Raw genomic sequence first — 144,179 nt, forward strand, 5'->3', positions numbered from 1 at the left:
CCCTCACCTGGTTTCTCCCCCCGGTCGAAGCACTGGCCGCTGTCGCATGCAAGCAGCTCTGGTGAGCGCTGACTGCCCGGTGGGGACCCAAGGTGAGCAGGCTGCCCAGAATGGACACGACGAGCCCCTTCGCTGGAGGTACTACCGCTCCCTGGACGCCCATGCAGTCCTTTGTTCGGGTATAAATTTCATAAGTGCGGCACAGTACCTGACAAGTATGAGTTAACATTAAATCAACGACAATATCATTTCTGTTCATTTGGGATGTATATCTCTCAATTCCCCTAAGAAGTGTTCATAGCTAAAAGCCTCTTAAACGCCCCTCTGCTATCTACTTCACCGCCACTGATTCCAGACACCGACCACATTCTGAGTAATCATCAACCCACCGCCCCCACGCGCAAAAAAACACAAATCACGGACTCCGAACCAGCCACTCCCACCCCACCACCGCCCACGCCACTCCCGCGCAATGAAAAATACAAATCGCGCACTCAGCAACAAGGACATTTAAACCCCAAACTATCCCCGCAAAAAAAAAACTAAAATAAGTAAGTCGCTCAAACGGCAACAAGAAAGAACAGGCGAACACACAGAATATAACAGCACAAAACTGAAAGAGTGCAATAGGAACTAGAGACCACGGTCCAACCCATAAACCATAAAACTCCGGTAATATCGTACGGCCGCATCGGGGGAGAAACAGAGACCACTACTATCATAAGACCATATGATAAGGGAGCAGAAGTAGGCTACTGGCCCATCGAGTTTGCTCCGCCATTTTATTATGGCGGATCCAATTTTCATCTCAGACCCAATCACCTGCCATCTCCCTGTATCCCTTCATACCCAAATCGATAAAGAATCTAAACAACAGGAATTCTGCAGATGCTGGAAATTCAAGCAACACACATCAAAGTTGCTGGTGAACGCAGCAGGCCAGGCAGCATCTCTAGGAAGAGGTACAGTCGACGTTTCTGGCCGAGACCCTTCGTCAGGACTAACTGAAGGAAGAGTTAGTAAGAGGTTTGAAAGTGGGAGGGGGAGGGGGAGATCCAAAATGATAGGAGAAGACAGGAAGGGGAGGGATGGAGCCAAGAGCTGGACAGGTGATTGGCAAAAGGGATATGAGAGGATCATGGGACAGGAGGTCCGGGGAGAAAAACAAGGTGGGGGGGGAACCCAGAGGATGGGCAAGGGGTATAGTCAGAGGGACAGAGGGAGAAAAAGGAGAGTGAGAGAAAGAATGTGTATATAAAAATAAATAACAGATGGGGTACGAGGGGGGAGGTGGGATCTCCTTATAGATAAAGAATCTATAAACTTCTGCTTAAATATACATAAAGACTTGGCCTCCACAGACGCCTGTGGCAATGAATTCCACAGATTCACCACCATCTGGCCAAAGAAATTCCTCCTCATCTCCGTTCTAAAAGGAAGCCCCTCTATTCTAACGCTGTATCCTTTGGTCTTAGACCCTCCCAAAATAAGAAACATCCTCTCCACATCAGCCTATCGAGGCCTTTCACCATTCGATAGGTTTCAAGGAGATCACCCCTCATTCTTCTGAATTCCGGTGAACGCAAGCCGAGAGACATCAAACGCTTTCCATATGACAGACCATTCAATCCAGGAATCATTTTTGTGAGCGTCCTTATAACACTCGCCAGTTTCATCAGACCATAAAACCAGAAGGTATAGGAGCAGAACTGGGCCATTCGGCCTATCAAGTCTGCTCCGCTGTTCAATCACGGGCTGATCTATCATTCCCATTCCTCTGCCTTCTCCCCATACCCTTTGATGCCCTGGCTAATCAAGAACCTCTCTATCTCTGCCTTACGTACACCCAATGACTTAGCCTTCACAGTCTCTCGTGGCAACAAATTCCACAGATTTACCACCCTCTCACTAAAGTAATTTCACTGCATCTCTGTGCTAAAAAGACGTCTCCAATTCAAATAATCATAAGACCATAAGGTATAGGAGCAGAAGTAGGCCATTCTGCCCAACCAGTCTGCTCCACCGTTCAATCATGGGCTGATCCAATTCTTCCAGTCAACCCTACTCCTCTGCCTTCTGCCCATACTCTTTGTTGCCCTGGCTAATCAAGAACCTATCTATATGTGCCTTAAATACACTCAATGACATGGCCTCCGCAGCCAATCGTGGCAACAAATTCCACAGATTTACCACCTTCTGACTAAAGTAATTTCTCCGCATCTCAGTTCTAAAAGAACGTCCTTCAATCCTGAAGTCAGCCCACTTGTCCTAGACTCCCCTACCATGGGAAATAAATTTGCCATATTTAAACTGTTCAGGCCTTCTAACATTCGGAATATTTCTATGAGATCGGCCCTAATTCTCCTGAACTGCAGGGAATACAGCCCAAGAGTTCCTCATGTGGTAACCCTTTCATTCCTGGAAACATTCTCGTGAAACTTCTCTGAACACTCTCGAATGTCAGTATAACCTTTTTAAAATAAGGAGCCCAAAACTGCACACAGTACTCCAAGTGTGGTCTCACGAGTGCCTTATAGAGCCTTAACATCACATACCTGCTCTTATATCCTATACCTTCTCTTACATCTAAATAATAGTCTGCCCGTTTGTTTCTTCCACCAAAGTGCATGACCATACACTTTCCAATATTGTGCTTCATTTGCCACATAGGGCCTCTTCTCCTAAACTATCTAAGCCTCTCTGCGGGCTCTCTGTTTCCTCAACAGTATCCGGTCCTCCACCTATCTTTATATCATCGAGAAATTTAGCAACAAATCCATTAATCCCATAATCCAAGTTTTTGACATACATCGTGAAAAGCAGCTGTTTCAACACAGACCCCTGTGGAACTTCCCTGGTTAGCCAGCCAGAATAAGATTCCTTTATTTCCACTCTCTGCTTCCTTCTGATCAACTAATGCTCCAACCATGCTCGTAACTTCCCTAATTCCACGGGATCAATCTTGCTAAGCAGCCATGTGTACGGCGCCTAGTCAAAAGCCTTTGGAAAATCCAGGTACACTACATCCACTGAATCTCCTTTGTCTACTCTGCTTGTAACTTCTTCCAACAATTGCAGTAGGTTAGTCAGGCAGGATTGTCCTTTCAGTAAACCATGCTGGTTTTGGCCTATCTTGTCATGTGTCTCCACGTTCTCCGTAATCTCATCCATTGCAATCGATTCCAACAACTTCCTAACCACTGATGTCAGGCTAAGAGGTCTATAGGTTCCTTTATGCTGCCTCCCACATTTCTAAATTAGCGCAGTAACATCTGCAGTTTTACAACGATCCGGTCAATGCCAGAATCTATTGATTCTTGAAAGATTATTGTTAATGCCCACGCAGTCTATCCAGCTACTTTCCTCAGAACCCGAGAGTGCTTTCCATCAAGTCCAGGAGCCACAGGATCAACCTGCAAATTAACATGAAGGGAATCCTGCACAATAACTCTCAAAACCCATTGCGCCTCCGCTTTTTGTATTTTCTGTCCATATAAAAAATAGTCAAACAGTTCATTTCTTCTATTAAAGCGCATGAATATACATTGCCGACACTGTATTCCATCCGCCGTTTATTTGCCTATTCTCCTAAACTGTCTAAATCCTTCTTTAGCCTCGTGTGTGGCACCTTGTCAAAGGCGTCCTGAAAATCAAAGCACAACAAATTCAACCCATTCTCCTTTGTCAATCCAGTTTGTTGTTTCTTCAAAGAATTAGAAACATAGAAACATAGGCACATAGAAAACCTACAGCAAAATACAGCCCTTTCGGCCCACAAAGCTGTGCCGAACATGTCCTTACCTTAGAACTACCTACGCTTACCCATAGCCCTCTATTTTTCCAAGCTCCATGTGTCCTTCCAGAAAACTAATGTTTCCGCCACCATCACCGCCGCCGGCAACCCATTGAACCACTCCCTGCGTAAAAAACTTACCACTGACATCTCCTCTGTACCTGCTTCCAAGCACCTTAAAAATATGCCCTCTCGTGCTAACTATTTCAGCCCTGGAAAAAAAAAACCTCTAACTATCCACACGATCAATGCCTCTCATTATCTAATACACTTCTAACAGGTCACCACTCATCTTCCGTCGCTCCAAGGAGAAATGGCCGAGTTCACTCAACCTATTCTCATATGGCATGCTCTCCAATCCAGGCAACATCCTTGTAAATCTCCTCTGCACCCTTTCTATGGCTTCCACATCCTTCCTGTAGTGAGGCGACCAGAACTGAGCACAGTACTCCAAGTGTGGTCTGACCAGAGTCCTATATAGCTGTAACATTTCCTCTCGGCTCTTGAACTCAATCCCAAGGTTGATGAAGGCCAATGCACCGTATGCCTTCTTAACCACAGAGTCAACCTGCGCAGCAGCTTTGAGTGTCCTATGGACTCGGACCCCAAGATCCCTCTGATCCTCCACACTGCCAAGAGTCTTGCCATTAATGCTATATTCTGACATTATATTTGACCTACCAGAATGAACCACCTCACACTTATCTGTGTTGAACTCTGTCTGCCAGTTCCCAGCCCAGTTTTGCGTACTATCAATGTCTTGCTGTAATCTCTGACAGAGCTGCACACTGTCCACAACAGCCCCAACCTTTGTGTCATCAGCAAATTTACAAACTCATCCCTCCACTTCCTCATTCAGGTCATTTATAAAATTCACAAAGAGTAGGAGTCTCAAAACAGATCCCTGAGGCACACCACTGGTCACCGGCCCCCATGCAAAATATGACCCATCTACAACCGCTCTTTGCCTTCTGTGGGCAAGCCAGTTCTGGATCTACAAAGCAATGTCCCCTTGGATCCCATGACTCCTGACTTTCTCAATAAGCCTTGCATGGGGTACCTTATAAAATTCCTTGCTGAAATCCATATACACTACATCTACGGCTCTACCTTCATCAATGTGTTTAGTCACATCTTCAAAATAATCAATCAGACTCGTAAGGCACGACCTGCCTTTGACAAAGCCATGCTGACTATTCCTAATCATATTATGCCTCTCCAAATGTTCATAAATCTTGCCTCTCAGGATCTTCTCTATCAACTTATCAACCACTGAGGTAAGACTCACTGGTCTATGATTTTCTGGGCTATTCCTACTCGCTTTCTTAAATAAGAGAACAACATCTGCAACCCTGCAATCCTCCGGAACCTCTCCCGTCCCCATTGATGATGGAAAAATCATCACCAGAGGCTCACCAATCTCCTCCCTCATCTCCCACAGTAGCCTGGGGTACATCCCTTCCGGTCCCGGTGACTTATCTTTCTTGATATTTTCCAAAAGCTCCAGCACATCCTGTTCTGTAATATCTACATGCTCAAGCTTTTCAGTCCGCTGAAAATCATCCCTACGATCGCCAAGATCCTTTTCTGTAATGAATACTGAAGCAAAGTACTCATTAAGTACCTCTGCCATGTCCTTCGATTCCATACACACTTTTCCACTGTCACACTTGATAAGTCCTATTCTTTCACGTCTTATCCTCCTGCTTTTCATATACTTGTAGAATGTCTTGGAGTTTTCCTTAATCCTGTTTGCCAAAGCCTTCTCATGGCCCCTTCTGGTTCTCCTAATTTCAGTCTTAAACTCCTTCCTGCTTGCCTTATAATCCTGTGGACCTCTATGGGATTGCCTAGTTTTTTGAACCTTTGGTAAGCACTTATTTTCTTCTTGATTAGATTTACAACAGCCTTTGTACACCACGGTTCCTGTACCCTCCATCCATTCCCTGTCTCATTGCAACGTATCTACGCAGAATCCCACACAAATATCCTCTGACCACTTGCTTCATTTCTTCCATACGTTTGCCTGACAACATCCGTTTCCAGTTTATGCTTCCAAGTTCCTGCCTGGTAGCCTCATATTTCCCCTTACTCCAATTAAACGTTTTCCTAACTTGTCATTTGATATCCCTCTCCAATGCTATGGTAAAGGGGATAGAATTGTGATCACTATCTAGAAAATGCTCTCGCACTGAGAGACCTGACACCTGACCAGGCTCATTTCCCAATACCAGATCAAATAGAGCCTCTCCTCTTGTAGGCTTATCTACATATTGTCTCAAAAAACCTTCCTGAACAGGCCTAACAAATTCCACCCCATCTAAACCCCTCACTCTAGGGAAATGCTAATCAATTTTGGGAAATTAAAATCTCCCACCACAACAACCCTGTTTTCAATTCTCCTTTCCAGAATCTGTCTCCCTATCTGCTCTTTGCTGTCCCTGTTACTATTGTGGCCTATGAAAAACACCCAGCAGAGTTATTGACCCCTTCCTATTCCTAACCTCCACCCACAGAGACTCCGTAGACAACACTCCATGACTTCCTCCTTTTCAGCTGCGGTGACACTATCTCTGATCAAGAATACCTTATTTGCCTCCCTCCCTGTCCTTTCTGAAATATCTGAAGCCTGGCACTTGAAGTAGCCATTCCTGTCACTGCACCACCCATGTCTCTCTAATGGCCACAATATCATAGCTCCAAGTGCTTATCCATGCTCTGAGGTCATCCCCGTTATTCATAACACTACTCACATTGAAATAAACACATCTCAAACCATCGGTCTGAGTGCGTCCCTTCTCTATCACCTGATTATCCTCCCTTTTGCACTGTCTCCAAGCTTTCTCTATTTGGAGCCAACCTCCCTTTCCTCAGTTACTTCAGTTCGGTTACCACCCCCCAGCAATTCTAGTTTAAACTCTCCCCAATAGCCTTTGCAAACCTCCCCGCCAGTATATTGGTCCCCCTCAGATTCAAGTGCAACCCGTCCTTTTTGTACAGGTCACACCTGTCCCAGAAACCATAGAAAAACTACAGCACAGAAACAGGCCTTTTGGCCCTTGGCTGTGCCAAATCATTTTCTGCCTAATCCCACTGACCTGCACACGGACCATATCCCTCTATACACCTCCCATCCATGTGTCTGTCCAATTTATTCTTAAATGTTAAAAAAGAACCCGCATTTACCACCTCGTCTGGCAGCTCATTCCATACTCCCACCACTCTCTGTGTGAAGAAGCCCCCGCTAATGTTTCCTTTAAACTTTTCCCCCCTCACCCTTAACCCATGTCCTCTGGTTTTTTTCTCCCCTTGCCTCAGTGGAAAAAGCCTGCTTGCATTCACTCTATCTATACCCATCATAATTTTATATACCTCTATCAAATCTCCCCTCATTCTTCTACGCTCCAGGGAATAAAGTCCTAACCTATTCAACCTTTCTCTGTAACTGAGTTTCTCAAGTCTCGGCAACATCCTTGTAAACCTTCTCTGCACTCTTTTAACCTTACTTCTATCTTTCCTGTAATTTGGTGACCAAAACTGAACACAATACTCCAGATTCGGCCTCACCAATGCCTTATACAACCTCATCATAACATTCCAGCTCTTATACTCAATACTTTGATTAATAAAGGCCAATGTACCAAAAGCTCTCTTTATGACCCTATCTACCTGTGACGCCACTTTTAGGGAATTTTGTATCTGTATTCCCAGATCCCTCTGTTCCACTGCACTCCTCAGTGCCTTACCATTAACCCTGTATGTTCTACCTTGGTTTGTCCTTCCAACGTGCAATTACTCACACTTGTCTGTATTAAACTCCATCTGCCATTTTTCAGCCCATTTTTCCAGCTGGTCCAAATCCCTCTGCAGGCTCTGAAAACCTTCCTCACTGTCTACTACACCTCCAATCTTTGTATCATCAGCAAACTTGCTGATCTAATTTACCACATTATCATCCAGATCATTGATATAGATGACAAATAACAATGGACCCAGCACTGATCCGTGTGGCACACCACTAGTCACAGGCCTCCACTCAGAGAAGCAATTCTCTACCACCACTCTCTGGCTTCTTCCATCGAGCCAATGTCTAATCCAATTTACCACCTCTCCATGTATACCTAGTGATTGGATTTTCCTAACCAATGCGGTATACTTGTTGTTGAGGGGAATGGCCACAGGGGAACCCTGCCCTGCCTGCCCTTTCCTCTTCCCTCGCCTGACAGTGACCCAATTTCCTGTCCTCTGCTCCTTTGGCGTAACTACCTCCCTGTAGCTACGATCTATAATCTCCTCATTCTCCCGAATGATCCGCAGGTCATCCAGCTCCTGCTCCAGTTCCCTAACGCGGTTTGTTAGGAGCTGCAGCTGGATGCACTTCTTGCAGGTGTCATTGTCAGGGACACCGGAGGGTTCCGACTTCCCACATCCTGCAAGAGGAGCATTCCAACATCCTGCCTGGCATTCTCTCTACTCTAAACTATCTGAACAAAAAACTTGCCGGAACCTACCCTGGCCTCTGCCTGTTTGAGCCCAAGGAAGGGCTCCCAATAATCCAGAAATCTGAATCCCTGCCCCCTGCTCCAATCCCTCAGTCACGCATTTGTCCTCCACCTCATTCTATTCCTATACTCACCTGCCAAAAGATTCCAAATTTTCGTCAGGCACCGCAGTGTTCTTCCCTCTGGAGCAGCACGCGAGTGACGGCCACAAGCAGTTTCCTACCGCTCTCCGGCAGCGGAGAGTGACAGACAGCTGGCTGGCGCAGAACATTCGTTGTAATTCCGTATTCGCTTCGATTTTTAATCTTTCTCGAGGCCTTAATCGGCGAAGAATTCATCTGATCATGGGCTCGTGCCCCGTCATTAAGCTTCTTGTACTCGAGGCCGCTCGACTCCTGCATCTAGTTGAAATCGCTAGACCACTCAGTCGGTTTTCAAGCTACAGATCACCTGTTCTAACAGCACCAGACACATACTTAAGTCAAAAAGATGTAGAGCCCAAACTCGACTGCCCGAGAAAGCATTGTTCACTGGAGCCATCTTGTGTCATAAGGGGGCGATGGAAGCGGACCCAAATGGAGACACTGAAGTACTAGGAACCGGACCATGTTTATTAAGAATGCCAGGGAAGCCAAGGAGCGAAGACAAAATGATTACACGAAGGTAGGTGAAGAGTGACAAACCGGAAAACCTGGACTTGGACTTGGGACTAGAACTTGACAGGGAACTCAGGTTATCACTCGGAACTCGGATCTTGGCTAGGACTTGACTAGAGCTTGGATGGAACTTGACTCTCGACTTGGACTAGGCTCAGACTTAGACACAGGACATAGAACACTGAGCCGGGGCTCCTCCTTGGGCACAGGACACGGAACACGAAATGAAATGAAATGAAATAACCTTATTGTCATTGCATAGTACAATTTGTCATGCACCAATACAGCAAAAATGAGTTAGCATCTCTCGTACTCAATGCTATAAAACAACAATTAATTAAATGAATAAACAATAAATAAAATCAAGTAACCAACCAATGCAAGCAATGTCTAACAGTACAAAAGCGCAACTCAGATGCATGACAGCCATAAAACCAATATTAAAGTAGCAATATAACAAATTTATGGATGATGCTTGATCGATTAGTTCGGAGCAATTATAGCTCTGGGGATAAAGGTAGTTTTCAGTCTGGAAGAGTGGGCATAGAAAATCTTATAACGTCTGCCAGATGGAAGAAGTTCAAACAGATGATTGCATGGGTGTGTATTGTCCTTACAGATGCGTGTACGTGGCCAAGTGGTTAAGGCGTTCGTCTAGTGATTTGAAGGGTGCTAGTTCGTGCCTCAGCTGTGGCAGTGTGCTTGTGCCCTTGAGCAAGGCACTTAATCACACATTGCTCTAGTGTCTGTGCGAGGAGTGGCGCCCCAAACAGACTTCCAATCTGTGCCCTGTAAGGTATGAAAATGCCCGACGCAAGCCTCTCATGGTCTGAGTCGACGTTCCCTCCCTCCGCTTCCTTAGGCAGCGTGAACTGTAAGGTGTCCTCCAGGGCTGGGAGCTGTGTCCTGATGTTCTTCTGTGCGCTAGAGACCACCCACTGAAGTGTTTTCCTATCAGCTGCTGTACAACTGAGATACCACATAGAGATGCAATATGTTAAGATGCTCTCTATGGCGCAGCGGTAAAAGGTCACTAGCATCTGTTCAGGTAGACCAGCTTTCTTCAGCGTCCTGAGGAAAAACAAGCGTTGCTGTGCTTTCTTAACTATTGTTGTGGTGTTAGTGGACCATGTAAGGTCTTCTGAGATATGTATTCCCAGAAACCTGAAACTGGACACACTCTCCACTATGTCTCCGTTAATGTAGACTGGAGCGTATTCGTCATCCCCTGACTTTCCAAAATTGATAATAGGCTCCTTAGTCTTTGCTGTATTAAGAGACAGGTTGTTCTCTGAGCACCAGCTCACTAAGTTCGGTACCTCCGATCTGGACACTGATTCGTCTCTGTTGGAGATCAACCCGATCACTGTTGTGTCGTCTGCGAATTTGACTATGATATTGATGTCAAATGCAGGTACACAGTCGGAAGTAAAGAAGGGGTAGAGTATGGGACCCAATGCACAACCTTGTGGTGTACCAGTCAGCCGGGGCTTCTCCTTGGACACAGGACACGGAACTCTGAGCCAGGGCTCCTCTTTGAACACAGGACATAGATCCAGGACTATTCTTAGACACAGGACATGGAACACTGAGTCTGGGCTCCTCCTTGGACACAGGACATGGAGCCGGGGCTCTTCTTAGATACAGGGCACAAAACACCGAGACCATTCTCCACTCAGAGTAGCGGCAAACAGTCGGACCTACGAAGCAGAAGAGAGAACACGGAGAGACAAAACCACGGAGGTTACTGACAAGTTTACTAAACAGGACATTTCGGCTCTTCTGTTCCGTGCCGAACGCTTACTCTCACATAGTCCCATCGGCCTGCACTCAGCCCATAACCCTCCATTCCTTTCCTGTCCATATAGCTATCCAATTTTACTTTAAATGACAATATCGAAGCTGCCTCTACCACTTCTATTGGAAGCTCGTTCCACACAGCTACCACTCTTGGAGTGAAGAAGTTCCACCTCATGTTACCCCTAAACTTATTCCCCCTAACTCTCAACTCATGTCCCCTTGTTTGAATCTCCCCCACTCTCAATGGAAAAAGCCTATCCACATTAACTCTATCAATCCCCCTCATGATTTTAAATACCTCTATTAAGTTCCCCCTCAACCTTCTACGTTCCAAAGAATAAAGACCCAACTTGTTCAACCTTTCTCTGTAACTTAGGTGCTGAAACCCAGGTAACATTCTAGTAAATCTCCTCTGCACTCTCTCTATTTTGTTGACATCTTTCCTGTAACTCGGTGGCCAGAACTATACACAATACTCCAAATCTGGCTTTACCAGTGCCTTGTACAATTTTAACAATTTATATTCTATTCATCTTGAAATAAATGCAAACATTGCATTTGCCTTCTTTACTACAGGCTCACCCTGTAAATTAAACTTCTGGGAGTCTTCCAAGAGGACCCCTAAGTCCGTCTACCCCTCGGATGTTTGATCCTTCTTCTCATTAGATAGCAACCAGCGCTATCGTTCCCTTTACTAAATTACTGCAACCACATTGCTTCCTCAACAATACCTACCATCCCACCTGTCTTCGTATGCTGCGCACACTTTGCACAAAGCCATCAATTACATTCTCTAAATCATTGAAAAACAATGTGAAATGTAGGGGTCCCATTACGGACCCTTGAGGAACACTACTAGTCACTATCAGCCAATCAGAAAAGGACCTTTTCATTTCTTCTCGCTGCCTCCTATCTGTCAGCCATTCCGCTATCAATGTCAGCATCTTTCCTGTAACGCTATAGGAATTTACCTTGTTAAGCAGCTTCATGTGTGGCACCTTATCAAACGCCTTCTGAAAATCCAAGTAAATAAAATCCCTTGTATCCCCTTTGTCCACCCTGCTTGATACTTCCTCGAAGAACTTGAACAGATTTGTCAGGCAAGACTTCCCTTGACTGAAACTATGCTGACTTTGACTTATTTTATTATTAGTCTCCAAATACCACGAAGCCTCACCCTTAATAATAGACTCCAACCCTTTGCCATCCACTCAGGTTACGCTAACTGGCCAATAATTTATTTTCTTTGCCTATCTCTCTTCCTAAAGAGTGGAATGACATTTGCAATCTTCCAGTTCTCTGGAACAATGCAAGAGTCATGTGATTCTTGAAAGATCATGACCAATTATCCGTTATCTGTCCAGCAACGTCTCTCAGGTCTCTGAGATGAAGTCTATCTGGTCCAGCTGACTTAGGGCCATTGGGTTTACCTGGCACCTTTTTCTTTGTAATTGCAATGGCACTCACTCCTGCTCTCTGACGCCCATGGACCTTTGGTACACGGCTAGTTTCTTCCACAGTGAAAAGAGATGCAAAATACCCATTAGGGTTACCTGCCATTTCATTGTTTCCTATTACTACCTCACCAGCACCATTTCCCAGTGGTCCAATGTCAATTTTCACCACCCTCTTACTCTTTATATTACTGAAAAAAAACTTCCGGTGCCCTGCTTTATATTACTGGCTACTCTGTCCTAATAAACTCAATCGTGAATTGGAGAGCAGGTTCAGACATAAAAGGAAGATACTGCCTAGGGGAGCGCTCATCAAAGGAGTGGTCTGAGACAGAGTCGTAGGGCTTTGGCTCATTCGGGCTTCGGCGAGATAAGTGGGTAGGTGGACTACATTTTTTCCTGGCATTTTTTTTTCTGGAGGAACAGACAGCATGTTTGTAACGGATGATTGCTCTGGGTGTCAGATGTGGGAATCTTGGAAATCCTGGGATAGACGTAGTCCACCTACCCACTTATCTCCCAGATGGTCACATCTGCGTCAGGTGTGCGAGATGCAGCTCCTGAGAGACCGTGTTAGGGATCTGGAGCTGCAGCTTGATGACCTACAGCTTATTAGGGAAAGTGAGCAGGAGATAGATAGGAGCTACAGGGAGTTGGTTACCCCGAGGCTGCAGGAGTTAGACAAGAGGCTGACTGTCAGGGAGGGGAAGGGAAGAGGTCAAATAGTAGAGAGCACCCTTGTGGCCATCACCCTCAGTAATCATTTTCTTGGTTTGGATGCTGCTGAGGTGGGTGACCTGACAGAGGGCGAACACGGCGATCGGGTATCTGGCACTGAGCCTGGTTCCGTGGTACAGAAGGGAGAGAAGAACATGAGGAATGCGGTAGTCACAGGGGATTCCAGACTCAGGGGAACAGACAGTTGGTCTTTCAGCCTGGTAGAGGTACCCGCATGGTCTGTTGTCTCCCAGGTGGTAGGGTACAGGATGTCTCGAATGGAGTGCAGACTACTGACATTATGGAGTACCTGGAGGAACATGACAAGATAGGCCAAGATAAATCAAAATAAATCAAGATACGCAAAGATAAATTAAAAACAGAGGTGTTAGGAAGGACAGGCAGACGATGAGGTATAATCACAACCGGTGGGATGATTTACAATAGAAAGCAACAAATACTGGACTGAAAGTGTTACACTTGAATACACGCAGCATAAGGAATAAAATGGACGACTTGAAATTCAGCTACAGATGGGCAAGTATGACGTGTAGCCATCTCTGAAACTTGGCTAAAGAATGCCTGCCATTGGGAGCTGAACATCCAAGGATATACGATGTATCGGAAAGATAGGTTAGTAGGCAGAGTGCGTGGTGTGGCCCTGTGTTTAAGAAATAATATCAAATCATTAGAAAGAGATGACATAGGATCAGAAGGTGTAGAGTCTCTGTGAGTTGAGTTAAGAAATGACAAGGGTGAAAGGACCTTAATGACAGTTATACACAAGCCTCTAAACAGCACCCGGGATGTGGATTACAAATTACAGCAGGAGATAGAAAATGCGTGTTCGAAGGCAAATGTCATGATAATCGTTGGGGATTTTAACATGAAAGTGTATTGGGAAAACAAGGTCAGTACCAGATCGCAAGAGAGATAATATGTAGAATGTCTAAGAGATGGTTTTTTACAGCCCAGAGTTGTTGAGCCCACTAGGGGACCGGCTGTGTTGAACTGGTGTTGTGCAACGATCCGGAGGTGATAACAGAGTTTAAGGTTACGGAGCCCTTAGGGAACAGTGATCAGAACATGATGGAGTTCACATTGAAATTTGAGAAGGAGAAACTAAACTGCAACGTGTCTGTATTTCAGTGGAATAAAGGAAATTACAATGACATAAGAGGGGAACTGGGCAAGGTTGACTGGAAAGAGGCACTAGCAGGAAGGACGGCAATGGTTGGAGTTTCTGCGAAAAATGAGGGAAGTGCAAGGCATATATATTCCAACTAAGAAGAAATTTTCGAATGGAAGAAGGACACTACTGCTGACAAGTGAAGTCAGAGCCAAAGTAAAAGCAAAAAAGAGGACATACAAGGAAGCCAAAGCTAATGGGAAGATGGGGGATTAGGATCCTTTAAAATTTTTTCAGAATGAGAAGGTCATTAAGAAGATAAAGATGAATTACAAAGAGACTATAAACTTTTTAAGTATATAAAGGGTAAAAGAGAGTTGAGGGTAGATATAGGACTAATAGAAAATGATGCTGGAGATATGGTTATATGGTTATATGATATAGTAATTAGAGATGCAGAGACGGCAGTGGAACTGAATGCGTATTTTGCAACAGTCTTCACAGTTGAAGACATCTACAATACACCGGGTATTCAAGAGTGTCGGGGAAGTGAAGTACGTGTAATGAAAATTATGACTGAGAAGGTGCTCAGGATGCTTAATGGTCTGAGGGTAGATAAATCTTCTGAACCTGATGGAATACACCCTCGGGTTCTGAATGAAGTAGCTGGAGAGAATGCAAAGGCATAAACAATGATCTTTCAATAATTGATAGGTTCTGCCATTGTACAGGATCATTGAAAAATTGGCAATGTTACTCCGCTATTTAAGAAGGGTGGAAGAGAGCGGAAAGGTAAATATAGATCTCTTTGCCTGACATCAGTGTTTGGGAAGTTGTTGGAATCGATTGTTAGGGATGAGATTACGGAGTACCTGGAGGCATATGACAAGGTAGGCCGAAGCCAGCATGGTTTGCCGAAAGGTAAATCCTGCCTGACTAACCTACTGCAATTCTTTGAGGAAATTAAAAGTAGGGTAGACAAAGGAGATGCAGTAGATGTGGCGTAATTGGATTTTCAGAAGGCCTTTGACATGGTGCCGTACATTAGGCTGCTTAGCAAGATAAGAGCCCATAGAATTACAGGGGAGTTACTAGCATGGGTGGAGCATTGGAAGATCTGCAGAAAACAGAGAGTGGGAATAAAGGGATCCTATTCTGGCTGACTTCCGGTTACCAGTGGAGTTCCACAGGGATTGGTGTTGGGATGGCTAATGTTTACAATGTATTAATGGATTTTGTGGTTAAATTTACCGATGATGCAAAGATAGGTGGAGGATCGGGTAGAGTTGAGGAAACAGAGAGCCTGCAGAGAGACTTAGATAGTTTAGGGGAATGGACAAAGAAGTGGCAAATGAAATACAATGTGAAAGTGTATGGTCATGCACTTTGGTGGAAGAAATAAACGGGCAGACTATTAGTTAGAAGGGGAGAGGTGCAAAGGGACTTGGGAGTCCTTGTGTAGGATACCCTAAAGGTTAACCGCAAGGTTGTGCCAGTGATAAAGAAGGCGAATGTATTTTTGGCATTCATTTCTAGAGGTATATAATATAAGATCAGCGATGTGATGTTGAGGCTCTATTATGAACTCATGAGACCACACTTGGAGTATTGTGTGCAGTTTTGGGCTCCTTATTTTGGAAAGGATATACTGACATTGGAGGAGACGCCGAGAAGATTCGCGAGAATGATTCCAGGAATGAAAGGGTTACCGTATGAGGAACGCCAGGCTGCTCTTGGGCTGTATTCCCTGGAGTTCAGGAGAATGAGGAGGGGGATCTCATATAAACATTCCGAATGTTAAAAGGCCTGAACAGATTAGATATCGTAAAGCTATTTCCCATGGTGGGTGGGGGGGGGGGGGGTCTAGGACAAGAGGGCATGACTTCAGGATTGAAACACATACATTTAGAGCAGAAATGCGGAAAAATTGCTTTAGTCAGAGGGAGGTAAATCTGTGGAATTTGTTGCCACAAGCGGCTGTGGAGGACAAGTCATTAAAGGCAGAGGCAGATATGTTCTTGATTAGCCAGGACATCAAAGTGTACGGGAGGGTAGGAGAGTCAGGATGACTGGAAGAATTGGATCAGCCCATGAATGAGTGGCGCAGCAGAAACGATGGGACGAATGATCCACTCTTGCTACTGTATCTTATGGTCTTATGGTCGTATATTTCATCTTTTCCTTTCTTATAGCTTTTTGATGCCTTTTGCTGGATTTTGGAAGCTTCCCAATCATTCATTCACTTTTGCTACTTTGTATCTCCTTTCCTTGGGTTTTATACAGTCTTTAACGTCCTTTTGTCAGCCACGGTTGCCCATCCCTGCCAATTGAGAACTGCTTCCTCTGTGGGACATACCTATCCTGGGACTTCGGAACTATTCCCAGACTGTCAACCATCTTTGTTATGCGTCATTACCGCCAGTACCCTCCTTCAGTCCACCTGGCCAAGGTCCTCTCTCATGTCTCCATACTTCCCTTTATTCCATTGCGACACTAACATACGTGAGATATTCTTCCCTCCCCAGCCCCAGTACAGTTCCTTGAGGAACACCATTAGTCACTGTCAACCAACCAGAAAAAGACCATTTTACTCCCATACGCTACCTCCCACCAATCAACCAATGCTCTACCCAAGTCAGTAACTGGCCTGTAATAACATGCACTCATAATTTGTTAAGCAGCTTCAAGCCCCATGTGTGGCATCTCGTTAAAAGTCTTCTGAAATTCTACATTTACAACATCCACTGCATCCACTTTGTCCATCTTACTCGTAATGCCCTGAAAGAATTCCAACCGGTTGGTCAGGCAAAATGTTCCCTTCAGGAAACCATGCTGAATTTGTCCCATCTTGTCCTGTGCCATCAAGTACCCCTTAACCTTTGCCCTTTACAATTGACTCCAACAGCTTTCCAAACACTAAGGTCAAGTTAACTGGGCTATTATTTCCTCTCTGCTGCCTTCCTTCTTTCTTAAAGATTAGAGTTACATTTGCAGTTTTCCAGTCCTTAGGGACCATGCCAGAGTCCAATCATTTTTGAAATATTTTTACTAAAGCCTCCACAATCAGAGTGAAGACTGATTCAAGGCACACAATTAGTTCATCTGCCATCTCCTTGTTCCCCTTTATTGTTTCTCCGTTCTCATGTTCTAGCAGCCCTATATCCACTCTCATTTCTCTTTTATTTTTTACATACTGCATTTGAAAAGGTTTTTACTCCCTACTTTGATATTGTTTCCTCGCTTGCTTTCTAGTTTCTTCGTTTCCCTCCTAACGATTCTTTTATTTGTTCTTTATAGATTTTTAAAAGCTTCCCAATCCTCAGTCTTACCACTAATTTTCGTGTTGTTGTATGGCCTCCCTTCTGCTTCTGCATTTCCTCTGAAGTCCCTTGTCAGCCACGGTTGTACTATTTTCACATTTGAGTATTTCTTTGGTTTTGGAATATATTTGTCCTGCACCTTCCTCATTTTTCCCGGAAGCTTACACCATTGCTGCTCTGCTGTCATCCCTGCCAACAGCTCCTTCCAATTTACTTTGGCCAACTCCTCGTTCATACCACTGTAACTTCCTTTACTCCACTGAAGTACTGCTACATCAGACTTTACTTTCTGCCTATTAAATTTCAAGTTCTGCTCAAACATTGTGACCACTGTCTCCTAAGCGTTCTTTTACCTTAAGCTTCTTAATCAGCTCCGGTTCATTACATAACACCCAATCCAGTATAGCTGATCCTTAGTAGGCTCAATGACAAACTTTCCTGAAAAGCCAACTTGTAGGGATTCAATAAACTCATTCTCTTGGGATCCATTACCCGCCTGACTTTCCCAAATGACCTGCGTGTTGAAATCTCCCATAACAGTCATAACATTGCCTTCTTGATGCGCCGTTTCTATTTCCCGTTCTAATCTGTGGTCCACACAGATAGGCCTATATATAATTGCCATCAGGGTCTTTTTACACTTGCAATTTCTTCACTCAACCCACAACGATTCAACATTTTCCGATCCTATGTCACATCTCCCTTCTGATTTCATACCATTCTTTACTGGCAGTGCCACGACACCCCCTCTGCCTGTCTTCCAATCCTTCCGATATAACGAATAACCTTCGACATTCAATCCCCAAATACAACCATCCTTCAGCCACGATTCAGTGATTGTCACCACATCATACCTGGCAATCTGCAAAAGTGCAACAAGATCATCCACCTTATTTCTTATACTCCGTGCATTGAGATATAACTCTTTGAGTACTGTATTTGCTACCCTTTTAGATTCTGCATCCCAATTGCACCGATACTCCCCTGCAGGCATTAATTTTGTCCTATCATCTGCCTGCCCTTCCTGACAGTCTTACTGCATGCCATCTTTGTTTTTTTTTAAACATCCGTTATATATGTGTCCCTTCACTCCGGTTCAAACTGCCCTGCCAAATTAATTGATCCCTCCCCAACAGCCCTAACGAACCTCCCGCGGGAATATTTGTCCTTTTGACTTCAAGAGCAACCCGTCACTTTTGAACCCTAACATTTACGAATTTCTCATACAATTAGAGGGTGCAATAGTTCTATCTAAAACCAGTATACTATGACTAAACAATGGAGACTACAATGGCGTGAGGGAAGATTTGGCTAGTGTAGACTGGCAACACAAGCTATCACAGAAGATATCCCAACGGTTCAGGAACTTGAAGTCTTATCCCCTGCAGCAACTCCTCAGGCACGCATTAATCTGCCAGCTCATTCTGTTTCTATCCTCACTGCCGTGTGGCACAGGCAGAAATCCCGAAGTTACTACACTGGAGGTCCTGATTCTCAGCTTTCTACGTATTTACCTACATTTCTTTTCAGGACCTCTTTGCCTTTCCTTCCTATGCCAATGTTACGAATATGCACCAAGGCATCTGGCTCATCTGCACTGTGCTGTCTTAGATTTTGTCCCGTGCAAGAAAACAGGCAGAATTTGTGATCTTGTAGTTACGGATCCTCTTGGAAAGAGTGAACACAGTATTATTGAGTTTATCATACAAATGGAGGGTGCAATAGTTCAATCTACAACCAGTGTGTTATGCCTAAACAATGAGATGAGGGAATATTTGGCTAGTGTAGACTGGGAACACAAGCTATTTGGTAGGACGGTTGAGGAACAGTGGAAGACTTTTAAATATCTTTTTCACGGTGCTTGACAAAAATATATTCCAGTTAAAAGCAAGGACAGTAAGAGTGGTGAAAGCCAGCCTTGGGTAACTAAGGAACTAAAAGACGGCATCAAACTAATAGCTCGTGTGTACAAAGACACAAAGAGTAGTGGGAAGCTGGAACATTGGGAAATCTTTAAAAAGGAACAAAGAACTACGAAGCGAGCGATAAAGAAAAGGAAGATAGATTATGAAAATAAACAAGCACAAAATATAAAAACGGATAGTAAAAGGTTTTATAATTATATAAAGTGGAAAAGAGTGGCTAAAGTGAATGTAGGTCCCTTGGAGGACGAGAAGGCCAAATTGATATTGGGTAATGAGGAAGTGACAGAGGTTTTGAATGACTATTTTGAGTCAGTCTTCACGGAGGAGGACCCATCTAACATGCCAAAGAAAGATGTTATGGATGCAAAGTGAGGTGAGGACCTCGATACAATAGATATCACTAAAGAGATAATGCTGAGCAAACTTGTGGGCCTGAAGGTAGGTAAGTCCTCTGATCCTGATGGAATCCACCTTAGGATAATGTAATAAATGGCATATGTTATAGTGAAGGTTTTGGTTAAAAATCTTCAAAGTTCTCTGAACTCGGGGCCGGTCCCAACGATTTGGAAGACAGCAGATGTCAGGCCACTGTTCAAAAAATGATGTACGCAGAAGGAAGGTAACTATAGGCCAGTTAGGTTAACATCTGTAGTCGGGAAAATTCTTGAACCTATTATTAAAGAAGAAATACTGATGCATCTGGAAAGAAATGGATCCATCTGGCAGACGCAGCATGGATTCAGCATAGGCGATTCCTGTTTGACAAACTGACTGGAGTTCTTTGAGGATATAAGGAGCGTAGTGGATAGAGGACGCTGTTTACCTGGATTTCCAGAAGGACTTCAATAAAGTGCCGCATAAACGATTTATACATAAGATAAGGATGCATAGAGTTGGAGGTGATGTATTACATGGATAGAGGATTGGTTAACTAACAGAAAACAGATAGTCTGGATACATGGCTGTTACTCTGGATGGCATTCAGCGGTGAGCGGAGTGCCGCATTGGTCAATGCTGGCCCCGCAGGTTCACGATATGCATTAACGATCTGGAAGAGTGGGTCGAGTGCAGTGTATCCAAGTTTGCTGATGATCCTAAATTGAGTGGAAAAGCAAATTGTACAGAAGATATGGCGAGTCTGCAGAGATACGTAGATAGGTTAATAAGTGGGCAAGGTTTTGGCAGATGGAATGCAATATTGGTAAATGCGAGGCCATCCACTTTGGAAGGAAAAAATAGAAGAGCAGATTTTTACTTAAACGGTAAAAAAAAAGCAACGTTTTGCTGCGCAGAGTGACTTGGGTGTACTTGTGCATGAGTCCCAAAAGACTGGTTTGCAGGTGCATCAGACTATCAAGATAGCAAATAGGATATTGGCCATCATTGCTAGAGGGATTGAATTTAAGAGCAGGGAGGTTATGCTGCAACAGTATAGTGTACTGGTGAGGCCGCACCTGGAATACTCTGTGTGGCTCTGGTCTCCTTGCTTGAGGAAGGACATACTGGCTTTGGAGGCTGTGCAGAGGAGGTTCACCAAGTTGATTCCAGAAATGAGGCTGTTAGATTGTGAGGAGAGATTGCGTTGCCTGGGACCGTAATGGATAGAACTTAGAAGAATGAGAGGAGATTTATAGGTACATATAAAATTATGAAAAGGTTAGATAATATAGAGGCAGAAACGCTGTTTCCACTGATAGGTGAAACTAGAACTAAGGGATATAGACTCAAGATTTGGGGGAGTAGATTTAGGATGGAGATGAGTAGGAACTGCTTTTCCCAGAGACTGGTGAATCTGTGGAATTCTCTACGCAATGAAGCAGTAGAGATACCTCAGTAAATATATTTAAGACAAGGTTGGACAGATTTTTGCATAGCAGGGTAATTAAGGGTTATGGGGAAAAGGCAGTTTAGTGGCGTGAATCCATGATCAGATCAGCCAAGATATTATTGAATGGTAGAGCAGGATCGACAGGCCAGATGGCCGACTCCTGCTCCTATTTCTTATGCTCCTATGTTCTCCAAAATGCCGTGGACGCGATATGAATCGGCCCTGACCCTGGCACCAGGAATGCAATATCCCATTTGGGTGTCCAGGTAAAGTCCCCTATTACTACTTCTACCATCATTTTCCCTTTTCCCTTCTGCACCAGGGACCTTTGCTCAGTGTTAGTTACCCGTTCTCTGTGGCGTTTTCCTGGGAGGTCATTCCCCCATACAGTATCCAAAGCGATATACTTATTATATCAGAGGACTGGCCTCAGGGGTGCTCTGCACTTGCCTATTCACATTTCCAGTTATCCTGACAGTCACCCAGCTACTCGCCTCCTGCCACTTGCGGGTGACTATTTCCCTGTATCTCTGATCAATTTGCCAGCTGTCCAGTTCAGCATACTTGTGCCTCGTAACTGCCCGACCAGTGCTAAGGGACGGTCCCAGACGTCAGACCAAACCCTACAGCCCTAAGATTTAGTCCCTCCTCTCCCTGGAGCTCCGTGGCACTACTCCTTCCGTTGCTCAGTCACCAACTCGACCCGTGGATTTACCCTCCCACCAATGACTGATCTCTCACCTCCCTCACTTTTCCAATTGGCAGGGAGGAGCACTCCCGCATTCCATTGCCTTCAACTTGTTCTCAGCTCTTTGCTGAATTTGATACCAATATGTTAGATTAGAGATCATGTCTAATACTGATTGTTTGACTGGACTGGGGCTCGTTGCTTTGAAGCAATGAAGACTGGGAGTTTACTTCATAGGAGGCAGAGGTCAAGTGGACAGCCAGATTCTTTTTTACCAGAGTAGCAATGGTTAATTCGAGAGGACATAATTTAGATGTGATTGGCGGAAAGCATGGGAGTGTTAGATAGTTGTTAGTTTGCACAAAAGTGGTATAAGTGAGAGGAAGTCACTGCCGGGGCGGTGCTGGTGGCTGGACATTCAGGACATTTAAGGGTCTCTGAGATAGGTACATAAATGAAAGTAAATTGGAGGACTATATAGGAGGAAAGGATTAGATTTCTCTTAGAGTAAGTTAAAATGTTGCCACAACATTGAGGCGTGAAGGGACCGTACTGCACTCTAATATGTTATGTTCTACGTATGTTCTTGCTTCTAGAATGCAGGTAAAGGACTCATAATAAGATAATTGGCTGATTTTGGTGAGAATTGGTGCGGGAGAGATGACGCCTTCACAAGTCAAACTTTTGAATTCTCTACATCGAGTCTTCAAGGGCTTAGTTATTCACCTGAGTCACAAGGATAAAAGAACAGCCGGACACTATGGAATGCTAAACGTGGTGCCAGTGTGGAAGATTATTTTATTTTTTTGCCATTCTGAATCATTGTTCTGCCAATTGAATGACCAGCAGATATGTATGGGCTTGTGTAGAGCGAAGGTGCAGAGCGTCAGCGAACGGTGGGGAAAGCTTTGGGGTAGGCTTACGTCTGTAAGATAAATTCATTCCTTCCAGTTGTAAGTACCTGAAACGCGGAGTCGTAGTAAGGGAAGTCAATTGGATCAAAGAAGGATCAATCTGATTAATATGACAGTAGGTATAATCCTGGGATATGTAGCCCAGTGAATCTTACTTCTGTGGTGAGCAAATTATTGGAGAGGATTAGTAGAGATATGATTTCCAAGCATTTGGAAAAACATAGTCGAATACTGAGAGACAGGAGGCCTTTGCGAGGGGCAGGTCAGTCTCACAAACCTGATTGAATTATTTGAGAATATCACAAAACAGATTGCTGACGATATAGCAGTGGATGTGGTTAATACGGATTGTAGCATAGCGTTTTATAAGCTTCCCCTTATTAATCTCATGCAAGAAGTGAAAAGGTAATAGGATCCAGAGAACCTTCGATATGTGGTACAGAATTAGCTCGCCCACAGAAGGAAGTGAATGGTTGTAAATGAAGCATATTGTGCCTGGAGCGGGGCGACCTGTGATGTTCCTCAGGGATCTGCTTTAGACCCCTGCTCTATGTGTTTTTATAAATAAACTTTGCAGATGAGACGCGGCCCTAGGTTATGGTGGGACATTTCAAAGGTTTCAAAGGTTCCAAAGGTACACTTAATGTCAGAGAAATGTATACATTATACATCCTGAACTGCTTTCTCTTCGCAACCATCCACGAAAATAGAGGAATGCCCCCAAAGAATGAACGACAGTTGAATGTTAAAACCCCAAAATCCCCCCCACCTCCCTTCCCTCACTTATGCGGAACACCACGAGTCACTGACAGCCAAACAGAAAAGCATCAATTTATTCTCACTGCTTCCTGGCAATCAGCCGACCCTCTGTCCCGGCTGTAATACCTTGCGATTTCACCTTACGAAACAGCCTTATGTGCGGTACCTTGTCCAAAGCTCTTCTGAAAATCTAATTCTATAACATCCAGCAATTCTCCCTTGTCTATTATGCTTGTTATTTCCTCCAAGAATACAACAAATTTGTCAAGCAAAAATTTTCCTTTAGAAAGCTATGCTGATTTTGGGCTTTGCTTAATCGTGTCCCTCCAAGAGCCCTGAGCCTCATCCTTAACAATCGACTCCAATATTTTCTCAGCCTCTGAGGTCAGGCTACCTGGCCTATAATTTCCTTTCTTCTGCTTTCCTTTCTTCTTGAAGAGTGGAATGACACTTCCCCATAAACAAGGGAGTACCTAGTGATTCTTGAAAAATCATTAGTAATGCCTCCGCAAATTCTTCAGCTACCTCTTTCAGAATTTTTGGATGAGCATAAATATCCTCAGACATTCCAGCTTCCCAAGCAACCTCTCCCAAGTAATAGTAATTGCATTCACTACTGCCCCCGATACTCTCGAACGTCCGGCATATGACTAGTGTCTTTCATAGTGAAGACAGATGCAAAATATTTATTTATTTCGTCTGCCACTTTCTTGTCCCTATTAGTACATCTCCAGTGTCATTTTCTGACGATACAATATCTACACATGCCTGTCTTTTATTCTTTATATATCTGAGGAAAAATTGTTATTCTCCTAGATATTATTGGCTAGATTACCTCTATGTTTCATTTTATCCTCCTATTGCTTCCTTAGTTGCCTGTTGTTTTTCTAAAAGCTTCTCAAACCTCCACTTTCCCACTAATGCTTGCTCTGTTATATATCCCGTATTTTGATTTTATGTTGTTTCTGATTTTCCTTATCAGCTACAGTTACATTATGTTACCTTTAGAATCTTCCTCTTCTCCAGCCATTGCTAATCTATCTCCATCCCAGCTAGTGTCCCAACGTTGGACAGCTCCCCTCTCATCCGTCTGTAATTCCCTTTACTCCATTATAATGCTGATAGATTTCACTTTAGGGTGATGTCTACCATATTATGGACACTCTATCTTAAGTGTTCCTTTACCCTAAGCTCCTTAATCAAAACATGTTCGTTACATAGCACGCAATCCAGAATAGTTTTTTTGCCTTAGTGGGTAAGCACAAGCTGCTGTGTCAAGCAATCTCGCAGGCTTTCTACACACTCTCTGTCTTGGGATCCTGGACCAACCCGATTTTCCAAATCTACCTGCATATTGAAAGCCTCCATGACTGTTGTCATATAGCTCTTTTGACATACGTTTGCTACCTCCCGTTGTAATTTTTCGTCAAAATTCTGGCTGTTGTTCGGAATCCTGTATATAACTCCAATCAGGATCGTTTCAACCTTGCAGTTTCTTAACGGACTATTCACAAGGAATCTACATCTTTAAAACCAATTTCACTTCTTTCTTCTGATTTCATTTTTTAACTCGTTCAGTCTGCCTGTCCTTTCGATACAATGTCTCTATGTTAAGCTCCCACTTATAATCTTTCAAGCACGACTCAGAGATGCCCACAACTTCCTCCTTGCCAATCTCTAACTGCGCTATTTGAACTGTGTACTGTGGGCATTCAGATATTCGACTCTCAATCCTACATTCGTTACCCTTTTCGATTATATTCCCCGTTCCACTGTAAATTATCCCACTGACTGCAGTCTTGACCTATCATCTTCCTGCACTTCCCTGGCAGTCTCAGTGCATCTAGTTGTATACCAGCTGCACCATTTCAGCTTCATTACTTTAGATCCCCTGCCCTTGCCAAATTAGTTTCATCCATTTACTTTCCGTGGAAGTCAAATTGAACATAGAATAGATTAAAAGGTCGTGGATCAGAGGGCCTTTACTGTGCTGTAATATCCTATGTTCGGTTATCATAGGAGGGTGAGCACTGCCAAGTGAAGGAAGTGAACTCGGCAGGTCAGACTGCACCCATTCTGGATGGGTTGGATTGTATCCGAGCAGAGAGAGTTAGAGAGCGCTGAGCACCAGGGATATAGGTTGGTCTGTAATGACGGTCCGAATAGATTGGATAGCCAAGGAGATATTGTCATGAGCAAGGCACGACTGCGCAACCGTGTGGACGTCAGCCGGTTAGAACAGCGAGAAGAGTTTAATGGAGACAGTTTTATACAGCGGGCATCAGATAATTAGAGGGAGACAGAGTAGAAAGGATTTGACTCAACGGGGCTTCGAGGATAACGGTTCGAGGCGAGGTAGGTTGCCTGTGTAGAATACAGACAGGGAGTATGTGTGTGAGGCCTGTGTTCTGTGCTCGGTGTCAGATGTGAGAAGTCTTGGAGACTTCCAGACTCCAGGACGGCTACATCTGCGCCAGGTGCTTCGAGCTGCACCTTCTTAGGGACCCTTTTAGGGAACTGGAGATGCAGCTCGATGACCTTCGTCTGATCAGGGACAGTGAGAGAGGGATAGAGAGGATCTATAGGCAAGTCGTCACACCGGCGTCTCAGAAGACAGATGAGTGGGTAACAGTCAGGAGAGGAAAGGGCAAGAGTCAAATGCTACAGAGAACACCTTTGGCTGTCCCGCTTAACAAGAAGTACTCCTGTTTGAGTACTGTTGTGGGGGGCGGGGGGGGAGAGGAGGGGGACGGCCGACCTGGGGGAAGCAACAGTGGCCGCGCTTCTGGCACAGAGTCTGGCCGTGTGGCTCAGAAGGATAGGGAGGGGAATATAATGGCAGCAGTGACAGGGGACTATAGTTAGACAGGTGATTCTGTGGACGCAGGAAAGAAACGCGGATGGTAGTTTGCCTCCAGTTGCCAGGGTCGAGGATATTTCTGATCCCGTCCACGGTACCCTGAAGCGGGAAGCAGGACTGCCAGAGGTCGTGGTACATATTGGTACAAAACAGCACAGGTCGGGAAAGGGAGGTGGTCCTTAAAGTAGACGACAGGGAGTTAGGATGGAAATTGAGAAGCAGTACCTCAAAGGTAGTAATCTCGGGATTACTGCCTGTGTCACGTGACAGGAAGTATAGGAAATAAAATAAAGTGGAGGACAAATGCGTGGCTGAGGGATTGGAGCAGGTGGCAGGGATTCGGATTTCTGGATCGTTAGGATATCTCTTAGAGCAGGTGTGACCTGTACAAAAAAGACGGATTGCGCTTGAATCCGAGGGGGATCAATATCCTGGCGGGGAGGTTTGCTACAGCTATTGGGGAGAGTTTAAACTAGAATTGCTGAGGGTTGGGAATTTAAGAGACGGAGGAAGAGATATTTAGGTCACAAATAGAGAAAGCTTGGAGGCAGTGCAAGAGGGAGGATAGGCAGGTGATAGAGAAGGGATAAGCTCAGACTGTTGGTTTGAGATGTGCCCATTTTAATGTAAGAAGCATCACGAACAAAGCGGATGATCTTAGAGCGTGGATCTGTACTTGGAGCTATGATGTTGTGGCCATTACAGACAATTGGATGGCTCAGGGGCAGGAATGGTTACCTAAAGTGCAAGGTTTAGATGTTTCAGAAAGGACAAGGAAGGGGGCTAAAGAGGCGGCGGCGTGGCACTGTTGATCAAAGATAGTGTCATGGCTGCAGAAAAAGAGGAGGGATTGTCTACGGAGTCTCTGCGGGTGAAAGTTAGAAAAAGGAAGGGATCGTTAATTCTACTGGGTGTATTTTATAGACCAACCAATAGTAAAAGGGCCTTCGAGGAGCAAATCTGCAGGCAGATTCTGGAAAGTTGTAAAAATAACAGCGTTGTCGTGGTGGGAGATTTTAAATTCCCCAATATTGATTGTCATCTCCCTGGAGCAATGGGTTTAGATGGGGTGGAGATTGTTCGGTGTGTTCTGGACTGTTACCTGACGCAATATGCAAATAAGCTTACAGGAGGAGAGCTGTACTTGATCTGGTATTGGGAAATGAAACTGGTCAGGTGTCAGATCTCTCAGTGGCAGAGCATTTTGATAGTGATCACAATTCTATCTCCTTTATCATAGCGTAGGAGAGGGATAGGGACGTTCAAGTTAGGGATGCGTTTAACTGAAGTAAGGGGAAATATGAGGCTATCAGGCAGGAACTTGGAAGCATAAATTGGGAGCAGTTGTTCTCAGGGAAATGTCTGACAGGAATGTGGCAAATGTTCATGAGATATTTGCGTGGAATTCTGCATAAGTACGTTACAATGAGACAGGGAAAAGATGGTAGGGTACAGGAACCATGGTTTACAAAGACTGTTTGAAATCTAGTCAAGAAGAAAAGAAGAGCTCACGAAAGGTTCAAAAACTAGGTAATGATAGAGATCCTTAAAATTTTAAGGCGAGCAGGAAGGAGCTTAAAAATGTAATTAGGAGAGCCAGAGGAGGGCATGAGGAGGCCTTCCCGTTCAGGATTAAGGAAAACCCAAAGTCATTCTACAGGTATGTGAGGAGCAAAATCAGGCGTGACAGTGGAAAAGGGTGCATGGAACTGGAGAAGATAGTAGCGGTACTTAATTAATTCTTTGCTTTATTATTCACTATGGAAAAAGATCTTGGCAATGCTATGGATAACTTAAAGCGGACTGAAATGCTTGAATATATAGATATTAAGAAAGAGGAGATGCAGGAGCTTTTGGAAAGCATCAAGTTGGATAAGTCACCGGGTCCAGACGAGATATAACCTAGGCTACTGTGGGAGGCGAGGGAGGAGATTGCTGAGATTCTGGCGATGATCTTTGCATCATCAATGGTGACGGGAGAGGTTCCGGAGGTGTGGAGGGTTGCGGATGTTATTCCCCTATTCAAGAAAGCGTGTAGAGATAGCCCAGGAAATTATAGATCCCTGAGTCTTATTTCAGTGGCTGGCAAGTTGATGGAAAGGATCATGAGAGGCAGGATTTATGAACATTTAGAGAGGCATAATATGGTTAGGAAGAGTCAGCATGGCTTTGTCAAAGGCAAGCGTGCATTATGAGCCTGATTGAGTTTTTTGAGGTTGTGTCTGAACACATTGATCAAGATAGAGTTGTAAATGTAGTGCATATGGATCTCAGCAACGCATGTGATAAGGTACCCCATGCAAGGCTTATTGAGGGATTAAGGAGGCATGGGATCCAATGGGACATTGCTTTGTGGATCCAGAAGTGGATTGCCCACAGAAGGCAAAGAGCGGTTGTAGACGGGCCATATTCCTCATGGAGGCCGGTGACCAATGGTGTGCCTCAGGAATCTGTTCTGGGACCCCTACCCTTCGTGATTTATATAAATGACCTGGATGAGGAAGTGGAGGGATGGGCTAGTAAATTTGCTGACGACACAAAGGTTGGGGATGTTGTGGATAGTGTTGGTGGGGGGGGGGCTGTCAGATGTTACACCGGCACGTGGATAGGATGCAAAACTAGGCTGAGAAGTGACAGATGGATTTCAACTCAGACATGCGAGGTGGTTCTATATGGTAGGTCAAATATGATGGTGGAATATAGTATTAATGGTAAGACTCTTGGCAGTGTGGAGGATAGAAGGGATGTTGGAGTCTGAGTCCATAGGACACTGAGCATTGCTACGTAGGTTTACTCTGCGGTTAAGAAGGCAGACGGTGCATTGGCCTTCATCAATCGTGGAAATGAGTTTAGGAGCCGAGAGGTAATGTTACAGCTATATAGGACCCTGGTCAGACCCCTTTTGGAGTACTGTGCTGAGTTCTGGTCGCCTCACTACAGCAAGGATGTGGAAACCATAGAAATGGTGCAGAGCTTACAAGAACGTTGCCTGGATTGGGGAGCATGCCTTATGAGAATAGGTTAAATTGACTCGGCCTTTTCACTTTGGAGCGACGGGAGATGAAAGGTGACCTGATAGAGGTGTATAAGATGATGAGAGGCATTGTTCTTGTCGATAGTCAGAGGGTTTCCCCAGGGCTGAAATGGTTAACACCATGAGGGCACAGTTTTAAGGTGCTTGGGAGTAGGTACAGAGGAGACGTCAAGGGTAAGTTTTTTACTCAGAGAGTGGTGAGTGCGTGGAATGGGCGACCAGCAATGGTGGTGGTGGCAGATACGATAGGGTCTTTTACAAGACTCATGGAGAGGCACATGGAGCTTAGAAAACTAAAGGGCTATGTGTATCACTAGGTAATTTCTATAGTAAGGACATGTTCTGCTCCTCTTTATGGGCTGAGGGGCCTGTATTGTGTTGTTGTCTTTCTATGGTTCTATATTTCGAACTCCTGAATAATGTATGCCAATTTAAGACATTGTTTTTAATGTACTTGGTAGGTTTGTGGCATAGCTTTCAATTACTCTCCAAAAAAATAACCTTTGAAAATAAAGCAAATTTAATTTGTCATGATGTTTAGCACAGATCCCCATCACTTGTTTGTTAACATCTAGTGCACAAATACAGACTGACTTGAGAGAGAGATTTGCAGAAACTGTTTTGCTGATTTATTCAGGCAGACATGCCACAGATTAGGGTTTACAGACAAGCTTAGAGAGAGAGAGAGGTGTTCGGCGTATTCATTGGGTGTTGATCCGGTCACCGGAAACCGGACCCCAGCCAGCACGTAGACTCTGACGGGAGTGCCACACCTATCTAAGAGCGATTCTTGCCGGTATGGATGGGAGGCTTTAGAGTCCACTGGGGTAGCCAGTGTAGCGTTGCAGAGCAGGCGATGGTTGGGCAGAGGATTTTCCCTCTGTTTGGCAGAGAGCCCCAGGCTCTGTAGTGTCCATTCTTGCTCTCTGTCTATCCTTGATGCTGTGCTTCCTCCCCTCCCAACCTGGTTTGTCCCCCTCCACCAACAGCCGCTGTCTTTCGCTCCACGCTTGGCTGCAGAATCCTTGAAGACTGTCTCGCTGTGAAACTTGCTGCTTGAAGCTGGGTTAGACTGGAATGGCTTTGGCTACGAAGCTGGATTCTTTTTCCATCGGATCAGTCGTGGAAGCCGGAAGCACAAGGGAAGATCTGCGCTATTTTCCATGTGAGGGAAACTGCAAAACAAGACATAGTGATACGTAGATCTGTGAGCTGATTGATGAGACCCAAATGCAGATTTATCGACCGTTTTGTCGAACGCCTTATGGGTCTAAAATTGTCTTCTAGACTCTGAGTTTTAATTTTACTCGCCACTGCCAGCATCCGGACCTCCTCTGTCCCATCACTCATACCCATCTGGTAGAATATAAAGCAAAGAGCATAGAACGTTGCAGCACTGTACATGCCTTTCGGCCCACCATGATATGCCGAGCTTTTAACCTCCTCCCTGAATAGTCTAACCCTTACTTTCCACACAATCCTCTATTTTTCCATCATCCATGTTCCTATTTAAGAGTTTGTTAAATGCGCCTGAAATATCCGCCCCTGCCACCAGCCTAGCAGAAAATTGCACACACCCACACACTCTGTTTAAAATAACCCTCCTCTTAAATCCCCCTGTACGTTCCTTCGACCACCTTAAAGTTACACCTGTTCATCTCAGCCATTTCCACCCTGGGAAGCAGCCTCTAGCTATCTATACACTTCTGGCTCTCATCTTGCACACCTCTTTAAGCTATCTGTCTTCCTCCTTCACTCCATTGAGAAAAATTCTAGTTCGTTTAACCTTTCCTCGTAAAACATACTCTCCAATCCTGGCTGCATCCCTGTAAATCTCCTCCGCACCCTCTCTCTGGAGGGGTTACAAGCTTCAGTGGCTGAGATGGGAGAGACTGCGCGTACAACAGGTGCTGCCCGGGTGCTTCACCAGTCGCAGCTTTATGGGAGAATGCAAAAGAGAAAGCCACTGTTGAAAAAAAAACTCACGTGACATCTCGGCTAGAGCTTGCCAGTAGGCAAGTCAGAGACTCTAAAGGCGGCTGCAAGAGGGTTTTATGGTCAGATGAAACCAAATTTGAGCTTTCCGGCCATCAGGCTAAATGCTATGTTTGGTGTAAGTCAAACGGCGCACATCAAAAACCCACCAACCGGACCGTGAAGTATGGTGGCAGTTACACCATGCTGTGGGAATTTGCTGAGGTCGCACTTGGAATGCTGTCGACAGATTTAGTCCCTCAGTTATAGGGGTTACGCTGTCCAGCTGAAGAGGGCGCAGAAGAGATTTCCAAGGATTCTGTCCAGACTAAAGGGCCTGTATTTCGTGGATAAATTGGCCACTCTGGATCTTTACACCTTGGAGCAAAGGGGAATGAATGCTGACCTCACAAATGTTTACAGAATCGTGAACGGTCTGGATAAGGACGATGGTCATAATCGTTTCCCCAAGACTGGGGTATACAACACCAGAACTTAGATATTCAGGATAACAGGAGGAGAGAGATTTAAATGAAACCTGACAGTTAACCCTTTACATAGAGGGCGACGAATACCCGGAATGTGCTGCCAACGGATCTTATTGAGGCAGGTACTGCAATAATTTGAGGCATTTCGATTGGTATAGGGATGGGCAGAGACTGGGGGGTTATGGGCCTGATACGGGCAATTTCTACTAGCAGGGCGATGCTGTGGTCGGCAAGGACCAGTTGACCCGAAAGTCCTATTTCCTTTCTGTATTGCTGTACGATCCTTTGAATCTAACCTCAGTCGAATTGTGCCCTTTATCAATATTTTGATTATTTTTCTGCTTTCTGACTCCACAGATTTCCCACTCTTAGAAAAGTTAATTTAAGGCTTCATCAGTGCTTTCTTATGCTTACACTCCTCAGGTTCACGCATAAGATTTTGTCTAAAGTTTTAATGCTAGCAGGTAGAGTTCTGTAAAATAAACGGTGCAAGTTGTGAGTTTATGTACAGTAAAATAATAAAATCATTGACACAGGTACGGAGACAGACGTCAGAGATATAACCAGTATAATGTGTAAGAAGGACGAACACTTAAATGTATATTTTTCGTTTCTACCGTAGAAAAAGGAAAAGGCAGCTGGTGAGGTCCAGAATGCGAATGGTGACGTCCTGAAGAATATTAGCATCATGAAGGAGGAGCTATGCCGGATAAAGTGGGTAGGATATAGGTGACAGGACATATATCAAGAAGAAACAAAATGCTGAAGGAAATCAGCAGTTCAGGCAGCAGCCATTGGCAGGAAGAAACAGCCGATGCTTTGGGCGGAGACCATTTATTAGAAGCTTCGACTGTTCACTCTTGTAACTGGATTAGCCAGAACTAAACACCACCTTATTCTAGCAATTAATTTCCAGCATCTGTAGATTTTCTCTTCTTGGTGATTCTTGTTATGGCTTCTGCCCTCTTCCCTTCCAGTCCATATAGAGTATTTCGGCACCAGACATCCACATTTCATTCCTCCCTATAGATATTTCCTGATCTGCTGAGTTCGTCCATCATTGTTTATGTGTGTTATTCCTGATTTCCACCATTTGCAGAATGTGTATATACACATATGCATATGTGTTTGTGTATATACTAAGAAGTTGGTCACAGCCAAGCAGACTATTGCGAGAGCCGTACAGAGATTTGTGCAGCACGCTTACCCAGTTGGGGTACAAGAGGTCTTGATGGTGGATTATTGAAAAAAAGACTGCAATGACAGCACAGGTCCGAGACCATAACATGTTGTAGAAAAGATTATAAGGAACAGGATTTAAAATCATTTAGAAAGACGGGTGCTGACCAGTGACTATCAGCACGGATTTATTCGTGGGAAAATCATTTTCACAAATTTGCTTGAGTTGCCTTGCGAATAGAACGAAGACAACTGCTAGGGACAAAGGGAGCAGATATTGTCTAAATGGATTTTAGTTAGGCTTCCAGTGATGGTCTGATTCAGAAGGTTAACTACATGGGATCGAGTCTGGATAGATATTTGGATATAAAATTAGCTTGATGACAAAAGACAGGGGGAGGTAACGACGCGTTTTTGTTGAGAATGGAGGCTGTAATACTAATTTGCATTGGAAATCGGTCTATACTCTACTAATGGATCACCATGTATATTAATGATTTCGAAGAGGACATGGGTGGCATGATTAGTAAGTTTGCAGATGAGGGAAATATTGAATGTAGAGTGGACCGTGAATAAAGTTTAGAAAGTATCAGTGAAGAAGATAAGGGTTTCATGGTCTCTTTTCCCTGTGCAGAAAGTCTAAAAGTACAAGGCACACAGTTATCGTGCGACGGGACGACGACTTAAAGGAGACCTGAGGGATAAACCTTTCACACAATGAGCAGTGGATATATGGAACGAGCTGTCAGAAACAGATACATTTTCAAAAATTAAATTATATATTATATTTGTCACCTGAACACATTAGTTGCAACGAAAATTGACGAAATCTTATCTCCCTAAAACTGCTAGAAATTGGTAGAGTGCTATTCACATGTGATAATGCTATGTGAGTGCACACTTGATTGTTCCGTACTGGAAGGTCTACTGATCCAGTGCAGATCAGTGCAAATGTCTTCCTGCGCTGTCAATCCTGCAAGATTCTACAGCGAACCTTCAGTAACCAGATCATCGAGTCTGAGAGAGCAGAAAGAGCAGGAATCAGAATCTTGGACAGCCACTCAAAATAATCCTTACCTCAGTTAGTGAGGATCGTGCGCTCCGTAGGCTTCCACCTCACATAGTGACAGGGATGTTGTCCTCCCGGGGATGCTGATGGTCATGTAACGTCCATGTAGTCCTTTTGGTTTACAGAAAAAGTACTTAGTCTGTCCCGCAGGCACGGATACATCATTTGCACAACTATGGGAAGAGAGTCAGATTGAGAATAGAATCAGAGTGAGGTTTCATATCACTGGCATACAAGTGATGCAAAAACACAGCCGCAAACTCTAATTCGTTTGCTACATTGAGAACAAATGAAACTTAGGGATTTACTGCAAAGTCTATATCAGAGGTTTTTTTTATGTCAACAGTGGCTTCAAACTGCGTCTCAGAGCCGGCATATCACACGCTTACTGTAGTGGGCCTCCTGACTATCACAGGAACTGGACATTAAAGAACGGTGTAATGTAAATGTTGTTTACCATGTTGTATGGCGTTTAAAGGGCATACTTGTTCCGCTGATTGCAACTACAGGGTCTGCAGATTACGAAGGTTGCGAATTTCAATGGGTTAGTATGGTAGGATATGCACTTATTACAGTTTGAATGTTTCTAGAATCGAATATTACAGGAGTTTACATGTATTGTGTGCTGTCTCGTTCCCGGAGATGGCATATCCCGGGGTATACTTACGAACATTAGAAATACGAGTCATTAGATAAGATTCCGGCTGATCTGTCCGTAAACTCAGCTCCATCTACCTGCCTTTTTCCCCATAACCCTTAATTCCTTTAGTATGTAAAAACATATCTAACTGTTTCTTAAATATATTTAGTGAAGAAGCTTCAAATGCTTACCTGGGCAGAGAATTCCACAGATTCACCACTCTCTAGGAAAAACAGTTTCTCCACATCTCCGTCCTAAATCTTCTCCCCTGAATCTTGAGGCAATGTCCTCTAGTTCTAGTCTCACCCACCAATGGAAACAACTTTCCTACTTCTATCTTATCTGTTCCTTTCAAAATTTTGTATCCCCTCTCATTCTTCTGAACTCCAGAGAGTACAGTCCCAGGCGACTCAATCTCTCCTCATAGGTTAACCTATGCATTACTAAATGACAATAAAAGAGGACTGCGTGTCCTCATAATCTAAGCTAATCTAACCCCTTCATCCCTGGAATCAAACTGGTGAACCTCCTCTGCACTGCCTCCAAAGTCAGTATATCCTTCCTCAAGTATGGAGACCAGAACTGCACACAGTACTCCAGGTGCGGCCTCACCGGTACCCTGTGTAGTTACAGCATGCCTCCCTGCTACAAAATATTACGTGTCCCGGTCTTGCGCGCCTCGGAGTTTCCTTGCACTGGAAGTTAGAAATAAGGGGGGAGGTGGGCACGCACGTGTGTGTGCACTTTTCTGAAGTTTTGTTTTTTCATGGGTTTTAAGAATATTCAGAGGTGGGGGAGGTTGCTTATTTCGGAATTCATGACCGAGGAGATACTTGTTAAGTGTATCGTTGTTGCATATCCCGCGGAATAGTATCCAGGAAATTTGAGGATTACATGGTGTTCTTGCTTCTGACATCCATGGTGTCTCCGATGCGGATTTCCGCATTATTAAGGCTAGTGCCCGCGGTGATTTTCACAACATAGACCATGTAATGGTAGAAGAAATCGACGCTCCACCAGGGCGAGTTCTCCATGGTTGTTTTGCTGCACGACCCGTGCTCGTAGGTGGTGTCATGGTTCCTGTCGATGGCGTTGAGGGCATATCCTTTGAAATCCGATATGCTCGACTGCGTGGCGCGAATGGTATCACACAGATTGCCTGAAATCACATGGATCAGCTTGTATCAGACCTTGTCCTGTCCTCGCACGCTTTTCAATGAATAAAATCACGACAACGAGTTACTCTGCAACAACGCAGCTCCATAAAGGCTTTACACAGTGAACATAGGGCACTGAGGAGGGTCGTAGAACAGAGACCTGGAAACATAGGTTCATAATTCATTGGAAGTGTCCGCACAGGTCGATAGGGTCGGAAAGAAATTTTATGTTACTTTGGCCTCAAAAAGCAAAGTATTAGGTACAGGAGATGGAATGTTATGTTGAAATTGTATAAGACGTTAGTGGGGCCTAATTCGGAGTATTGTGTGCAGTTTTGTCACCTACCAACAAGAAAGATGTACATAAGATTGAAAGAGTAGAGAAAGAAATTACAAGGATGTTGCCTGCACTGGAGGAACTGAGTTATCAGCAGAATTAGAATAAGTTAGTACTTCATTCCTTGGAATGTAGAGGATTGAAAGGAGATTTGTTAGATATATAGAAAATTCTAAGAGCTGCAGATCGGGTGAATGCAAGCAGGCTTTTTCCAAATGCGATTTGGTGCGACTACAACTAGAGGTCATGGGTTAAGGGTGAGATGTGAAAAATTCAAGAGGACCATGAGGGGAAACTTCTTCACTCAGAGGATCGTGAGAATGTGGAACGAGCTGCCAGCGCGAGTGGTGCATTCAACCTTAATTTCAAAGTTTCAGAAATGTTTGGATAGTTACATCAATGATAGGGTTATGTAGGGCTTGTGTTCCAGGCGCAGGTCGATGGAAGAAGGCAGCTAAAATAATTAGTCACGGACGAGATGAGCAGAAGGGCCTTTTTCCGTGCTGTTATTTATTCGACAGTATGACTGTAACGTCCAGCCTTGATGGCATTTTGGACCAACATTAACTGCCGCAGTACTTTTGTGGACACGGTTCTCTGCCGTGTGGTCTTTTGCCACTGTTAATGTTCTCTCTCTCTCTCTGGTAGAGATGGCAAATTTTTGGATCGAATATGGAAGTCTGGACATCCAGACGCAAACACAACGAAGAGAAAATCTGCAAATGCAGGAAACCCAAGCAAAACACACAAAATGCTGGAAGAATTCAGCAGGCCAGGCAGCATCTATGGAAAAGAGTACAGTCGACGATTCAGGCCATGGGGCGACCTGAAGACCATGGAAGAAAGAAAAAAGGCGATGAACACCAGAGGGAGGAAATGAACTGGCAAAGAGAGACTAAGTGAGATGGGGAAAAGGAGAAGGGGAATAAGAAGGTGGAGGGGGAGATCATTACGGGAATTTCGGCTATCAATGTTCATGCGATCACGTTCGAAGGTACTCAGACAGAATATAAAGTGTTGTCCTCCAACCTGAGAGTGGCCTCATCGCAACAGTGGTGGAAGCCATGGATGGACATTTCAGAATAGGAACTGGAAGTGGAATTAGAATAAGTGGCCACTAGGAGATCTCGCTTTATTGGCGGTTGGAGGGCAGATGTCGGCGAAGCAGTCTCCCAATCTATGTTGGGTCTCACCAATATACAAGCATAGCTCACATGTATCAGTATTGCAATGGAATAAAGGGAATTACAGGGGCATGAGAGAGGAGCTTGCCCAGGTGGAATGGAGGAGGATTCTGGCGGTGATAATGTTAGAGCTGAGATGACTGAGGTTTCTGGGAATAGATCACAGGGCGCAGGATTAAAAAGGCCCAGAGAAGAATAGATTCTAAATGGAATGGGTACGCAACCGTGGCTGAAAGGGAAAGTTATGGAGTGCATAAAAGCGAAGGAAAGGCCATAAAAGTTAGAAAAAGTGAGTGGGAAGCTGAATCATTGGGAAGCTTTCAGAATCCAACAAAAGGAAACTAAAAAAGCTATATGAAGGGAAAGGATGAAATATGACGACAGTCTACCCAATAATACAAGGCAGGATACCAAAAGTTTGTTTCAGTTATATAAGGAGTAAAGGGAAGATGAAAGTTCATTTTGGACCATTGGAAAATGATGCTGGTGAGATAGTAATGGGGGACAAAGAAATGGCAGATGAATGTAATGGGTACTTTGCATCTGTCTTCACTGCGGAAGACAGTAGCTGTGTTCCAGACGTCCATGAGTGTAAGGGAGCAAAAGCAGGTGCCATCGAAATTTCAAAGAATAATGTGCTAGGCAAAATCAAAGGTCTTAAGGTGGATAAGTTCTCCTGAACAGATAGACTACAACCCGGAGTCTTGAGAGTGGCTGCTGAAGACATAACGGATATATTGGTCATCATCTTTCATGAGCCACTTGATTCTTGCATGGTTCCGGAGAATGGAAGATTGCAAATGTCAATCTACTCTTTAAGATGGGAGAAAGGCAAAAGAAAGGAAATTATAAGCCAGTTAGCCTCACCTCAGTGGTTGGTAAAGTGTTGAAGTCTATTATTAAGTATGAGGTTTCGAGGTACTCGGAGACTAATGATAAGATAAGGCAAAGTCAACATGGTTTCGCTGAAGGGAAAAGTCGCCTGATGAATCTATTTAAAGTTATTTGAGGAAGTAACAAGCAGGGTGGACAAAGGAGAGGAAGTGGATGTCATTTACTTAGGTTTTCAGAAGGCAGTTGATAAGGTGCCAAGCATGAGGCTGCTTAACAAGATAAAATCCGATAGTGTTACAGGAAAGATGTTGGCATGGATAGCCGAATGACTGACAAGCAGGGGACAGCAAATGGGAATAAAAGGGTTGGCTGCCAGTGACTAGTGATGCTCCTCAAGGGTCGGTAAAGGGACCGCTATTTTTCACATTGTTTTTCAGTGGTTTAGATAATGAAACTTATGGCTTTGTGGCAAATACTGCGGATGATACGATGATAGGTGGAACGGTTTGTGGTGCTGAGGATGCAATGCCCATGCCGCAGGACATAGACAAATTGAAAAATGTGGGCAAAACTGTGGCAGATGAAACGCAGTGTTGGGAAATATACGATCACATAGTTTGGTAAAAAAGACTAATGATGCGAATCGGGACAAGGTTCAAACATCAGAGGTGTAAAGCAACTTAGGAGTTCTCGTGCAAGACTCCCAGAATATTAATTCACAGGTTGAGTCTGTGGTAAAGAAGGATCCCCTGGGAGATGGCGGAAGTTCCGGAGAATTATGTGCTGGACGCGGAGGATGAATGGTTAGACTGATCTTATAGCAGGTTGAACGGTCAGCACAACATCGTGGGCTGAAGAGCGTGTACTGCGCTATGATGTTCTATGTTCTATGCTCTACGTATGATCTTCTGACTTCCGCGGGTTTGTCATTTCAACCGGGAGTAAACTGCGTTGTGCACCCAACGCCATTTCCCTCACCACCTTTGGAACTTGCGGAAGCGGAAAAACAATGAAACCTTACCTCGTGAGTGATGAGCTCGAGCCACGGCGAAGAGACAGACAAACACGAGCAGGTAACGGGTCTCCATCCTGTGATGCACAGAGGGAGTTCCTGTAGTCCAGGAGGCACTTCCAATTCCCAGGTAGATAGATACCTAGAGTAATATTAATGGTGGAGTGTCACAGTTCTCGAACTACTTCTTTCCCTGTTGACCGTCCCCTCAATTGAAACATGTCAGACTAGTTGGGAGATGGGTACAAAGACGGCCCGGCTAAGGAATAGGCCATTCAGCACATTTTTACGTCAATTCTATTTATAATGCTCCACATCTGCAGCTTCATCTCACCCTTCTTCCGTTTGTTCCCTTTTTGTACCCCCTGTGTCTTTGCATACGTATCCCAATCTGCGGTTGTAAAATGCACTTTTCCACTGAACCCATTCCAGCTCCTCGTGTTCCTGTTGAATTATTTACTGAATGCACCAGTATTGGTATGGCTTAATGTCCTGTGGTATACACATGAGGATATAAGAATAAGACCAGGAGCAATGTATTTTGAAAAGTAGGGAGCAGTTTATTCACGTAAAGGGTGGTGGGTATTTGGCATCAGTTGCCAGAAATAGTGATTGAGGCAGGCACGTTATCAAGATTTAAAGGTTGTCCAGATAGGTAATTGGACAGGACAGGTTTAGAGCGCTATGGGCCAAGCGCGGGCAGACAGGACTAGTTCGCTGAACAGTACAGTCGGCATGACTAATTTGGTCTCAAGAGTCTATTTGCACTCCATGTGAATCTGGATTTTGGAATGCTGATAAGCGGTCCTCACCCCACGAAAGTTGTCGAATTTGAACCACATCTAGACCCATGCATTCATCCATCATGGAAATAGGCCCATCAAATCTACGGCAACCGACATGCACACTACTACAGTCACAATATAATTATCCTATTTTACTGTTCCATATCCCATAACAACCTCTCCCACCCCTCCTCCAAATCAATAGTCCTGCATGCACATCGTTGGGAAATGGAAGTAAACCGGGAAGCGGTAAGGATAACGTGGAAGCACCAAGTCGAGCAACCGGCCCGGAGGTCAGGATTGGAAACGACGTTGTGAAGCTGTGATCCGCTGCCCCTCTGTACCTCCCAGAAATGACATATTTAAATCTGTACGTGAAAGTACAAACGTCAGAATTTGTGAGAATTTGTTCAGAGGGAAATGGGAAAACAGGAAGCAAGCAGTATATCCTGTCTAACCCTGGGTTGTGGTTTGTGTGTTTAACAGCACATGTCCATCAGTGTTGGGATTCTGTTTATCAGTCCCACGCACATTGTGCTGGTTCACGTCTTCCTCTAAATCACTTCTCATTATAGGGTCTTAGACGTTAACACAAAGCCGGTTCCTGTGGACAATTTGTCTATGACAATGAACGCGCCATCCTGAGTCAAACCCGGCCCATTTCGCCCATGTATCAAGCGGTATACAGCAAAAAAAAAGGAAAAGAGGTCATGCGGAACGGTTGAAAGAGTAGCCCGTTTATCGCATATAAAAGAACAGGTAGGTAATTAGTGGAATCGAACGTGCACAAGTTTAAGTTGATATTGTGGTTGCTGGAGACTCCGTGGATCGAAGAGCCCTGTTCTTCAGCTGTAGTGCTTTATGTTCTATGCTGAATCCCTACGATATACCGCTCGTTATACTTTGTGTCCGATGTGCAAAACAACTTTCCGCCACGACATTCTGACGCCTACTACTCAAGTTAATTATATTCAATTTGCTATATCATTCTTGATGCCATATTAATCTAACTTCCTGGAATGACGGATCACGTGAGACTCGCTAAATTAGTGCTGCTGGGCTGCCTGTCGTTAATGAGTCCTTGTCTTTCCAATTGCAAATAGTTCCTGCCCCTCAGAACCATTTCCAGCAACCTCCCCCACAACGGACGCCTCTATCATTGGGATATGCCCTCTACCATGATTTTCCCTTAATGGAAATTTCCCTCCACTCTTATCTCCACCTGTCTGCCATCTGTAGAAACTACATCACAGACTGTCGAGACCCACCCTCAACTAGTCTCTATACAGTTGTTTTGAGTTAATCTGCCTTATCAGTGAGGATATCCATCATTGCATACAATTTAGCCTATTGGACCTTCCTTGCAACTCCTCGTGTCCCCGTCTGCCCTGCCTACTTGACTTGCTTGCTTTCACTTCCATATTTGCTTTATCTGCCATCTGCCAGACGAGATCCGAGTCTCGCGAATAGCTCCAGTAAATATTCACCGAGGATGCTCGTACTCCAGATGCAACACATCCCTCTTATACAAGTCGTCTCTGAATCAGCAGATATCCCTAGATCCAACCGAGGAAGTGAGCCCTCCCTTCTGTACAAGTTCTTCAGTCACGCATTCCTCTGCCCAGTCACTCTATTTAGAACTTCACTAAAATCCGGAATCAGTACTAACCCAGAGGTCCTTGAGATCTAATTTTCTTACCTGCCGAGGAACGGTCGAGCCTATCAAGTATCAGTCGAAGTTCTCCATCAGAACTAAATCAACCTCTTTCCACCTACAAATGCTGCTTGAGGTTTAGATCCTCCAGAATCGTGTCTCTGCTTTTTAACTTCTTGCTTAACACCCCATATCCATTCCCAGGGATCTCATCGATTTATCTATATCGTTGGAGCCGAAGCGCTCAACGATCTCTATTTGTTCGCACTGCACCTTCGCGCATTCTGCAATAGCTCGGAGACAATTTGACAGCATTACCCTGGCACCCATAGGTGATGCACCATCCTGCAGTTTCTTTAATAGCCTCCAAATCTTTACACTGTCCCAGCACACACTCTATTATTGGAGTCAAACTGGACAAACTGGAAACTGTTGTCGAACAAAGAACCCTATGGAAAATCCTGGCTATTCTGGATAATGATTCGCATACTCTGCATCCCACCTTGGCTGAACCGAGAAGAACTTTCCAGAATAGACTAAGACAACTGCGCTACTCAAAGGAGCGCTATGTGAGATCATTCCAACCCTCGGCCACTGGGCTCCAAGAGTCCACCTATTGCCGAGGAAGCGATGGCCCCTACTGTTAGACTGTTTGAGGTATTTTTATGCTTTCTACCTCTTTTCTAATATTTATATCCGTACACTCGTAATGCTACTGTGACACAGCAATTTCTTTTGGGATCAATGAACTATCTATCTATCTACGAGAAGGGATAGCAGGTGACATGGAGTTAAGCTTCCTCTGCACACTCGCTATGTAGGAACAGGGTCCGTCAGGCACGAACTGTTTTTCCCTCCACATTCCCATGACAGGACCGTCTGATCTTACCCCACTAGCTCGGAGATTACCCCTTATTCTAAGCACTGCAAAGTCGGACATTACTCGTCAGTCTCTGCTTTTTCTCATGACTATAATCTCTCATCCACTGAGGGACAGAGATGCTAGGAATCAGTCAGTGGAAATCACTTCCTGAATTCCACTCTACATTCAGAGCATAAGAAAAGTTGCTCACCTTCCGCAAGGTCTCCACGGGAGCTGAGGAGGCCTACTGTCATTCCGGTTTATATCAGGACAGCCCATGGATGGCATACTGTCGGATTGGTCACATGCCGGGCAGCGCTGCCTTTCTATTGGCAGAAAGGAGATTGCGTTTGGTTACCAGTGAGCAACTGAAACATTGAGCAAGATGTGAACGTTAGGATAGGGGATGTGCAATGCGTGCCAACTGTTTCTTGCTCACTGTGAGCAAAGTGGCAACGCTCCACTGGAAAGGGGAAGAGTGGAGAGTTTGGGGACTGAGGAGTTAGAGCAGAGAACCAATAGAAAAATCAGACATAAGCAGACTAAACGTGTAAGTTAACTTTTGAGAATCCGACACAAGGGCTACCAAGTCCCTTTCCGTCACAGTTTGCTCCTATAGTTTCTTAACTGAGAAAATAATCAACCCTTTCATTTCTTCTACGAAAGTGCATGACCATACACCTCCTGCCACTGTATTCCATATGCCTTTTCTTTGCCTATTCTCGTAATTTGTTTAAGTCCTTCTGTAGCCTCTTTGCTTCCTCAAAATGTCTGCTCCTCCACCTATCTTCATATTACTAACTCCTCTACAGTCTCAGCCACCTCTTTCACAATCTTGGGGTGTACACTATATGGTCCAGGTGACGTACCTTCAGATCTAGCCGTTTCCCAGAACCTTCTCTCCAGCAATGTTAACTTCACACACTTCATGACGCTGATGCCTGGAACTTCCACCATACTGCTGATGTCCTCCACATACTTACTCAGTTCCTCCGCCATTTCGTTGTTCCCTGTTACTACCTCTCCAGCCTCGTTTCCCACTGGTCCAATATTTACTCTCGTCTCTTTTTAACACTTATGTACCTGAAGAAATTTTTGGTATCCTGTTTAATATTGCTAGTTAGCTTACAGTCGTACTCTATCTCTACCTTCTTACTGACCTATTTGGTTGCCTTCTGTTGGTTAATTTCCAATCGTCTAACTTCCCAACTAATTATATGGCCCTCTTTGGCTTTTATGTTTGGTTTGACTTCTTTTATTATTCACGGTTGTGACACCTGGTCTTTATAATACGTCTTCCTCTTTGTGAAGAATACTGTATATCCTCTGCCTTCCTAAATACTTCCAGAAATTCTTCCCGTTGCTTCTCTACTGTCATCCTTGCCAGCGTTATTTTCCAATCAATCGTATCCAACTCCTCTCCCATGCCTCTTCAATTCCTTTCACTCCACTGTAATACTGATACATTCGACCTTAGCTTTTCCTCTCAAATTTCAGGGTGAATTACTCAGCATATACAGTATCTGAGCCCTTTACAATTGCAAGGTAAAGAGGGATATTGAGCTGCTGGTCTAGTAGTTCCGTACACGTGGAAATCCATCTACATAGTATGGCTGGAAGGCACGTGGCGTGCTGAACTTCATTGATCTTGGTATTGCTGTCAGGATACATATCGTAGGTACATAAAACTGGGATAATTTAGATTATGGGAACACTCAATCCTCTTTTATTGTCATTTAGAAATGCAAACATGCATTAAGAAATGATACAATGTTTCTCTGGCGTGATATCACAGAAAACAAGACAGACCAAAGACTAACACTGACAAAACCACATGATTATACCATATAGTTACAGCAGTGCAAAGCAATACCATAATTTGACGACGAACAGTCCAGAGGCACAATAAAAAAAAGTCTCAAAGTCCCCGAGTCGATCGACTTCCGAGTCTCCGATAGCGGCGGCAAAAGGGAGAAACTCCCTGCCATAAACCTCCAGGCACCGTCAACTTGCCGATACCTTGGAAGCAGCCGATCACAGCCGACCCTGAGTCCATCCGTCCGAAAACTTCGAGCTTCCGACCAGCCTCTCCGATACAGCCTCCCGAGCGCCATCCTCTGACGAGCGCCTTCGACCTCTCCCCGGCCGCCGAAACACGCAAAGCCGAGGATTTCGAGGCCTACAGTGCCAGAGATCCCGGTTACCACACAGCAGCAGCGGTAGCAAAGCAGACATTTCAGAAGTTTTCCAGATGTTCCGCTATGCACTCACGTCTGTCTCCATCAAATCAGGAATTGTGCACGGTCCCCTACTTGACGGATAACAGATATTCATCACCGGTGAGGCCGCGCACGCTGTCGTCGCGCCGCCATCTTCTCAGCGATAGCGATTGAGTTTATTATCAAATGCACTGATATACGGTGAAAAAATTGCTTTCCTGGCCATCGATAAAGATTGTTCCGTCACATATATCGATGTATTATGAGGGGAAAGCAGTAGCAGAATGCAGAATAAAGTGTTGCAGTAAAAGCGAAAGTGCAGAGCAGACAGATTATTGTGGACCCGGTCAATGCGGGCTGGATTATGAGGACAAGCTCCATCTGGTCACACAAGGAGACTGTTTAATACTCTTACGTCAGTGAGATTTAAGATTTCTTGGAGCTTGGTTGTGTACGTGTTTTGTGGTTTTTGTACGTTTGTCCAGTGTTGCTGTGGTGATTGATTTTGCTAGCTGCTTTACCGAGGCAGGAAGAACTGTGGATAGAGTACATGCAGGGGAAGCCGGCTTCTGTGCTGCGATGAGCTGTGTCCCCAATTCACTGCAGTTTAATAGAAAATGGGAACAGTACAGCAGAGTATAGACCTTACAGCCGACGTATATTAGGGTACACCATCAGTCTAGTCCTTCCCTCCTATACAGCCCATAAAGCTCCATTACTCTTTCTCTATATGCCCAGTCAGAAATCTCAAATGCCCCTGATGTATCAGCCTCTACCACCACCCGGTCGCTTACCACTCCCTGTGTTAAGCACACAACCTCGACATCTTCCCTAAATTGTCATTCACTCGCGTTGAAAAGCTCTGCTCTGGTAGTAGAATTGCCTCCCTGGGTGAAAGATGTCGTAAGCTATCCATTCCGTATATGCCTCTTATCAACTTGTGTACTTCTATCAAATCTCTTTGCGTCCTCCTTCGCTCCAAATGGAAAAGCCCGAGATCACTCAAAACCTTCGTCATTAGAAATGTTTTCTAATCAAGCAGCATCAGGTCAATCTCCTCTACTCTGGCTGTAAGTTTTCCACACCCTTGCTATAACTGGACATCCTGAAATGAACAGTATACACCAGGTGTAGCCAAACATTGCCTCACGACTCTTCAACTAAATTCCCCCAACTAACGAAGGCGATCACAACATATGCCTTATTAAAAAGCTCGCCAAAACGCGGGGCAAATTTGAGGGATTTATGGATCTCGCATCTAATGATCCCTCTGCTCCTCTGCACTGCTAGGAATCCTCCTATTACCTTAGCATTCTGACTTCGTTTGACCTTCCAAAGTGTTTAGCGCTTCACACTTCTCCAAAATGAAGTCCATCTGCTACATCTCAGTTCAGCCTTGCATCCTGTCTATGCCCTGCTGTAACCTACGGCAACTTTTTACACTATCCCCAACACCTACAACTTTCGTGACATCTGCAGACTTACTAAGCCACCCTCCCACTTCAGAATCAGAATCAGTATTACGTTTACTATCATAGAAACATAGAAACATAGAAAATAGGTACAGGAGTAGGCCATTCGGCCCTTCGAGCCTGCACCGCCATTTATTATGATCATGGCTGATCATCCAACTCAGAACCCCGCCCCAGCCTTCCCTCCATACCCCCTGATCCCCGTAGCCACAAGGGCCATATCTAACTCCCTCTTAAATATAGCCAATGAACTGGCCTCAATTGTTTCCTGTGGCAGAGAATTCCACAGATTCACCACTCTCTGTGTGAAGAAGTTTTTCCTAATCTCGGTCCTAAAAGGCTTCCCCTTTATCCTCAAACTGTGACCCCTTGTTCTGGACTTCCCCAACATCAGGAACAATCTTCCTGCATCTAGCCTGTCCAATCTCTTTAGGATTTTATACGTTTCAATCAGATCCCCTCTCAATCTTCTAAATTCCAACGAGTACAAGCCCAGTTCATCCAGTCTTTCTTCATATGAAAGTCCTGCCATCCCAGGAATCAATCTGGTGAACCTTCTTTGTACTCTCTCTATGGCAAGGATGTCTTTCCTCAGATTAGGGGACCAAAACTGCACACAATACTCCAGGTGTGGTCTCACCAAGGCCTTGTACAACTGCAGTAGTACCTCCCTGCTCCTGTACTCGAATCCTCTTGCTATAAATGCCAGCATACCATTCGCTTTTTTCACCGCCTGCTGTACCTGCATGCCCACTTTCAATGACTGGTGTATAATGACACCCAGGTCTCGTTGCACCTCCCCTTTTCCTAATCGGCCACCATTCAGATAATAATCTGTTTTCCTATTTTTGCCACCAAAGTCGATAACTTCACATTTATCCACATTAAATTGCATCTGCCATGAGTTTGCCCACTGACCCAACCTATCCAAGTCACCCTGCATCCTCTTAGCATCCTCCTCACAGCTAACACTGCCACCCAGCTTCGTGTCATCCGCAAACTGGGAGATGTTGCATTTAATTCCCTCATCCAAATCATTAATATATATTGTAAACAACTGGGGTCCCACCACTGAGCCTTGCAGTACCCCACTACTCACCGCCTGCCATTCTGAAAAGGTCCCGTTTATTCCCACTCTTTGCTTCCTGTCTGCTAACCAATTCTCTATCCACATCAGTACCTTACCGCCAATACCGTGTGCTTTAAGTTTGCACACTAATCTCCTGTGTGGGTCCTTGTCAAAAGCCTTTTGAAAATCCAAATATACCACATCCACTGGTTCTCCCCTATCCACTCTACTAGTTACATCCTCAAAAAATTCTATAAGATTTGTCAGACATGATTTTCCTTTCACAAATCCATGCTGACTTTGTCTGATGATTTCACCGCTTTCCAAATGTGCTGTTATCACATCTTTGATAACTGACTCTAGCAGTTTCCCCACCACCGACGTTAGGCTAACCGGTCTATAATTCCCCGGTTTCTCTCTCTCTCCTTTTTTAAAAAGTGGGGTTACATTAGCCACCCTCCAATCCTCAGGAACTAGTCCAGAATCTAACGAGTTTTGAAAAATTATCACTAATGCATCCACTATTTCTTGGGCTACTTCCTTAAGCACTCTGGAATGCAGACCATCTGGCCCAGGGGATTTATCTGCCTTCAATCCCTTCAATTTACCTAACACCACTTCCCTACTCACATGTATTTCGCTCAGTTCCTCCATCTCACTAGACCCTCTGTCCCCTACTATTTCTGGAAGATTATTTATGTCCTCCTTAGTGAAGACAGAACCAAAGTAATTATTCAATTGGTCTGCCATGTCCTTGCTCCCCATAATAAATTCACCTGTTTCTGTCTGCATGGGACCTACATTTGTCTTTACCAGTCTTTTCCTTTTTACATATCTATAAAAGCTTTTACAGTCAGTTTTTAAGTCCCCTGCCAGTTTTCTCTCATAATCTTTTTTCCCCTTCCTAATTAAGCCCTTTGTCCTCCTCTGCTGAACTCTGAGTTTCTCCCAGTCCTCAGGTGAGCCACTTTCTCTGGCTAATTTGTATGCTTCTTCTTTGGAATTGATACTATCCCTAATTTCTCTTGTCAGCCACGGGTGCACTACCTTCCTTGATTTATTCTTTTGCCAAACTGGGATGAACAATTGTTGTAGTTCATCCATGCAATCTTTAAATGCTTGCCATTGCATATCCACCGTCAATCCTTTAAGTGTCATTTGCCAGTCTATGTTAACTAATTCACGTCTCATACCTTCAAAGTTACCCCTCTTTAGGTTCAGAACCTTTGTTTCTGAATTAACTATATCACTCTCCATCTTAATGAAGAATTCCACCATATTATGGTCACTCTTACCCAAGGGGCCTCTCACGACAAGATCGCTAATTAACCCTTCCTCATTGCTCAAAACCCAGTCCAGAATAGCCTGCTCTCTAGTTGGTTCCTCGACATGTTGGTTCAAAAAACCATCCCGCATATATTCCAAGAAATCCTCTTCCTCAGAACCTTTACCAATTTGGTTCACCCAATCTACATGTAGATTGAAGTCACCCATTATAACTGCTGTTCCTTTATTGCACACATTTCTAATTTCCTGTTTAATACCATCTCCGACCTCACTACTACTATTAGGTGACCTGTACACAACTCCCACCAGCGTTTTCTGCCCCTTAGTGTTACGCAGCTCTACCCATATCGATTCCACATCTTCCCGGCTTATGTCCTTCCTTTCTATTACGTTAATCTCCTCTTTAACCAGCAACGCCACCCCACCTCCTTTTCTTTCATGTCTATCCCTCCTGAATATTGAATATCCCAGAACGTTGAGCTCCCATCCTTGGTCACCCTGGAGCCATGTCTCTGTGATCCCAACTATATCATAATCATTAATAACAATCTGCACTTTTAATTCATCCACCTCATTATGAATGCTCCTTGCATTGACTCACAAAGTCTTCAGGCACTCTTTTACAACTCTCCTAGCCCTTATACAATTATGTTGAAAAGTGGCCCTTTTTAATGCTTTCCCTGGATTTGTCGGCCTGCCACTTTTACTTTTCTCCTTACTATTTTTTGCTTCTACCCTCACTTTACACCCCTCTGTCTCTCTGCACTGGTTCCCATCCCCCTATTGTGAACTAACCTCCTCTCGCCTAGCCTCTTTAATTTGATTCCCACCCCCCAACCATTCTAGTTTAAAGTCACCTCAGTAGCCCTCCCTAATCTCCCTGCCAGGATATTGGTCCCCCTAGGATTCAAGTGTAACCCATCGTTTTTGTACAGGTCACGCCTGCGCCAAAAGAGGTCCCAATGATCCAAAAACTTGAATCCCTGCCCCCTGCTCCAATCCCTCAGCCACGCATTTATCCTCCACCTCATCGCATTCCTACTCTCACTGTCGCGTGGCACAGGCAGTAATCCCGAGATTTCTACCTTTGCGGTCCTTTTTCTCAACTCTCTTCCTAGCTCCCTATACTCTCCTTTCAGGACCTCATCCCTTTTCCTACCTATCGCCGGCATGTTTCATGAAATTTGTTAACTTAGCCGCAGTTCAATGCAATACATAATATAAAAGAAGAAGAAGAAAAAATAATAAATAAGTAAATCAATTACAGTACAGTATACGTATACTAAATGAATTAAAAATCGTGCCAAACGAGAAATAATATATACTTAAAAACTGAGGTTGTTCACGGGTTAAATGTCCATTTAAGAATCGGATGGCAAGCATGCCGTTTTCTGACTGTTACCATCAGGTAGGAGGTACAGGCGCCTGAAGGCACACACTCAGCGATTCAGAAATATCTTCTTCCCATTCATTGATAACAATAAAAAAGCAGGGGGTGGGACAGATCCCTGCGGAACACCACTGACCACCTATCCCAGACAGAAAACTCTCCATCAGCTACCACTCTCCACTTTGTGTGACACGAAAATTCCGAGTCCAAGTTGCCAAGTTTCCATGGATCCTAGAACTAAGTATTTTCTTAAACAGGAGGAAATTTGCAGTCCTGTTGGCCCGAATCGTCGATTGTTTACACTTTTGCATAGATGGTTCCTGACGTACTGTGTTCCTTCAGCATTTTGCGTGTTTTTCTAATGATTTTCTTGGTGACCATTCCATGGAGAATTCTGTCCCTATCCATCACATCCACCGCTCTACCTTTATCATTTTTGTCATAATAATTTGATGAAGATGTTTGCAGTTTCGGGACAAGCTGTGACGTGACTGGATAGGATGCATATACAATGCAGCATATTAGGTCACAGTTGGAGTAATGTGTGCGTTTCTTGCGGAAGGTTTGGAAAGAGTGCAGAAGTGGTTTACAATAATGCTGCCTGGATTAGACGGTGAGTGCTATCAGGGGAAATTGGACAAACCCATGCAACAACAGGCAAAACTCTGGGGGATCGCTGTCCACACAGATCATTTCACCATATCAGTTCACCATAGAGCATGCCGCAGGAACTCGTGAGGTCAGGCAGCATGAAGGAGGGAAAGAAACATCAACGTTCCATACCGAGAACATTTGCCCCAGATCCTTCCAGAGTTGTGTATCCGTTACTCAAGATTTCCACCACTTGCACAGTGGCTTGTGCCTGGACAAACCCGGCGTGTTTTGTCGGTATTCAGTAAACTGACGTAATACAAAATAAAATTTTACAGTATAAAACTAAGACAGGCATAGATACATAGAATATTGTTTCACCGGGATAGACGTGCTGAATGCTAGAGGGCATGCATTTAGGTTGGGGGGGGGGGATATTGGAAAATATTTTTACACAAAAAGTGGTAACAAGGGAAGTAAACCCGTCAGCTGGATTTAAAGGGTTGTTTGAGAAGCACATGAATGCTCAGGGAATAAGGGTTATCGATCATGTACTGACAGGGGTGATATAGTTTAATTCGATATTGTAATCGATGCTGACATTATGTACTGCAGGGCGTATTTCTGTGCTGAGTAAGGTAGACCAACTCGCGGCACAGTTAGAAATTGGTCGGTTTGACTTTGCAGGCGTCACTGAGTCGTGGCTGAAAGATGACCAAGGTTGAGATCTTAACATCAAAGGATATACTTTGTAGCGAAAGGACAGACAGGAAGCCATACGCGGTGGTGTGGCTCCATTGGTAAGAGATGGAATTACATCTTTAGAAAGTGGTGGCAGAGGGCAGTTAGTCCTGACGAAGGGTCTCGGCCCGAAACGTCGACTGTACCTCTTCCTAGAGATGCTGCCTGGCCTGCTGCGTTCACCAGCAACTTTGATGTGAGTTGCATTTATCACATTGTTGGCAAGAAGGGCTATTTTATTGAAATGGAAAGATACCTCTGTCCCGACATTAATTCAATGGTTTTCTCAAGTAATGTTGTGTCTTAGCTTGGAAAAAATTAGAAGTAGAACTTTTGATCCTCGATTCGATTTTGAGAGAAGATGGGGCTCCTTTGCAAATTATTATCATTTAATTTGAATTAATTGGTATGGTTTCCTTCCAATCTTATTTTATATAAATGTGAATTGGCGGTTGATGATTTTTCTTCTTTATACATATAAATGATTGTAAGACGTGTTGCACCGGAAGTTGGTTCCTAAATTTTTTTTTCCTTTTTTTCTTTTTCCTTCTCGTAGTTATTTATTTTTTTCTAGTAGTTGAAGTTCTGTTTTCCTTACGTAAACAACAGGAATTCTGCAGATGCTGTAAATTCAAGCAACACACATCAAAGTTGCTGGTGAACGCAGCAGGCCAGGCAGCATCTCTAGGAAGAGGTACAGTTGACATTTCAGGCCGAGACCCTTCGTCAGGACTAACTGAAGGAAGAGTGAGTAAGAGATTTGAAAGTGGGAGGGGGAGGGGGAGATCCAAAATGATAGGAGAAGACAGGAGGGGGAGGGATGGAGCCAAGAGCTGGACAGGTGATTGGCAAAGGGGATACGAGAGGATCATGGGACAGGAGGTCCGGGAAGAAAGACAACGGGGGGGGGGGGAACCCAGAGGATGGGCAAGGAGTATATTCAGAGGGACAGAGGGAGAAAAAGGAGAGTGAGAGAAAGAATGTGTGTATAAAAATAAGTAACAGATGGGGTACGAGGGGGAGGTGGGGCATTAGCGGAAGTTAGAGAAGTCGATGTTCATGCCATCAGGTTGGAGGCTACCCAAACGGAATATAAGGTGTTGTTCCTCCAACCTGAGTGTGGCTTCATCTTTACAGTAGAGGAGGCCGTGGATAGACATGTCAGAATGGGAATGGGATGTGGAAGTAAAATGTGTGGCCACTGGGAGATCCTGCTTTCACCTCCCCCTCGTACCCCATCTGTTACTTACCATCTGTTACAGATACATGGATGGGAGGTGTATGGAGGGATATGGTCCGTGTGCAGGTCAGTTGGACTAGGCAGAAAATGGTTCGGCACAGCCAAGAAGGGCCAAAACGCCTGTTTCTGTGCTGTAGTTTCTATGGTTTCTATGGTAGAAGATGCCGAGGAAGCAATGTGATTGCAGCAGGACTTAGACATGGTAGAAGAATGGGCGGAACAGTGGCAGAAGGAATACAGTGTTGGGAAATGTATAATAATCGTTTTGGGTAAAATGAACAATAGTGCGGGATATTGTCTAAATGGGAAGAAGGATCAAAGAGCAGAGCTGCAGAGGATCTTGGGAGTCCTCGTGAAAGCCAGAACGTTAATTTACAGGTTGCGCCCGTGGTAAAGAAGGCAAATGCAATGTTGGCATTAATTTCAAGTTGAACAGAATATAAAAGCAAGGAGATAATGCTGAACCTTTATTAGACACTTGTCAGGCCACAGTTAGATTATCATCAAAAATTTGGGCCCAATATCTCAGAAGAGTGTGTCATCATTGGAAAGAGTCCAGAAGAGGTTCACGGGGATGATTCTGAAAATGAAGGGGTTAACATATGCAGAGCATTTGGAACTTTGGGCCTGTAGTTAGGGGAATTTGGAAGAATGAGTGGGGATCTCATTGAAACCTACGGAATATTGAAAGGAGTCGATAGGATGGAGGTGGAGAGGATGTTTCCTGTATTGGTTGTATCCAGAACAAGAGGACACGCATTCAGAATTGAGGGGCGACTCTTTAGTACAGAGGTAGGGAGGATTTTTTTTTAGCCAGAGAGTGCGAAATGCTCAATTTAGTGGCAAATTGTACCAGAAACAGCGAGTGACAGATCATCAGGAAACCCTAATGAGGTGGGGACCAGCGATTGGATCACAAATCAGGTAACCCGAATCAGACGAACATGGGCTGGATCACAGACTAGCAGAAGGTAAATAGGTCGCAACGAGACTGATTCTTCACTGGGACTGAAGAGGACTGTTACAATTTGCACACAAACAATACCTAATTTTCACCATTGTCTGGGAGTAACTACTGCAAGTACCGGCTTCAATAACCCTAGTCTGTGTTTGCAAACGAAGGTCTCTCTGCGACCCTCGGGACAACCATCATTTCAATGAGGAAGCTCTGCTGTTCCACATTACACAAACCTCGGCCAAACTAACGGTTTGCTTGTTGAGCCATCAGGTCATTTCCCAATTGTCGGTTGGGAAACAAGTTCTGTTGGAGATGAAGCAAAAGTTTCTCAAGGCGAGACCACGGTGGCTCAATGTAACGTCTTTTCTCCCTGGAAGGATCGGAAAGGTAAGCTGCGTCTACAATGCAGCCTGATACCCAGCACAGGACCCAGGCTGGAAGGGGCTTCACTGAGAGATTGTCATACCATTGGAGAAGCAGTACTGGATCGTATTGCAAAATGGGAGGAGAGTTGCGGAATGAGATTCGTACTGTCGGAGGACACAGACTGTTCGAGACAAAGGCTGATAAAAGTAATGAGCAAAAGAAGACAGACCCTGATAATAAAATTAGCAGTGAGAACATGGGTTACAGTGTCTTTAAAAGAGAGACTTAACAGTTGTATAATTAGTTGAGGCTCGTGGTAAAAAAGTTGTCCGCGCTCTTTCAGGTTAGAGGGTAAAATCCGTTCCTGAACCTGGACACAGGGCTACTCTGTGTCCTGTCCGAAAGCAGCAGGGAGAACAGAGCATTACATGGATCGTGGGTGTCTTTGATGATAGATTCTGTGGTGTCAGGTCTCTCAATGGGAGAGCATATTGGAGATAGTGATCACAATTCTCTCTCCTTTACCATAGCATTGGAGAGGGATAGGAACAGATAAGTTAGGGAAACGTTTAATTGGAGTAAGGAGAAATATGAGGCTATCAGGCAGGAACTTGGAAGCATAAATTGGAAGCATATGGAAGAAACGCGGCAAATGTTCAGGGGATATTTGCGTGGCGTTCTGCATAGGTAGGTTCCAGTGAGACAGAGAACGGAGTGTAGGGTACAGGAACCGTGGTGTACAAAGGTTGTTTTGAATTTAGTCAAGAAGAAAAGAAGAGCTTACGAAAGGATAAAAAAAAAACTAGGTAATTATAGAGAGCTAGAAGATAAGGCTAGCAGGAAGGAGCTTAAGTATGAAATTAGGAGAGACAGAAGGGGCCATGGGAAGGCCTTGGCGGACAGGATTAAGGAAAACCCCAAGGCATTCTACCAGTATGTGAAGAACAAGAGGATAAGACGTGAGAAAATAGGAACAATCAAGTGTGCCAGTGGAAAAGTGTGTCTGGAACAGGAGAAGATGGCAGAGGTCCTATTCTTCTAATGAATTCTTCTAAAGAATTCTAATGAATTCTTCGCTTCAGTATTCACTATAGAAAAATATTGGTGATTGCAGGGATGACTTGAATCAGAATGAAACTCTTGAGCATGTAGATATGAAAGAAGAAGATGTGCTGGAACTTTTGGAAAGCATCAAGTTGGATAATTCACCGGGAAAGCACGGGATCTAACCCAGGCTACTGTGGGAAGCGAGGGAAGAGATTGCTGAGCCTCTGCCAATGATCTTTGCATCATCAATAGGGACGGGAGGGCTTCCGGAGGATTGGAGGATTGCGGATATTGTTCCCGTATTGAAGAAAGGGAGTAGGAATGGTGCAGGAAATTATAGACCAGTGAGTCTTATTTCAGTGGTTGGTAAGTTGATAGAGAAAGTCCTGAGAGGCAGGATTTACGAACATTTGGAGAGGCATAATATGATTAGGAAAAGTTAGCGTGGCTTTATCAAAGGCAGGTCGTGCCTTGCCAGCCTGACTGAATTTTTTGAGAATGTGACTAAACACATTGATGAAAGTAGAACCATAGATGTAGTATATATGGATTTTAGCAAGGCATTTGATAAGGTACCACATGCAAGGCTTTTTGAGATAGTTAGGAAGCACGGGAACCAAAGGGACATTGTTTTTTGGATCTAGAACTGGCTTGCCCACAGAAGGCAAAGAGTGGTTGTGAACGGATCATATTCTGCATAGAGGCCGGTGACCAGTGGTGTGCCTTAGGGATCTGTTCTGGGACCCCTACTCTTTGTTATTTTTATAAATCACCTGGACGAGGAAGGGGAGGGATGGGTTAGTAAATTATTTGCTGATGACATGAAGGTTGGGGGTGTTGCAAAGTGTGTGGATGGCTGTCAGAGGTTGTACTGGGACGTTGATAAAATGGAAAATGGGTTGAGAAGTGGCAGCTGGAGTTCAACTCAGTTAAGTGTAAGGTAGTTCATTTTGGTAGGTCGAATATAATGGCAGAATATATAATTAATAGCATGACTCTTGGCAGTGTGGAGGATCAGAGGTATCTTGGGATCCGAGTCCACAGGACAAACAAAGCTGCTAAGCAGGTTGACTCTGTGGTTAAGAAGGCATACGGTGCATTGGCCTTCATTAATCTTGGGATTGAGTTTAGGAGCCGAGAAGTAATGTTTCAGGTATATAGGACCTGGTCAGACTTCACTTGCAGTGCCGTGCTCAATTCTGGTTGCCTCACTACAGAAAGGACGCGGAAACCATAGAGAGGGTGCAGAGGAAATTTGCAAGTAATCTGCATGGATTGGGAATCATGCCTTATGAGAATAGGTTGAGTGAACTCGGCATTCCAAAGTGCAATATCTCACACTTGTCTGTATTAAACTCCATCTGTCAGTTTTCAGCCCATTTTTCCAGCTGGTCCAAGTCCCTCTGCAGGCTCTGAAAACCTTCCTCACTGTCTACTACACCTCCAATCTTTGTATCATCAACAAACTTGCTGATCCAATTTACCACATTATCATCCAGATCATTGATATAGATGACAAATAACAATGGACCCAGCACTGATCCCTGTGGCACACCACTAGTCACAGGCCTCCACTCAGAGAAGCAATTCTCTACCACCACTCTCTGGCTTCTTCCATCGAGCCGATGTCTAATCCAATCTACCACCTCTCCACGTATACCTAGTGACTGAATTTTCCTAACTAACCTCCCATGCGGGACCTTGTCAAAGGCCTTACTGAAATCCATGTAGACAACATCCACTGCCTTCCCTTCATCCACTTTCCTGGTAACCTCATCTAAAAACTCTAATGGATTGGTTAAGCATGACCTACCACGCACAAAGCCATGTTGACTCTCCCTAATAAGTCCCTGTCTATACAAATACTTGTAGCTCCTATCTCTTAGTACACCTTCCAATAATTTACCGACTACCGACGTCAAATTTACCGGCCTATAATTTCCCGGACTACTTTTGGAGACTTTTTAAATAACGGAACAACATGAGCTATCCTCCAATCCTACGGCACCTCACCCGTAGATACCAACATTTTAAATATATCTGCCAATTTCAACACTAGTCTCCTTCAAGGTCAGAGGGAATACCCTGTCGGGTCCTGGGGACTTATCTACTCTGACTTGCCTCAGGATAGCAAGCACCTCCTCCTTCTCAATCTGTATAGGTTGCATGACCTCACTACTTGTTTGCTTTACTTCCATAGACTTCATGCCAGTTTCCTTAGTAAATACAGACGCAAAAGAACATTTAACATCTCCCCCATTTCTTTTGGTTCCAACATAGCCAACCACGCTGATCTTCAAGAGGACCAATTTTATCCCTTAATATCGTTTTGCTCTTAATATACCTGTGGAAGCTCTTTGGATTATCCTTCACCTTGACTGCCAAAGCAACCTCAGGTCTTTTTTTAGCCCTCCTGATTTCTTTCTTCAGTATTTTTGCACTTTTTATACTCCTCAAGCACCTTATTTGCTCCCTGTTTCCTATACATGTCAAACATCTCTGTCTTCTTCTTTATCAGAGTTGCAATATCCCTTGAGAATCAAGGATCCTTATTCTTATTCACTTTGTCTTTAATCCTGACAGGAACATACAAACTCTGCACTCTCAAAATTTCTCCTTTGAAGTCGTCCCACTTACCAATCATATCCTTGCCAGAGAACAACCTGTCCCAATCCACGCTTTTTAGATCCTTTCTCATTTCTTCAAATTTGGCCTTTTTCCAGTTTGGAACCTCTTTTCCAGTTTAGAACTGAAATAGAATTCATGATTTTGTGGCAAATTTTGCGGATGATACCAAGATCGGTGGATGGGTAGGTAGTGCTGAGGAAGCAATGTGATTATAGGAAGACTTAGACAAGTTAGAAGAACGGGAATATGTGGAAGATGGAATACAGTGTTGGGAAATGCTTTTGGTAAAATGAACAACAGTGCGAACTGTTATCTAAATGCTGAGAATGATCAAACATCAGACGTTTAGAGGGACTTACGACAAAGAGATTAATAAATAAGGAGCACTTGGCAGCTTTGGGCCTATACTCACTGGAATTTGAAGTATACAGGGGGCAGCGGAAAGGGTGGATTTTCACTGTAACCTAGCGAATTTTAAAAGGACTCGATATGCTGGAGGTGGAAAGGATGTTTTCTATGGTAAGAGTATCTACCATTAGTGTGCATAGCCTCAAATTTGAGGAGCGGCATTTTAGAGCAGAGGTAAAGAAGAATTTTTTAGCCAGAGTATAGTGAATCTGTGGAAGTCTCTGCCACAGATTGTGGTGTAGGCTAAGTTTGTGGGTATATTTAAGGTGGAAGCTGATAGTTTCCTAATCGGTCAGGGCATCAATGGATATGGCGAGAAGGCAGGTGTAAGGGGTTGAGTGGGATCTGAGATCAACCATGATGAACTGGAGGAGCCGCCTCGATGGTCTGAATGGCCTAATTCTGCTCATGTGTCATGGTCTAACTCAGGTCCTATGGTATAAGTGGGCTGTATCCGCCACCTACTGTAGTCCTCTCTGTATCTGCTCATTCGTTATTCTATACCAGGCTGCGATGCAACCAGGAAGGATATGCTCCAAAGTGCATCTATAGAAATTTATCAGAGGTTTTGGTGATGTGCCGTATCTACGCAAAGTTCTGAGAAACTACAGCCTCTGCTGTGCCTTGCTTTAGATGACACTTATGTGCCTGTTCGAAGAACGATCCTCGGATATGTTAACTCCATAGGATTTAACGTTATCGACCCTTTCCACCTCAGTTCTCCTAATGAGGCTAGGTTCATGGATGGAGGACTGGTTAACCAATAAAACGTGTTGTGCAGAGTGCGGTAGGGGTCAGCAATGGGCCCGCAATAGTTTGCACTACACACCAACTACTTGGAAGAGGGTTGGGGAATTCCATATCTACGATTGATGATCACATGATATTGAGGGGGGGGGGAGTAAGTTGTGCAGAGGATGCGGAGAGTTTACAGAGATATAAAGATAGTTTACGAGAGAGGGCAAGGGTCTACTTGGAGTACTCAGTTGCTAAATGTGAGATCAGCCACTTTGGAAGGAAACGAAGATCCGATTGTTCTTTAACTGATGAGAGATTCCATCATGCTCTTTTGCGGAGGACCAGGGATACCTTCACAAGAATAAGTTATTATGCAGGTGCAGCATGTTATGACGAAGTTAAGTGGAATGTTTACCTTCGTTGCTGGAGGAATTGAATTTGAACAAGGACGAACAAGGAGATTATGCTGCATCTGTACAGAGTACCGGTGAGCACACATCTGGAGTACTGCCAACAGTTCTGGTCTCTTTATTGAAGAACTATATATTGGATCCGCAAGTGGTACAGGAGAGGTTTATTATGTTGATACTGGAGATATGTGGGTTAATCTATAAGGCGAGATTTAATCATTTGGGGATAATGAGAATAGATCTGTTGGAAACATAAAATTATGAAAATTAAGATAAAGGCAAGAAATTTAATACAAAGATAAATGAGACAAGAACTAAGGGAGAATTATGATTCTAGGTAATAGATTTAAGAGAGAGATGCGGAGAAACTCACTTTCCAAAGATTAGTGTATCTGGAATTCACTACCCAGGATAGCAATAGGTGTCCCCTCATTAAATATATTTAAGACAAAGTTGGATAACTATTTGCATAGCAGGGGAATTAGCCGTAATTCTGAAAAGGCTAGTAGCTGGAGCTGAGTCCATGGACAAATCAGCGAGGATCTTGTTGAAAGGCAGGGCAGGCTCGATGGGCCAAATGACCTACTCGTGCTCCTAGTTCGTATGTTCTTATGGAGGGTAGAAAATGTTGTACGTTACTAAAGAAGAGCTACAAGGACAAGCTAGGGAAATATAGCCATGGGGCCGGAACGTCAGTGATTCGAGAGAAGGAATATAAGACCGTAAGATATGTGAGCAGAAAGGAGGTCATTCCGTATATGGTGTGTGTTCTGGCATTCCATCATGGCTTATTTATTATCCATCTCAACTCTGTTTTCGTGCTTTCTTCCGGTATTCCTTGGCATGCTGAAATTTAAAGAACATACCTCCATCCGCTTTTAATACTGTATATCCTATCCCCTTGCCTCCACAACCGTCTGTGGCAATTAATTCCACAGATTCACCACCATCTTGCCGAAGAAATCCCTTCACACCTCTATTCGAGAGGAATGGCCTTACATTCTGAAGCAGTTCCCTAGGGCTCTAGACTTCCCTACTGTAGGAAATATCCTCTCCAGGTATGCTCTTTCTAGGCCTTTCAATAATCTATAGGCTTCAATGGGATAACGCCTCATTCTTCTAAATCCATCCAGTGCAGGCAGAGAGCTGTCAAACGCTCCTCATTTGTAAACCCTTTCATTCCAGGAATTTCTTAGAAAAGGGCCCAGGACTACTCGCAGCACTGCTAGTATGGTGTTGCCAATGCCTTATAAAGCCCTAGCGTCACATTCTTGCTGTTATATTCGAGTCTTCTCGAAATAAATACTAAACCTCGAAATAATATCTGTATAAAGCAGATAAGCTTAGAGCTCTGTTCGGCACTTGGAGCTGTGATGTTGTGGCCATTACAGAGACTTGGATGGTGCAGGGGCAGCAATGGCTACTTCAAGTGCCAGACTTTAGATGTTTCAGAAAGGACAGGGATGGAGGCAAAAGAGGAGGGAGCGTTAAAACTGATGATCGGAGATAGTGTCACGGCTGCAGAAAATGATAAAGTACATAAGACAATAAGATCATAAGACAAAGGAGCAGAAGTCGGCTATTCTGCCCATCGAGTCTGTCCCGGCATTTTATCATGAGTTGATCGATTCTCCCAATTAGTCCCACTCCCCTGCCTTCTCACCATAACCTTTGATGCCCTGGCTACTCAGATACCTATCAATCTCTGCCTGCAATACACCCAATGACTTGGCCTCCACTGCTGCCCGTGGCAACAAGTTCCATAGATTCACCATCCTCTGACTAAAAAAATTTCTTCGCATTTCTGTTCTGAATGGGCGCCCTTCAATCCCTAAGTCATGCCCTCTCGTACTAGACTCCCCCATCATGGGAAACAACTATGCCACATCCACTCCGTCCATGCCTTTCAACATTCGAAATGTATCTATGAGGTCTCCTCTCATTCTTCTCAACTCGAAGGAATACAGTCCAAGAGTGGACAAACTTTGCTCATATGTTAACCCTCTCATTCCCGGAATCATTCTAGTGAATCTTCTCTGTACCCTCTCCAACGTCAGAACATCCTTTCTTAAATAAGGAGACCAAACCTGCCCACAGTACTCCAAGTGAGGTCTCACCAGCGCCTTATAGAGCCTCAACATCACATCCCTGCTCCTACACTCTATTCCTCTAGAAATGAATGCCAACATTGCATTCGCCTTCTTCACCACCGACTCAACCTGGAGGTTAACTTTAAGGGTATGCTGTACGAGGGCTCCCAAGTCCCGTTGCATCTCAGAACTTTGAATTCATTCCCCATTTAAATAATAGCCTGCCCGTTTATTTTTTCTGCCAAAGTGCATAACCATACACTTTCCAACATTGTACTTCATTTGCCACTTCTCTGCCCATTCTTCAAATCTATCCAAGTCTCTCTGCAGACTCTCTGTTTCCTCAGCACTACCAGACCCTCCACCTATCTTCGTATCGTCAGCAAACTTAGCCACAAAGCCATCTATTCCATAATCCAATTCGTTGATGTACAATGTAAAAAGAAGCGGCCCCAACATGGACCCCTGTGGAACACCACTGGTAACCGGCAGCCAACCAGAATAGGATCCCTTTATTCCCACTCTCTGTTTCCTGCCAATTAGCCAACGCTCTATCCACGTATGTAACTTTCCCGTAATTCCATGGGCTCTTACCTTGTTAAGTAACCTCGGGTGGCACCTTGTCAAAGGCCTTCTGAAAATCCAAATATACAACATCCACTGCATCTCCCTTGTCTAGCCTACTGGTAATTTCCTCAAAAAATTGTAATAGGTTTGTCGGGCAGGATTTTCCTTTAAGGACTCCAAGCTGAGTTCTGCCTATCTTGTCATATGCCTCCAGGTACTCTGTAACCTCATCCTTGACAATCGACTCCAACAACTTCCCAAGCACCGATGTCAAGCCAGCAGGTCTATAATTTCCTTTTTGCTTCATTGCCCCCTTCTTAAATAGCAGATTGACATTTGCAATCTTCCAGTCCTCCAGAACCATGCCAGAATCTATCGACTTTTGAAAGATCATCGCTTATTCCTCCGCAATCTCCACAGCTACTTCCTTCAGAACACGAGGGTGCATTCCATCTGGTCCGGGAGATTTAACTACCTTTAGACTATTCAGCTTCCTGAGTATTTTCTCTGTCGTAATTGTGACTGCGCACACTTCTCTTCCCTGCCAGCCTTGAGTGTCCGGTATACTGCTGATGACTTCCTCAGTGAAGACTGATGCAAAATACTCCTTCAGTTCCTCCGCCATCTCCTCATCTCCCATTACAATTTCTCCAGCATCATTTTCTATCGGCCCTATATCTACCCTCACCTGTCTTTTACTCTTTATATACTTGAAAAAGCTTTTAGTATCCTCTTTGATATTATTTGCTAACTTCCTTTCATAGTTAATCTTTTCTATCTTAATGAGCTTCTTGGTTTCCTTTTGTAAGGTTTTAGAAACTTCTCAATCCTCTGTCTTCCCACTAATTTTTGCTTCCTTGTATGCCCTCTCCTTTGCTTTAACTTTGGCTTTGACATCTCTTGTCAACCATGGCTGCATCCTTTTTCCACTCGAAAATTTCTTCTTTTTTGGAATATACCTGTCTTGCACATTCCTCATTTCTCTCAGAGACTCCAGCCACTGCTGCTCTGCTGTCCTTCCCGCCAGTGTCTCTTTCCAGTCAACTTTGGCCAGTTCCTCTCTCACGCCACTGTAATTTCCTTTACTCCTCTGAAATACCAACACATCAGATTTCGGCTTCTCTTTTTCTAATTTCACAGTGAACTCAATCATGTTATGATCACTGCCTCCTAAGGGTTCCTTCACCTCAATCTCTCCAATCACCTGTGGTTCATTACACAATACCCAATCCAGTACAGCCGATCCCCTAGTGGGCTCAACAACAAGCTGTTCTAAAAAGCCATCTCGCAGACATTCTACAAATTCTCTCTCTTGAGATCCAGTGCTGACCTGATTTTCCCAATCTACTCGCATGTTAAAATCGCCCACAATTATCATAACACTGCCCTTCTGACAAGCCTTTTCTATTTCCAGTTGTAATTTGTAGTCCACATCCCTGCAGCTGTTTGGAGTCCTATAAATAACTGCCATCAGGGTCCTTTTACCCCTGCAATTTCTTAGCTCAACCCATAAAGATTCTGCACCTTCCGATCCTATATCACCTCGTTCTAATGATTTAATATCATTTCTTACCAATAAAGCCACGCCTCCCCCTCTGCCTACCTGCCTATCCTTCCGATACACCGTGTATCCTTGGACGTTCAGCTCCCAGAGACATGCCTCCTTTAGCCAGGTCTCAGTGGTGGCCACAAAATCATACCTGCCAATCTGTAACTGTACAACAAGATCATCCACCTTATTCCTTATGCTGCGTGCATTTAAGTACAACACCTTAAGACCAGTATTTGATACTTTTTGCTTTGATTTCACTGCAACTTTATTGCACTGCAACTCATCCCAATGGCTACAAATTTGCCCCATCACCTGCCTGTCTTTCCTGACATCTTTACTGCTCACTATCTTAGATTTATTTCTGTTTTCCCCTTCCTCCGCTCTATCATTCCGGTTCCCATCCCCCTGCCAAATTAGTTTAAACCCTCCCTAACAGCTCTATTAAACTTTCCCGCCAGGATATTGTTCCCCTTCGGGTTCAAGTGTAACCTGTCCTTTTTCAACAGGTCATACTTCCCCAAGAAGAGATCCCAATTGTCCAAGAGTCTGAAGCCCTGCCCCCTACACCAGTCTCTCAGCCACGCATTCATCTGCCTGATCCGACTACTCTTGCCCTCGCAAGCACTTGACACAGGTAGCAATCCCGAGATTACTACCCTGGAGGTCCTGCTTCTCAGCTTCCTTCCTAACTCCTGGAAATCTTTCTTCAGGACCTCCTCCTTTGTCCTATCTTTGTCATCGGTACCAACATGTACCAAGACAACTGGCTGCTCACCCTTCCCTTTAGAATATTCATTACCCGATCCGAGACATCCCGTGCCCTGGCACCTGGGAGGCAACGCACCATGCGGGTATCTCTGTCAGGCTCACAGAGTCTCCTGTCTGTTCCCCTGACTATGGAATCCCTCAAGTCTACCGCATTTCTCTTCTCCCTCCTTCTCTCCTGCACAACAGCGCCAGGTTCAGTGCCAGAGACCCGGTCACCGTGGGCGTCCCCTGTCAGGTCATCCCCCTCAACAGCATCCAGAACAAGATATTTGTTGCTGAAGGGGACAGCCACAGGTGTGCTCTCCACTATCTGGGCATTTCCCTTCCCTCTCTTGACAGTGACCCAGTGTTCTGACCTCTGTAGCCTAGGGATGACTACCTCCCTGTAGCTCCTGACTATCACCTCTTCACTTTCCCTGATAAGCAGTAGGTCACCAAGCTGCAGCTCCAGATCCCTAACACGGTCTCTGAGGAGCTGCAACTCGGTGCACCTAGCGCAGATGTGACCATCAGGGAGGCTGGAGGTCTCCCAGGATTCCCACATCTGACACCCTGAACAAAGCACTAACCCTGCAGGCATGCTGTCTAATTCTACAGGAATGAAACAGGAAAAATAAGTCTTCTCACCTACTTATCTCGCCAAACAGACGAACTTTTTAGACGAAATTTAAGAGACTACTAGACAGGTATATGGAGGAATTTAAGGTACGGAGGGTTATATGGGAGGCGGGGTTTCAGGGTCGGCACAACAACGTGGGCCGAAGGGCCTGTGCTGTGCTGTACTATTCTAAGTTTTATGTTCTATGTTCTATGATATAAAGTATGTGATTTTAGCATTTCATGTATTGACTAGGAATCCCATACTGCAGAAGGACAAAATGGGATAGAACATAGAGATTTACTGCACATTTCAGGCTCTCCTGCCCACAATGTTGCGCTGACCATGGAACCGAACCAAAGACGTGCGTAGAATTTTCCTAGCGCATAGCCCTCTAATTTCCTAAGTCCAGGTACTTACCTAAGAGGCCCTTAAAAGACCCTATTGGATCTGCTTCCACCACCGCCACTGGCAGTGCATTCCACGCACCCACCACATTCTGTGCGAAAAACCTGCCCCCGACATCCCCTCGGTACCTATTTCCAAGCACCTTAAAACTATGCCACCTTGTGTTAGACATTTCATCCCTGGGAAAAAGCCTCTGACTATCCACACGATCAATGCATCTCATCTTCCTGTACCCCTCTATCAGGTCATCTCTCATTCTCTGTCGCTCCAAGGAGAAAAGGCCAAGTTCACTGAACCTATTGGGATACATGTTGGGACCAACGACATAGGTAGGAAGAGGGATGAGGTCCTGAAGTGTGAGTTTTGGGAATTAGGCAGAAGGCTGAAGAACAGGACCTCAAGGGTGACGTTCTCAGGATTGCTGCCAGTGTTACGTGACAGAAATGGTAAGAATTGGAGGAGATGGCAGTTGAATGCGTGGCTGAGGAGTTGGTGCAGGGAGCAGGGTTTTAGATTTTTAGATCATTGGGATCTCTTCTGGGGAAGGTGGGACCTGTACAGATTGGATGAGTTGCACCTGAACTCGAGGGGGAGCAATATCTTTGCAGGTAGGTTTGCTAGCATGGTTCGGGAGGGTTTAAACTAATTTGCGAGGGGGATGGGACCCAGAGCGATAGAGCAGTGAAAGAAGTGCATGGAGTAAAGCCAGATCTAACATACAGAGAGGCTTTGAGGAAAGAGAAGCAGAATAAACAGTGTAAAGACAGTAAGGTAGAAGGGCTGAAATGTGTGTACCTCAATGCAAGAAGCATCAGGAACAAAGGTGATGAACTGAGAGCTTGGATACATACATGGAATTATGATGTAGTGGCCATTACAGAGACTTGGCTGGCACCAGGGCAGGAATGGATTCTCAATATTCCTGGATTTCAGTGCTTTAAAAGGGGTAGAGAGGGCGGAAAAAGGAGAGGAGGGGTGGCATTACTGGTCAGGGATCATATTACACCTACAGAAAGGGTGGGTAATGTAGCAGGATCCTCTTTTGAGTCAATATGGGTGGAAGTCAGGAACAGGAAGGGAGCAGTTACTCTACTGGGGGTATTTTATAGGCCCCCTGGTAGCAGCAGAGATACAGAGGAGCAGATTGGGAGGCAGATTTTGGAAAGGTGCAAAAATAACAGGGTTGTTATCATGGGTGACTTTAACTTCCCTAATATTGATTGGCACCTGATTAGTTCCAAGGGTTTAGATGGGCAGAATTTGTTAAGTGTGTCCAGGATGGATTCCGGTCACAGTATGTGGACAGGCCAACCAGGGAGAATGCCATACTAGATCTAGTACTAGGTATGAACCGGGTCAGGTCACAGAGCTCTCAGTGGGTGAGCATCTGGGGGACAGTGACCACCGCTCCCTGGCCTTTATAATTATCATGGAAAAGGATAGAATCAAAGAGGACAGGAAAACTTTTAATTGGGGAAAGGCAAATTATGAGGCTATAAGGCTAGAACTTGCGGGTGTGAATTGTGATGATGTTTTTGCAGGGAAATGTACTATGGACGTTTGGTCGATGTTTAGAGATCTCTTGCGGGATGTAAGGGATAAATTTGTCCCGGTGAGGAAGATAAAGAATGGTAGGGTGAAGGAACCATGGGTGACAAGTGAGGTGGAAAATCTAGTCAGCTGGAAGAAGGCAGCATACATGAGGTTTAGGAAGCAAGGATCAGAATAGTCTATTGAGGAATGTTGGGAAGCAAGAAAGGAGCTTAAGAAGGGGCTGAGAAGAGCAAGAAGTGGGCATGAGAAGGCCTTGGCGAGTAGGGTAAAGGAAAACCCCAAGGCATTCTTCAATTATGTGAAGAAAAAAAGGATGACTGGAGTGAAGGTAGGACCGATTAGAGATAAAGGTGGGAAGATGTGCCTGGAGGCTGTCGAAGTGAGCGAGATCCTTAATGAATACTTCTCTTCGGTATTCACCAATGAGAGGGAACTTGATGATGGTGAGGATGATATGAGTGAGGCTGTTATTCTGGAGCATGTTGATATTAAGGGAGAGGAGGTGTTGGAGTTGTTAAAATACATTAGGACAGATAAGTCCCCGGGGCCTGACGGAATATTCCCCAGGCTGCTCCACGAGGCGAGAGAAGAGATTGCTGAGCCTCTGGCTAGGATCTTTATGTCCTTGTTGTCCACGGGAATGGTACCGGAGGATTGGAGGGAGGCGAATGTTGTTCCCTTGTTCAAAAAAGGTAGTAGGGATAGTCCGGGTAATTATAGACCAGTGAGCCTTACGTCTGTGGTGAGAAAGCTGTTGGAAAAGATTCTTAGAGATAGGATTTATAGGCGTTTAGAGAATCATGGTCTGATCAGGGACAGTCAGCATGGCTTTCTGAAGGGTAGATCGTGTCTAACGAGCCTGATAGAGTTCTTTGATGAGGTGACCAGGCAAATAGATGAGGGTAGTGCAGTGGATGTGATCTATATGGATTTTAGTAAGGCATTTGACAAGGTTCCACACGGTAGGCTTATTCAGAAAGTTAGAAGGCATGGGATCCAGGGAAGTTTGTCCAGGTGGATTCAGAATTGGCTTGCCTACAGAAGGCAGAGGGTGCTGGTGGAGGGAGTACATTCAGATTGGAGGATTGTGACTAGTGGTGTCCCACAAGGATCTGTTCTGGGACCTCCACTTTTCGTGATTTTTATTAACAACCTGGATGTGGGGGTAGAAGGGTGGGTTGGCAAGTTTGCAGACGACACAAAGGTTGATGGTGTTGTAGATAGTGTAGAGGATTGTCAAAGATTGCATAGAGACATTGATAGGATGCAGAAGTGGACTGAGAAGTGGCAGATGGAGTTCAACCCGGAGAAGTGTGAGGTGGTACACTTTGGAAGAATAAACTCCAAGGCAGAGTACAAAGTAAATGGCAGGATACTTGGTAGTGTGGAGGACCAGAGGGATCTCGGGGTACATGTCCACAGATCCCTGAAAGTTGCCTCACAGGTGGATAGGGTAGTTAACAAACCTTATGGGGTTTTAGCTTTCATAAGTCGAGGGATAGAGTTTAAGAGTCGCGATGTAATGATGCAGCTTTATAAAATCTGGTTAGGCCACACTTGGAGTATTGTGTCCAGTTCTGGTCACCTCACTATAGGAAGGATGTGGAAGCATTGGAAAGGGTACAGAGGAGATTTACCAGGATGCTGCCTGGTTTAGAAAGTATGCATTATGATCAGAGATTAAGGGAGTTAGGGCTTTACTCTTTGGACAGAAGGAGGATGAGAGGAGACATGATAGAGGTGTACAAGATAATAAGAGGAATAGATAGGGTGGAAAGTCAGCGCCTCTTCCCCAGGGCACCACTGCTCAATACAAGAGGACATGGCTTTAAAGTAAGGGGTGGGAAGTTGAAGGGGGATATTAGAGGAAGGTTTTTTACTCAGAGAGTGGTTGGTGTGTGGAATGCACTGGCTGAGTCAGTGGTGGAAGCAGGTACTCTAGTGAAGTTTAAGAAACTACTAGACAGGTATATGGAGGAATCTAAGGTGGGGGCTTATATGGGAGGCAGGGTTTGAGGGTCGGCACAACATTGTGGGCCGAAGGGCCTGTACTGTGCTTTACTATTCTATGTTCTATGTTCTATTCTTATCAGGTACACCCTCCAATCCAGGCACCATCCTTGTAAATCTACTCTGCACTCTCTGTATAGTATCCACACCATTCCTGTCGTGAGGTGATCAGAACTGAACGCAGTATTTCAAATGGGGTCTGACCAAGGTCTTATATAGCCATAACATACCTCACGGCTCTTGAACTCAGTCCCAAGTTTGATGAACGCCAACACACCAGACGCCCTCTTAACAACACTGTCAACCTGTGCAGCAGGTTTGAATGTTCTATCGACACGAACCCCAGGATCTCTTAGATCTTCCACACTGCCAAGAATCTTACTACTTATATTATATCCTGTCTTCAAATTTGACCTACCAAAATTACCCATTTCACACTTATCTGGGATGAAGTCTATCTGCCACTCCTCAGTCCAGTCAGTTCTGCATTCTATCGATGTCCCGCTGTAACCTCTGACAACCCTCCAGACTATCCACAACGCCCCCAACTTTTGTATCATCTAAGATAGAGTTTGTCAAATGTGCTCAAGAAAGTTTCCTTCAGCAGTATGTGGATGTTCCAACGGGAAGGTATGCGATACTCGATCTGATATTAGGGAATGAGGCCGACATGTGACACAGGCTTGTGTAGGGAAACATTTTGCATCCAGTGACTATAATGGCATTTGCTTCAAAGTAAATGTGAAAAAGGGATAGGTCTGATCCACGGGTTGAGATTTTAAATCGGAGAAAGGCCAATTTTGATGGTATGAAAAAGGATCAGGAAGTCTGAATTGAGATAGGCAGTTTTCTGGCAAAGGTGTACTTAGAAAGTGGAAAGTAAGTATTCAGATCCGAGATGTTGTGACTACAAAGCGTGTATGTTCTTCAGAATGAAAGGTAAATATAGCAAGTGCAGGGAACCTTCGTTGGGGAACTTGAGTTATGCGGAAAGATTGAGTAGGTGAGGTTTTTGTTCTCTAGAACATAGAAGATTGAGAGGAAATATGATAAATGTCTCCAAAATTATGAGGGGTAAACATAAGGTTAATGCAAGCAGGGTTTTTCCACAGAGACTCTGTGGGACTACAACCAGAGGACACGGTTTCAGGGCGAAAGTTGAGATGTTTAAGGGGAATGTGAGAGGAAACCACTTCACTCAGATGGTCGACAGAGTGTGGAACGAGCTGCCAGCACAAGTGGGCATGCGTGCTCGATTTCAATGTGTAAGAGAAATTTGGATAGATACATGGAAAGTACGAATATGGAGGCTATGGTCCCGGTGCAAATCGATGGTAGTAGGCAATGTATATGGTTTCGGCATGGAACAGATAGACTGAACGGCCTGTTTCTGTGCTGATGACTCTGTGACTTTATGACTCTATGACTAGAGCCCCAACCTCTGTTTTCTTACATCTGCCCTCCCAAAAAGCAACACCTCAAAATAGTCCTGATTTAATTCTATCTGTCTTTCGCTTTCGGGACAGCAGACTTTTACCTCAGGTCAACAGCGCCACCACCTGCTCAACCTGTGTTTGACGGCAACGGGACTGCAAAGAAAAAAGGTACTGCGGGCAACGTCATGAGGCTTCCAGAGCAAGGCGAGGCTCTCCTCCACTTCACACAACCACAAGAATCTAAACGAAAGGGTGCTGGATGCTGGCAGCAACACACGCTTTGCCTGTGGGTCCCACCAGCTGTTCCACACCCCACTGCCAGAAATTAAACGATATCTCGCATCCTACCACCAGCCCAAGCGGAGTACGATAAAATTCCTCCAATCTAAACCGTTAGATTCAGCAATTCTACATTTAAACAGGCCTTTCAGCCCAACTCGTCCATGTAACCTAAATGCCTAACTACACTCAACCCTCTTGAATGCTTTTCGCCCAGATACCAATAAAGCATCCTTACATATATGCCACTTCCTCCGACTGCTCCTTACAGATACCACTACCCGCTGTGTGAAGGAAAGCTTCCCCAGAAGATCCACTTTGAATATTTTCCCTCTCACTTTGAAACCCAGTCCTCTACTTTCGGTTTCCCTACTAGATACTGTCGATCGGTAATATTCTAACCGGTTGCATCACCGGGATATGGATTACAAATTACAGCAGGAGATAAAAAGGCGTGTCAGAAAGGCGATGTTTTGATAGTCGTTGGTGATTTTAACATGGAAGTGGATTGGGAAATCCAGGTCAGTACTGGACCTCAAGAGAGAAAATGTGTAGAACGTCTAAGGGATGGCTTTTTAGAACAGTTGTTGAGCCTCCGAGGGGATCGGCTGTGGTGGATTGGGTGTTGTACAATTAACCGGAGGTGATAAAAGAGCTTAAGGTTATGGAACCCTTCGGGACCAGTGATCACAATATGATCGAGTTCACATTGAAATTAGAGAGGGAAAAAAGAAAATCCAACGTGTCGGTATTTCAGTGGAATAAAGGAAATTACAATGGCATGAGAGGGGAACTGGCTGAGGTTGACTGGAAAGGGACATTTGCAGGAAGGACAGCAGAGTAGCAATGGCTGGAGTTTCTGAGAAAAAATGAGGGAATTGCAAGGCAGATATATTCCAAATAAGAAGAAATTTTCAAAAGGAAGAAGGACACTTCCGTGGCTGACAAGTGAAGTCAGAGCCAAACAAATGCAAAAGAGAGGACATACAAGGAAGCCAGAGCTAGTGGTGAGATAGAGGATCGGGAAGCTTTTGAAAACCTGCAGAAGGAAACAAAGAAGGTCATTCGGAAGGAAAAGATGAATTATGAGAAGAAGTTGGCGATTAATATCAAAGAAGATGCTGAAAGCATTTTAAGTATATAAAGGGTAAAAGAGAGTCGAGGGTAGGTACAGTACCAAGCTAAAAGGACACTAGAAATATTGTAATGAAAGATGCAGAGACGGCGGAGGAACTGAATGTGTATTTTGCATCAGTATTCACAGTGGAAGACATCTGCAGTATACCGCACATTCATGAGTGTCGGGGAAGTGAAGTTTGTGCAGTGAAAATGACGATGGAGAAGGTGCTCAGAAAGCTTAATGGTCTGAGCGTGGGTAAATCTCCTGGACTTGATGGCGTGCACCCTTGGGTTCTGAAGTACAGTAGCTGGAAAAATTGCGGAAGGATTAACGATGATCTTTCAAGAATCGATAGATTCTAGCATTGTACCGGATGACAGGAAAATTGCAAATGTTATTCCGCTATGTAAGAAAGGTGGGAGACAGCAGAAAGGAAATTATAGACCTGTTAGCTTGATATCAGTTGTTGGGAAGTTATTGGAATCGATTGTTAGGGATGAGATTACGGAGTACCTAGAGGAACATGACAAGATAGGCCAAACCCAGCATAGTTTCCTGAAAGGGAAATCCTGCCTGACAATCCTACTGCAATGCTTTGAGGAAATCACAAGCAGGATAGACAAAGGAGATGCAGTAGCCGTGGTGTACTTGGATTTCCAGAAGGCATTTGACGAGGTGTCGCACATGAGGCTGTACTGCAAGATAAGAGCCCATGGAATTACAGATAAGCTACCAGCATGGTGGAGCATTAGTTGGTCGGCAGAAAACGGAGAATGGGAATAGAGGGATCCTATTCTGGCTGGCTGCCAGTTACCAGTGGAGTTCCACAGGGGTCGGTGTTGAGACTGCTGCTTTCTGTTTTTTACAATGTATGTCAATCATTTGCACTACGGTGTTAATAGATATGTGACTACATTTGCCCATGATAGAAAGATGGGTGGAGGAGCGGGTAAGTTTTGAGGAAACAGAGAGCCTGCAGAAAGACTTAGATAGTTTAGGGGAATGGGAAAAGAAGTGGCAAATGAAATACAATGTTGGAAAGTGTATGGTCATGCACTTTGGTGGAAGAAATAAATGGGCAGGTTATTATCTAGTTGGGGAGAGAATTCTAAATGCAGAGATGCAAAGGCACCAGGGAATCCTTGTGCAGGATACCCTAAAGGTTAACTTCCAGATTGAGTCGGTTGTGAAGAAAGCGAATGCAATGTTGGCATTCATTTCTAGAGGTATAGAATATAAGATCAGGGATGTGATGTTGAGGCTCTATAGGGCACTCGTGAAACCACACGTGGAGTATTGTGTGCAGTTTTGGGCTCCCTATTTTAGAAAGAATATACTAACACTGGAGAAGGTTCAGAGAAGATTCACGAGAAGATTCCAGGAATAAATGGGTTACTGTATGAGAAGCATCTGAGAGCTCTTGAGCTGTATTCGCTGGAGTTCAGGAGAATGAGAGGTCTCATAGAAACATTCCGAATATAAAAGGCCTGAACAGATTAGATTATTAGATCAGAAAGTTATTTTTCATGGTTGGGGATTCTAGGACAAGAGGGCGTCCGATTAGAACTGAGATGCGGAGCAATTACTTTAACCAGAGTGGAAATTGTTGCCACGAGCGGCTGTGGATGCAGAGTCATTGGGTGTATTTCCTGCAGAGGTAGATATGTTCCTGATTGGTACGGGCATCAAAGGGGTTGGGGAGAAGGCAGAGGAGTATGGATGACTGGAAGAATTGGATCAGCCCATGATTAAATTGCGGAGCAGACTTGATCGGCCGAATGGCCTACTTCTGTTCTTATATCTTATGGTCTTATTGTTTTATCACAGCTTCATTTGGAGACCTCAATGCCCAGGAAAGAAAAAGTCTTCAGAAAGTGATTGATATAGCCCAAGCCATCGCAGTCTAAGCGTTCCCCACTATTCAGAATATTTGCAAGGAGCATTGGGACAAGAGCGCACAGCCTAAACGGTGAATGTCCATCATCAACTATCCCCACGGTGTAGATCGTACTATCTTCTCGCTACAGCCATCGGGTATGAGAGACGTCACGCCGACAGTAGATCCCCTGATCCCTGTATTCAGGTTCATGCTTTACCCTCCAATTATCAGCCTCCGGAATCTTTGTACATAATGTCACTCACCTCAATTCTGAAATGATTCTACAATGTAGTTGTACAGGGCCTTGGTGAGACCACACCTGGAGTATTGTGTGCAGTTTTGGTCCCCTAATCTGAGGAAAGACACCCTTGCCATAGAGAGAGTACAAAGAAGGTTCACCAGATTGATTCCTGGGATGGCAGGACTTTCATATGATGAAAGACTGGATCGCCTAGGCTTATACCCGTTGCAATTTAGAAGGTTAAGGGAGGATCTTCTTGAAACATATAAAATCCTAAAAGGATTGGACAGGCTAGATGCAGGAAGATTGTTCCCGACGTTGGGGAAGTCCAGAACGAGGGGTCACAGTTTGAGGATAAAGGGGAAGCCTTTTAGGACCGAGATGAGGTAAAACTTCTTCACACAGAGAGTGCTGAATCTGTGGAACTCTCTGCCACAGGAAACAGTTGAGGCCGGGTCACTGGCTATATTTAAGAGGGAGTTAGATATGGCCCTTGTGGCTAAAGGGATCAGTGGGTATGGAGGGAAGGCTGGTACAGGGTTCTGAGTTGGACGATCAGCCATGATCATACTGAATGGCGGTGCAGGCTCGAAGGGCCGAATGGCCTACTCCTGCACCTATATTCTATGTTTCTATGTATAGACTCACGTTCAAGGTCTCCACAACCTATAGACACACTATTATTTTTACATAGTATTTATTTGCACAATATGCCGCTTTGTACATTTTGGCAGGCTTAAAATAATTTATAGTTTTTCATAAATGGTGTTGAATTTCTTTATTTTCATGTAAATGCCTGTAAGAAAGTGAACCTCGGTGACATATTCGCACGATGATGATACATTTGCTTTGACTTTGACTATATTTGGCCCTCATGATTGTACGAGTTTGAGTAAGATCACAGCAAAACACTGTCGGCCTGGCCAATAATCTATGCCATCGCAGCCTTTCCTTGTGACTCTCCTTATAAACTTCTTCACTGAAAGGGCGGAAAGATTATTGAACGAGCTACCAGGGGAAACGATAGATGCGGTCTCAATTGTAACATTTCATGGAAATCTAGGGAAGTACATGAATGAAAGGAGTTTAGTGGGATGACCCATGTACAGGTAGACGGGACTGGTCAGAATATCAGGTCGGCATGGGCTAGAAAGGATGAAAGTCTTTTTTCTGCGATGTAGTACTGAATGAGTTAGAATTGACTTGCCCAAAGAAGGCAAATTGTGGCTGTAAATCATTCGTATTCTACATGGAGGTCGGTGACCAGTAGTGCCCGCAGAGATCTGTTCTGGGACCCCATCTCTTTGTGATTTTTATAAATGACCTGAATGAAGAAGGTCGGGGCAGTTGTGGATGCACTGGAGAGTTGTCAGAGGTTACAGGGGGGTATTGATAGAAGTGGCAGATGGCCTTCAACCAAGATGATTGTGAGTGGTTCATTTTGGTAGATCAAATTTTAGAACAAAGCATAATATTAATGGTAAACTCTTGGCAGTGTGGAGGATCGAAGTGATCTTGGAATCCGCGTTGATAGGACACTCAAAACTTCTGCATAGGTTGACAGTGTTGTTAAGAAGACGTATGGTGTGTGGCATTGATTAATCCTGGGATTGAATTTTAGAGCTGTGAGGTAATGTTACAGCTATATAAGACCTTGGTTCGACCCCATTTGCAGTGCTGTGTTCAGTTCTGGTCACCTCACTACCGGAAGGATGTGGGTACAATAGAGAGCATGCAGTGTAGATTTAAAAGGATTTTGCCTAGAATGGAGGGCTACCTGTTGAGAATATCTTGAGCGAACTTGGCCTTTTCTCCTTGGAGCAACGGAGGATGAGAGATAACCTGAAAGATGGTGACGAAAGGCATTGATCGTGTGGAGAGACAGAGGTTTTTCCCAGGGCTGAAATAGCTAACAAAATGGGGCATAGTTTTAAGGTGCTTGGAAATAGGTACCGAGGGGATGTCAGGGCTAAGTGTTTCGTACAGAGAGTGGTGGGTGCGTGGAATGCACTGCCGGCGGCAGTGGTGGAAGCGAGTGCACTAGGGTGTTTTAAGAGCCTCTTAGGTAGTTACATGGAGCTTGGAAATATAGACGGCTATGCGCTCTGGAAATTCTAGGCAGTTTCTAGAGAAGGTTATATGGTCGGCACACCATTGTGGTCCGAAGGGCCCGTGTTGTATATTTCTATGTTCTATGAATTTATAACTCTGTAATTGAAAAGTTTAAAGTAAACGCATTATGAAAGTACATGCACGTCACCATATCCCATCTGCGATTCGCTTTCTTGTTGAAATTCTTAATAAATTCAAAGAAAAATAATAAAATAAATGAAAAATTATGCAGTCAAAGACAGACTGTGATGAACGCGGCTGTGTCCACTACTGTTTGTAGGCTTTTCCGTTCAATGACATTAGCGTTTCCGTACCAGACTGTAATGCAACAAATCTGTAGACTCTACACCGCGCAGCTATAGAAGTTTGTCAAATTCTGAAACGGCATGCCAATCTTTGCAAACTTCTCAGAAAGTAGATGAACTATCATGCCATCTTTCTAGTGGAACATGTGCCGGCCGCAGGACAGATCCTGTGAAATGATAACACCGAGGAATTTTAAATTATTGACCCTGTTCTTCCTCTGATCCCCTGACTGTGTCCGGCACATGTTCTTCCGGTTTCCTCCTCCTGTACTCAAAGACCAGCTTTTTGGGTTTGCTGACGTTAAGTGAGAGGTTGTTGTAGTGACACTATTCAGCCAGATTTGCAAACTCCTTCCTATAGTCAGATTCATCACCACCTTTGTTTCGGCCAAAACAATGGTGTCTTCAGTAAACCTAAACATGGCACTGGAGCTCTACTTAGCCGCAGTCGTGAGTGTAAAGAGTGTAGAGCAGGGGCCAAGCACAGCCCTGTGGTGCACCTGAGCTGATGGTGACTGTGGAGGAGATGTTGTTGCTAAGCCGAACTGACTGGGGTCTGCAAGTGAAGAAACCGAGGATCCAGTTGAACAAGGAGGTATTGAGACCTGAGTCTTGGGGCTTATTGATTAGTTTTGAGGGGATAAAGGTGTTGAATGTAGAGCTGAAATTAGTGAAGAACATCCTGACTTATGCATCTTCACTGTCCAGATCTCCACAGCTGAGTGAAGAGCCAATGATTTTAATTCACAGTAATTTCATAATTTTATATTTTACCGCTGCCATTAAATAACAAATTTCACGCCATTGAAGTCCATGATAATAAACTTGGTTTTGATTCTGATTTTGGAATTTGTAATGTCTGCGTGTAACAATTCGGTTGCCTTCTGAAATGGTTTTACAAGACTCTTCAGTTTATCTCGGTTATAGGTTTAGACTCGGCCACCAGGAACCATACCAATCTTCACCGAAAATCTTCAGATTCACCCCATTCTCGCCGCCAGTGCGCGGCAATATTATCACCGTCAAATAATGCAATGCCGCCAACATACAAACTTTCTTCAGAAACCATCTACTAAAGAAGCACAGCCTCTAAGATCAAGGAGAATATGAGCAGCGTCTCATAGGAAACACCATTTCTGTGTTCTCTTCTATGTCACATTAAAATTTGATCATTGCCTTTACTGGATTAGAAACCTGGTGCTCCCGAACAAAGAGGAACCATTTCCACTGCAAGGATTGCAGTGGTAAAAGTCTACGCAGCATTGATATATTACGAGTAACGACGGATGGACAGTAAACGCTGACCACAATGGTCACCTGCTGTAACATAAAACTGATACTGACACAAATGTTCTACTACATGACATCAGTATTTTACCTGTCAATATACACAGTGTGAATTATTTTTAGCTGCGTAGCGAGAATACACTAATATTTCTTGACGCAGGTGGTGGTGAGTATGGTTGAGAGGTATAATGAATCAGCAATGGTGGATAGGTGGAAGGACTTCGGTGGGTCAAATTATCTAACTTTCTCCTAGGTATTCTGGTCTTATGGAGAACATTTATTTATTTTCTCTATTGCTATGACACTTCATTCTGCATTGTTAATGTTTTACATAGTACCTCCATTAGCCACCCCAAAGGCCCGTGCAGTGATTCGTTCTGTATGACATTATGTTTCAGAATATTTTGGTATGCCTACAATAATAAACCAATTTTAATTCCAATTACCTTCTGCTGATACCAACCCTCCTCTTTATTCTCGACCCTGAATTTAACTCACGATAGACATCTTGTAATTGCAGTTTTGCAAAAACATTAATTGCTGTCTTGAAAATAAACGTTTTTTTTTAATTAACCAAGTTCCAGTATAGAAAATGTCGCTAATATTTTCACTTATGGTTCATGATATGGCTCACTTGAACTTGGAAAAAATAGTCCTTATCTATTGACCTTCAGAACCAATAGCTCTTGCTGCAACTCAGAGCAAGAACTGTCAGCTTTATAATCTTAAACACAGCTTTTGCTTATCTTTGTCCTTCTCCTTTACCCGTTCGTTTCTTCCTCTTTCGCACTAACGGAGTACGCTAACCTCCGCTGATCTCAACGTAAGCAAAGAACCACAGATTAAAAATCGGTTTTCCTTAGCCTTGCTCCATACTCAATTTTCTCTGTCAAGACCTAGCATCTGCCACAACAAACTGAAACTTAAATAATATCGGATCACGTAACGTCAACAAATCGACATGTTCACCTGTTTCTGTTTATTTCATATAATCCATCGCTGGATTTGCCTTTTGACCTAATCCACAATAATTTTCATTCAGTATTTTATCCAATATGATAATAGTTACTCTCAGAAATTCCTTTGATTTATAAATGATAGAACGGGAGGCATTAGATGGGAAGGGGCGGCATTAATGGTCCAGTAAAACCGTTCTCAAGAAGGTCAAAGAGCCAGTGTGCCAAAGACAACAAGCTTAGCAAATACAAATAGACATAAATGTCAAAAACATTAAATGAGGAATCTTTAGTAGTATCAGTAGTGGGGAAGATGCTAGAGTCCATTATTAAAGATGAAATAGCGGCGTATCTTGATAGCAGTGATAGGATTGGGCCGAGCCAGCATGGATTTACCAAAGGCAAATCATGTTTGACTAATCTATTGGATTTTTTCCAGGATGTAACCAGGAAGATAGACGCGGGAGATCCAGTGGATGTGGTGTGCTTGACTTTCAGAAGGCATTCGATAAGGTACCACATAGCAGATTGGTGGGTAAAATCAGAGCTCATGGCATTAGGGGGTGGATATTGACATGGATAGTAAACTGGTTGGCAGATAGAAAGCAAAGGGTAGCAGTGAATGGGTGTTTCTCAGAATGGCAGGTGGTGACTAGTGGGGTGCCACAGGGCTCGGTATTGGGACCACAGCTGTTTACGATTTACGTCAATGATTTAGAGGAAGGCATAGTGAATAGCATCAGCAAGTTTGCTGATGATACTAAGCTGGGTGGCGGTGTGACATGTGATGCGGATGTAAGGAGAATTCGAGGTGACTTGGATAGGCTGGGTGAGTGGGCAGAAACTTGGCAGATGGCGTTTAATGTGAATAAGTGTGATGTTATTCACTTTGGGAGCAAGAACAGGAAGGCAGATTAATATCTGAACGGTGTGGAGTTAGGTAAGGGAGAAATACAAAGAGATCTAGGAGTACTTGTTCATCAGTCTCTGAAGGTGAATGAGCAAGTGCAGCAGGCAGTGAAGAAGGCTAATGGAATGTTGGCCTTTATTACAAAGGGAATTGAGTACAAGAGCAAGGAAATTCTTTTGCATTTGTACATGGCCCTGGTGAGACCACACCTGGAGTATTGTGTGCAGTTTTGGTCTCCAGGGTTAAGGGAGGACATCCTGGCTGTGGAGGAGGTGCAGCGTAGGTTCACTAGGTTAATTCCTTGGATGTCCAGACTGTCTTACGCAGAGAGGTTAGAGAGGCTGGGCTTGTACACGCTGGAATTAAGGAGATTGAGGGGGGGATCTGATTGAGACATATAAGATTCTTAAGGGATTGGACAAGACAGAGGCAGGAAGTATGTTCCAGATGCTAGGAGAGTCCAGTACCAGAGGGCATGGTTTAAGAATAAGGGGTAGGTCATTTAGGACAGAGTTGAGGAGGAACTTCTTCTCCCAGAGAGTTGTGGAGGTGTGGAACGCGCTGCCTCAGAAGGCAGTGAAGGCTAATTCTCTGGATGCTTTCAAGAAGGAGCTAGATAGGTATCTTATGGTTAGGGGAATCAAGGGTTATGGGGACAAGGCAGGAACCGGGTATTGATAGTAGATGATCAGCCATGATCTCAGAATGGCGGTGCAGGCTCGAACGGCCGAATGGTTCTACTTCTGCACCTATTGTCTATTGTCTAATTCAATGTGAGTCCATAAGTTGTGGGAACATTTCAGTGTTAGGGTGAGTGGGGTTGAGTGGGGTTATCCCCTTTAGTTCTATGAGCCTGATGGTTGAGAGGTAATAACTGTTCCTGAACCTTATGGTATAGGTCCTGAGGGGAAGGTATTAGGATAATCTCCTACTACGTTCTACACTTTTCCAATAGCGTGCATCTCAAGTAGCCTCTGATAGCCAAGTCCTGGCCTTCACATGTGGCTTGGCTACTAAGCCCGTCGGAGGTGTTTTTACTGACCGGAGAAATGGCAAATGCGAGGTACTGGCACATTCAATCCAGCCGTTTCGGGCACTTGGCGCTCGTCAGCTATGGTTGACAGCGCATTTAGGAAAAAGACAATTCTGATCTCACATTTCCTCTACGTTATGTCTGTACCCACTCATGGAAAAGGATTCGGGAGTTAACTCCGAGGAAAAATCCGGAGCTGGTGTCCCCAAGGCAGTCCATATTTTGAGTTCAAAGCTGACTGGTAACTCTTGCGATTCCGCTCATGCCAAACTATATAAGTCACGCCATTCCTTTGGATTCATCAGCTACGTGGAGAGGAGGAACCTCTACATGAGGAACAGCTTGCTCTCCATTGCTTCCTCTGGGCTTGCGTTTCACGTAGATGCTAGGAAAGAACGTCCATTGTCAACCCTGACCAACGAAAGGCCTGGATAAAAAAGTATGAGGGATATAGATAGAGTAAGTACAAGATGGCATTTTTTCCACTGAGGTTGGGTGTTAAGAGAACTAGAGCTCAGAGGCTTAGCGCGAAAGGTAAAATATCTACGGAAAACCTGAAGGGAAACTTTTTTCACTCAGAAAGTGGTGCGAGTGTGAAACGAACTGTTGGCTGCGAGCTCAATTGCAATATTTCGGACAGTTTTGGAGGGTAGGTTCTGAAGATCCTGTCCAAGTGTTTGTCGAAGTGAATAGTCACAATAACAGTTCGGCAGGAGGTAGATGGCCGAAGAGCTTGTTTCTGTATTCATATGTTCTATGACTCTATAAATCTTCTTCACCTGAGAGTACTCGTAGTAATGATCACGAGTTTAACATTGCCATTAGATTAGCAAATGTTGCTGAAACTCAATCACAAAATTCTTGTACCACTGCCAATTCATAATTTCACGAACATATTTGTCTATTTCACATTTTCCCCAGCATCTCCTCTCAAGGATCAGCTTATAATGGACCCATTATATTGACCCAGATACTTGAAACGAAAACAAATGTGCCGATGAGCAATTTCATTGAGCAAACACCAATAATTAAATTATACACTCAACCCTGACAAAACTTTAATAAAGCACACTTCGGAATTCACTTCCTCGCATTAACGCTGTAAACGGTAATTACATCGCTGGGAGCATGCACTTTACATAGGATAATTCCTGGCCAATTCCAACACGGAATATTAAAACCAATATCTATACGACTGGATTAAATGTCACGCCAGTAAAACAATATAGTACTATTACATCAGTGAAGCCTCCACAAATTGTTAACAATCCACTATTTTGAATCTTTTAAACAAACTTCACCCATCGGCAAATATACTTGACATAATGACCCCGTAATAAAGCTACAATATATCCTAATTATGTGCAGTCCCTAAACAGAGAACGCCTGTTCGTGTGTTGTTCATTGTGGGGAGGCTGATCTAAGGGCAGCCACCACACGGTCCTTGGCAGATCATGGTCAGGATCCAGTGGCATTGAATGCAACACGACTGGGGTCGCTTCACTGCTGCAGCTTTCCTCCGGCTTTGCTGCCGCTGTGATCTTCCACTAGCTCCATCGTTGAAGTTGGATCGCTCTTTGTCTGGAACCTCCCCATTGATCTTAGTGACTGTGGCTGATCCGACTGGGAGCTAAATTCCGGATGGCTAAATCTAAAGATGCTTCCGCTCACGATATCTCTGGAACTCACAAGCCTCTCCACCACGACAGGTGACGATGCTCGGAGAAGATGTCCTAATACCGCTCAGACCACACCCCGTGTCTCAGCCTCCTTCACGGCGGGGAAAAGAATCCCAGCCTTTCCTGTCTTCCCCTTGATTTCAAGCCCTCCATTCCACGAAGATTCTTACCATTCTTTTCTGCAAACTCTAGAGCTTAATCACACCTTCTTACAGCTTGGCGACTAGTCATGGATACAACAATCCAAGTGTGACTACGCCAAATTCTTGAACACTTGTGCATTAATGAACCAGCTACTGTAGTCGGTGCCACGGTCAACGAATAAAGCAAGCCATATTCCTTTTCACACGCCTGTCCAACTGTGATACCATGTTGAGGCATCCCGGTGCTTCCGTTCAAATTGACTCATCTGGGCCAGGCATTTACTGTCCATGCCTAGTCCTGGTTTAACTTACCAAAAATGATCACATTGCACGTGCTGATGTTGAACTACATCTGCAGTGCCTCTCCCACGTTGTCAGTTGATGCATCTCCTGCAGAAACATAGGGAAACATTATTCAACGTCCACTATACCACCAGTTATGGTGTCATTTGTAAACTTAAGAATTCTTCCACCCGTCCACTTATTCATGTTATAAATATGTGTAATATAAAATAGAATATAAACTGAAGTCAATAACCAACTCTTGAAATGCTAACACGACGAAATCTGCAGACGCTGGAAATTCAAGCAAAACACACAAAAAAATGCTGGTGAACGCCGCAGGCCAGGCAGCATCTCTAGGAAGAGGTACAGTCGACGTTTCGGGCCGAGACCCTTCGTCAGGACTAACTGAAGGAAGAGATAGTAAGAGATTTGAAAGTCGGAGGGGGAGGGGAGGATCGGAAATGATAGGAGAAGACGGGGGTGGGGGAGGAATGGAACTAAGAGCAGGAACGTTGATTGGCAAAAGGGATACGAGGCTGGAGAAGGGAGAGGATCATGGGACGAGAGGTCGAGGGACAAAGTAAGGAGGTGGGGGTTGGGAAGACTTGAAGAATTGGATCAGCCATGATTGAATGGCGGAGCAGACTTGATCAATGGCGGAGCCTACTTCTGCTCCTATATCTTATGGTCTTACGGTTTACTGGGCTTATGGTCTAATAAGCAAACCAATCAATGGACACTATATCCTTGGATTTTCATAAAGCCTTTCTCTCACACAGGGTTGCTTACCAAGATAAGCATACACGATGTTAAACTCAAGTATAAGTCAGGCTAGCTGACAGAAGATAAGGAATGGGGATAAATGGTGCTTTTCAATATGACTGCCAGTGGTGAGTGGCGTTCAGTTTGGCATCACAGCTTTCACTTTATACATTAAAGACATGAATGAAGGAACTGCCTGCATTGTAGTCAGGTTTACAGACCAGACGATAAAATGATAGGAAGGGAAAGATCATTATGGAGGCAGGGAGTCTGCAGAAGGACTTGGACAAGTTAGCGGAGTGGGGAAAGTAGCAGATAGAATACAGCTTCGTGCAGTGTAGGTGTTTTACTTTGGTATAAGGAATCAATGAGTTAGAATTTAGACATCGTAAATGTCAAGGGACTTGGAAGTTTTGGTTTTGGTTGAGTTGGTAGTAAGGGAGGCAAGTTCAACGTTAGCACTTCAAGATCTCCAGGAAGAGGTACAGTCGACTTTTCGGGCCGAGATCCTTCGTCAGGGCTAAATGAAAGAAGAGATAGTAAGAGATTTGAAAGTCGGAGGGGGAAGGGGAGATCCGAAATGATAGGATGAGACAGGAGGTGGAGGGATGGAGACAAGAGTTGGAAAGTTGATTGGCAAAAGTGATACGAGGCTGGAGAAGGGAGAGGATCATGGGACGGGAGGCCCAGGGAGAAAGAAAAGGGGAAGGGAAGCCCAGAGGATGGGCAACGAGTTATAGTGAGAGGGATAGAGGGAGGAAAAAAAGAGAGAAAAAAGGGGGAAAGAGAAAAAAATAGTGCAGGTGTTCAGCTCTGTCCGCCAGAGAAAGTAGGATCTCCCAGTTGCCACACATTTTAATTCCACGTCCCATTCCCATTCTAATATGTCTATCCATGGCCTCCTCTACTGTAAAGATGAAGCCACACTCAGGTTGGAGGAACAACACCTTACATTCCGTCTGGGTAGCCTCCAACCTGATGGCATGAACGTTGTCTTCTCTAACTTCCGTTAATTGACTTCTCTAACTTCCATATCCCATCCCTTATTTATTTATTTATTTATTTGTTTGTTTGTTTTGTTTGTTTGTTTGTTTGTTTGTTTGTTTATGTATGTATCCATTTATTTCTCTTTCCCCCCCCCCTTTTTTCTCTTTTTTTTCTCCTTCCATCTCTCTCCTTACCCATCTCCTGGACTCCCCTCCCCCCCCACCGCCTTCCTTTCTCCCTAGGACTCCCGTCCCATGATTCTCTCCCTTCTCCAGCCTCGTATCACTTTTGCCAATCAACTTTCCAGCTCTTAACTCCATCCGTCCACCTCCTGTCTCATTCTATTTTTTCGAATCTTCCCCTCCCCCTTCCACTTTCAAATCTCTTACCATCTCTTCTTCCATTTAGTCCTGACGAAGGGTCTCGGCCAGAAACGTCGACTGTACCTCTTCCTAGAGATCTTGAAGTGCTACCGTTGAACTTGCCTTCCTTACTACCAACTCAACCAAAACCAAAACTGCCAAGTCGCTTGATGTCTAAATTCTAACTCATTCATTCTTTTTACCAAAGTAAGACACCTACACTGCACGAAGCTGTATGCTATCTGCGACTTTGCCCACTCCCCTAACTTTTCCAAGTCCTTCTGCAGACTCCCTCCCTCCATAATAATCTGTCCTTCCCTCTCATTTTATCGTCTGTAAACCTGACTATAATGCAGGCAGTTCCTTCATTCATGTCTTTCCAACATTGTATTTTATTTGCCATTTCTTTGTCCATTCACCTAAACTATCTAAGTCTCTCTAAAGGCTCCCTGTTTCCTAAACACTACCCACTCCTCCACCTATCTTTGTACCATCGGCATATTTAGCCACAAATCCATTAATCCCATAGTCCAAATCATTGGCCTACATCGTAAAAAGCAGCTGTCGCAACACAGACCTCCGTGGAAGTCCACTGGTAACCGGCAGCCAGCCAGAATAGGATCCCTTTATTCCCACTCTCTGCTTTCTGTCGATCAACCAATGCTGTAAGGATGCTCGTAACTTCCCTGTAATTCCATGGGCCCTTGTCTTGCTAAGCAGCCTCATGTGCTGCACCTTGTCAAAGACCTTCTGAAAACCCAAGTATACAACATCCACTGCATCTCCTTTGTCTACCCTGCTTGTAACTTCCTCAAAAAAATTGCAGTAGGTTAGTCAGGCAGGATTTTCCTTTCAGGAAATCATGCTGTCTTTGGCCTATCTTGTCAGGTGCCTCCAGGTACTCCGTAATCTCATCCTTAATTATCGATTCCAATAACTTTCCAACCACTGATGTCAGGCTAAGAGGTCTATAATTTCCTTTCTGCTGCCTCCCACCCTTCTTAAATAGAAGAATAACATTTGCATTTTTCCAGTCATCCGGTACAATGCTGAATCTACCAATTATTGAAAGATCATTGTTAGTGCCTCCGCGGTTTTCCAGCTACTTCCTTCAGAACCCAAGGGTGCATTCCATCAGATCCAGATTTGTCCACCCTCAGACCATGAAGTTTCCTTTGCACGTTCTAGGTCGTAATTTTCACTGCACGTACCTCACTCCACAAAGCGTTCACAGCTTTGTGAGCCGAAAGGCCTGTATTGTGCTGTATGTTTTCTATGTTTCCCTCGCACTCTTGAATGTCCGGTATACTGCAGACGTTGTCCACTGTGAAGACTGATGCAAAATGCGTATTCAGTTCCCTTGCCATCTCTGCATCTCTAATTGCATTATCTCCAGCGTCATTTTCTATTGGTCCTATATCTACCCTCAACTCTCTATTACACTTTATATGCTTAAGAAAGTCTTTAGTATCTTCTTTGATATTAGTCGCCACCTTCCTCTCATAATTCATCTTTTCCTTCCTAATGACCTTCTTAGTTCACTTCTGGAAGTTTTTAAAAGCTTTCCAATCCTCTATCTTATCACTAGCTTTGGCTTTATTGTGTGCCCTCTCTTTTGCTTTTACTTTTACTTTGGCTCTGACTTCACTTGTCAGCCACGGTAGTGTACTTCTTCCATTCGAAAATATCTTCTTATTTAGAATATATATGTCTTGCACTTCCCTCATTTTTCGCAGAAATTCCAGCCATATCTGATCTGTCGTCCTGGCTGCTAGTGTCCCTTTCCAGTCAACCTAATCTAATCTAATCGAACCTTGGCCAGTTCCCCTCTCATGCGATTGAGATACCAACACGCCGGAATTTAGTTTCTCCTTCTCAAATTTCAAAGTGAACTCGATCACATTGTGATCATCGTTCCCTAAGGGTTCTTTAACCTTAAGCTCTCTTATTACCTCTGGATCATTGCACAACACCCAATCCAACACCCAATCAATAATATTAAAGGGGATATCAAAGTTTCTTCAGATATAAAAAGTGTAAACGGGAGTCGGGAGTCGATATCAGACCGCTGGAAAATGAATCTGGAGAGGTAGTAATAGGGGATAACGATATGGCAGACGAGCTTAATAAGTGTTTTTCATCAGTCTTCACTATGAACGCCACTAGCAGTATGGTGGATGTTCCTGGTGTCAGAAGACATGAAGTGTGTGAAGTTACCATCACTAAAGAGAAGGCTATTGGAAAACCGAATGGTCTGAAGGTAGATATGTCACCTGGATCAGATGGTGTACACCCCGAAGCTCAGAGGTAGATTGCTAAAGAGATTGTGGAAGTATTAATAATGATCTTTCAATAATTACTAGGTTCTGGAATTGCTCTGGAAGACTGGAAAATTGCGAATGTCACTCCAGGCTTCAAAAAAAGAGAGAGGCAGAAGAAAGGAAACTACAGACCAGTTAGTCTGACCTCAGTGGTTAGAAAGATGTTGGAATCGATTATTAAGGATGAGGCCTCAGGGTACCTGGAGGCACATGATAAAATTGGCTGACCGAGCATGGACTTTTTCAGGAGAAAATCTTGTCTGAAAAATCTGTTGGAATTCTTCGTAGAAATAACACGCAGGATAGACAAAGGAGAATCGATTGACGTTCTGTACTTGGATGTTCAGATTGCCTTTGACAATATGCAACACATGAGCCTGCTTTACAAGCTCCGAGCCCAGGAAATATTCTAGCATGGATAAAGTAGTCGTGGATAAACCTAATGGTGTTCCCAAGGGATCTGGATTAGGACAGATTCTTTTTATGTAGAGTGTTGGGAAGTGGTCATGCATTTTGGTAGAAAAAAATGAAAGGTTGGACTATTTTCTAAATGGAGAGAAAATATAATTAAAACTGAGCTGCAAAGGGACTTGGGAGACCTTGTGCAGGATTCTCCAAAGTTTAATTTACAGGTTGAGTCTATAGTTTGGAAGGCATATGCAATGTTAGCTTTCATTTCAGGAAGACTAGTATTTGAAAACAAGGATGTAATTTTGAGGCTTTGTAAAGCATTTGGAGTATTGTGAGAAGGTTTAGGCCTCTTAGTTTGGAAAGCATGTGCTGTATCTGGAGATAGTACAAAGGAGGTTCATGAAAATTATTCCACGGTTCACTGGCTTGTCATATGAAGAACGTTTGATTACTCTGGGCGTATGTTGTCTAGAATTCTGAAAAATGTGAGTGTCACAATGGGGGCGTTGGGAACAGTCCCAAATGCAAGACACAGACACTGAAGTACGAGGAACAGGACTCGACTAGAGTAGCAACGTTACAGAATACGGACGAGGAGCAGGGACAAGAACGCAGACTTGGGCTAGGACATGGACAAGACACAGGGAGCCCAGGCAACGAACTATGAACAAGCAGGGAGAGAAAATGGCGGCGCGATGCAGCGCGCACGGCTTTCCGTTTGAATATTAATATGTGTAACTAGGGGGCCATGCATCAATCCGGATTTGATGGGGACAGCCGTGAAAGCGCAGTGGAACATCTGGAGCAACTTCTGAAATGCCTGCTTCGCTGCCGCTGTTACTGTGCGATCGAGAATCTTCGGAGACGAAGGCCCCAAATCCTCGGCTTTGCGTATAGCCTGTTGCCGGGGCCGGGTTCGAAACGCTCGGCAGAGATGGTGCTCGGTGCTCGGTGTCGAATAGGTGGTCGGAGACTCGGAGTTTTTCGGACGGACTCGGAGTCGGATTGGGGTCGGATGCTTCCGGGATGCTGCATGGGCAAGTTGGCGGCGCTGGGGGTTTACCCTCTGCGTGAGATGATGGGACTTTGAGAGACTCTGAGACGTTTACTGTGCCCATGGTCTGTTCTTATCAAATTACAGTATTGCTTTGCACTGTTGTAACGATATGTTATAATTATGTGTTTTTGTTAGTTTTTAAGTCGGTTTGTTATGTGTTTTCGTGATATCATTCTGGTAACACATTTTTATCGTTTCTTAATGTATGCATTACTAAATGACAATAAAAGGGGACTGCGTGCCCTCATAATCATAATCATAACGAACTAGGAGCCTGGGCCTGGACTCCGAGCCAGAGACTGGACATGCACCTAGGACCTGGGTCTTGCCTCAGGCTCGGACCCCAGAACTAGGCAAGGACATGACATGGCTGCCGGACAGGACGTGGCTGGAATCTTGGCTCTTGAACTTGGAGACAGGCTGGGGTCTTGGCTCTTGATGTTGGAGATAGGCTGGGGTCTCTCTCTCTCTCTCTCCCCCTTCCTCTCTCTCTCTCTCCCTCTCTCTCTCTCTCTCTCTCTCTCTCTCTCTCTCTCTATCTATCTATCTATCTATCTCTCTCGTTTTGTATTTCATTAGTCTGTGTCTGCCGTTAAACCGGAGCCAATGGTGTGACCAAAAGTGATCGCACCTCCCTCAGCACGGCTGACGTCGGACAAACCGGAAACTGAGACGACTGACGATGACCCGTTGTGTTATGAGGCGTATTTGAGCCTCCCTACAAAAACTAGCAGCAATTGGATACTGCGCACTCCTCCGAGGATCCGCTGGGAGGTGAGCAACATTCTATATTCTGTAGGTTTCCTTTTCCGGGTACTCCGTATCTGACGAATGCGCTGGGCTGTGTCGTGGAATGGACGAGAAGTGGTTGTGTATGTGTTTGTGTTTGTGTGTGTGTGTGTGTTGGGGGCACGGTTCAAAGTGATTTCAATGTCTTGCACAGGAAATCAGTGAAGTTCGAGCACCAGTAATGGGGATGATAAACGCGCAGGGAAGGGAATGGAAAGGGTTCACTGGTTCAGAGGTCTGATAGCAATAGAGAAAGAAAAATGTTCTTTCACCCTTTATCCAGGCTTTCAAGCTCCTGTACCATCTTCAGAAGAGAGAAATTGGAATGGACAGGACAGGAAGCATCTTTGTCAAAATGAAGTGGGCAGTGATTCCCATTCTCTGCGGATTTCACATCAGGTGAAAGTTTAGGCAGGATCTTTGGGAGCATTGAAGTAGGCAAGAACTGTAGAAATTGGCAACAAAAGTAGATGCAGTGGTAAGCAAGTGCACGATACACTTTCGTTGATTGGACAGGGGTGCTGAGCATAATAGCCGGCAATTCACGTTGTATAAAACATTGGATGGACCTTAATTGGAGCATTGCGTTCATTACTGGATACGCATTCGAGGAAGGGAGGTTATAGAGAGGGTGCAGCAGAGGTTCACCTGGAAGTTGCCTGGATTGGTGGGTTTTAGCAAAAGGAGAGGTTTGATAGACTTCGATTGCTTTCTCTAAGGCTTCAGAGCTGGAGGGGTGACCGGACGAGTGTATAAATGAAGGAAAAATAGAGTCAGAGCCTTTTCCCAAGATGGAAGTGTGAAATCGGAGACGGCATCTTTTAAGGTGAATTGCGTCAATGGTAAAGGGGATTTACGAGACAGGTTTTATTAAAAGCAGACTGGTGGGTGCCTGCAGTGCCCTGCATGGCGAAATGAGGATGGGGATTGCAATAATGCTGAAGAGTAATTGGCTGAGTGGGTGGAGAGTTGGTCAAAGTGTCAACTGGCCACAGTTCTAGAGATCGGAATCGGACACGGATTCTCGAAAAATGAGGCAGAAGCATTAGGGTTAAATGCGTCCTTACAAGTCCTTACAAGTACATCAGTGCGTTCATTTCAGTACTTGTAAGGACTTTTCTTTTCATGGTGACGGAGGAGTCCACTAGTCTCATGATACTCCATCGCCAGTGTGTCCAATAGAGCGTATCCCAGCTCTTAGTGTGATATAAGCAGGGACAACGGTTCACGACTTTAAACGGAGAATGGAACTTTCCAAAGAACTGAAAGCAGGATATTTCGCTGCTCCCTTTGTGTAGGAAAGGGGTTATATTGCGCAATACAAGTGCCAGATATGATATCATCAGAACTGAAAAATGTTCGCAATGACAGAGGAGTAACGCTGCAGAGCAAGTGGACCAAAGAATTAAACGAAAGGGGTATAGAGACAATCGGCAGAGACTTGACACTAGGGCGTCCATTCGGCTTCAATCGGGAAAATGGAATGGGTGCTGGCTGCATAGTTCAGTTACTCTTATCATTGTCCAGGAAAAGGACGGTGCATCAAATATAAGACGATAAGATCATAAGGCATCGGAAAGAATGAGGCCACGTTTGCTCATGCCATTCCAACATTGCTGATTTGCTATCTCTCTCAACCCCATTCTGCTGCATTCTCCCCATGAACTTTGACGTCCTTACTAATAAAAACAAGTTCACTTTAAATATTCCCAAGGTATTAGTCTCGACAGCCGTCCATGACAGTTAATTCCACAGATTCACCACGTCTCCTCACCTCTGTTCTAAGGGGCACCCTCTTCTAAGGCTGTGCCCTCTGCTTCGAGACTCCCACATTTTAGGAGGCATCCTCGGCCTCTCTGTCGAGGCCTTTCAATATTCAATAGGTTTCAATGTGAGCAATCGCACCCCCCCCCCCGCCCCCAACCCATTCTGAATTCCGGAGAGTATAGGCCCAGAACAACTCATTATCCCTGATACGTTAACCCTTCCATTCTCGGGATCGTTCTCGTGAACCTCCTCTGGACCCTCTCCACTACCAGCAAATCTCTTACTAGCTCTTCTTTCAGTTAGTCCTGACGAAGGGTCTCGGCCCGAAACGTCGACTGTACCTCTTCCGAGAGATGCTGCCTGGCCTGCTGCGTTCACCAGCAACTCTGATGTGTGTTGCTTCCATTCTTTTTAGGTATGGGACCCAGAACTGCTCACTGTTCTTCAGCTGTGGTCTCACCAATGCCTTATAAATTCTCAGTAAACAGGGGGGAAATGCAAGCTGACAGTTGTCAGATCAGGAGAGCAGAAAGGTCTGCCTGAAACTAAATCAGTCCCAGAACATCTCTGGAGCGTCAGCGGGCCCGGGAAAATGCTGCAAATAGCGTGAACGGCCAAGAGAGGTCAGGACAGAAAGAACGGCAGGTGGGAGAAAATAAGAAACGGTGTTTAATGCAGCAGGGTTTCTTTCAGAGTCGAAAGTGTGGGCGTGAAACTAAAAGAGGAGTTGGGATGGAAAAAAGTGACTGGAAAATACTAGCACTAAATGACGAGCAGGCCATTCCGGGAGACCACGGACGAATATATGCGCAGATGGGCGGTGCGAGTAAATGATGGATCCTTTGAACTGTCCGCCAAGCAGAGCAGGATTTGACATCTTAGTGTGCAGAACTCCAGTTGGATGCAGGGTAAAGCTCCCTTTACACCGCCCCGTCATGTTCCCAGTGCTAGAGGTATGAACAGAGTGAGGCTTTTATCTGCACAGCCCAATCAAACACTCCCGAGCATACTTTATACACTGATTATAAGCTACCTCTGTGCTGTTCCATTACAAACTCCCGGGGCACGGGATAGATACGGAGTGAAGTCCCAATACACTGCCTCCTCACTGCGGGTCGGAAATAGAATGTCGGACGGATACGTTAACTCATCTTCTTTCACGCAGACATCCCGAACATTTCCAGTACTTCCGGTTTTATTTCAGGTTTCCATCTTCTGCAAGGTTTCAGCTTTAACTGTCCGTTCACTTGCTGCAGGTCGCCGGGATGAGGGCAGCGGTTTGGATTATTCTGGCTGTTTGCTTAACTGCTGGCGCTTGGAGATGTGGTAAGACAAGCTGTTTTCATCCTCCGTGTGCTCAGTGTCTCTCAGCGTGCGATCTCTATTCATTCGGTTCATTCCGTGTGTGTGTGTGTGTGTGTGTGTGTGTGTGTGTGTGTGTTTCCGATTCACTTCCGGACACGGAGAGATCTCAGCATCGGGACGGGGCTGTGTGGAATGTTTGCTCAGCCGCATTTCTATTCAGCTGGAGCAAAGTTCCGGGCACCATTCCGGTGAATCCACCCATTCACACATACACATGCACACCCATTCAACAGCCACCCAATAACCCCGACCCATTCCCGGGAGGTTCCGATCGTTCCGAGGACAGTGTTGTGGAGCTTTTCGGAACATCGGAGAGTCCGGTCCTGGGATCCACTGGAATGTGGTCGCCGCGTCCCGTGCTCCAGACTCAGACTGTCCTGGAGAGGAAGGCCAGACCAGGCCAGCTGTTGCTAGAATCCGGGTTGGGGGCGGAGGTCTCGGACAACATTACGGCTACCGAGTGGCTGGGCTAAGGATTCAGGAGAGGTGCGTCCGCCCCGGTGGGAAGGGGAGGTTCTTTAGAAAGGACGATCGCTGGTCAGATCAGACGAATTGAGCCGGATATGGAGACGATCTAGCTCTGTTTCTGGTTGGCGGGGTTGCGAGTACTCGGTAGAACTGTTAGATAGAACAAAGGCGGGACAGCATGGCGGACAGGGATACCACAACGGGAAACGACCTGTGGCATCCGCACTGCCAAAGTGAGAGCTCTGGGCCGCTTCACCCAGGGTTAGCGAGAAGTTCAGATTTCGGATCGATTTCTCGGTATTCTCAGGAAGGAGGGTGAGCAGCCAGATGTCGTGGTCCATGTAGGGACCAATGACGTGGATAGGAAGGAGGAAGAGGCCCTGCAAAGAGAGTTTAGGGAGTCAGGTGCAAAGTTGAAGGACAGGCGGCTAGAAATAGGAAGATATTGCAGCTAAATATGTGGCAAAGGAATTTGTGCAGGAGGGAGGTCTTCATCTTTCTGGACAATTGGGCCTTGTTCCGGGGGTGGTGGGACCTGTTCCGACGGGATGGGTTGCACCTGAACTGGAGGGGGACTAACATCCTTGCGGGAAGGTTTGCTAGTGCTGCTCCGGGGGATTTAAACTAGATTTGCAGGGGGAGGGAAACCAGAGTGTTAGAGCGGATAGTGAGGTGGAGGAGGATAAAGGTCATGCGAGGACTGCATGTATAGACGGCAATCAAAAGTTTGTACGTGATAGAAAGTTCTCAGATTCATCTATGTCAATGTAAGGTGTATTGTAGGTAAGGCAGATGAGTTTACGGTGTGGATTGGCACGTGGGATTACGACATTATTGCTATTAGTGAGACGGTTGCAGGAGGGGCAGGACTGGCAGCTTAATTAGATTAGATTATGAAGACACGCAGTCCTCTTTTATTGTCATTTAGTAATGCATGCATTAAGAAATGAAACAATATTTCCTCCGGTGTGATATCACAAAACACAGGACAGACCAATACTGAAAAAACTAACAAAACCACATAATTATAACATATAGTTACAACAGTGCAACAATACCATAACTTGATGAAGAAGTCCATGAGCACAGTAAAAAGTTCAAAGTCTCTCAAATGTCTCACATCTCACGCAGACGGGAGAAGGAAGAAAAACTCTCCCTGCCATGCCCGACTACAGTCCAATTCTGAGTCGTCCGAAAACTTCGAGCCTCCGATCAGCTCTCTGACACCGAGTACCGAGCGCCATCTCTATACGAACGATACGACCTCAATCTCGGTCGCCAACAGCAGGCAAAGCCGGCGATTTTTAGGCCTTCCCTCCGAAAGATTCCCGATCGCACAGTAACAACAGCAGCGAACCGGCGTTTCAGAAATTTCTCCAGATGTTCCTCTGTGCTTTCACGTCTGTCTCCATCAAATCAGAATTGTCCACGGCCCCTATTTAACGGATACGATATCATTCTTCACCGGGGGGCTGTGCACGCGCGGCGTGCTGCTGTCTCTCTCCTCCCGCTCCAGATCCGCGGTTCCGTTCTTTCAGACGTGATGGTGGCGGGGGGGAATGAAAGGGTGGGGAGTGGCATTACTTGTCAGGGAAAATATCACAGCTGTGAGCAGACAGAACTTCCCGGAGGGCTTGTCTATAGAAGCCATATGGGTGGAGCTGAGGAACCTGAAAGGTGTGATCACACTAATAGGGTTGTATGATAGACTGCCCAACAGAGAAAATTGGAGGAGCAAATCTGTAGAGAGATAACAGACCGATGTAAGAAACAGAAAGTTGTAATATGATTATGATTATGATTATGAGGACACGCAGTCTCCTTTTATTGTCATTTAGTAATACATGCATTAAGAAATGATAAAAATGTTTTTCCAGAATGATACCACGAAAACACATGACAAACCGACTTAAAAACTAACAAAAACCTCATAATTGTAACATATAGTTACAACAGTGCAAAGCAATACCATAATTTGATAAGAACAGACCATGGCACAGTAAAAGTCTCAGAATCTCGCGAAAGTCCCATCATCTCACGCAGACGGTAAACCTCCAGCGCTGCCGACTAGCCGATGCAGCATCCCGGAAGCATCTGACCACAGTCCGACTCCGAGTCCGTCGGAAAACTCCGAGCCTCCGATCATCTCTTCGACACCGAGCACCGAGCACCATCTCTGCCGAGCGTTTCGACCCCGGCTCTGGCAACAGGAGATACGCAAGGCCGAGGATTTGGGGCCTTCGTCTCCGGAGATTCTCGATCGCACAGTAGCAGCGGCAGAGAAGCAGGCATTTCAGAAGTTACTCCAGAAGTTAACACAAAATACTCTTCAGATGCTGGGGTCAAGGAACACTCACAACACGCTGGATTCCTCCAGCGTGTTGTGAGTGTTACTCCAGATGTTCCTCTACGCTTTCTCACGGCTGTCCCCATCAAATCCGGATTGTGCACGGCACCCCTAGTTACACATATTGATATTCATTCTGAACGGCCGCGCGCGCTGCGTCGTGCCGCCATCTTCTCTTCCCTCCTTACTGCTAATAGTAGGGGATTTTAACTTTCCACATATTGACTGGGACTCCCACACTGTGAAAGGGCTAGATGGCTTGGAATTTGTCAAATGTGTTCAGGAAAGTTTTCTAAATCAATATATAGAGCTACCTACGAGAGAGGATGTAACACTTGATCTCCTATTAGGGAACCAGACTGGTCAGGTGACAGAAGTATGTTTAGGCGAAAATTTTGGGTCCAGTGACCATAATGTCATTAGTTTCAAGTTAATTACGGATAAGGATAGGTCTAGTCCTCGAGTTGAGGTTCTAAGTTGGAGAAGGGCCAATGTTGTGGAAATGAGAACGATCCAGGAAGAGTGGATTGGGATAAGTTGTTTTCTGGTAAGGACGTGTTCAGTAAGTGGAAGGCCTTCAAAGGCGAAATTTTGAGAGTGCAGATTTTGAATGTTCCTGCCAAGATTAAAGGCAAAGTTAACAGGCATAGGGAACCGTAGTTTTCAAGGGATATTGGCGATCTGGTTAAGAAAAATAGAGAGGTGTGAAACAGGTACAGGCAACAAGGAACAAATCAGGTACTTGAAGAGTATAAGAAATGTCAGAAAATACTAAAGGAGGAAATCAGGAAGGCAAAAAGAAGACATGAGGTTGCTTTGGGAGATAATAATAAAACCTGAAGGGTTTCTACAGTATATGAAGAGTAAATGGATAGTAAGGGACAAAATTGGTCCCCTAGAAAATCAGAGTGGTCGTCTATGTGTGGAGCCTCATGAGATGGGGGGATCTTAAACAGTTTTTTGCATCAGTATTTACTCAGGAAACTGGCATAGCGTATATGGAAGGAAGAGAAACAAGCAGTAGTGTCATGGAACGTATAGAGATTAAAGAGGAGGAGGTGCTTGCTGCCTTACAGCGAATAAAGGTAGATAAATCCCCCGGGCCTGACGATATTTCCTCGGACCTTGAGAGAGACTAGTGTAGAAATTGCAGGGGCCCTGGCAGAAATATTTAAAATATCCTTAGCCACGAGTATGGTGCCGGAGGATTGGAGGGTGCCTCATGTTGTTCTGTTGTTTAAAAAAAGGCTCCAAAAGTAAACCAAGTAATTACAGGCTGGTAAGCCTGACATCAGTAGTGGGTAAATTATTGGAAGGTGTTCTGAGAGATCGGATATACACATATTTGGACAGCCAAGGGCTGATTAAGGATAGTCAGCATTGCTTTGTGCGTGGTAGATCGTGTTTAACGAATCTTGTAGAATCTTTCATAGAAACATAGAAAATAGGTGCAGGAGTAGGCCATTCGGCCCTTCGAGCCTGCACCGCCATTTATTATGATCATGGCTGATCATCCAACTCAGAACCCCGCCCCAGCCTTCCCTCCATACCCCCTGATCCCTTTAGTCATAAGGGCCATATCTAACTCCCTCTTAAATATAGCCAATGAACTGGCCTCAACTGTTTCCTGTGGCAGAGAATTCCACACATTCACCACTCTCTGTGTGAAGAAGTTTTTCCTAATCTCAGTCCTAAAAGGCTTCCCCCTTATCCTCAAACTGTGATCCCTCGTTCTGGACTTCCCCAACATCGGGAACAATCTTCCTGCATCTAGCTTGTCCAATCCCTTTAGGATCTTATACGTTTCAATCAGATCCCCCCTCAACCTTCTAAATTCCAACGAGTACAAGCCCAGTTCATCCAGTCTTTCTTCATATGAAAGTCCTGCCATCCCAGGAATCAATCTGGTGAACCTTCTTTGTACTCCCTCTATGGCAAAGATGTCTTTCGAGGAGGTTACCAAGAAAGTAGATGAAGGAAAGGCTGTGGATGTTGTCGACGGCCTTTGACAAGGTCCTACATGGGAGGTTAGTTCAGAAGGTTCAGACACTAGGTATCCATGGAGAGGTTGTAAACTGGATTCGAAATTGGTTGCGTGAGAGAAGATAGAGAGTGGTAGTGGTTAATTGCTTTTCAGACTGGAGGCCTACGCCTATTGGTGTGTCTTAGGGATCTGTGCTGGACCATTGCTGTATGCTGTCTATATCAATGATTTAGACAATGATGTGGTAAATTGCATCAGCAAGTTTGCTAATGACATTAAGATTGGAGGCGTTATGGACAGCCAGGAAGGCTTTCAAAGCTTCAAGTGGGTTCTGGGCCAACTGGAAAAACGGGCCAGAAAGTGGCAGATGAAATTTAATGCAGACAAGTGTGAGGTGTTGCATATTGGAAGGACAAATCAAGGTAGGACATATACAGGAAATGGTAGGGCACTGGGAAGTGCGGAGGAACAAAGGGATCTGGGAATTCAGATACATAATTCTCTGAAAGTGTCGTCACAGGTAGACAGGGATGTAAAGAAGGTTTCTGGTATCCTGGCATTCATAAATCAAAGTATTGAGTATAGGAGTTGGGCTGTTATGGTGAGGTTGTATAAGACATTGGTGAGGCCAAACTTGGAGTATTGTGTGCAGTTCTGGTCACCTAACTATAGGAAGGATATCAGTAAGATTGAAAGAGTGCAGAGAAGATTTACTAGGGTGTTGCGGGGTCTTCAGGAGTTGAGTTACAGGGAAAGATTGAACAGGTTAGGACTTTATTCCTTGGAGCTTAGAAGAATGAGGGGAGATTTGACAGAGGTTTACAAAATTATGAGGGGTCTAGACAGAGTAATGCGAGTAGGTTCTTTCCACTTAGATTAGGAGAGATAAATACGAGAGGATATGGCTTTGGTGTGAAAGGGGAAAGGTTTAGGGGGAACTTCTTCACTCAGAGGATGGTGGGAGTGTGGAATGAACTGCCATCTGACGTGGTAAATACGGGCTCACCCTTAAGTTTTAAGAACAAATTGGATAGCTACATGGATGGGAGAGGTCTGGAGGGTTATGGACTGGGTGCAGGTCAATAGGAGCAGCGGAGTAAAGTTTAGGCACAGACTAGAAGGGCAGAATGGCCTGTTTTCTGTGCTGTAGTGTTCTATGGTTCTTAGAAGAGCCTATAAATAAGGTGATGACATCTGGTGAACAGAGACGGATTTCGGAGACGGGGCTGGTGTGGTCGTGTTGGAGGAGATGTTAAGGTAGCATATAAGGTGAAGGGACAACTGTGCTGAAAGGGTAACAGCTATTTGAAAGTGGCAAATGGGAGTAGGTTGTCAACACAGAGTTAAGCTGGAATGCTTCCGAAGTCGTTACTGCGTTCTCCTGGAGGCGGTCTTTCAATTGATTCGATTCTATTTTTGTATTTGTTGTAATTTCCCCCAAGAAAATAAATCTCGGGGTTGTATATACCTTGTTAATAAATGTACTTTGAATTTTGAACGTAGTGCATTTCAAGTTCAAATTCAAGTACAGGTTAATCAATGAAAATGTACACATGCATACGACTAAACTAAGCAAAGTTGTTCTTGGAATAACAGATGCAAAACAGAGTACATATATCACAAAATAATACTAATACCGTAATATTAACAGGCAATAAAAAGGGTATTTTACAGAGCCACGTTGCGTTGAGACACGAGTTCCAGCCCATTTAGCACTTGACGACCACTACCAACCCAACCAACTTTCATTAACACGGCACGAATCCATTTCCATTCTCTCAATATTCACATCAATTTTCCCAGATTATTCCGCTCACTCGGGCGACATATTCACCTGCTGACCCGGAGATCTTGATGAAGGTAGGTAGAAAACAGAAACCCACCCAATCACGGAAAAACGTGTGAACACCATAGCAGCGCAGCTCCGAACACAGGCCAATATGCATAGAGTGAGGCGGCAGCACTGCCCGCTAAATCACGCCGCCGCTATGGTTTCTTATTACATCCCTACCAGGTCCCAACGCGGTTTCTTTCCCTCTGGCCTATCAGTAAGAGTGACCTGTCACTTTCACGGTGACGGTGTTTTACAGAAATGAGCTCCTATTGAAAATCTGGAAGGTGATTCATCTGTGATCCACCGGCACCGTCCTCTTTTGCTATAATGAATCTTCATCAGTTGGGGAGCAGCTTCCGTTCTAGCATGATACGAACTGGTGGCGTTTTGTGTTTGTAGGGAATGTGGCGCTCCGAGGAAGGGCCATCCAGTCCAGCACTGCATATGGCGGAGTGGCAGACAGAGCCATCGACGGGAATAAGAATCCTTACTACCACAACCTTTCGTGCACTCACACCAACGCTGAATTGCAGCCGTGGTGGAGCGTTGACCTGTTCACCGTGGAAAGGGTGTTTCTGGTGAAGATTACGAACAGGGGCGACTGCTGCTGGGATCGCTTGAAGAACGCAAAGGTCATCGTCGGATATTCCGTGGGTCGCCATGCTGAGGGCAAAATGTAAGTGTGTGGGAGGTAGTTCGTGGCTCATAGTTTCTGGTCACGAAGGTCTCGGTGTCCGGAACGCCTCGGCAGGACCTGAGAGCCGCGCAATGGAGAAGTATAAAAAGACCATATGACCAGAAGACAGAGGAGCAGAACTAGGCCATTGGGTCCATCAATACATGGCAGATCATTTTTCCCCTGCTTAAACCCACTCCCCGACATTTTCCCCGCAAGCGTTAATGCCGTGTCCAATCAAGAAACTAACAAGCTCTGCCTTAAATATATCCAATAACCTGGTCTCCACAGCTGAGTGTTGAATAAATTCCACAAATTCACCACGCTCTGGCTGGAAATCTCTCCGCACCTCTGCTTTAAATGGACGTCCCTCTATCCCGAGGCTGTGTCTTCTGGACCCAGATCCACCCCCCCCCCCCCCCCCCCCCCCACCACAACACCATGGCAAATATTCTTCCCACATTACCCAGTCGCGGCTTTTCCACATTCGAAAGGTTTCAAGGAGATACCACCACCACCACCCCACTTCACACTTGTAAATTCCTGCGACTACAGACACAGAGGCATCAAACGTTCCTACTATAATAACCCTTTCATACCTGGAATCATCCTTGTGAACCTCTTGCAAGCCCACACTAAAGCCAGTACATCTTTTCTTAGATGAGGAGCCCAAAACTGTTCACAATACTGAAGCTGGTGCCTTATAAAGCCTCAGAATCACAACCCTGCTCTTGTATTCCAGACTACTTGAAATGAATATTAACATTGCATTTGCCTTCCTCACCATCGACTCAAGCTGCAAGTTAGCTGTTAGAACCTTCTGCGCAATGATACCCAAGCCTCTTTGCATCTCAGGTTTTTTCACTTTTCTCCCAGTTTAGAAAATAGTCCGCACATTTATTTCTACTACCAAAGTGTATAACCATGCATTTTCCAGCATTGAGTGTCCTTTGTCAATTTCTTGCCCATTCTCCCAATCTGTCTAAGACCTTCTGCAGCCTACCTGTTTCCTCAACACAACCTGCACCTCCAGCAATCTTTGTATCGTCTTCAAGCTTGGCAACAAAGCCATCTATTCTATCATCTAAATCACTGAAATATAGCATAAAAAGAAGCGATCCCAACACCAATCCATATGGAACATCACTAGTCACTGGTAGCCAACCAGAAAAAGGATCCTTTTATTCCCACTCGCTGCTTTGTACCAATCATCCAATGCTCTAACCATGCCAGTGACGTGTCCGTACTACCATAAACTCTTAATTTGGTAAGCAGCTTCATGTGTGCCACCTTGTCAAAGGCCTTCTGAAAGTCCAAGTATACAACATTAACTGCACCCATTTTATCTTTCCTACCTATAATCTCCTCAGGGAATTCCAACAGGACGGTCAGACAGGATTTTCCTTCAGGAAACCATTCTGACTTTGTCCTGTCTTCTCCTGTATCACCAAGTACCAGATAAAGTCGTCCATCGCAATTGATTCCAACATCTTCTCGACTATTGAGGTCAGGCTAACTGGGTAATAATTTCCTTTCTGGTGCCTTCCTCCTTTCTTAAAGAGTGCAATCACATTTTCAATGTTCCAGTCCTCTGGCACTATGCCAGTGCCCAATGATTTTTAAAAGATCATTAATAATGCCCCCCCCCCAAATCTCTACCGCTATCTCTTTCAGAACCATAAGGTGCAGTTCAGCAAATCTGTGTGACTTATGACCCCAAGGTTCAGTTTTTTGAGCACCACCTCCATTGTAACAGTAAGAGTGATACAAAATACTTATTAAGTTCATCTGCCACCTCTCTGTCCATTCTTATATCTGCGGCATCGTTTTCTAGCGGTCCTATATCCACTCTCATTTCTCTTTTATTTTTAGACCATAGTAGGTAGATAGCTGCAGCACTTTACAGGCCTTTCGGCCCACACGTTGTGCAGACCATGCAACCTACTCTATAAACTGCCTAGAATTACCCTACTGCATAGCCTTCTATTTTTCTTGAGTACCGTCTACCTATCTTATCTGCTTCTACCACTGTCATTGGCAGTACATTCCACGCACCCTCCACTCCCTGTGTGAAAACCTGACCCCTGGAAAGGGTAATATTCACAAGAATGATTCCAGGAATGAAAGGGTTACCGTATGAGGAACAATGGGCAGCTCTTGGGCTGTAAACCCTGGAGTTCAGGAGAATGAGGGGGGATATGATTGAAACATTCCGAATGTTAAAAGGCCTGAACAGATTAGATATGGCAAAGTTATTTCCCATGGTAGGGGATTCTAGGACAAGAGGGCACGTCTTCAGGATTGAAGGACGACCATTTAGAACAGAGCTGTGGAGAAATTGCTCTAGCCAGATCGTGTTAAATCTATGGAATTTGTTGCCACGAGCAGTTGTGGAGCCCAAGTCATTGGGTGCATTTAAGGCAGAGATAGATAGGTTCTTGATTAGCCAGGACATCAAAGGGTATGGTGTGAAGACATGGAGGTGGGGATGACTGGAAGAATTGGATCAGCCCATGATTGAATGGCGGAGCAGGCTCGCTGGGCCGAATGGCCTACTCCTGCTCCTATATCTTATGGTCTTATGGACGTCCCCACTGAACCTACTTCTATGCACCTTAAAACTGTGCCTCCTCGTGTTATCCACTTCAACCCTGGCAAAAAGCCTCTGGCTATCCACGCGACCAATGTCTCTCAACATCGCATACAGCTCTATCAGGTCACCTCCCATACTCCATCGCTCCAAGCAGAAAAGCCCAAGTTCACTCAACCTACTGTCATAAGCCATGCTCTCCAATCCAGGCAACATCCTTGTAAATATCCTCTGCACTCTTTCTATATTACCCACATTCTTCCTGTAGTTGAGGTGACCAGAAATGAACACGGTTCTCCAAGTGGGATATGATCAAGTTCTTACGTATTTGTGACATTACATCACGGTTCATGAACTCAATCGCTGGATTGATGAATGCCAAAGCACAATATGCCTTCTTAACAACACTGTCAACATGCGTAGCTCATTTGAGTGTTATATGGACGCGGACCCCAAGATCTCTCTGATCCTCCACATTACAGGAGTTTTACCATTAATACTATATACGCTCTTCAAATTTGACCTGCAAAAATGAACCACTTCACATTTATCTGGGTTGAACTCCGTCTACCACCTCTCAGCATAGGTATCAATGCACCACTGTAACTTCTGGCAACCCTCTAGCCCATCCACAGCACCAGCAAACCTACTAACCCACAATTCCACTTTTTCATCCAGGTCTTTTATAAAAAAAAACACAAAGTGGACGGGTCCCAGAACAGTCCCTACAGAACACCACTATTCACCGTCCTCCCTGCAGAATACGAACCATCTACACCGCCTTTTACCTTCTGTGGGCAAGCAAATACTTCATTCGCAAAGCAAAGTCTTCTTCGATCTCATGCCTCCTTACCTTCTGAAGGAGCCATGCATGGGGAATCTTATCAAATGCCTTACTGAAAACCACATACACTACATCCACTGCTCTACCTTCATTAATGTGCTTTGTTACAATTCAAATAATTCAATCAGGCTTGTAAGGCATGACCTGCCCCTGACAAAGCCATGCAGATTATCCCTAATTAGATTATTTCTCTCCAAATGTTCATAAATCCTGCCTCTCAGGATCTTCTCCAACAACTTTCCAACACCTAAGTCAGACTCAGTGGTCTATAATTTTTTGGATTAACTCTGCTTCTTTTCTTGAAGGAGTGAACAAGATTTTCAACCCTCCAATCCTCTGGTACTTCTTCCGTATCTATTGCTGATGCAAAAACCAACGCCAGAGGCTCAGCAATCTCCCCCCTCGCTTCCCGCAGTAGCCTGGGGTATATCTCGTCTGGTCCCGGCAACTTATCTAACTTAATGTTTTTCAAAAGCTCCAGCACATCCTCTTCCTTAATATCTATATGCTCAAGCTTTTCAGTCCACTGTAAGTCATCCTCATAGTTTCCAAGGTCCGTTTCCATGGTGAATACTGAAGCAAAGTGTTCATTAATTATCTCCGCTCCCTCCTCCGGCTCCATGCACACGCTTCCACTCTCGCACCCGATTGGTCCTGTTCTCACAAGCTCAACCTCTTGCTCTTCATATACTTGCAGAATGCCTCGGGGTTTTCCTCACTCCTGTTTGCCAAGGCCTTCCCATAACTTATCCTAGCTCTCCTAATTTCATAATCAGACTGCTTCATGACAACCTTGCAATTTTCTAGAACTCTATCAGTACCTAGTTTCTTGAATATTCCGTAATCTTTTCTGTTCATCTTAACTAGATTTTCCCCATCGTTTGTACACCATGGTCCTTTAACTCTACCATCCTTTCCCTGCCTCATAGGAACATACTTATGCAGAACGTCATGCATATGTTCCAGGTACTCCTGTTTGAGTACTGTTGGGGGGGACAGCTTACCCGGGGGAAGCGACAGTGGCCCTGCCTCCGGCACAGAGTCTGGCCCTGTAGCTCAGAAGGGTAGGGCAAGGAAGAGGAGGGCAGTTGTGATAGGGGACTCGATAGTAAGGGGGTCAGATAGGCGATTCTGTGGACGCAGTCCAGAGACTCGGATGGTAGTTTGCCTCCCTGGTGCCAGGGTCCGGGATATTTCTGATCGTGTCCAAGATATCCTGAAGTGGGAGGGTGAAGAGCCAGAGGTCGTGGTACATATAGGTACCAATGACATAGGTAGGAAAAGGGATGAGGTCCTGAAAGAAGAATATAGGGAGCTAGGAAGGGAGTTGAGAAAAAGGACCGCAAAGGTAGTAATCTCGGGATTACTGCCTGTGCCACGCGACAGTGAGAGTAGGAATGCGATGAGGTGGAGGATAAATGCGTGGCTGAGGAATTGGAGCAGGGGGCAGGGATTCAAGTTTTTGGATCATTGGGACCTCTTTTGGCGCAGGTGTGACCTGTACAAAAAGGACGGGTTACACTTAAATCCGAGGGGGACCAATATCCTGGCAGGGAGATTAGCGGGGGCTACTGAGGTGACTTTAAACTAGAATGGTTGGGGGGTGGGAATCAAATTAAAGCGGCTAGGTGTGAGGAGGTTAGTTCACAACAGAGGGATGGGAACCAGTGCAGAGAGACAGAGGGGTGTAAAGTGAGCGTAGAAGCAAAAAGTACAAAGGGGAAAAGTAAAAGTGGCAGGCCGACAAATCCAGGGCAAGCATTAAAAAGGGCTAAGAGAGTTGTAAAAGAGCGCCTGAAGGCTTTATGTGTCAATGCAAGGAGCATTCGTAATAAGGTGGATGAATTGAAAGTGCAGATTGTTATTAATGATTATGATATAGTTGGGATCACAGAGACATGGCTCCAGGCTGACCAGGGATGGGAGCTCAACGTTCAGGGATATTCAATATTCAGGAGGGATAGACACGAAGGAAGGGGAGGTGGGGTGGCGTTGCTGGTTAAAAAGGAGATTAACGCAATAGAAAGGAAGGACATAAGCCGGGAAGATGTGGAATCGATATGGGTAGAGCTGCGTAACACTAAGGGGCAGAAGACGCTGGTGGGAGTTGTGTACAGGCCACCTAACAGTAGTAGTGAGGTCGGAGATGGTATTAAACAGGAAATTAGAAATGTGTGCAATAAAGGAACAGCAGTTATAATGGGTGACTTCAATCTACATGTAGACTGGGTGAACCAAATTGGTAAAGGTGCTGAGGAAGAGGATTTCTTGGAATGTATGCGGGATGGTTTTTTGAACCAACATGTCGAGGAACCGACTAGAGAGCAGGCTATTCTGGACTGGGTTTTGAGCAATGAGGAAGGGTTAATTAGCGATCTTATCGTGAGAGGCCCCTTGGGTAAGAGTGACCATAATATGGTGGAATTCTTCATTAACATGGAGAGTGACGTAGTTAATTCAGAAACAAAGGTTCTGAACTTAAAGAGGGGTAACTTTGAAGGTATGAGACATGAATTAGCTAAGATAGACTGGCAAATGACACTTCAAGGATTGACGGTGGATATACAATGGCAGGCATTTAAAGGTTGCATGGATGAACTACAACAATTGTTCATCCCAGTTTGGCAAAAGAATAAATCAAGGAAGGTAGTGCACCCGTGGCTGACAAGAGAAATTAGGGATAGTATCAATTCCAAAGAAGTAGCATACAAATTAGCCAGAGAAAGTGGCTCACCTGAGGACTGGGAGAAATTCAGAGTTCAGCAGAGGAGGACAAAGGGCTTAATTAGGAAGGGGAAAAAAGATTATGAGAGAAAACTGGCAGAGAACATAAAAACGGACTGTAAAAGCTTTTATAGATATGTAAAAAGGAAAAGACTGATAAAGACAAGTGTAGGTCCCCTGCAAACAGAAACAGGTGAATTGATTATGGGGAGCAAGGACATGGCAGACCAATTGAATAATTACTTTGGTTCTGTCTTCACTAAGGAGGACATAAATAATCTTCCAGAAATAGTAAGGGACAGAGGGTCCAGTGAGATGGAGGAACTGAGCGAAATACATGTTAGTAGGGAAGTGGTGTTAGGTAAATTGAAGGGATTGAAGGCAGATAAATCCCCAGGGCCAGATGGTCTGCATCCCAGAGTGCTTAAGGAAGTGGCCCAAGAAATAGTGGATGCATTAGTGATAATTTTTCAAAACTCGTTAGATTCTGGACTAGTTCCTGAGGATTGGAGGGTGGCTAATGTAACCCCACTTTTTAAAAAAGGAGGGAGAGAGAAACCGGGGAATTATAGGCCGGTTAGCCTAACATCGGTGGTGGGGAAACTGCTGGAGTCAGTTATCAAGGATGTGATAACAGCACATTTGGAAAGCGGTGAAATGATCGGACAAAGTCAGCATGGATTTGTGAAAGGAAAATCATGTCTGACGAATCTCATAGAATTTTTTGAGGATGTAACTAGTAGAGTGGATAGGGGAGAACCAGTGGATGTGGTATATTTGGATTTTCAAAAGGCTTTTGACAAGGTCCCACATAGGAGATTAGTGTGCAAACTTAAAGCACACGGTATTGGGGGTAAGGTATTGGTGTGGGTGGAGAATTGGTTAGCAGACAGGAAGCAAAGAGTGGGAATAAACGGGACCTTTTCAGAATGGCAGGCGGTGACTAGTGGGGTACCGCAAGGCTCAGTGCTGGGACCCCAGTTGTTTACAATATATATTAATGACTTGGATGAGGGAATTAAATGCAGCATCTCCAAGTTTGCGGATGACACAAAGCTGGGTGGCAGTGTTAGCAGTGAGGAGGATGCTAAGAGGATGCAGGGTGACTTGGATAGGTTGGGTGAGTGGGCAAACTCATGGCAGATGCAATTTAATGTGGATAAACGTGAAGTTATCCACTTTGGTGGCAAAAATAGGAAAACAGATTATTATCTGAATGGTGGCCGATTAGGAAAAGGGGAGGTGCAACGAGACCTGGGTGTCATTATACACCAGTCATTGAAAGTGGGCATGCAGGTACAGCAGGCGGTGAAAAAGGCGAACGGTATGCTGGCATTTATAGCGAGAGGATTCGAGTACAGGAGCAGGGAGGTACTACTGCAGTTGTACAAGGCCTTGGTGAGACCACACCTGGAGTATTGTGTGCAGTTTTGGTCCCCTAATCTGAGGAAAGACATCTTTGCCATAGAGGGAGTACAAAGAAGGTTCACCAGATTGATTCCTGGGATGGCAGGTCTTTCATATGAAGAAAGACTGGATGAACTGGGCTTGTACTCGTTGGAATTTAGAAGATTGAGGGGGGATCTGATTGAAACGTATAAGATCCTAAAGGGATTGGACAGGCTAGATGCGGGAAGATTGTTCCCGATGTTGGGGAGGTCTAGAACGAGGGGTCACAGTTTGAGGATAGAGGGGAAGCCTTTTAGGACCGAGGTTAGGAAAAACTTCTTCACACAGAGAGTGGTGAATCAGTGGAATTCTCTGCCACAGCAAACTGTTGAGGCCAGTTCATTAGCTATGTTTAAAAGGAAGTTAGATATGGCCCTTGTGGCTACAGGGGTCAGGGGGTATGGAGGGAAGGCTGGGTTCTGAGTTGGATGATCAGCCATGATCATAATAAATGGCGGTGCAGGCTCGAAGGGCCGAATGGCCTACTCCTGCACCTATTTTCTATGTTTCTATGTTTCTATAACATTCGCCACATTTCTGCCGTGTATCTTCCTGAGATAATCAGCTCCCAATTTATGCTCCCAAGTTCCTGCCTAACAATATCATATTTCACTCCACCCCAATTAAATGTTCTGTCAAATTTTCAGCTGCTATCCTTCTCCAGGAACCCTTCCTGGACACACCTTACAAGCTCAACCCCATCTCTAAGGAGATGTCAGTTAATATTAGGAAAGTTATAATCTCCCATCACAACAACCCTATTATTATTGCACCATTCCGGAAAATGCCTCCCTATCTGAGACTCGATGTCCCTGTACTATTGGGGACTCTATGAAAAACATTCAGTGGAGTTATTGCCCTCTTCCTGTTTCTGACATCCACCCACACTAACTCAGTACACCATCCCTCCATGACTTCCTCCTTTTCTACAGCCGTGACACTATCCCTGATTGGCAATGCTATGCCCCCACCTCTTTGGCCTCACTCCATGTCCTTTTTGAAACATCTAAAGCCTGGGCCACAGCACCATTCCTGCCCAGACACCTTAGTCTGTGTAGTGGCCACAACGTTATTTTTCTACGTATTTATCTACGTTCTAAGTTCATCTGCCTTGTTTGTGATACCCCTTGCATTAGAATCTCAAACCATCAGGCTGAGTACCTCTTTGCTCTATCAACTGCCTATCCTTCCCCAGAAACTGCCTACAAGCTGTCTCTACATGTTCGCTAACCGCTCCATCATCAGCCTTTTCACTTCGGTTCCCATTCAACTGCAAATCTTTCACATGCTTGATAAAAGCTTTTGCTATCCACTTTGATATTGTTTGCAAGCTTGCATTCATATTTCACCTTTTCCCTGCGAATGGTTCTTTTAGTTGCTCAGTTCAGGTTTTTAAAAGCACTCTACCTTCCCACTAATATTTGCTTTGTTGTACGTCCTGTGTTTTGCTTTTGCATTAGCTTTGACTTCTTTTGTCAGCCACGGCTTTACTATTTTGTCATTAGAGTACTTCTTCGTTTTTCGAATATATCTATCCTGTACCTTCCCTATTTTCCCCAGAAACGAACGCCATTGCTACTCTGCTGTCATCCCTGCCAACATCTCTTTCCAATTTACATTGGCCAATTCCTCGCTCATACCACTGTAATTTCCTTCGCTCTACTATATCATATCTATTCTCTCCTTGTTAAATTTCAAGTTGAACTCAATCATATTGTAATCACTGCCTCCTAAGGATTCTTTTACCTTAACCTCCCTAATCATCTCCGGCTCTTTCGGTATCACCCAGTCCAGTATAGCGAATCCACTTGTAGGCTTAAAGACAAACTGCTCTTAATAGCTGTTTCGTAGGCATTCAACAAACTCACTCTCTTAATATCCATTACCAACCTAATTTTCCCAATCAACATTCTTGTTGAAATCCGCCATTTCCCCTTTGACACGCCTTTTTTTCTATTTCCCGTTATAATCTGTGATCCACATCTCAGCCCACCCAACCCACAAGGAGTCAACATCTTCTGAACCCATGTCACATCTATCTACTGATTTTATGCCATTCTTTACCAGCAGAGCCACTCCTTCCCCCTCTGCCTATGTTCTTATCCCTCCGATACAATGTTGAACCTTGGACATTCAGCTCCAAACTACAACCATCCTTCAGCCGCGATTCAGTGATGGCAACAACATCATACCTGACAATTTGTAATAGTGCAACAGGATCATCCACCTTATTTCTTATACTCCATGTGTTCATATTTAACACTTACAGGGCTGAGGAAGGGAAAAACAGAAATAAATAAAAGATAGCGTGCAACATAGATGATAGAAAGGACAGGCAGGAGATGAAGCATATTCACAGCCGGTGGGATGAGTTACAGGGCACAGAGGCGTGGTTCAGTTGAAACAGAAAGCAACAAATTCTGGACTGAAAATGTTATATTTGAATGCACGCACCTTAAGAAATAAAATGGGCGATCTTGAAATTCAGCTACAGATTGGCGAGTATGGCGTTGTAGCTATCTCTGAAACTTGGCTAAAAGATGGCTGCCATTGGGAGCTGAACGTCCAAGGATATACTGTGTACCGGAAAGACAGGTTAGTGGACGGAGGGGTTGGTGTGTCCCTGTCCCTATCTTTAAAAATATTGATGTCGGAAATACTGCGCAGGTATTTTCTGTATGGCAGTGAAGCTCTTCTCCGGATGTTCTGCGAGGTTCCTCAATTTCCTTCGTCTCATTGCCTGCCATCTGCCCCCTTTAAAGCGTGACCTGCGATTCTGTATTTTACTGTTAGAAGGCGTGTGATAGGGCATGAAGAATGAGCTGTAACACACATATTCTCTCTCTCTCTCTCTCTCTCTCTCTCTCTCTCTCTCTCTCTCTCTCTCTCTCTCTCTCCCCCCGCCATCTCTTCCCCCGCCCCCCGTCTCCGTCTCTCCTCTCTCTCTCTCTCTGTCTGATTCACACACACACACACACACACACACACACACACACACACGCACACACACACACGCACACACACACACGCACACCATGGGTTGTTCCAAACGAGTGGATTTCTACCGAATTCTCCCAGAATGCGAGGCTGATTCGAAACCAATGGAGTCATACATGCATACATCAATGCAGCACGGCGACAGGCCAGTTTGCCAAACGAGTTAATGACGATCGCAGTTAATGAGTCAATCCAATGTTCTGCTTTCCTAGAACATATATGGAACCCCAGTTTCTTTGGGCTGCTTAAATCGAGGGGGTACACATCGGGTGCCGCCAAATCAGTGAGATTGGGACGGCTCTCCCACCCCAAACTACGGTTTGTGTGAAAGTTGTGTAATTTGCTCCCCTGTTGCAACTCGGTGCCAATAAATGACAGACAGCACACTGCATACGATGAAAGGAATTATATTTATGAATGTTAACTTCAGGGTTAGTAAAGAAAAGAAAGAAGAAAAACAAAAAAAGGTTTATTATAATTAAACAGTCAAATGTGCACAAGTTGGAGTTCAGCTCTTCCAGACTCATATTCACCGATCCTCGATAGACCTCTGCACCTTGCTTCATGGAATCACGGTCCCCCAGCAGGTGGAATCGTACGACCGGTTCTCTCCAGCGTCTTCTCTCTTCATCTCCCGCCGAACAAAAAGCCCAGCTGACACCAGTGTCAGGCACTCAAAAATACCCACTCCCCTAACTGGATGGCTCACATTCCAAAGCACCTGTTATCTCTATCCATAACCGAAACACTGCTTCTACAAAAAGACCATCACGTTAGCAGTGAAATCTTCACCACGGCATTACATAGAACACCACAGCACAATACAGGGCCTTCCACACATGATGCTGTACCGATCTTTTAATCTGACTTCAAGATCAATCTACTCCTAATACATAGTCCTTCATTTTCGATCACCTGTGTGCCTATCTAAGAGATTATTAAATGCCCCTCAAACATCTGCCTCTACCACCACCACTGGCAAGGCAATCTACACTCTCACCATCCTCTCTGTAAGATAAATTACCTGTGATATCTACCCACTCTCCCGTACTTTCTGACAATCACCTTAACATATTTAAGAAGAGGATGCGCTGGAGCTTTTGGAAAGTATCAAGTTAGATAAGTCACCGGGAACGGACGGGATGTACACCCAGGCTGCTGTGAGAGGTGAGGCAGGAGATTGCTGAGCCTCTGGCGATGATTTTTGCATCATCAATGACGATGCGAGAGGTTCCGGAGGATTGGAGGGTTGCGGATGTTGTTCCCTTGTTCAAGGAAACGAGTAGGGGTAGCCCAGGAAATATAGACAGTAAGTCTTACTTCAGTGGTTGGTAAGTTGATGGAGAAGATACTGAGACGCAGGATTTATGAACATTTGGAAAGATATAATATGATTAGGAATAGTCAGCATGTCTTTGTCAAGGGCAGGTCGCGCCTTACGAGCCTGATTGAATTTTGTGAGGATATGTAACTAAACACATTGATGAAAGAAGAGCAGAGGTTGTAGTGTATATAAATTTCAGCAAGACATTTGATAAGGTACCCGATGTAAGTCTTATCGAGAAAGTGAGGAGGCATGGGATCCAAGGGGACATTGCTTTGTGGATCCAGAACGGGCTTGCCTACAGAAGGCAAAGAGTAGGTTTAGACAGGTCATCCGCTTGGCGGCCGGAGACCAGTGCTGTGCCTCAGAGATCTGTTCTGGGACCCCTACGCTTTGTGATTTTTATAAATGACTTGGATGAGGAAGCGGAGGGATGGGTTAGCAAATTTGCTGATGACACAAAGGTTGAGGATGTTGTGGATAGTGTGAAGGGCTGTCAGAGGTTACAGGGTGACATTGATAGGATGCAAAACTGTGCTGATAAGTGGCAGATGGAGTTCAACCCTTATAAGTGTGAGGTGGTTCATTTTGATAGGTCAAATATGATGGCAGAATATTGCATTAATGGCAAGACTCTTGGCAGTGTGGAGGATCATCGGGATCTTCGGATCTGAGTCCATAAGACATTCAAAGCTGCTATGCAGGTTGTCTTTGTGGTTAAGAAGGCATACAGTGCATTGGCCTTCTTCAATCGTGGGATTGAGTTTAAGAGCCAAGAGGTAATGTTGTAGCTATATAGGACCATGGTCAGACCCCACTTGGAATACTGTGCTCAATTCTGATCGCCTCACTACAGGAAGGACGTGGAAACCATAAAAATGGTGCAGAGAAGATTTACAAGGATGTTGTCTGGTTTGGGGAGCATGCTTTATGAGAATAGGTTGAGTGAACTTGGCCTTTTCTCCTTGGAGCGACGGAGGATCAGAAGTGACCTAATAGAGGTGTACAAGATTATAAGAGGCATTGATCGTGTGGAGAGTCCGAGGCTTTTTCCCAGGGCTAAAATGGCTAACATGAGAGGGCACGGTTTTAAGGTGCTTGGAAGTAGGTACAGAGGAGATGTCAGGGTTAAGTTTTTTAAGTAGAGAGTGGTGCGTGTGTGGAATGGGCTGCCGCTGGCGATGGTGGAGGGAGAAATGATAGGGTCTTTTCAGAGACTCCTGGATAAGTACATGGAGCTTAGAAAAACTGAGAGCTATGGGTAAGCCTACGTAGTTCTAAGGTAAGGACATGTTCGGTACAGCTTTGTGTGCCGAAGGGCTGTATTTTACCATAGGTTTCCTATGTTTCTATGTTTCTATTAAGAACCAGAACTGAATGTAATACTCCATATGCTGCCTCACAAGTTTTTATAAGCTTGCAAGATTACTTCCTGGCTTTTGACCTCAATGCCTTGACTAATGCAAAAATATGGCATACATGCCATATTCGTTTTTTATCACCTCATCAACCTGTGTAGCCACTTTCAGGGAGCTAAGAACTTGGACCCCTAGATGCCTTTGCTCTTCAACACTGCTAAGGCTCTTGCCAGTGTACTGTCTCTACATTTGACCTACCGAGGTGCAACATTTCACACTTACCCTTGTTAAACTCCATTTGCCATTTATCTGTCCACATCTGCAAATGTTTTATATCCCGCCGTATTCTTTGTCAGTCTTCTACGTTACCACACCATCACCAAGCTTCGTATCATCTGCAAACTGACTAACCCACCCTTGGACATTTCCATTTAGTGATTTATAAACATCGCAAACAGTACAGGTCCCAGTGGACATCACTGCGTAGCACCACTAATCAGAACTCCCTATAATTACTGCCTTCCAGCAGTACCTTCTGCCTTCTATGTGCAAGCCAGTTCTCAATCCAAACGGCTAATTCAACATGGATACCATGCATCTTAGTCTTCTGGATTGGACTCCTATGAAGCGCGTTGTCAAACACCTTCCTAAAATCTATGCATATAACTTCCGCAGCTCTACCTCCAACAATCATCCTTCTCGGCCGTGAAAACAAAAACTCAACCACGTTAGTAGGACATGACTTAGCCTGCACAAAGCCATGCGTGCTCTAGGCCATGGTTTTTCAAATGCTCAGAAATCCTATCCCAAAAAATTTTCTCCTGTAATTTTTCTACCACGAATGTGAGATTGGATGGTCTATAATTTCCCTGACTTAAGGTAATAGAGTTCGTGACAACACTAGCTACTTTCCAGTCCTTCGGGACCTCGCCTGTGGCGAGAGACGACTCAATGACATTGGTCAAGGCCCCAGTAATCTCTTCACTTGCCTCTATCAATAACCTGGGGTATATGCCATCAGACCCAGGGAACTTAGGGAACTTAATTTTCTTTAAGACACTTAACACTACACCTTTCTTTACTTCGATATGCCCTACTATATTAATACTCTCGGCATTGATATCTCTGTACACGTCCTTCTACTTGGTAAATACAGATGTAATGTACTTATGAAGGGCCTTGTCCACAGGCTCCACATCCAAGCAGATATTCCCACCTTTATCCTTGATTGGTCCTACCTTCTCCCGAGTTATCCTATTGGTCCTGATGTATGCATAGAATGTCTGGGATTCTCGTTAATCGGACTCTGTCTCTGTCTTTCCTAATTCCCTGCTTGAGTCCTTTTGTGGCTTCTTTGTAATCCACGAAGGAACTGTTTTATTTTGACTTCCTAAGACTTACATACTTCTCTTTTCCTTGTTGAGTAAATTCATCAATGCCCTCGACATCCAATGTTCTCTTAAACACAAAATAATCTGCAGATGCTGGGGTCAAAGCAACATAAAATAATCTGTGGCGAAGGGTTCCGGCCCGAAACGTCGACCGATCTTTTCCACGGATGCTGCCCGACCTGCTGAGTTCCTCCAGCAATACTCTCTTACTTTGCCATCCCTGTCCTTTCTCTGACCAGAATATATCTGTCCTTTCTTCTGCGCCCTCCACGTGTGAGATGTGGACTTGCCCAAAAATAGCTGCTCCTGAATAATTCTCCCTTATTCTTGCCTAATGTTCGCGTACTTTGCCCTGCTACAGTTTAATACTTTGGCATAAGGTCCATTCTTTACTTGTCTTTGTGGAACAATTCTATCCAGAGTATCTTGTATGTGCTTCGGATACAACTCCATATTTCTGCTCTGCATTTGCTTCAAAACATCTGTTCCAAATTTACATTCCCATGTACCTGTCAAATACCTTTGTAGTTAGACCTCCGCAGTTAAATATTCTCCCAAACCCTCTGTCCCTATGTTTGCCAATATCTGTGCTAATGTTCAGAACGTTGTGCCACTATCTCAGAAATTCTCGCCAAATGAAATATTTTTGTCTGAACATGTTTTGCGTTGAACAAAATCCAATATAACCACTTCTTGAGTAGGCCTATTCACTCTTGTGTCAAGATTCCTTCCTGGACACGCGAATTCTGCCCCATCAAAACCTGCTGCACTATTGCACCAAATTGTGTTAGGCAAGTTGAAGACTTCCATGACTGTAACTCTAATATTGGTGCACCTTTCCCAAATATGCCCATTTATCCTCTCTTCGGTGTCCCTGTTGCTTTTGGGGTGAGTATGGGGTGGTGGAGCATTGGGTCTTAGAATACGCCCAGTAGAATTATATAACGCAAGTGTTTGAGTCCCATGTGCTCATTCCTGTAAGTTGATAGTGCATGCGTATTATCGGCAAGAACATGCAATTCTCAGCAGCTTGCATACAAAGAATGTAACACGCATGCACACAATCCATGTACTCATTCCACCGATTAGCAAAGACGAAGAAACATAAGACAGGGAAAGCGGAGCAGACCCTGTTGGAGTGGTCCAGTGTTAAAGTGGGGGGTTTTGCCTCATCAGGCTTGGGTGAGATATGTATCCGGTAAATTTTTCTTCATCCTTGTTGTATTCTTTGTGTGATATATGGGAACTCTGGGAGACCTCCAGCCTCCAGAGTAACCAGATCTGCACCAGGTGTATCGAGCTGCAGCTCCTCGGAGAACGTGTTAAGGAACTGGAGCTGCAGCTCAGTGACCTGCGACTCATGCGGGAAACTGAAGAGATGATAGATAGGAGCTGCAGGAAGTTAGTCACCCCTAAGTAGTAGGAGGCAGGAAAGTGGCGGACTGTCAGGGAGAGGAATAGCAAGTTTCTGTAATGAGCAGAAGAAGGGCTGGCACAATAGCGTACTTGTCAGCAGCACCTATCAAACCGGGTTCAATTCCCGCCACTTCCTGTAAGGAATTTTGTACAGTCTCCCGGTGACCGCGGGGCTTTCCCCCTGGTGCTCTAGTTTCCCTCCACAGTCCCAAGGGTACGGGTTGGGAGGTTAATTGGGCATTATAAATTGTCCTGACATTAGACTAGGATTAAATTGGGAGATTTAATCCTAGGTAGCTTGGCCGAATGTCTGAAAGGGTCAATACCACACCGTATCACAGTAAATAAACAAACAAGCAAATGAATGGATAAGTAAATGAATGAATGAATCAATCAATCAATCAATGCATGATTGAATGAATAAATAAGTAGATAGAGAGATTGATGCATAGATGCCTATATAGAGAGATAGGTAGATAGATAAACAAACAAATAGAAATATAGATAGATAGATAGAAAGACAGAAAGACAGACAGACAGATAGATAGATAGATAGATAGATAGATAGATAGATAGATAGATAGATAGATAGATAGATAGACAGACAGACAGATAGATAGATAGATAGATAGACAGAGAAATAGATAGACAGACAGAGAGAGGGAGAAATAAAACCGTGTTTTCACGTACTAATCCTGTCACAGTGGTGGCGCTGGTGGCGGACCCAAATGCAAGACACAGATACTGAAATACAAGGAACAGGACTTAACCAGATTCGGGACGTGACAGGATACAGACAAGGAGCAGGGACAAGAACGCAAACTAGGGTTTGCACCCCGAGCCAGAGACTGAACAAGGACCCACAACCTGGGTCTTGCCTCGGGCGTGGGCCCCAGAACCAGGCATGGACATGACATGACTGCACTACTGGAGGCAGGGATCTTGAGGCTTGAGGCTTGGAGACAGGCTTGGGACTTGAGGCCTGAGGCTTGGAGACAGGCTTGGGATCTTGAGGCTAGAGGCTTGGAAACAGGCTTGGGGTCTTGAGGCCTGAGTCTTGGAGACAGTCTTGGGGTCTTGAGGCCTGAGGCTTGGAGACAAGCTTGGAATCTTGAGGCTAGAGGCTTGGAAACAGGCTTGGGGTCTTGAGGCTTGAGGCTTGGAGACAGGCTTGGGGTCTTGAGGCTTGAGGCTTGAGGCTTGGAGACAGGCTTGGGATCTTGAGGCTAGAGGCTTGGAGACAGGCTTGGGGTCTTAAGGCTAGAGGCTTGGAGGCAAGCTTGGGATCTTGAGGCTTGAGGCTTGGAGGCAGGCTTGGGGTATTGAGGCTTGAAGCTTGGAGACAGGCTTGGGATCTTGAAGCTTGAGCTTGGAGGCAGGCTTGAGGTCTTGATGCTTGGCTCTTGGTCTCGAGGCCTGCAGGCTGGGGTCTTGGTCTCGAGGCCTGCAGGCTGGGGTCTTGGTCTTGAGGCCTGCAAGCTGGGGTTTTGGTCTTGAGGCCTGCATGCTGGGGTCTTCGTTTTGAGTCCTCCAGGCTGGAGTCTTGGGTCTTGGGTCTAGGGTACTTCGAGGCTTGGGTATGGCCTCCGAGCCAGAGACTGGGCAAGGACCCAGAACCTGGGACTTGACTCGGGCTCGGACTCCAGAACTAGGCGAGGACAAGACGAGGCTACAGGACTGGACATGGCTTGGGTGTGGAACTCCTGGGTAGGGCGAGACGCAAGGACAGGTAAAGGCACATGGACAGGACTCGGATAGGAATGGACTTGACACTGGACTTGAGCCTTGGACTGGAAGAGGCAGCAGCACGGAACACAAAGCCGGGACCCCTCCTTGGGAAGAGGACGTAGGGCCGGGACTCATACACAGAACACTGAACATGACGAGACGGATCCCAACACAAGGTGGCGGCAAACGGACGGACCCACATAGCAAAGGTGTGGACACAGAGACAGATCCCAACACTAGGTAGCGGCAAACGGCCAGTCTTACCTAGCGAAGGCGTGGACACAGAGAGACAATTCCACACAACGAAAGACATTTCCTTATCTTGACCTAACAGGGCTCCGTTCTTGCTCCAGCAGTAAAACTTTAGCAATACAGGCAGGGTATACAGGCGGGGTATCCAGTCTAGGGGAGCAGGCAGAGAGTCAGTTGAGGTATCCAGGCAGAGAGTCGGGTGAGTGGGGAAAGACAAGGAGGGGAACAGAACAGTCCAGCACGGAATCCCTGATTTGCAGAGGTATTCATGTCTCAGCCCTAAAACGAGAAACATGTGCCCACAAACAGAAGCAAGGGAAAACCACAAACCCCGGAACGGATCTTGAACCAGAACAGGGACTTCACGGACCGGAGTAGGACAAATCCATACGCTACAGTTATCACACTTGTTTTAATATTACATCTGCAAACTTATGACGTCATAAATTGCACAACTTTTCGCCCATGTCATCGACATATCAAGCAGCAGAAGTCCTGGTGGAGATATGTGCAGTAAGCCGGTACTCAGAGAACCTCAGACCGAACAAGCCTCACAGGCCACTGCTTTCCGATCTTCATGGACTAACTAATTTTGAATCTAATCGGCCAAGTTGCCGTGGATCTCATGCATCTCGATTTTTGGATGTGCTCGAGGAGGGAGCTTAACCGTCTTCCTAAGATCCAGCCGCAACTCCGCTTTTATCAGTCAGCTTCTTCATCTCCTTGAAACCATCAGTCAAGTTAGTAACACAACACCTTCCCCGAACAAAGCCATGCTGACTGTCGCTAATTAGACAAGGGTTTCCCATTTTCTCACAAATTCTAACTCGAGGAGTACTCTCCAAAAAACTCACAAAAAAAGAAGCGAGAACCACGGATCTATAGTTTCAAGTATTATCCCTGTTTCCCTGCTTGAATAATAGAACAGTATTACCTGATCTCCAATCCTCTGCAGCCTTGCCCGAGACTAGAAGGGACCCAACGATTTTGTTCAAGGCCCCATAAATATAATCTCTTGCCACACCCAATAAACTGAGTCATATCCCATCAGGCCCTGGGGAAATACAGATCTTAATGTGCTTTCGGAGAACCATGTTATATTCCTCTTTGAGTAGAGCCATCAGAGGGGTTGTGTTCATGTGTGAATCCTGTCTGGGAGCGGAGATCTGGACTGTTTCTATATGAGCAGTGTAGCCTGTGCCTGGGTCGCTGTGGTGGGCATCACTGAACGGTATCTGTCTGTGGGTGGTCTGTGTGTTAGTCTCTTTGGTTAGGTCTCGGTGAGGGGACCGTTATTGGGGTTTCCCGGGCAACTGATTCGCGGCCTGGGACCGAGAGTGACTTTGTGACTACCTCCATTTACTGAACACTGTGGCATTTTTGTTCCAGCTGTGGAGTGATCAGTTCTCTGGGATGCGGAGAAACCGCCGTTCTACTATGCCATGACACACCCGGATCGACTGTCACCGTGGTCCTGGGTGGCCACGGCATCCTGACCCTGTGCGAGGTTGAGGTGTACGTGCGTGAATAAAACTGTGAACCATCTACTTCCCAGCGTGTCGCTCTTGATTTACAGTTCGGCGCTCACGCTGGGTGACCAGAACACTCGGTACTCCTGTCCCGGTGGGAGGAGGACGGAAGGTGGTGGGTGGGATAAGGTGGGATTGGTAGGAAATGGGAAGGGGACAGTCGCCCTTGTTAAACGTCACTCCCGTGCTCCAAATCCCGCCAGATAAGAAGGCTAGCGTTTCCACATGGTATTACAGGAAACATGCTGTCACAGACGGAAGATTGACTAAGAGTGGAAATAAAGGGGAATTTTTTGGGTTGGATGTCGGACACTGAGGATGTTCCATAGTGGTCAGGTTTCGATGGCTTCTTTCACGTTATATGTCAAAGATCTGGATGACGTTTCCTGCACAGTCATAGTCATAGTCATAGTCATACTGTATTGATCCCGGGGCAAATCGGTTTTCGTTACAGTTGCACCATAAATAATAAATAGTAATAGAACCATAAATAGTTAAATAGTAATATGTAAATTATGCCAGAAATTTATGAAATAAGTCCAGGACCAGCCTATTGGCTCAAGGTGTCTGACGCTCCAAGGTAGGAGTTGTAAAGTTTGATGGCCACAGGCAGGAATGACTTCCTATGACACTCAGTGCTGCATCTCGGTGGAATGAGTCTCTGGCTGAATGTACTCCTGTGCCCATCCAGTACATTATGTAGTGGATGGGAGACATTGACCAAGATGGCATGCAACTTAGACAGCGTCCTCTTTTCAGACACCACCGTGAGAGAGTCCAGTTCCATCCCCACAACATCACTGGCCTTACGAATGAGTTTGTTGATTCTGTTGGTGTCTGTTACCCTCAGCTTGTTGCCCCAGCACAAAACAGCAAACATGATAGCACTGGCCACCACAGACTCGTGACACAGATTCGTCTCATCATTCAAAAACATACAACTGAATTAGCCCATTCTCCCCATATAATGTCCATATCCTTCCATTTCCTGTACATTTATGTCGGACTCTCATAATATTATAAACTAATATCAGTCTCCACCGCCCTAGAGAAAACAATCCGACTTTGCTGCAGCTCTCCTAATGGTGTTATGTTTATATTGTACAACATGCACGTAATCCAGGCAGCATCGCCGTAAATCACTTCGATATTCTCCAAAACTTGCATAACCTCCGAATAGCAAGAAGATCCGAACTTAATACAATACTCCAAATGAAGCCGAATTACACTTTTATAAATCTGTAACATAATTTGAACTCAAATGCTCAACAGGAAAGGGAAGTATACCATATGTGCAGCTACATTCTGTGAACAATCAAATTTCAACGTAAATATAAACATAGAAACATAGAAAACCTACATCACAATGTGGGCTCTTCGGCTCACAAAGCTGTGCCAAACATGTCCTTACCTTAGGACTCGCTAGGCTTACCCATAGCTCTCTATTTTTCTAAGCTCCATCTACCTATCCAGGAGTCTCTTAAAAGACCGTAACCTATCCGCCTCCACCACCGTCACTGGCAGCCCATTCCCCGCATTCACCACTCTCTGCTTAAAAAAAACTTACCGCTGACATCTTCTCTGTACCTGCTTTCAAGCACCTTAAAACTGTGCCCCCTCATGTTAGCCCTTTTAGCTCTGGGAAAAAGCCTCTGACTATCCAAACGATCTCTCATCATTTAATACATCTCTATCAGCTCACTGCTCCATCATACGCCGTTCCACATCCTTCCTGTAGTGAGCTGACCAGAACTGAGCACAGTACTCCAAGTGGGGTCTGACCAGGGTCCTATATAGCTGCAACATTACCTCTCGGTTCTTTAACTCAATCGCACAGTTGATGAACCCAATACACCGTACGTCTTCTTAAATGCACAGTTAACCTGCTCAGCAGCTTTGAATGTCCTATGAACTCAGACCCAAAGATCCCTCTGATACTCCACACTGCCAAGAGTCTCACCATTAATACTATATCGTGCCATCATATTTGACCAACCAAAATGAACCAACTCACACTTACATAGAAACCATAGAAACTACAGCACAGAAACAGGCCTTTTGGCCCTTCCTGGCTGTGCCGAACCATTTTCTGCCTAGTCCCACTGACCTGCACACGGACCATATCCCTCCATACACCTCCCACCCATGTATCTGTCCAATTTTTTCTTAAATGTTAAAAAAGAACCCGCATTTACCACCTCATCTGGCAGCTCATTCCATACTCCCACCACTCTCTGTGTGAAGAAGCCACCCGCCTAATGTTCCCTTTAAACCTTTACCCCCTCACCCTTAACCCATGTCCTCTGTTTTTTTTCTCCCCTTGCCTCAGTGGAAAAAGCCTGCTTGCATTCACTCTATCTATACCCATCATAATTTTATATACCTCTATCAAATCTACCCTAATTCTTCTACGCTCCAGGGAATAAAGTCCTAACCTATTCCACCTTTCTCTGTAACTGAGTTTCTCAAGTCCTGGCAACATTCTTGTAAACCTTCTCTGCACTCTTTCAACCTTATTTAGATCCTTCCTGTAATTTGGTGACCGAAACTGAACACAATACTCCAGATTCGGCCTCACCAATGCCTTATACAACCTCATCATAACATTCCAGCTCTTATACTCAATACTTTGATTAATAAACGCCAATGTATCAAAAGCTCTGTTTACGACCCTATCTACTTGTGACGCCACTTTTAGGGAATTTTGTATCTGTATTCCCAGATCCCTCTGTTCTACTGCACTCCTCAGTGCCTTACCATTAACCCTGTATGTTCTACCTTGGTTTGTCCTTCCAACGTGCAATACCTCACACTTGTCAGTATTAATCTCCATCTGCCATTTTTCAGCCCATTTTTCCAGCTGGTCCAAGTCCCTCTGCAGGCTCTGAAAACTTTCCTCACTGTCTACTACACCTCCAATCTTTGTATCATCAGCAAATTTGCTGATCTAATTTACCACATTATCATCCAGGTCATTGATATAGATGACAAATAACAATGGACCCAGCACTGAACCCTGTGGCGCACCACTAGTCACAGGCCTCCACTCAGAGAAGCAATTCTCTACCACCACTCTCTGGCTTCTTCCATCGAGACATTGGCTTCTTCCAATGTCCAATCCAATTTACCACCTCTCCATGTATACCTAGCGACTGAATTCTCCTAACTAACTTCCCATGCGGGACCTTGTCAAAGGCCTTACTGAAATCCACGTAGACAATATCCACTGCCTTCCCTTCATCCACTTTCCTGGTATCCTCCTCGAAAAACTCCAATAGATTGGTCAAACATGACCTACCACGCACAAAGCCATGTTGACTCTCCCTAATAAGCCCCTATCTATCCAAATGCTTGTAAATTCTGACTCTTATTACTCCCTCCAATAATTTACCCACTACCGACGTTAAAATCACCGGCCTATAATTTCCCGGATTACTTTTCGATCCTTTTTTAAACAACGGAACAACATGAGCCACTCTCCAATCCTCCGGCACTTCACCCGTAGACAGCGACATATTAAATATTTCTGCCAGGGCCCCCGCAATTTCAACACTAGTCTCCTTCAAAGTCCGAGGGAACATTCTGTCAGGTCCCGGGGATTTATCCACTTTAATTTTCCTCAAGACATCAAGCACTTCCTCCTTTTCAATCTGTGCAGTTTCCATGATCTCACTACTTGTTTCCCTCAATTCCATAGACTTCATGCCAGTTTCCGTAGTAAATACGGACGCAAAAAACCTATTTAAAATCTCCCCCATTTCCTTTGGTTCCGCTCATAGCCGACCACTCTGATCTTCAAGAGGACCAATTTTATCCCTTACAATCCTTTTGCTCTTAATATACCTGTAAAAGCTCTTTGCATTATCCTTCACTTTGACTGCCAAGGCAAATTCATGTCTTCTTTTAGCCCTCCTGATTACTTTCTAACTATTTTCTTACACTTCTTATACTCCTCAATCACCTGATTTACTCCCTGTTTCCTATACATTTCATACAACTCCCTCATCTTCTTTATCAGAGTTGCGTTATCCCTTGAGAACCAAGGTTCCTTATTCCTATTCAATTTGCCTTTAATTCTGACAGGAACATACAAACTCTGCACTCTCAAAATTTCCCCTTTGAAGGCTTCCCACCTACCAATCACATCTTTGCCAGAGAACAACCTGTCCCAATCCACGCTTTTTAGATCCTTTCTCATTTCTTCAAATTTGGCCTTCTTCTAGTTCAGAACCTCAACCCTAGGACCAGATCTATTCTTGTCCATGATCAAATTGAAACTAATGGTGTTATGATCACTGGAACCAAAGTGCTCCCCTACACAGACTTCCGTCACTTGTCCTAACTCGTTTCCTAATGGGAGATCCAATATTGCATCCCCTCTAGTTGGTCCCTCTATATATTGATTTAGAAAACTTTCCTGAACACATTTTACAAACTCTAAACCATCTAGACCCCTAACAGTGTGGGAGTCCCAATCAATGTATGGAAAATTAAAATCCCTACCATCACAATTTTATGTTTCCTGCAGATGCCAGCTACCTCTCTGCAGATTTGCTCTTCCAAATCTCGTTGACTATTGGGTGGTCTGTAATACAATCCCACTAAAGTGGCCATACCTTTCCTGTTTCTCACCTCCACACATAAGGACTCAGTAGACAAGCCCTCTAATCTGTCCTGCCTGAGCACTGCTGTAATATTTCCCTAACAAGCAATGCTACTCCCCCACATTTCATTCCTCTGCCTCGATCACATCTGGAACATCGGAACCCTGGAATATTAAGCTGCTAGTCCTGCCCCTCCTGTAGCCAAGTTTCACTAATTGCTATAACGTCATAATTCTACGTGTCAATCCACGCCCTCAACTCATCCGCCTTCCCCGCAATACTCCTAGCATTGAAATATATACACCTCAGAAGATTTTTACCACCACTCACAACCTTTCTATCAGCGAATTTGCTTGAACTTTCAACTTATCTGGGTTGAGCGCCATCTAGCACGTCTCAACCCAGTTTTCCATTCTGTCGATGTCCTGCTGTAACCTCTGACAGCCCTATTCACAACAGGACATCAGGACATTTACTAACACATCCCTCCACTTCCTCATCCAGGTCATTTAAAAAAATCACAAAGAGTAAGGGTCCCAGAACAGATCCCTGAGGCAACCCCTGGTCAACGACTTCCATGCAGAATATGACCCGTCTACAACCACACTTTGCATTCTGTGGGCAAGCCAGGTCTCGATCCACAAAGCAAAGTCCCCTTGCATCCCATGCTTCCTTACTTTCTCAATCAGGCTTGCATTGCTTACCTTATCAAATGCCTTGCTGAAATCTATATACACTACATCTACTGTTCTGCCTTCATCAATGTGTTTAGTCACATCCTCAAAAAATTCAATAAATCTCGTAGGCACAACGTGCCTTTGACAAAGCCATGCTGACTATTCCTAATCATAATGGGATCTTTTCCATCAACTTACCAACCACCAATCACTGAAGTAAGTATCTGACTCTTGCCCGTCTCTCTCCTGACTGTCACCCACTTATCTGCCTCCCTAGGCCCCGGCTTGACTACTTGTCTATAGCTCCTCTCTATCACCTTTTCACTTTCCCTGACCAGACGAAGGTCATCGAGCTGCATCTCCATTTCCTTAACCCGGTTCCTAAGGAGCTGCAGCTCGACAAACCTGGCGCAGATTTCGCCGTCCAGCAGTCTTCCGGACATCCAAGTACAGAACACTGGTCTCGCATACATACTTCCTATTCCTATTCTTCACAAATAACTTTCCTCGCCTCGACACATTATCGCCGAAGCCTGGCTGTGCGAATGCCCTCCTACTGAGACTCACTCATCCCGGACGCCCACCCTGTAAAGCTGTCTTCTTTTTAAATTCTTCCCACCGGTCTAACTCGCTGACGTCCACGCGCTTGAGCAGCCGTGCCGCGATGACCCCGATATTGATTGAAATTCCCTGGCTGCCAGAGGCCTGCAAAGGTCAGTAGTTGTTAAAGGAATCCGGGAGAGTTTCTCTAAAAATGCGTTGATAGTCCAAACAGAGAAAGGACTATGCGTGAGAGTGGATGTGGAAACAGGCCTGGCTGGATACAGTCAGAGAATCATGGAACAGCGTAGCATTGAAACAGAATCCCTCAGCCTATCTGGTCTGCGTCCAGCTATTATTCTGCCTAATCCCATCGATCTGCACCTGGACTGTAGTCTTCCCCTCCCTTTGCAACATTATTTTAAGTGTTGAAATCAAGCCCGCAAGCACCGCCTTGCTGACACCTCGCTCCACACTCGTACAGCCCTCTGAGAGAAGATGTTGTTCCTCATAGGTTATGTATTTCAGCTTTCACCTTTAACCTATAAGCTCCAGTTCCAGGCTCACCCAGCCTCAGTGGAAAAGCCAGCTTGCGTTAGCCCTATCTAAACCCTTCATATTTATGTATACCTCCAACAACTCTGTCTCAATATCATCTGCTCTAGGGAATAACATATTGAACCTTTCCCTGTAACTCAGGTCCTTAACTACCGGCAACATCCTTGTAAATTTTCTCTGTACTGTTTTAATCTTATCGATATACATATTTCCTGCAGGTACATGGGGTAATTGAATTGTCCATAGTAAAGAATTTTTGTAACTGTGATAAAAGTTAACTTTCCTAAGGTTAACTTTGAACCTCAGGAAAGTGCTAAATTGAGCTAATCACAATAGTTGCGAACACTTCCAACAGTTATAATTGGCCAGTGTAAAAACTCGCTGAACTTTGCAACGCTTATAGTTAGGGTGATAGAGTATGCTTGCCTCTGTCGGTGATGAGGTGACCAGGCATATAGATGAGGGTAGTGCAGTGGATGTGATCTATATGGATTTTAGTAAGGCATTTGACAAGGTTCCACACGGTAGGCTTATTCAGAAAGTTAGAAGGCATGAAATCCAGGGAAGTTCAGCCAGGTGGATTCAGAATTGGCTTGCCTGCAGAAGGCAGAGGGTTGTGGTGGAGGGAGTACATTCAGATTGGAGGATTGTGACTAGTGGTGTCCCACAAGGATCTGTTCTGGGACCTCTACTTTCCGTGATTTTTATTAACGACCTGGATGTGGGGGTAAAAGGGTGGGTTGGCAAGTTTGCAGACGACACAAAGGTCGGTGGTGTTGTAGATAGTGTAGAGGATTGTCAAAGATTGCAGAGAGACATTGATAGGATGCGGAGGTGCGCTGAGAAGTGGCAGATGGACTTCAACCTGGAGAAGTGTGAGGTGGTACACTTTGGAAGGACAAACTCCAAGGCAGAGTACAAAGTAAATGGCAGGATACTTGGTAGTGTGGAGGAGCAGAGGAATCTCGGGGTACATGTCCACAGATCCCTGAAAGTTGCCTCACAGGTGGATAGGGTAGTTAAGAAAGCTTATGGAGTGTTAGCTTTCATAAGTCGAGGGATAGAGTTTAAGAGTCGCGATGTAATGATGCAGCTCTATAAAACTCTGGTTAGGCCACACTTGGAGTATTGTGTCCAGTTCTGGTCACCTCACTATAGGAAGGATGTGGAAGCATTGGAAAGGGTACGGAGGAGATGACCAGGATGCTGCCTGGTTTAGAGAGTATGCATTATGATCAGAGATTAATGGAGCTAGGGCTTTACTCTTTGGAGAGAAGAAGGATGAGAGGAGACATGATAGAGGTGTACAAGATAATAAGAGGAATAGATAGAGTGGATAGCCAGCGCCTCTTCCCCAGGGCACCACTGCTCAATACAAGAGGACATAGCTTTAAGGTAAGGGGTGGGAAGTTCAAGGGGTATATTAAAGGAAGGTTTTTTTACTCAGAGAGTGGTTGGTGCGTGGAATGCACTGCCTGAGTCAGTGGTGGAGGCAGATGCACTAGTGAAGTTTGAGAGACTACTAGACAATTATATGGAGGAATCTAAGATGGGGGCTTATATGGGAGGCAGGGTTTGAGGGTCGGCCCAACATTGTGGGCCGAAGGGCGTGTACTGTGCTGTACTATTCTATGTTCTATGTTTCAGAAGCATTGAGAGAATGGCATGAACACGCAAGTAATGGAGGGATACAGACAACGTGCAGGCACACTTCCTGTTTATATTTGACGTCGTGGTCAACACAAACATGATGGATCGAATGTCCCGTGGGCGTATACTTGTTCTTCTGTACCGGAATTGGTGCAACTCTGATCAGGGTAGAGATAAGAGAGGAGGGCGAGTTGCGATTGAGAATATCACAGCAGTTCATAACGGAAGTTTTCTCGCAGTGAGGTCCAGTAATGCAAGATGAGTAGTACTGGTAATATTGCTAGATGAGGAGGGGGAGGAGCGGGTTTCGTGGCCGTGGGGAAAGGGCAGTTCTTAGCCGAGACCAGAGAAAGGAATCCACGTAATGACACTCTGCTCTTCTCCTCTCCCCTGTCGCTGGGAGCGGGAGCAGGCGAACGAGCTACCAGAGCTGCTGCAGTTCTGTGCACATTACCCGTTCTCTGCGACAGACTCCTCGATGTCTGCAGGACGAAGTAAGGCGGGCAGGCTTGTCAAAGCGGATCCATGGTAGTCCCAAAAACCATAAGACATAGAAACAAAGTTAGGTCAGTTAGCACATCAAATTTTCTCGCCATTCTCGCCCGTGGGGGATCTGGTACAGTCACAACCGTGCTCAGCCAGAGTTCTCTCTGTGCGTTGCCCCCTCCTCCAGTTGGGCAGCTAGCCTGGTTTTACTAATGAAATATGAAAGCAAGCTAGCAAACAATATCACGTTTTTTCAAGTATGTAAGAAATAAAAGCAAGATAAGAGTAGATATAGGTCTGCTAGAAAATGAGTCTAGAGAAATAATGAAGGGGGACAAGTTAGGTAGCAGATGAACTAAATGAGCGTTTTGCATCAGTCTTCACTGTGGAGGACGCCAGCAGCATGGCAGATGTTGAAAGGTGTGAGGGAAGAGACGTGAGTGCAGTTACTACTACGAGGCAGAAGGTGCTCGAAAAGCTGAAGGACTTAAGTGTACATATGTCACCCGGACCAGATGAACTGCATCCTCAGGTTCTGGAAGAGGTAATGATCTTTCAAAAACCATTGGACTCCGTCATGGTGCCAGAGACTGGACAATTGTAAATATCACTCTCTTCCACAGGAACGCAGCAGAAAGGAAATTATAGACCTGTTAGCCTGGCTTCAGTATTTGGAAAAATGTTGGAGTCATCTCTTAAGGATTGGTGACACATGACAAGATAGGACAAAGCCAGCAAAGTTTTCTTAAGGGAAAACCTTGTCTTCTGAACCTGTTGCAATTTTTTGAGGAAACTACAAGTGGGACAGATAAAGGGAATGCAGAGGGTGTTCTAAATGTGAACATTCAGAAGGGCTTTGACAAGGTGCCACACATGAGGCTGCTTACCAAAGTCAGGAGCCAATGGTATTACAAGAAATTTACTGACATGGTTAGAGCACTGGTGATTCGCAGGAGGCAGCGAGTGGGATCGTTTTCTGCTTGGCTGCGCGTGACTAGTGGTGTTCCGCTGGGATCAACGTTGGGACCATTTCTTTTTATGGTGTATATAAATGGTTTAGATGATGGAATAGATGGCTTTGTTATAATAGAAGTCTCACCAGCGCCTTATAGAGCCTCAACATCACATCCCTGCTCCTATACTCTATTCCTCTAGAAATGAATGCCGACATTGCATTCGCCTCCTTCAACACCGACTCAACCTGGAGGTTAACCTTCAGGGTATCCTGTACGAGGACTCCCAAGTCCAGTTGCATCTCAGAACTTTGAATTTTCTCCCCACTTAAATAATAGTCTGCCTGTTTATTTCTTCTGCCAAAGTGCATAATCATACACTTTCCAACATTGTATTCCATTTGCCACTTCTTTGCCCATTCTTCCAATCTATCCAAGTCTCTCTGCAGACTCTCTGTTTCCTCAGCACCACTGGCCCCTCCACCTATCTTTGTATCATCAGAAAACTTAGCCACAAAGCCATTTAATCCATAATTCAAATCGTTGATGTACAACGTAAAAAGAACCGGCCCCAGCACGGACCACTGTGGAACACGACTGGTAACCGGCAGCCAACCAGAATAGGATCCCTTTATTCCCACTCTCTGTTTCCTGCCAATCAGCCAACGCCCTATCCGCGTATGTAACTTGCCCGTAATTCCATGGGCTCTTATCTTGTTAAGTAGCCTCATGTGTAGCACCTTGTCAAAGGCCTTCTGAAAATCCAAATATACAACATCCACTGCATCTCCCTTGTCTAGCCTACTGGTAATTTCCTCAAAAAATTGTAATAGGTTTGTCAGGCAGGATTTTCCTTTAAGGAAACCATGCTGAGTTCTGCCTATCATGTCATATGCCTCCAGGAACTCCGTAACCTCATCCTTGACAATCGACTCCGACAACTTTCCAACCACCGATGTCAAGCTAACAGGTCTATAATTCCCTTTTTGCTTCTTTTCCCCCTTCTTAAATAGCGGAGTGACATTTGCAATCTTCCAGTCCTCCAGAACCATGCCAGAGTCTATCGACTTTTGAAAGATCATCGCTAATGCCTCTGCAATCTCCACAGCTACTTCCTTCACAACACGAGGGTACATTCCATCTGGTCCAGGAGATTTATCTGCCTTTAGACTATTCAGCATCTTGAGTACTTTCTCTGTCGTAATTGTGACTGCGCACACTTCTCTTCCCTGCCACCCTTGAGTGTCCGGTATACTGCTGATGTCTTCCTCAGTGAAGACTGATGCAAAATACTCGTTCAGTTCCTCTGCCATCCCCATATCTCCCATTACAATTTCTCCAGCATCATTTTCTATCGGTCCTCTATCTACTCTCACTTGTCTTTTACTCCTTATATACTTGAAAAAGCTTTTAGTGGCCTCTTTGATATTATATGCTAGCTTCATTTCGTAGTTCATCTTTTCCCTCTTAATGACCTTCTTAGTTTCCTTTTGTAAGTGTTTAAAAACGTCCCAGTCCTCTGTCTTCCCGCTAATTTTTGCGTCCTTGTTTGCCCTCTCCTTTGCTTTAACTTTGGCTATGTAGTCTTGTGGTCTTGTGGTCTTACGTTCTTTACCCTGCCGTCAAATAGCGCGGATATAGCCCAAGTGCGGAGTGAGAGAGAGACGTTGAAGCAGGTCAGCAGTTCATTGACTTTAATTAGAACGGTTTGAGCATTTAAAGAAACAAAAAAATCAAAAAACGCTCGGCTTACAGCGCCGTTAACGAAACCTCTCAAAGCTGAAAGCTGATGCCTAAACTGTGGCCGAAGCCAAATTCTTAATAAAAATGAACATTGCTCTTTATAGTGGGAGTTGAACTGTATTCTTCTTTCTCGGACGAGGGTGCGCAGATTGCATAAACATGATTGTGTTTTCAGTCAAACCTCGACAAGCCCAGAAGGAAAAGAGAGGAGTTAAACACTTCATAATGAAACGCTAACTAGCCGGAATGCCAAACCTGTTCCAAAGACCGCTGCACGGGTGCGTAGACCCAGCGGCGTCCGTGGATGTGACAGCCCCGGCACCCTCCACCACCCCCCCCCCCACCCCCACATTCCCCTTGGTGCATTTCCTGAGGTACCACAGAGCTTTGCCCGCTGGAAGTCCTGGATGAGTGATTTGTCCAGGATGTCATCTGCTGGGTTCCAGGTTCATTCATCGGGACCATATCGCTCTCAATCCAAGAAGTACTGCTCCTTGCCCCGCTGACGGCGGAATGCCAGGAGGGGCCGCACAGGCAACTTTACACTAAGCGTGGAGAAGGGAGAGATGCGGTGACTAGAGCCGAGGGCAGATGGCAACCGTCTTCAGTTGCTGAACGTGGAATGCCAGGTGGATCTTCAGTGCTGATGGTAGGAGTAATCTCTACAAGACTTTGTTGACAGCCTTTTCCACCTCGAAAGGTCCCACATGGTGCGGCCATGCGTGAGTGGGCCAGTGAAAGAGTGCAGCTTTGAGGCTTTGACTCGAGAGATTCTGGCAGTTCTGGCAGTTGGTCTGTGCAATCAGGTCAATCAAGATTTGAATAGATCAGCAGAAAGCCGTTGATTAGACAATCAAGTTTCGAATAGTTCAGACACAGCAGAAAGCAGCTGATTGGGCAGTGGAGGTCAGGTGACCAAACATTTTGCAAGCTCAAACAGATAAATACAGGGATAACTCAAGCGAAGCGGCCAGTACGTGAGTGGGCAAGTGAAGGAGTGGAGCTTTGAGGCTTGGACGAGAAGAGGCGGAGGACAAGCTAGCTCGCAGTTAGTTTCTACAATGTCTCCTGAGACGGTGATGTGCCTCTCATGTGAGATGTGGCAGTCTTGGGGGAACTCCCCTCTCCCGCAGAGTCACATCTGCCAGAAGTGCACACGGCTGGGCGATCTGGAAGACCGTGTAAGGAATCTGGAGCAGCAGCTGGATAACCTCCGACTCATTAGAGAGAATGAGGCAGTCATAGATAGGAGCTACAGGGAGGTAGTCACAACTAGGCTGTCGGAAGCAGGTCGTTGGGTTACAGTCAGAGGGGGGAAAGCGAAGGTGAGCAGACAGGTAGTGCAGAGCACCCCTGTAGCCTTTCCCCTGAATAATAAGTTTACCGTCCTGGATACTGTTGGCGGGGAAGACCGACCAGGTGTGAGCCATGGTGGCAGGGTCTCCAGCACTGAGTCTGACCCTGTGGTGCAGAACGGTGGGACGGAGAAGAGGAGAGCTGTCGTCATTGGAGACTCTATAGTCAGGGGAGCAGACAGGAGATTTTGGGACGTGAGAAAAACATCCACATGGTTTGTTGCCTGCCGGGTGCCAGGGTCCAGGATGTCTCTGACCGGGTGCACGACATCCTGGTACGATATGGAAAGCAACCAGAAGTCGTGATACATGTTGGGACCAACGACATAGGTAGGAAGAGGGATGAGGTCCTGAAGTGTGAGTTTCGGGACCTAGGCGGAAGGATGAAGAACAGGACCTCAAGGGTAGCACCCACAGGAATGCTGCCAGTGCTACGTGACAGTGATGGTAAGAATTGGAGGAGATGGCAGTTGAATGCGTGGCTGAGGAGTTGGTGCAGGGAGCAGGGTTTTAGATATTTAGATCATTGGGATCTCTTCTGGAGAAGGAGGGACCTATACAGCTTGGATGGGTTGCACCTGAACTTGAGGGGCAGCAATATCCTTGCAGGTAGGTTTGCTAGCATGGTTCGGGAGGGTTTAAACTAATTTGCGAGGGGGTTGTGACCCAGAGCGATAGAGCAGTGAAAGAAGTGCATGGAGTAAAGCCAGATCTGACATAGAGAGAGGCTTTGAGGAAAGAGAAGCAGAATAAACGGTGTAAAGACAGTAAGGTAGAAGGACTGAAATGTGTGTACCTCAATGCAAGAAGCATCAGGAACAAAGGTGATGAACTGAGAGCTTGGATACATACATGGAATTATGATGTAGTGGCCATTACAGAGACTTGGCTGGCACCAGGGCAGGAATGGATTCTCAATATTCCTGGATTTCAGTGCTTTAAAAGGGATAGAGAGGGCAGAAAAAGGGGAGGAGGGGTGGCGTTACTGATCAGGGATACCATTACAGCTACAGAAAGGGTGGGTAATGTAGCAGGATCCTCGTTTGAGTCCGTATTGGTGGAAGTCAGGAACAGGAAGGGAGCAGTTACTCTATTGGGTGTATTCTATATGCCCCCTGGTAGCAGCAGAGATACAGAGGAGCAGATTGGGAGGCAGGTTTTGGAAAGGTGTAAAAATAACAGGGTTGTTATCATGGGTGACTTTAACTTCCCTAATATTGATTTGCACCTGATTAGTTCCAAGGGTTTAGATGGGACAGAGTTTGTTAAGTGTGTCGGGGACAGATTCCTGTCACAGTATGTGGACAGGCCGACCAGGGGGAATGCCATACTAGATCTAGTACTAGGTAATGAACCGGGTCAGGTCACAGATCTCTCAGTCGGTGAGCATCTGGGGGACAGTGACCACCGCTCCCTGGCCTTTAGCATTATCATGGAAAAGGATAGAATCAGAGAGGACAGGAAATTTTTTAATTGGAGAAAGGCAAATTATGAGGCTATACGGCTAGAACTTGCGGGTGTGAATTGGGAAGATGTTTTTGCAAGGAAATGTACTATGGACATGTGCTCGATGTTTAGAGATCTCTTGCGGGATGTTAGGGATAAATTTGTCCCGGTGAGGAAGATAAAGAATAGTAGGGTGAAGGAACCATGGGTGACAAGTGAGGTGGAAAATCTAGTCAGGTGGAAGAAGGCAGCATACATGAGGTTTAGGAGGCAACGATCAGATGGGTCTATTGACGAATACAGGGAAGCAAGAAAGGAGCTTAAGAAAGGGCTGAGAAGAGCAAGAAGGGGGCATGAGAAGGCCTTGGCGAGTAAGGTAAAGGAAAACCCCAAGGCATTTTTCAATTATGTGAAGAAAGAAAGGATGACAGGAGTGAAGGTAGGACCGATTAGAGATAAAGGTGGGAAGATGTGCCTGGAGGCTGTGGAAGTTAGCGAGGTCCTCAATGAATACTTCTCTTCGGTATTCACCAATGAGAGGGAACTTGATGATGGTGAGGACAATATGAGTGAGGTTGATGTTCTGGAGCATGTTGATATTAAGGGAGAGGAGGTGTTGGAGTTGTTAAAATACATCAGGGCAGATAGGTCCCCGGGGCCTGACGGAATAGTCCCCAGGCTGCTCCACGAGGCGAGAGAAGAGATTGCTGATCCTCTGGCTAGGATCTTTATGTCCTTGTTGTCCACGGGAATGGTACCAGAGGATTGGAGGGAGGCGAATGCTGTCCCCTTGTTCAAAAAAGGTAGTGGGGACGGAGAAGAGGAGAGCTGTCGTCATTGGAGACTCTATAGTCAGGGGAGCAGACAGGAGATTTTGGGACGTGAGAAAAACATCCACATGGTTTGTTGCCTGCCGGGTGCCAGGGTCCAGGATGTCTCTGACCGGGTGCACGACATCCTGGTACGATATGGAAAGCAACCAGAAGTCGTGATACATGTTGGGACCAACGACATAGGTAGGAAGAGGGATGAGGTCCTGAAGTGTGAGTTTCGGGACCTAGGCGGAAGGATGAAGAACAGGACCTCAAGGGTAGCACCCACAGGAATGCTGCCAGTGCTACGTGACAGTGATGGTAAGAATTGGAGGAGATGGCAGTTGAATGCGTGGCTGAGGAGTTGGTGCAGGGAGCAGGGTTTTAGATATTTAGATCATTGGGATCTCTTCTGGAGAAGGAGGGACCTATACAGCTTGGATGGGTTGCACCTGAACTTGAGGGGCAGCAATATCCTTGCAGGTAGGTTTGCTAGCATGGTTCGGGAGGGTTTAAACTAATTTGCGAGGGGGTTGTGACCCAGAGCGATAGAGCAGTGAAAGAAGTGCATGGAGTAAAGCCAGATCTGACATAGAGAGAGGCTTTGAGGAAAGAGAAGCAGAATAAACGGTGTAAAGACAGTAAGGTAGAAGGACTGAAATGTGTGTACCTCAATGCAAGAAGCATCAGGAACAAAGGTGATGAACTGAGAGCTTGGATACATACATGGAATTATGATGTAGTGGCCATTACAGAGACTTGGCTGGCACCAGGGCAGGAATGGATTCTCAATATTCCTGGATTTCAGTGCTTTAAAAGGGATAGAGAGGGCAGAAAAAGGGGAGGAGGGGTGGCGTTACTGATCAGGGATACCATTACAGCTACAGAAAGGGTGGGTAATGTAGCAGGATCCTCGTTTGAGTCCGTATTGGTGGAAGTCAGGAACAGGAAGGGAGCAGTTACTCTATTGGGTGTATTCTATATGCCCCCTGGTAGCAGCAGAGATACAGAGGAGCAGATTGGGAGGCAGGTTTTGGAAAGGTGTAAAAATAACAGGGTTGTTATCATGGGTGACTTTAACTTCCCTAATATTGATTTGCACCTGATTAGTTCCAAGGGTTTAGATGGGACAGAGTTTGTTAAGTGTGTCGGGGACAGATTCCTGTCACAGTATGTGGACAGGCCGACCAGGGGGAATGCCATACTAGATCTAGTACTAGGTAATGAACCGGGTCAGGTCACAGATCTCTCAGTCGGTGAGCATCTGGGGGACAGTGACCACCGCTCCCTGGCCTTTAGCATTATCATGGAAAAGGATAGAATCAGAGAGGACAGGAAATTTTTTAATTGGAGAAAGGCAAATTATGAGGCTATACGGCTAGAACTTGCGGGTGTGAATTGGGAAGATGTTTTTGCAAGGAAATGTACTATGGACATGTGCTCGATGTTTAGAGATCTCTTGCGGGATGTTAGGGATAAATTTGTCCCGGTGAGGAAGATAAAGAATAGTAGGGTGAAGGAACCATGGGTGACAAGTGAGGTGGAAAATCTAGTCAGGTGGAAGAAGGCAGCATACATGAGGTTTAGGAGGCAACGATCAGATGGGTCTATTGACGAATACAGGGAAGCAAGAAAGGAGCTTAAGAAAGGGCTGAGAAGAGCAAGAAGGGGGCATGAGAAGGCCTTGGCGAGTAAGGTAAAGGAAAACCCCAAGGCATTTTTCAATTATGTGAAGAAAGAAAGGATGACAGGAGTGAAGGTAGGACCGATTAGAGATAAAGGTGGGAAGATGTGCCTGGAGGCTGTGGAAGTTAGCGAGGTCCTCAATGAATACTTCTCTTCGGTATTCACCAATGAGAGGGAACTTGATGATGGTGAGGACAATATGAGTGAGGTTGATGTTCTGGAGCATGTTGATATTAAGGGAGAGGAGGTGTTGGAGTTGTTAAAATACATCAGGGCAGATAGGTCCCCGGGGCCTGACGGAATAGTCCCCAGGCTGCTCCACGAGGCGAGAGAAGAGATTGCTGATCCTCTGGCTAGGATCTTTATGTCCTTGTTGTCCACGGGAATGGTACCAGAGGATTGGAGGGAGGCGAATGCTGTCCCCTTGTTCAAAAAAGGTAGTGGGGATAGTCCGGGTAATTATAGACCAGTGAGCCTTACATCTGTGGTGGGAAAGCTGTTGGAAAAGATTCTTAGAGATAGGATCTCTGGGCATTTAGAGACTCATGGTCTGATCAGGGACAGTCAGCATGGCTTTGTGAAGGGCAGACCGTGTCTAAGAAGCCTGATAGAGTTCTTTGAGGAGGTGACCAGGCATATAGATGAGGTCAGTGCAGTGGATGTGATGCATGTGGATTTTAATAAGGCATACGGTAGACTTATTCAGAAAGTTAGAAGGCATGGAATCCAGGGAAGTTTGGCCGCGTGGATTCAGAATTGGATTTCCTGCAGAAGGCAGAGTGTGGGGGTGGCGGGAGTACATTCAGATTGGAGGATTGTGACTAGTGGTGTCCCACAAGGATCTAATCTGGGACCTCTACTTTTCGTGATTTTTATTAACGACCTGGATGTCGGGGTACAAGGGTGGTTTAGCAAGTTTGAAGACGACACAAAGGTTGGTGGTGTTGTAGATAGTGTAGAGGATTGTCAAAGATTGCAGAGAGACATTGGTAGGATGCAGAAGTGGGCTGAGAAGTGGCAGATGGAGTTCAACCCGGAGAAGTGTGAGGTGGTACACTTTGGAAGGACAAACTCCAAGGCAGAGTACAAAGTAAATGGCAGGATACTTGGTAGTGTGGAGGAGCAGAGGGATCTCGGTTTACATGTCCACAGATCCCTGAAAGTTGCCTCACAGGTGGATAGGGTAGTTAAGAAAGCTTATGGAGTGTTAGCTTTCATAAGTCGAGGGATAGAGTTTAAGAGTCGCGATGTAATGATGCATCTGTATAAAACTCTTGTTCGGCCACACTTGAAGTACTGTGTCCAGTTCCGGTCACCTCACTATAGGGAGGATGTGGAAGCATTGGAAATGGTACAGAGGAGATTTGCCAGGATGCTGCCTGGTTTAGATAGTATGCATTATGATCAGAGATTAAGAGAGCTAGGGCTTTACTCTTTGGAGAGAAGGAGGATGAGCGGAGACATGATAGAGGTGTACAAGATAATAAGAGGAATAGATAGAGTGGATAACCAGCGCCTCTTCCCCAGGGCACCACTGCTCAATACCAGAGCAACCTGTGACATATAAGATTATTAAGGGATTGGACAAGATAGAGGCAGGAAATATGTTCCAGATGCCGGGAGAGTCCAGTACCAGAGGGCATGGTTTAAGAATAAGGGGTAGGTCATTTAGGACAGAGTTGAGGAGGAACTTCTTCTCCAAGAGAGTTGTGGAGGTGTGAAACGTGCTGCCTCAGAAGGCAGTGGAGGCCAATTCTCTTGATGCTTTCAAGAAGGAGCTGGATAGGTATCTTATGGATAGGGGAATCAATAGTTATGGGGATAAGGGAGGAACCGGGTATTGATAATAGATGATCAGCCATGATCTCAGAATGGCGGTGCAGGCTCGAAGGGCCGAATGGTCTACGTCTGCACCTATTGTCTACTGTCTATTGCCTAAGAGGACATGGCTTTAAGGTAAGGGGTGGGAAGTTCAAGGGGGATATTAGTGGAAGGTATTTTACTCAGAGAGTGGTTGGTGCGTGGAATGCACTGCCTGAGTCAGTGGTGGAGGCAGATGCACTGGTGAAGTTTAGGAGACTACTGGACAGGTATATGGAGGAATTTAAGGTGGGGGCTTATATGGGAGGCAGGGTTTGAGGGTCGGCACAACATTGCGGGCCGAAGGGCCTGTACTGTGTTGTAGTATTCTATGTTCTATGTTCTATGTGTGGGGCCAGCTTGCCGCTGTCGACTTTCATGGGAAGATCCCTTGATGCCAGCTAGACTTTCTCTCCAGGCTTGAGAGTCCTGACCTGTTGGCGGAGCCTATCAGCCTGCCAGGTAAGTTGTTTCTGAATACACAGCAGAGAAACCCTGGCTTGCCTGCACCTGCGCGTGTAGCGATGGAACAACTGCTCAGCAGCAGAAAATCCCTCGTCAATTGTTTGAGCAGCCACGGTCGGAGGGTGCTAGTAACAGAATGGGAAGGGTTTCACTTAACAGGTTTCGGTGTGAATAGGTAAAGGGACAGATAAGAAGAGAAAAGCTTTATTTTTCTTTTAGTATAGTGTAGTCATGATAGAATTCTCCTGCTGAAAGCTGCGGGAATTCAGGATCCCTGAACTCGCAGGGCGGAGCTGAGTCAAGATGGCGCTAAACGGCGACTGCTTTGCTTGCATCTTCGAAAGCAGCTCTATTTCCATTACTAAAACCTCTGCTTTTCCCCTTTCAGTGTTCTTTTGAAGACCCTGTCCTGGACTTAAGGCTGATTTATACTTCCGCGTAGTAGTCTGTTCCTAGCCTACACAAAAGGCCTAGCGGTTGTGAACATTTATACTTGTGCGTTGGGGCCTGCGTCGCTCTGCAATTCACCGCCAAAACGCTAGAAAGCAGGATCTCCCAGTGGCCACACATTTTAATTCCACATCCCATTCCCATTCTGACATGTCTATCCACGGCCTCCTCTACTGTAAAGATGAAGCCACACTCAGGTTGGAGGAACAACACCTTATATTCCGTCTGGGTAGCCTCCAACCTGATGGCATGAACATTGACTTCTCTAACTTCTGCTAGGCCCCACCTCCCCCTCGTACCCCAGCTGTTACTCCTTTTTATGCACACATTCTTTCTCTCACTCTCCTTTTTCTCCCTCTGTCCCTCTGAATATACCTCTTGCCCATCCTCTGGGTCACCCCCCCCATCTTTCTCCCTAGGCCTCCTGTCCCATGATCCTCTCGTATCCCCTTTTGCCTATCACCTGTCCAGCTCTCGGCTCTATCCCTCCCCCTCCTGTCTTCTCCTATCATTTTGCATCTCCCCCTCCCCCTCCAGCTTTCAAATCCCTTACTCACTCTTCCTTCAGTTAGTCCTGACGAAGGGTCTCGGCCTGAAACGTCGACTGCGCCTCTTCCTATAGATGCTGCTTGGCCTGCTGCGTTCATCAGCAACTTTGATGTATGCTGCTTGAATTTCCAGCATCTGCAGAATTCCTGTTGTTTACGTTTAAATTCACTACTGCGAAGCCTCTTCCGGTGATGCCTACACCAAAGAAGTTTAGATCCTCTCTTCGACGGGAGTTCAGTGAAACCATCTCTCACTGCTCCCCATCTGTAATTTCTTCGGCTCTTCAACTTTTCGACCACATTTTGACTCAGACTCGCTATCACTGCCATGTATCCTTTCTTGGAACGTGCCTCCGTCGCCAACTTACTCCAGTTGGCTTTAGGATTCGTTTCCAAGCCTCTCAATTTGGACCTTCTGAGGATCCCAGGTACTCACATTTTATTGACTCTGCCTCTCGCCGCTTCTCCCGTCAAGCTCTGAAGGCGACGCTCTCCGCCATGAGGAGGTACTTGGTGTCCCTATCCCAGACCCTTCCACACCTTCGGGACACTTTCTTCGCCATCTGTAATGGTCCTACCCGCTATTTCATCCTCCGTCGGATCCACGCCTGCAATCGCCGTTTTTTTGACTTTGTCATATTAGGCAAAGATCGTAAGATCTTACATCTACGGACTCCAGAGCCTGCCGGCCCCGACGCTAGCAGGCATGAACTTTCAATTGCGGCTCCTGCCATTGATCTTGGCGGCTCCAACACCTCAGGACATATTCAAAACCCGGACTCCAGCAACGACCATGGACACATTCGAAGTGATTACGCAACCACCAACTGCAACTCCAGCCTTGAACTCCAGGCCGGGTCTTTATGTGCTGCTGTTGTGACTCCCGTCTCCCCTTCCCCCACCACCACTCCGCAGCCCCGTCTTCCTCAGATCCCACCGTCAGCTCCTGGGCCCTCAGAGGCTCCATCTTCCTCTCACCCCAACCCTCCCCTCTCCATTGACACCCCCAGCCTCCCCCCTCCCCCCTCTGATCCCAGCTCTCATCCGTGCCGGGTCTTTACCATCCCCTCCGACCTTCAACTGTCGGAGGCAGAACGCTCTGTTCTCAGTAAGGGCCTCACGTTTGTCCCCCTTCGCCCACACCTCAGCGAGTTCCGTGTTCGCCACGATGCGGAACTTTTCTTCCGCCGTCTCCGTCTCCGAGCCTACTTCTTCGGCAAGGACTCTTCCACCCCCACCGATGACCCCTTCTCCCGTCTTCAACCCTCCTCTTCTTCATGGACACCCCGCTCTGGTCTTCTGCCTGCTCTGGATCTCTTTATTGCCAACTGCAGACGGGACATCAACCGTCTCGACTTCACCGCACCTTGTCCCCATTCCAACCTCACTCCTTCGGAACGCTCTGCTCTCCCCTCCCTCCGCACTAATCCTAACCTTATTATTAAACCCGCTGATAAAGGGGGTGCTGTTGTAGTCTGGCGTACTGACCTCTACCTTGCCGAGGCACAGCGACAACTCGCGGATACCTCCTCTTATTTACCCCTCGATCGTGACCCCACTAAGGAGCACCAGGCCATTGTCTCCCACACTATCAACGACTTTATCCGCTCAGGGGATCTCCCATCCACTGCTACCAACCTTATAGTTCCCACACCCCGCACTTCCCGTTTCTACCTCCTACCCAAGATCCACAAACCTGCCTGTCCTGGCCGACCTATTGTCTCAGCTTGCTCCTGCCCCACCGAACTCGTTTCTGCATACCTCGACACGGTTTTATCACCCCTTGTTCAATCCCTTCCGACCTATGTTCGTGACACTTCTCACGCTCTTAAACTTTTCGATGATTTTAAGTTCCCTGGCCCCCACCGCTTTATTTTCACCATGGATGTCCAGTCCTTATATACTTCCATCCCCCATCAGGAAGGTCTCAAAGCTCTACGCTTCTTTTTGGATTCCAGACCTAATCAGTTCCCCTCTACCACCACTCTGCTCCGTCTAGCGGAATTAGTCCTTACTCTTAATAATTTCTCCTTTTGCTCCTCCCATTTCCTCCAAACTAAAGGTGTAGCTATGGGCACCCGTATGGGTCCTAGCTATGCCTGCCTTTTTGTTGGGTTTGTGGAACAATCTATGTTCCGTGCCTATTCTGGTATCTGTCCCCCACTTTTCCTTGGCGCTATATCGACGACTGCATTGGCGCTGCTTCCTGCACACATGCAGAACTCGTTGACTTTATTAACTTTGCCTCCAACTTTCACCCTGCCCTCAAGTTTACCTGGTCTATTTCCGACACCTCCCTCCCCTTTCTAGATCTTTCTGTCTCTGTCTCTGGAGACAGCTTATCCACTGATATCTACTATAAGCCTACTGACTCTCACAGCTATCTGGACTATTCCTCTTCTCACCCCGTCTCTTGCAAAAACGCCATCCCCTTCTCGCAATTCCTCCGTCTCCGCCGCATCTGCTCTCAGGATGAGGCTTTTCATTCTAGGACGAGGGAGATGTCTTCATTTTTTAAAGAAAGGGGCTTCCCTTCCTCCACTATCAACTCTGCTCTTAAACGCATCTCCTCCATTTCACGTACATCTGCTCTCACTCCATCCTCCCACCACCCCACTAGGAATAGGGTTCCCCTGGTCCTCACCTACCACCCCACCAGCCTCCGGGTCCAACATATTATTCTCCGTAACTTCCGCCACCTCCAACGGGATCCCACCACTAAGCACATCTTTCCCTCCCCCCCCTCTCTGCATTCCGCAGGGATCGCTCCCTACACAACTCCCTTGTCCATTCGTCCCCCCCATCCCTCCCCACTGATCTCCCTCCTGGCACTTATCCGTGTAAGCGGAACAAGTGCTACACATGCCCTTACACTTCCTCCCTTACCACCATTCAGGGCCCCAAACAGTCTTTCCAGGTGAGGCATCACTTCACCTGTGAGTCGACTGGGGTGATATACTGCGTCCGGTGCTCCCGATGTGGCCTTTTATATATTGGTGAGACCCGACACAGACTGGGAGACCGCTTTGCTGAACATCTACGCTCTGTCCGCCAGAGAAAGCAGGATCTCCCAGTGGCCACACATTTTAATTCCACATCCCATTCCCATTCTGACATGTCTATCCACGGCCTCCTCTACTGTAAAGATGAAGCCACACTCAGGTTGGAGGAACAACACCTTATATTCCGTCTGGGTAGCCTCCAACCTGATGGCATGAACATTGACTTCTCTAACTTCCGCTAGGCCCCACCTCCCCCTCGTACCCCAGCTGTTACTCCTTTTTATGCACACATTCTTTCTCTCACTCTCCTTTTTCTCCCTCTGTCCCTCTGAATATACCTCTTGCCCATCCTCTGGGTCACCCCCCCCCATCTTTCTCCCTAGGCCTCCTGTCCCATGATCCTCTCGTATCCCCTTTTGCCTATCACCTGTCCAGCTCTCGGCTCTATCCCTCCCCCTCCTGTCTTCTCCTATCATTTTGCATCTCCCCCTCCCCCTCCAGCTTTCAAATCCCTTACTCACTCTTCCTTCAGTTAGTCCTGACGAAGGGTCTCGGCCTGAAACGTCGACTGCGCCTCTTCCTATAGATGCTGCTTGGCCTGCTGCGTTCACCAGCAACTTTGATGTATGTTGACGGTGGGGTTTCTATGCCACTGAGCTGAGTTTCTTCGTGTTGAGTTTCAACACGAAGAAACTCAAACTTCAAACAATGGCGACTGAAACTTAAGGAGGGTGAATTTTCTGTGCCTCACCGTGCACTGAGAGACAAATATTTTCGGATGCCGGCAGGTAGATTTGACGATTTGGTTCATCGTCTCCAACCATTTCTTTCGCATCAGTGTACGCACAGTATACTCAGAGACTGGCAATCACCATTCGAGTTTTAGCTTCAGCTGGAAGTCAACAGGCTGTAGCAGCTGGCTACAAAATGGCATCAAGCACAGGCTCCTCCATAATTTCGGAGGTCTGTAAAGCTTTATGGAAAGCATTGCAGCCAGAGTTCCTTCCCTGCCCTTCAGTCGCCCAATGGGAACCTATTGCGGCGCAGGATGAAATGCCAAGCGGACCAATCACAGTTGTTGCGGTCTGCATCACCGCGACGCGTAGTTACATTTTTTGGGAGGTGCGCGTCAGTCCTCGGCGTAGCGTACGGGGAAGGGTACGCAGCTACTGCGTAGATTTGACGCAGAAATACAAATTGGCCTTTATACACTGACCGGTTCTTTGCGGTAATGGGACCCACTCTCGGGCTGTCACGACTGGCCGTTATCCGACATGCCAAGAGCGCGGCCTAAGAGTTCTGCTCGCCTTTGGAGGCTAGAATCTCGGGGCTCTGGAGAGAGGTGGATCGAGGATCAGTGTCCCGGACCGCTGTGTTGTGGGAGCTGGAAGATCTTTGGCTGTGTGCACAGAGACCTGATATGTTTGGGCACAGAGCTCAGAAAATGTGACGCAACAGACTTTTAACATCATAAAGCAGTGAGTTGCTTGTTATGTCTCCCCCCTCGCTGGGAAATGGAGACATCTCTTTCTCCCTTATTAGGGAGAGAGAGAGCCTGTGGTAAGTCGAACACCGGGTGAACGCGTAGTATTTGGAGAACTACAAGCGTGTGTCTTTGCTGTTGCTTTTGCTCCATGCTTGAGTGCTCGGTGGCGGGTACCGATGCTTTATTGCTGGTTGGGGGAGGGGGGGATTGCTGCTTGCTGCTGCTTACATGTGAGAGGGAAATAGCTGGTGGGGACTTTGGGATTCTAATGGGGCACTCCTCTGCTTTCCTAGATGGTTGCAGAAAAAAAGACATTTCAGGATGTATATTGTATACATTTCTCTGACATTAAATGTACTTTCGAAACCTTTTGAAACATTTGATGGTTTTCCTGATGACTACATCTGCGGAAAGTGCACTCAACTTTGGCGCCTGACTGACCGAGTCAAGGAGATGGAGCTGGAGTTGAATGTACCCAAGATCATTTGGGAGGCTGAAAATATTATAGATGAGATTTCAGAGGAGCGGGTCACACACAGAGTACAGCATTCAGAGAATTCAGGGATGACCACCAGAAGAGGTAAAGGGATTAAGAAGTCAGTGCCGGGTACCACTGTGACCATTCCCCTTTGCAACAAGTATGCCTCCTTGGATACTGCTGGGAGAATGACCCATCTGATCACGGAAGCAGCAGCCACTCTAGTGGCACAGGGGCTAGGGACCATAACGAACTGGATTGGCTGCATGATATTCTAAATAGGAGGGGTAACAGCCAAAGGCCGTGGTACATATTGGC

General features: G+C 45.2%; 2 protein-coding genes across 2 annotated transcripts; one reads left to right on the forward strand and one right to left on the reverse strand.

Moving 5' to 3' along the window:
- Nucleotides 1-29,985: 29,985 nt before the first annotated feature.
- On the reverse strand, nucleotides 29,986-42,797 carry LOC134344614 (fucolectin-1-like). The gene is made up of 5 exons (XM_063044729.1): nucleotides 42,766-42,797; nucleotides 39,263-39,395; nucleotides 35,624-35,888; nucleotides 34,098-34,262; nucleotides 29,986-30,554 (listed from the first exon to the last, which is right to left on the reverse strand). Exons 2-4 carry the CDS (start codon nucleotides 39,327-39,329, stop codon nucleotides 34,103-34,105), a joined length of 492 nt encoding a protein of 163 aa, XP_062900799.1. The 5' UTR covers nucleotides 39,330-39,395; nucleotides 42,766-42,797; the 3' UTR covers nucleotides 29,986-30,554; nucleotides 34,098-34,102.
- Nucleotides 42,798-53,886: 11,089 nt separating this feature from the next.
- Nucleotides 53,887-119,068, forward strand: LOC134344615 (fucolectin-4-like). Its single transcript, XM_063044730.1, has 5 exons — nucleotides 53,887-53,908; nucleotides 78,720-78,793; nucleotides 92,043-92,112; nucleotides 99,184-99,460; nucleotides 118,923-119,068. The coding sequence occupies exons 3-5, from the start codon at nucleotides 92,052-92,054 to the stop codon at nucleotides 119,062-119,064; spliced, it is 480 nt and encodes a 159-aa protein (XP_062900800.1). The 5' UTR covers nucleotides 53,887-53,908; nucleotides 78,720-78,793; nucleotides 92,043-92,051; the 3' UTR covers nucleotides 119,065-119,068.
- The last annotated feature ends 25,111 nt before the right edge of the window (nucleotides 119,069-144,179 follow it).

Source organism: Mobula hypostoma, chromosome 3 (genome assembly GCF_963921235.1).
Source record: "Mobula hypostoma chromosome 3, sMobHyp1.1, whole genome shotgun sequence".
NCBI lineage: Eukaryota > Metazoa > Chordata > Chondrichthyes > Myliobatiformes > Myliobatidae > Mobula > Mobula hypostoma.

Coding starts and splice junctions, on each gene's coding strand:
- LOC134344614 (XM_063044729.1), bottom strand. CDS start 39,329: ATGGAGACCCGTTACCTGCTCGTGTTTGTCTGTCTCTTCGCCGTGGCT. Junction 35,889..39,262: donor TCGAGCTCATCACTCACGAG/GTAAGGTTTCAT, acceptor ATGTGATTTCAG/GCAATCTGTGTGATACCATT. Junction 34,263..35,623: donor GTCAGAAGCAAGAACACCAT/GTAATCCTCAAA, acceptor CTCTTCCCATAG/TTGTGCAAATGATGTATCCG.
- LOC134344615 (XM_063044730.1), top strand. CDS start 92,052: ATGAGGGCAGCGGTTTGGATTATTCTGGCTGTTTGCTTAACTGCTGGC. Junction 92,113..99,183: donor TGCTGGCGCTTGGAGATGTG/GTAAGACAAGCT, acceptor TTGTGTTTGTAG/GGAATGTGGCGCTCCGAGGA. Junction 99,461..118,922: donor CGCCATGCTGAGGGCAAAAT/GTAAGTGTGTGG, acceptor TTTTTGTTCCAG/CTGTGGAGTGATCAGTTCTC.